The 105,841-nt window shown below is 38.3% G+C and overlaps 3 protein-coding genes across 5 annotated transcripts; all 3 read left to right on the plus strand.

Moving 5' to 3' along the window:
- The first annotated feature begins 20,490 nt into the window (after positions 1 to 20,490).
- On the plus strand, positions 20,491 to 51,735 carry ppp2r2ab (protein phosphatase 2, regulatory subunit B, alpha b). 2 transcript variants are annotated; one of them, XM_084104842.1, is made up of 11 exons: positions 20,491 to 20,724; positions 22,007 to 22,149; positions 23,562 to 23,639; positions 28,227 to 28,324; positions 28,407 to 28,572; positions 29,536 to 29,648; positions 34,017 to 34,194; positions 34,317 to 34,481; positions 34,623 to 34,792; positions 37,984 to 38,075; positions 51,029 to 51,735. In XM_084104842.1, the coding sequence occupies exons 2-11, from the start codon at positions 22,143 to 22,145 to the stop codon at positions 51,306 to 51,308; spliced, it is 1,347 nt and encodes a 448-aa protein (XP_083960968.1). In that variant the 5' UTR covers positions 20,491 to 20,724; positions 22,007 to 22,142; the 3' UTR covers positions 51,309 to 51,735. The 2 variants fall into 2 exon arrangements, with proteins under 2 accessions (XP_083960968.1, XP_083960969.1); XM_084104843.1 differs by having other exon boundaries at positions 20,491 to 20,622.
- A 5,953-nt stretch (positions 51,736 to 57,688) lies between these two features.
- On the plus strand, positions 57,689 to 70,921 carry bnip3lb (BCL2 interacting protein 3 like b). The gene is made up of 6 exons (XM_084104837.1): positions 57,689 to 57,989; positions 64,305 to 64,524; positions 66,785 to 66,857; positions 66,968 to 67,065; positions 67,601 to 67,750; positions 68,783 to 70,921. Exons 1-6 carry the CDS (start codon positions 57,905 to 57,907, stop codon positions 68,829 to 68,831), a joined length of 675 nt encoding a protein of 224 aa, XP_083960963.1. The 5' UTR covers positions 57,689 to 57,904; the 3' UTR covers positions 68,832 to 70,921.
- A 5,032-nt stretch (positions 70,922 to 75,953) lies between these two features.
- dpysl2b (dihydropyrimidinase like 2b) lies at positions 75,954 to 101,207 on the plus strand. 2 transcript variants are annotated; one of them, XM_084103771.1, is made up of 15 exons: positions 75,954 to 75,997; positions 76,505 to 76,771; positions 88,578 to 88,666; positions 89,040 to 89,224; positions 91,124 to 91,288; positions 91,454 to 91,515; positions 92,598 to 92,678; positions 93,097 to 93,165; positions 93,276 to 93,396; positions 93,802 to 93,958; positions 96,122 to 96,263; positions 96,449 to 96,619; positions 98,776 to 98,955; positions 100,016 to 100,181; positions 100,427 to 101,186. In XM_084103771.1, the coding sequence occupies exons 2-15, from the start codon at positions 76,520 to 76,522 to the stop codon at positions 100,516 to 100,518; spliced, it is 1,932 nt and encodes a 643-aa protein (XP_083959897.1). In that variant the 5' UTR covers positions 75,954 to 75,997; positions 76,505 to 76,519; the 3' UTR covers positions 100,519 to 101,186. The 2 variants fall into 2 exon arrangements, with proteins under 2 accessions (XP_083959897.1, XP_083959898.1); XM_084103772.1 differs by lacking the exons at positions 75,954 to 75,997; positions 76,505 to 76,771 and adding an exon at positions 81,639 to 81,982 and having other exon boundaries at positions 100,427 to 101,207.
- The last annotated feature ends 4,634 nt before the right edge of the window (positions 101,208 to 105,841 follow it).

Raw genomic sequence — 105,841 nt, forward strand, 5'->3', positions numbered from 1 at the left:
CAAAAACATCCTTATAAATCTACAACAAATTATGAGGAAACACTTCCATATGTCATGAAATGAATCGTACTGAATAAAATATGCAGTATTCGCAGGTGCTCGCTAATTAGAATGACAAAAATACACATGGTGGCGCTTGTTATGTACCAATATAGCGCCATTATAATGAATATATGTTAACATGTCGCAAAAGCATACCAGATGCCAAGTTGTAGCACTCTAATTAAACATCTGCTGGAAACAAACCATATATAATACTTCCAGATCAGTCCTGATCGTTTAATTGGGAAACTCACCTTTGTGATCTTCATTGTTTCATGTAAAGGCCAATTTATCTGTTTTCACACAGGCTCAGAGTAGATTTTTGCAGTTGCAGTTTTTCTCATAAACAAAATTAATGATGTGTCAAGAGTCCAGACTTACAATAGTAGATGGTTTTTTTGGAAGTGGACCACACTACAACCGAGGTGTGCTGTTCTGTTTAACCCTAAACAGAAGCATAAAGAGGTCAGTCCTCCAGGGAGGTGATTATCTTTCTGTCTGCTTAATGGTCCTCATAGACAGGCCTTAATGAGAAATAACGAAGGGCCATAAGACCACACATCTCCAAATCCTCACAGGAATCTCATAAGGATAGCCTATCGGATACATGTTTCACATGGCTGTCGTCTTTGTCACATTTTTCACTGTTTATTAATCATAATTTTCAATCTGCACTGTCCCGAAAATTTGAAATCTGAAATTTAAAGGGACAGTTCACCTAAAAATGAAATGAACACAGGTTTGGAACGACATGAGGGCAAGTAAATAGCTGCATTTCCACTGTCGGGCCAGTGAACGGGCGTGCCAGGCTAAAAGCCTTGGGCATGTAGCACCGGGCCCAAAATCTTGCGTTTCCACTGTCAGGTCAGAAGCTACATCGCTTCACTAAAAGACACCCGTAACATGCCTCTCTGGAACAACATCACACTAACCCATCTTTTCACCAACAAATGGAAGTTTTATTAGAAAACTAATCAGAAAGAAATCACTGGAAACATGATAAAAGTGACCATTTGCTGGCATTTTCGTTATTCAGAGAAACAGAGGAACCTCCCTAAAAGAAAGTTGCTTTATTTTATGATAGTCCGGTATAAAGAGACGAGATGTAGGCTACTGACAGATAAAATAAAAAGAGGATTGTGATAGCCTTTATGATTTGTCTGATTTCTTCAAGCGTTCATATTAACCATGTTTACTATGGTAATGGCTAGCGTGCAGAGTCTTTTTCATCGCATATAAATATTTATACCTTATACGGTGATCAGAATCCACATCGGATCACAAACAGAATGCATTCAAACATGAAAGTGAGTTTTGAGGTAAATGATTTTAAAAGTCTTTTATGCTGACAGAATCATCCGGCGAATCATATGAATCACCAAGGACCAAGGTATTTGACGGGCCAGAAAATCCTGGCCATTGGCCCCAAGTAAGCCCCGATCAAGCCCCGGAAGTGACTAGCCCCACACTAGCACGCCCGGCTCTGGCCCGACAGTGGAAACACGGCTAATGATGATAGAATGTTAATTTTTTGGATGAGCTGTCCCTTTAAGTGATCTTTATGCTCATATATCACAAACTGACATCCTGATAGTTTATTTTTATACTTGACCTGTCCGATGTCATAAGAAAGTCATGTTCAACTTTTCTTTGAGAGATAGACCAGTTAAACCATTACTCAATTATAGGATCGTTTTTAGGTAATTAGGAGGACCAATGTTAACTGTAATTGTGATCTAAATAGCATCTGATGTTCTTATCAGTAAATGAGTTCCACAAATACACAGCCGACAACAACACATTCTGATGTGGAACATCTTTCTGTGCTCTATATGCATGATACTTGTAAATGCTGAGCATCTCTCATTGGCACCAGGGTTATTATTGAAATTAAACTAAAAGCAATGCAGTTTTCAGTTACAGATTCCTTTGTAAAAATACCTTTTGTTCTAACATGATTAATATATTTTATTAATTTATCAATGTATTAGATAAAGCCAGCTTGTCAGGTGATCTCATCTCAACATGTCTGCCCCCATAAGAGGACCCACTCTATACATTAGGACCCACTCTGCTTTCATTAGTCTTCATCTCATGTAAGTGTAAATGATTTTTGTAGAAGAGGAGGTCAGCAGCGCCATCTGCTGGACAACATTATTATCCATCCAAAAACTATACCAACAAGCCACAGGCCATGGCCACAGCCTGCCAAACCCCAACCCCCTTTCTTTGAGGAGCTTTCACAAGTATTGAGGAAAACCCAAATCAGAGACACTAATTTCCAGTCACCACCTCTGTGAGCAGAGTACCAGTACGCCTCACCATGCGGCAGTTCTCTGTCAGACCCAACCAGAACCCAAGTGCACAACAGAGAAGAGCCCTAGATGAAACCATTGCCTCCTCACCCTGAACAGAGACCGAGCCAGACAACCCAGCTTTCTTTCTATCAAGAATCAGCCCCAGAGGCCTTTCCAGTACACAGTCAGTTTGCTTCAGAGTCTGAGCCAATGCCAAGACACTGTCGATCATAACATACTTCTTGACAGGCTGGAAAACTGGGTGGGGCTTTCTGGGATAGTCCTAAAATGGTTCAGGTCATACTTAGATGGCAGAGGTTATTATGTGAGTATAGGAGACCATAAGTCTGAGTGGACATCCATGACATGCGGAGTCCCTCAAGGCTCAATTCTTGCGCCACTCCTGTTCAACCTGTATATGCTCCCAATGAGCCAAATAATGAGAAAGAACCAAATTGCTTACCACAGCTATGCAGACGACACACAGCTCTACTTAGCCCTATCGCCTAACGATTACAGCCCCATTGACTCCCTGTGCCAATGCATTGATGAAGTCAAAAGTTGGATGTGTCAAAACTTTCTTCAGTTAAACATAGACAAAACTGAAGTCATTGCATTTGGAAACAAAGATGAAGTTCTCAAGGTGAATGCATACCTTCACTCTAGGGGTCAAACAACTAAAAATCAAGTCAGGAATCTTGGTGTGACACTAGAGTCAGACCTTAGTTTCAGTAGTCATGTCAAAGCAATAACTAAATCAGCATACTATCATCTGAAAAATATTGCAAGAATTAGATGCTTTGTTTCCAGACAAGACTTAGAGAAACTTGTGCATGCTTTCATCACCAGCAGGGTGGATTATTGTAATGGACTCCTCACTGGCCTTCCCAAAAAGACCATAAGACAGTTGCAGCTCATACAGAACGCTGCCGCCAGGATTCTGAGCAGAGCCAGAAAATATGAACATATCACACCAGTCCTCAGGTCTTTACACTGGCTCCCAGTTAAATTTAGGATTGATTTTAAAGTATTATTACTGGTATATAAATCATTCAATGGCCTAGGACCTCAATACATTGCAGATATGCTCACTGAATATAAACCCAACAGATCACTCAGATCACTAGGATCATATCAGCTAGAAATACCAAGGGTTCACTCAAAGCATGGCGAGTCTGCTTTTAGCTATTATGCCAGCCGCAGCTGGAACCAGCTTCCAGAGGAGATCAGATGTGCTCCTACTGTAGTCACATTCAAATCTAGACTCAAAACACATCTTTTTAGCTATGCATTTACTGAATGAGCACTGTGCCAATGTTCGTCCGACTGTTTGTACTGTACTGTATTTTATTTTTTTTATTTTTCTTAACTGTTTTAATTATTCTTATTTCTTTTTATTATTTTAATTTCTTTTATGTAAAGCACTTTGAATTGCCATTGTGTATGAAATGTGCTATATAAATAAACTTGCCTTGCCTTGCCTTGCCTTACAACATCTCAGCTTAGGGCTGAGGCTGTACCCTACACTCCCCATCCCTCATCATACTAGGTTCCAACAGTAGAAGGCCCAACCTTCCCAGATTTTATTAAAGAAGACAGAGCCCAGTATGTGGAACTTAGGATCGCTCTGGACAACCTGCTTCACCCACAATTACCAGAGCATTATAAGTACTCCATCCTTCTTAAGCATGTGAAGGTGCCTAATGGTCACAGACTGGTGTTAGCACATGCAGAGTCAGTCATGCCTTACACTAACGCCCTGCAAGCCCTTGACAGAAGATATGGTCATTCCTTCCAGTTCGTACTGAAGGAGGCTGAGACTTTGGAGAGCCTTCCGCCTATCCGTGCTGGTGACGAGCGGGCATTCGACGACTTTTTTCTCAGAGTCCAAGCAATAGTCGGCATGCTCAAAGCCCTAAAGGGGGATGGGATTGAAGAAATGTCAAATGTGAAACGTCTTCTGAATCTTCTTCCTCATTCACAACAAAATCAATTCAGGAGGCATCACCTCAAGAGAAACCCAGATAAGACTAAGTTCTCCCTCCTCGAGTTTGCAGATTGGCTGCAGCTAGAAGCTAACTGTATGGAATTTGACCCAACTGACAAGACAAGAGCCATAAAACGAGATCAAAGGGTAGAAATTCGGGACAAAGCAAACACACCACCATACTGCATGGCGTGGAACAAAGACAAGTCATAGAACCAATAACCAAGCCCAAGGCAGTTCATCCCAAAGTACCCACCAAGCCCAAAGCCATCTGTCCATACAGCAGTGCAGAACATTACCTTAGCCAGTGCACCACTTACATAGCATTAACCAAAGAGCAAATGGTTGGCTGGATCAAAGACAATAAATGGTGCTGGAAATGCGCACGCTCTCACATGGCCAAAGACTGTGACCTAAAAAGGCCTTGCCACCTTTGCCAAGCCAAACACCTATCCATACTCCACGACATCAACCAAAGAAAGGATTTGGTTACCAGTGAGAGCAATAGCCTATACAACTCCACAACAGAAACTCTATACTTGGACCAACCTCGATGTGGCGGGAAAGTGTTTCTGAAAGTCGTTAAGGTTACCATCCATCACTAGCACAAAGCTTTAGACACATTTGCTGCACTTGATGATGTCTCAGAGCGCACCATTTTGCTCGCCACAGCTGCACAACACCTTGGTTTAAAGGGCAGACCCTTTAAACAGTTCTCTACCTTTGAGGAACTCCTGGAAGCTACCTCCAGATCCATGCATGGGGCAGCAGGAAAAACAGGTGACCCAGGATCACCGGAGTACCAGCAGGCTGAAACAAACCTACTAAGGAAAGCCCAATTAGACAGTTTTCCAACAGAATATCAGGCTCTTACAACTGGTAAGCCAATCTCTTCATCCAGTCGTTTGCTCACATTGTCACCAGAGTTAGACAAAACGACTGCACTCATCCGTGTAAGAGGACGACTACGTCAAGCTACCCACTTAAGTTACAGTACTGTACATCCCATAGTCTTGGACCCAAAACACCCTATAACTCGCCTCCTCATTAAGCAATACGATACCAAACTCTGTCATCCTGGTCCAGAAAGGGTATTCACAGAAATGCAAAGATATTACTGGATCCTCAGAGGGAGAGAAGCAATAAGGCGCCATCAACATTCCTGTGTCGAATGCCAAAGGTGGAGAGCCAAATCTAACATACCAAAGATGGCAGAACTTCCTCCCGCCAGGAAGCTACCTCCAGATCCATGCATGGGGCAGCAGGAAAATTCATTGTCTGCCTACTGAAACCAGCCTTCTTTTCCACAGGGGTAGATTGCTTTGGCCCATTCCAGGTAAAACGAGGGAGGAGCAATGAAATGAGGTGGGGAATAATTTTTAAATGCATGACTACCCGCTGTATCCACTTAGATCTACTGAGTAACATGGAGACAGACTCCTTTCTGATGGCTCTTAGGCATATGGTTGCTCGACGTGGAACTCCTTCTGAAATCCTGGCGGATCAAGGCACCAATTTTCAAGGAGGTGATAAAGAGCTACAGACAGCTTTCACTTCCACGAGTCCACATCTCCAAACCAAATTAGCAAAACAGAAGATATAGTTCCGGTACAACCCACCAAACACCCCACATTTCGGAGGTACGTGGAAGCACGAAATCCGCTCAGTTAAAACTGCCCTACGTACCATAGTAGGGTCTCAGATCCTTACAAAGGAAGTCCTCCGAACATACCTTATAGAGGTTGAGGCTATTCTCAATGCAAAATGTCTCTTCCGATGTAGCGGATCCAGATCCAGTGACCACGAACTACTATGCATCACTACCACAAGTGATTTACCCAGAATCCGAAATTCTTAGTCGGAAAATATGGCGGCACTCACAAGTATTGGCAGATCAGTTTTGGACAAGTTTTATTAAGAATTTCTTGCCCACTCTGCAACCATGGATGAGTGACTGCAGCAACCTCACACCCGGGACTGTTGTTATGGTAATAGACCACCAACTTCCCCATGCTCTGTGGCCTGTCGGCAAGGTAATAACTACATACCCTGGATCGGATGGCCGGGTCCGCTCCGCAAAGATCGAGGTAAAAAACAAGCTCTACCATCGACCATTGTCTCGTCTCATCACACTGCCTGCCATCCCAGATAATGACCCTACAACAGACTAACAAAGAAGATGGAAAGTACATTTGCAAAGCAAATGTAGGGGTGGCTGTAGAAGAGAAGGTCAGCAGCGCCATCTGCTGGACAACATTATTATCCATCCAACAAATATATCAACAAGCGACATAGTGATCATGCCCCGATCACGCTGACGGACAGCCAATCAAACCACAGCATTGGTGGGTGACCGTGTGCAGAACTTTTTAGTTTCGTTTCGCTTTATCATTGAGACATGGTACGTCTGTTGTTTTTCTTCCTAATTTCTGCCAGAGTTGTGTGCGTCAATGACTAAAAACCACACATATACACACGCACATAAGATACCATCCATTCCAATGTATGACTTGATGGACATTAAAGTCATTTAAATGGGTTTCCTGTCTCCGTGTCCTTACCGACACACCATGGCGATGACCAAGTCTACCTAAGAACCAGTCCACCTTCACTACAATTTTATTTGAACATGTTTTTCAAAACTGCTGCTACTAATTTCTTTAGGGGAAAATATTTTAATGAGGAATTAATTATTGAGTGGACCTTTAAACAGCTTCTTCCTGCTTTGTGTATTTAATAAGTCAGACTCTGATGCCTCTTTTTGGTTCTTTAAATGAAATGCCTCCTAAGTGCCACACAGGTTTTTTGCTAATTAAAAAGGTTTTCAAGAAAGAAAATGTAAAGTCTCTTATGCACACCTGCACGTGTTTAAAAACACAGTAAAAAAGGGAATAAAAAAAAAAAAAAAGTTTTACAAATTAAAATAACTTTCTATTTGAATATATTTTAAATTGTAATTTTTTCCTGTGATGGCAAAGCTAATTTTTCAGTATATTTACTCCAGTCTTCAGTGTCACATGATCCTTCAGAAATCACCCTAATATGCTGATTTGCTGCTCAAGAAACGTTCTTATTATTATCAATGTTGAAAGCAGTATGCTGCTTATTATTTTTAGGAAACCATGACACTTTTTTTTGTTAGTTAGTATTGTTAGTTAGTAAAGTAATCCGTTACATTACACATTTAAGGTAATATGATCTGATTACTTTTTGATTAGTTTTAGATTACTTTTGACCTATCTCGTCTATGACATTGAATTAAATAGGATAATATTGTGCCATATTGATATAAAAATACAAAGAGCTTTGTTATCACCATCAACAAGTGCATTAAATATTACATTACGTCAGGGTTTCTCAGACTGGGGTTCGTGAAGGAACTGCAGGGGGTTTGTGAGTTTAATGAAAAGCAAATAATTAAATAAATCATAAAATATTTAAATGAAAATAAATAATTTTAAAATAATAAAAATGTGTTTTGAAAGACGAAAGCCTTCCAAAGACAGCAATAAATGACTTGTTGAGTGATAATTCAAATAATAATCAAATGTTTGTCAGGAGTTGAATCGATGTGCAATGTTGAGGAGAGACACTTCTTAAAAATAAAATGATTTCTGTAAATCCAGTTGTCAAATGCTTTAATGCTTTGTTTCCAAACATTTTTCCATGTTATAGTCTCTCTGTAAAAAAAAAAAAAAAAAAGTTGCCGCCTTAAATTTTAAGTACAACCAACCTAGATGTTTAAGTAATTTTAACTTAAATTACATTCAACTGACTTACAAAAATGAATTGAATCTTGTAAAACTTAAAAATGTCTTAACTTATTTTGATGAGTTAAAGCAATGTAAAAACATGTTGTCATAACGTATTAATCATATGTTTACAGTGTGTGTGCAATTTTACAAAACTAGAAGACTTTCTGAATGTAAATAAGCAATATGTTTTTTTTTTGTTTGTTTTTTTTTTTAGAAAAGAACATTTAAAACATGAAAAAAAAAAAGAAATTGGGAGAATCAATAAATTATGAATGATTTACTGCCATTGTGTAAAAAAAGATGTAATCAAGTCATCAATAAAAAAGTAACTGTAGTCTAAGTATTTTAAAAAGTAATTTAATCTAATTACAAGTACTTAATTTTTGGAATCTAATTACGTAATCCAGATTACATGCAGTGTGTCATGTAACACAACCAGCCATTCAACTGAGTTACAGTCATGAGTTATGCTGTCATGACAATCAGCTGTCAATCAAGACAATCTTGTTTTGGGTTTCTGTTAAACATGCAAAAACATGATTGGCACTGTACTGCGAGTTTAAAGGCTACGAGTAAAAAAAAGGTGCTCATATAAAAAGCTCACGGGTGCTCATCTCTATTCTCTCAAAACCGCCACATGAAATGTTTCAGGGCTATTTACAAAAAGTCTGGCTTTGGCACACTGCAGCAAGGGCAATCAGAGCAGACGTTCCTCTGTGGAGCGAGGTTCTCTCTGGAACGAATGACTGCAGTGGTCAAGTTTGGAGCCCTGGCAGCCCGAGTGTCCTGGAGGTCTGGCACTCGTGTGTGATCGGGCCTCTTCACACTGTAATTAAACTGCCGTCCCTCAAAAGTCTGTCAACACAAGAGACCGTTCCAAGAGAGAACTGAATGCCAAATGCACTGTCCTCTATATAGTCTGATTATAGTGCCCAAGCTATTTCTCTTCTTATATCTTTAAACTTCAGTGCTAATCCTATTGCAAATATCAATAGTGAAGTGTATTAGATTTTAGCTGCCATCACATGAAAGGCAAAATGATGATGCCCTTCATCCTGGTTGCATCTAATGCATTTCTGTTTTTATAAGGCCAGTATTGGCAGCGGTTATCTGTTTAGACTGATCCGAAATCAGTTTTGAAGAAATAATGCAATAGTTTATGGCCTGACAAAGAAATCTGCTCACTGTTTAGCAAGTATGGATCGATACTGAAATATTTCAATGGTGCAAGACTGCCACCTGCTGGTAATTTCGTCATTACATCCGTGCTGTTCACATTTGTTCAGAGTTTTTGAGCAACACTGCCAATAAGTCTGTTGGATGGGCAAAGCAACCATCTGTTACCATATTCCTTGTTATGTTTAACAGAGCATACTTCAGAATGTGCCTTCCCCTAATCACTGTTTTGGCACACTGTGAGACTTTGTAATCTTTTATTATTTTAATCGTGCGTCCATATGTTATTTGACATGTGATTTAAAGGGGTCCTATTATGCTTTTCCACTTTTTCAACTTCAGTTAGTGTGTAATGTTGCTGTTTGAGCATAAAAAATATCTGCAAGGTTACAAAGCTCAAGTCCACTCCAAAGGGAGATCTTTTATTGAACAGAATACCCTTTTCAAGAACTACAACAAACGGCTCGTTTGGACTACAATGCGATTTTTCCGGATCTTATGAAGTCACAATGTTTCTCATTTAAATAATCCCTGCCCATGGAATAAGCACAAAAAAGGATGCGAGGCCTTAGAGGCAGAGAAGACAAGTGCTGTCGCTGTCAAAGAGACGCTGTTTTTTCCCACAACGCTTCTAAAACTCATTTGTTTGACCTTCCTAAGGCTGATGAACTTTAGAGTGGTTATTTTATTTATCTGTTCCTGAACATTATTACCCCAACGTTTATCTGTGCGCTGCACATTTTATGGAGAACAGCTTGTTTTCTGTAGCTTTTGTAAGTTCTCACTTTTGTGACACAGTTCACGGTTCCTTAGGAAAATTAACCATGGATTTGTGATCGATTACAGTTTATTACCTTAGTTTTCTAACAAAAATCACAATTAAATGGTGCATAACATCACATCTATAATGTATAAGAAAATGACAAAAAACACACCACTCTGAAACATCCTGTGAAATCCGTTCTGCGTGATCCTCTTATTCGTTAACATTGTCAGGGTCTGAAATTGAAATTGACGACACCCTTAATATTTACACTAGAGAAGAAAACCAGTCATAAGTCGCACGGGTATATTTGTGGCAATAACCAATAATACATTGTATGGGTCAAAATTATCGATTTTTCTTTTATGGCAAAAATCATTAGGATATTAAGTAAAGATCATGTTCCATGCAGATATTTTGTAAATTTCCTACTGTAAATATATAAAACATTTATTTTTGTGAGTGAATGCATCACAATCGCGAACATAAATGAAAAGGTGATTTTCTCAATGTTTCGATTTTTTTACACCCTCAGATTCCAGATTTACAATAGTTGTATCTCGGCCAAATATTGTCCTATCCTAACAAACCATACATCAATTGAAAGCTTATGTATTCAGCTTCCAGATGATGTATAAATCTCAATTTCATAAAATGGACCCATGTGACTGATTTCGTGGTCCAAGGTCACATATACTCTCATATATATACTTGCTTTTCGCACCATTTGTCACTTGTTTTAGAGAACTGCAGCCCAACCCTCTTAAAACTGTGGTAAAGCTCTCATGCATAGCTATATGCAAAGGTCAAAGGTTTTTTTAAATATTTTATTTGAAAATATCGAAATTTGATCTGAAACCAAAATGTATGAAAATCAGAAAGAATGAAAAAAAGACAGGTCTGTCTTGAAAGGTTTATACATTATCCCCTGATTTCACAGACTAGGCTTAAAGGGATAGTTCATAATGAAAATTTTGTCATTAACTTACCCTCAAGTTGTTCCAAGCCTGTATAGATTTCTTTTTACTGTTGGACACAAAATAAGATATTTTGAAGAATGTTGGTAATGTAACCAGACAGTTGACGGCATCCACTGGCTAGCCTCGACTGGTTACCCACATTCTTTAAAATTAAAAGAAAGAAACTCATACAGGTTTGGAACAACTTGAGGGTGGTTCAGTGATGACACAATTTTCTAGCCTAGTCCCAGATTAAAATGCTTGTTTGAGCTGTTTTAACTTAAAGCAACTTGCACTTATATATATATTAAAATATGCCACTGCCATTGTCTCAAGATGCACACAGTAAAAAAAAATAATTATAATTTTTTTAAGACACATTTATAAAAGCTACTAAAACTTAAGCTACTTGAACTAATCCAAGTCCTGTCTCTGAAATCAGGCCTTTAGGTTTTTGATCTTTTGGGCCTTGACTATCCTTCTCAGAACCACAGGAGAGAAAAGCTTTATTATTGTGCTCTACACTCCTCAGTGATACACTTTAGCCTACAGTGTCATTCATACTAAAATATAACTGTTGTTTTTGTATAGCTGAGTCTGCTGTCAGTTGCCTGTACATGTTCTGGGTGTGTAATACATATTTTGTTAGGTGTAATTGTGCTTGCTTGCTTGCTTAAAGCCTAAATACTGTATATAATGACCATAGACAAACAAATGAATCGGGTAAATAATAGTTTATAATAAAATCCTATCCTAAGTATTGTACAAAACAGATGAAGATCAGAGAACAAGGACAAAAGTAGTAAGATATCTGCATAATGAAAGAAGAAGAGGTGGAAGAGATGAAGCATAAGAAAAGCATAAGTGAAGAGCAAAATAAGAGCAACGAATAGCCTATATGCAGGAAACCTACAGCCTCTTAAACTTATGTTTTGGGCTAATAATAAAAGGTCAAACAGACTTATCCATTGTGTCATTGGTTTACCCTGCTGAGGTGAGATGGACATTTAATGATACACGTACTGCATTGTTTTGTTTCAAAAAGTTAAGAAATTGCAGCTGTAATAGGCCACAACTCTATACGCATTCAGCGTGAGATTCACGCAATTGACACTTTTCACACGCTCTCACACCACACATCCATTTTCTCACGCAGAGAAAAATCGTGGAGCAAAGAGGACACTGACACCGACAGACTAGACAGAGCAGGTTACTTTTGATATGAAAAAAATTCTCAGCTCTCAGGTTCTGTCCATTTTATTACGACATTCAGACAAAAAATACCATTTTGGCGCTTGTAAATGTGACGTGACAGACCGCTGTAGCGCCTCAGTTAAGGTAAACCGATCATCTTTTACTTTTTATTTTAAAGATACAGTACAACTTACCGAAAGGTATATGCCTCATACATAGGGTGACCAGACGTCCTGAAAAATTCGGGACAGTCCCGAAATCTAAACTGTTGTCCCGAATCCCGAATCCGGTCCTAATTGTCCCGAAAATTATACTAAAGCAAAATCTTGAGTAGTTATTGTCTGATAAAACATGAAAAACTTGAGTCGTCCTGCAGCCAGCCCCCGCTGCTCATTGGCTGCAGAATCTTTTTTTTTAAGCTCTACAAAGATACATTAGGTGCGAATTTAGATATGCACTGATAAGCTAATTTTCATTCATTCGTTTCGTTGACATGGCTGGTGTACCGGAACCCCAATAAAAAAAAGCTAAAAAGCAAAAACGTCTCTGCAGGTACCGGGAGGAGTGGGTGGGGAAGTATTCATGGATTGCCACAGCCTTAAGCGATGAAAGTAAAGCGTTCTGCAAAGTGTGTAGGAAAGAGTTTGGTGTTTCTCGCGGAGGGGAGGCAAATGTTAGGCTGCATGCTAGCAGCAAACTACACTGTACCAACACCGCGACAGAACAGACCAACACTTTGGTCTCGTCCTTTTTTAAGAAGCAGGATGATTATAAAATAGCTGCTGCTGAGCTGACCTCCGTGTTCCACTGTGTGACCCACCAACAATCATCGCTTGACTGAGCGATGAAGTCAACACCAAAACTGTACTCTGATTATTTCGGCTATAGCTAAAGTCGTCAGCTGCGGCCACACAAAAGCTGAATCACTGGCCAAAACACTCCATTTACCATAATCTAAAAAAAAACAACAGCAACATCCTGCCCGCAAACTGCCCAGCTCACATTACACACAATGCAGTAAAACGTGCCAGCAATGCACTGCAAACAGATGTGGAGACTGTGGAATCATTCAACCATTTCAGCTGTCCTGCCAAGAGAGCTTCCACCCTCAAAGAAATGTTTGAATTTGCTGACATGGAGTACCATACACTGTTGCGCCACGTCCAGACATGCTGGTTGAGCCTGCTCCCTGCAATTGACAGGCTTGTCAACACCTGGCCAGCTGTGCGGAGCTACTTCTTCAGATGGAGGGCGAGCTTGACTTGGATGAGCTCTACCATGAGAGCGGTGTTCTGAAAGAGATATTGCCTCATCTGGAGATACACAGTCACCCTGTAGGTGAGCTTTGGGCACAAGCACCCAGGAGCAGGTATGCCAAGTATGCCACAGTATGCCAAGCTACTGTCTTTCATTTTGAGTATCTCCGTGAGCAATACATACTCAGAATGGGTATTTTCAATTATGAAGAAAAATAAGAGCAACGAATAGCCTATATATGTTTTGGGCTAATAATAAAAGGTAAAACAGACTTATCCATTGTGTCATAGTTGGTGCACCCTGCTGAGGTGAGACGGACATACACGTACTGCATTGTTTTGTTTCAAAAAGTTAAGAAATTACAGCTGTAATAGGCCACCACTCTATATAAATGACATTTATATAGATCAGATTGCAGTGTTGGCAATATTTTAGGTGCCTGGACCGATGTGAGAAACAGGTGCTCATTTAACCTGGTCCGCAGCGAAATCAAAGTAAAAATTAATTTGGTGATGAATTGTGCAGTTCCATAAATACATCCTGGGAAAGACGGGAGTGCTGGCAGCAGTGAAAACCTCTGCGAAATATGCTGGAGTATATCTATGGAAGTAAAATAATGCCAAATGTTTTTGAAACAAAAAAGCCTGCTGAATTGCACTACTTGAAAAAAATAGGCATTGCATTAACCATGCTTGCATTTTAATGCATTGTATTTTTAGGGCTTGCATTTTTATGGGCTGAAATTCAACATGGTTGAATATTTAAGCTGTGAATATTTCAATTAAAAACATTTCAAACACATTTTCATTATTAAAAATTCAATAATCCATATTCACCTTTCATATTTCACTTCCAAAATATTCAAACTGTTTAAAAATACAACCTATAATATTCAACGGGCATTTTTTGGTCCATTTTATTTCGCTTTGCAAATTCGCTTCCACAAATTCAGTGGTTCAAATTCGACAGTACATTCAACATTGACATCCAGGACATGCAAGCGCGTGTTGTTGACGAAGACCAGAGCAACAGTTAGAGCAAGCCATTCATTCATAAAATAAAAATGATTATCTGTGTCAGTATATATGCGGAAAAGATGATAAAGACACAAAAGCTGTGTTTATGTTTCATTCAATAATTTCATTGTTACTTTCCCTGTGTAGCCTACATGTCATCAGCTTTCTCTACCATGAACAGGATTATAATCGGTTTCCCTCAATACCTCATACTCAAGGATTCCCCTTCCGTCGAGACAAAACGCTTTATACAGTAGCTTTATGGACTAATACAGTGATATAAAAGACCAAACTCGCACCTTATTGGGAATGTAGGCTGTAGGCTACTATATCAGGCAAGCAGATGGACTCAAAATATGAACTTAACGTGCAAAGTTTCATGCTGAGCGTTTCGTGATATACTGGCATAAAATCAACACTTGATCAATTAATACTAACACTTTCTTTTCTCTTCTCTTCTCTTCCTCTCTCTCTCTCTCTCTCTCTCTCTATATATATATATATATATATATATATATATATATATATATATATATATATAATATAGTATGCCTGGCTACGTGTATTGCATTATCTTAAACTGGGAAGAATCATAGCACTTGCATATTGTTGTCCTCCTATTGTTAGTTTAACTGTATCACTTTGGATAAAAGCGTCTGCTAAATGACTAAATGTAGCCTAATAAATATAAAATTTGCTTGACATTGGACATTTGCACATTTATGGACCGTCTCCAAAGTTGCATACAACATTGGCATACACGTTTCTAACTTCAATAGCAAACTTTAATTTATTTGAATAAATATCCAAAGGGTGCGCAGTAGGCCTATGCCTGACACTAAATTAACACTTTACAGTTGGTTTTATGACTGCAAGTCGTTCTATTCAAATGCTATTGAAGTTAGAAACGTGTATACCAATGTCGTATACACTTTATTATTTTCCCTAAATGTGCGAATGTCCAACGTCAAGCCAACTTTATGCCAGTCTATCACTGGGAAACGCTCAGCATAGCCTGCATGCAGCACATCGCCACAATATAAAGTTAAGGCAACTAAACAACCAAGATAAATATATGTCAACCTCAAAAATGTAACATTGGATCTGTATATCCGCATCGGGGAATAACATTATAATCTCGTTCACGGTAGAGAAAGATGCATGTAGGCTACAAAAGTAACCGTGAAGACACTGAATTTAACATAAAACCGCCGTCATAATAATCACAAATACACTTAGATTGCTGTAAATGAGTTTTATGAATGACTGGCTTGCTCTAACGGTTGCTGCTCTTCGTCAACAACACGCGCTTTTGCACCTCCTGCTGGTGAGGTCGACTAACAGCAGATGGAGAGTATGCTCGGCAATCTACTGCTTTTCCTGCAGTTCTTGGATGTCAACGTAGAACAGAAATTGCCTGTTGAATATTTTAGGTTGTATTTTTTAAACAGTTTGAATATTTTGGAAGTGAAATATGAAAGGTGAATATGGTGGATTATTGAATTTTTAATAATGAAAATGTGTTTGAAATGTTTTTAATTGAAATATGCGCAGCTTAAATATTCAACCATGCTGAATTTCAGCCCATAAAAATGCAAGCCCTAAAAATACAATGCATTAAAATGCAAGCATGGTTTACAAGTAGTGCAATTCAACAGGCTTTTTTGTTTCAAGAACATTTGGCATTATTTTACTTCCATATATATCTATGTATATGTACTTATATGAATAAAATATGTTTAGTTCAGGTTTGAAATTCATTATCTTTTATTATTAAATAAAACAAATACAATTATTAGGCTATGTAGTCTAATAATACTAAAGTAATAATACCAGCTGATAGGGCTCTCTGTATGTTTACAGCATTATGTGAGATATATTTTTTCTTGAGAAAAATTAACATGTAGGCTATCTACTGTAGCCTAATATTTATCCGAATGAGTCAATATTGAATCAAGATTAAAATCAAATCCCAAGAACTGAACTGAAATCATAAAAATTGTGTTAAGCAATAATACAAACAGTAGCCTACCAGTCATTGTACCATGTACACATTGTACTTAAGAAAATTCTGTTTAGTTACCAAATGTTTTGACAATCACAATTACACCTATTGTGATGCAAATTGTTGTTGTTTTTCAGTTCCTAAAATGTTATATTTGTGATTATTCTGAGAAGTGGTGCATGGGTCTTTTTTCTTTACTGCATACTCTTCTAATTTAACGAAACAATACAATACTTAAATTATTTGTCATTATAAACTTTTTGGTACAGTGTTTAGAACATATTGTGTCTATATGTTTATTCTCAAGCTGGGCCAGTGGGTCCACATTAGAGGAGAGTGGAGAGGAGAGAGGACATGAGGCAGGAGAGGAATGTGAAGAAGAGAGAGGAGATGAGAGTAGACAGGCGAGAGAAGAGAGGAAAAAAGACAGAGGAAAAGAAAGAACACATGGAGAGGATAGAGTACATGGAAGAATAGGAGAGAGTGGAGAAGTAAGAATATACACAGTAGAGGAAAGTGAAAACACTAATCAACAAATTGATTACTACATTCGTCCCCACCATGAAAGCTTAAAGACCTTTTTTCAGTATCATCCTCAACAAACATCAAGTAATCCAGTAGTGCAAAAAATGTTCTGGTGCAAGGATGGCACTAATAGAAGGTGGCTTACTTACCGCCAAGAACGTCATGCATCATGGCAAAATGCTATGCAGACAGAGCAAAGTCAACTGACAAATCTCCCTTCATAAGTGGTATGACTGGAAACATGTGCATCAGCGCATGAACATGAAAGAGGAACCTCTTAGAGGAACATGAAAAGAGTATGGCTCACAAAACTTGTGCAGAAACATACTTTTTATATACCTCTAAATCTGATGTGAAAGACTTACTTAGTGGAAGTCAGTTGTCCTCACACAGGAAACAAATCTGAAAGAAACGACAAGTACTGGAGCATGTAGTTGATGTTGTAAAGATGATTGGCAAAAGAGGCCTTAGCTATAGGTCAGAGAATGAGGCTGCATACATGCTTGATGACTTCAATATTGACCATGGTAACTTCTTGGAGGTTATAGTCCTGTTAAGCAAGTATGACATCTGTCTAAAAGAGCATTTAAAGGAATGCATTAAACAATCCAAGAAGATTCATCAAACTGGGGCAAAAGGCAAAGGTTCCCTGGTTTCGTTACTGTCAGCAAGAACTGTTAATTCTGTCATTAACACCATTCTGCAGCTTATCCAGGAGACCACTGTGAGAGACATAAAGAATGCTGAAATGTTCTCACTTCAGATTGACACCACGCAATACATCACCTCACAAGACCAGTGTTCTGTTGTTGTACGATATGTTACAGACAACATTTACGAAAGGCTTATCAGCATTGTCAAGTGTAAGGAATCTACTGGACAATATTTTGTCAGTCTTGTTTAAGAGCTTGCTGAGAAGCTCAATTTAGACCTGAGCAAGTGCATCGGACATGCTACAGATGGTGCTTCTAATATGCAAGGCCAATACAAAGGCTTTTCTACTCAGATGTCCAAAGTGGCACCAAATCAAGTGCATGTTTGGTGTTATGTGCATGTAATCAACCTAGTTCTGGCTGACACAACCCAAACAGTAATAGAAAGTGGTTCACTGTTTGCAGTTCTCAATGATATTGCTCTGTTCTTTCGCGAGTCATACAAAAGGATGAATGTGTGGGAAAGTGAGAGCCAGGGCTTGCACCAGAGGTGACGCTCACCAATTGGCGAGTGGGTGGGTGGTGGGTCAAAGATAATGCTCTCAGGAAAGTGTTTGGATCATTTGCAAATCCAGATAATTGTCTCTATAATAATAATTAATAATTCATTACATTTATATAGCGCTTTTCTCGGCACTCAAAGCGCTTTACATAGAAGGGGGGATCTCCTCAACCACCACCAATGTGCAGCATCCACCTGGATGATGCGACGGCAGCCATATTGCGCCAGAACGCCCACCACACACCAGCTTACTGGTGGAGAGGAGACAGTGATGAAGCCAATCAGTATATATGGGGATGATTAGGAGGCCATGATGGACAGAGGCCAAGGGGCAAATTTGGCCAGGATGCCGGGGTTACACCCCTACTCTTTCGAAAGACATCCTGGGATTTTTAATGACCACAGAGAGTCAGGACCTCGGTTTAACGTCTCATCCGAAGGACGGATGTCCTATGTGGATGTCATCCTTGCATTGACAGCAATACAAGAGGACATGACCATGAAAACAACTGCTCGCGTTCAACCACAAGGATTTGTTGAGGCTCTGCTTAAGTATGAGATGATACTGACAGCAAAAACCTTCCTCAGGATATTTGAGCAGACATCACCAATGTCCAAATACCTCCAAACACAAGGGATGGATATTTTGTCTGCCCACAGGATGGTTATGGCAACACATGAAAGCCTGAAAAGCATGTCAAGAGACTTTGCCTCAGTCAATGCAGCTGCAGGGAAATTTGTTCTGTGGGCAAGATTCCTCATGCTGAAACTGTCACAAGTCCAGAAAAGGTTTATGAAGTCACAGTCCATAATCAGATCATGGACACAACTACTGAGACGTTGCACAGGAGGTTTCTGGGTCACGGAACACTCTATGCTGACCTTGAATTTCTAGACCCCAGGAAGTTCACTCAGTTAAAGACGTCCTCTCTTCCACCATTGATGTTCCAAGAGCTCAGAAAATGTCTGTTGAGGTTTGACAGTGAAGCAACTGCAGGGAATTTACAATGTGAATTTAGAAATGTTGCTCTACAGTGGGAAAAATTTAAAATGTACAAGGTCAAAACATTGGAAGACAAGACCGAAGATGAGGGGGTTGAAATCCGATGCAAGGAGTGTTCCTCGTGTAAAGAATGCCCACTGTGTTGCTACCAGATTCTCGGGAGGTTCAATCTGATGTCAAATGCCTACCACCTCCAAGGTCTGGCATACAAGTTCCTGCTCACCCTGTCCATCACTCAGGTTGCCTGTGAACGTACGTTTTCAAAGCTTAAGTTCATTTTTTTTTTCAACGCTTAAGTTCATTAAAACCAGACTGAGAAGCAAGCTCTCACAGGAGCACTTGGAAGATTTTATGTTGATGGCAACGGAGAGGGACATCCTTTTCTCTCTTGACTCTGATGTGATCATTGACAAAGTTGCAGAGAAAAGTGAACTGTTTACTAAGCTTCTTTTACAGCAGAAATTGTGTACCCTAAGCATTTTTTTTTTTTTTATTAGAATAATAAGCAGCACATAAATTAAGACCTTTAGTTATTTACAATAAAGCCTGATAAAATCATTTGCATTTCTTGTTTATTATTTTAATCGTTTTTCTTGGTTTTGATAGTAAATAATTCTAATCAGTCATTTTACATGCAGATTAATGCACGTATAGACATGCAGTGTGTGTGTGTGTGTGTGTTTACATGCGTAGTGGGCTGGTCTGGATGAAGTCCAGGGCTGAATTTTTGTCTCAGTCCAGCCCTGGTGCACCAGCTAGTGACTGGTCAATGTCAGATAAATGAAAATAGATACGGGGTGTTGTTTTGACACCTTTAAGACCTTAAAAAAAGATCTTGCATTATTTCATGTCTGCAGAGATGGAAACAGACATATTTTGATACAAAGGCACATCATCACATAATCAATTCTTATGGAAAATGCACCCACTTGATCTTACAGCACAGAAGAGACACCAAAGACCTTACATTTAGAAATAATCAAACATATCAGAGCAGCATACAGTAGAAAATATATAAATAAATGTTTAAAGAAATATGAAAAAAGAAATAAGATGTTTTAAAACCATTTTAAGACCATTTATGCGTCTATGATTTCCATACTGGTTGTGGTTGAATGTTTGTGTTCGCTTACTTCCCTATTAATTTGGAGTATAATTTCACATCCACAGCTGCCCACACAGCCAGTGAGCCAGGCAAGATGATCACCGTAGTTTAGTTACATCATCATCCCACAGCATCCAGCAATGAATGGCCAGTGCTGATGACGTCACCACAGGGCGGGGTTGCGCCATTTTGAATGTTGAGAGAAGTGCAGGAGCAGGAGGAGGATAGAGCTGAGGAGGAGGGTGGGTTGCAGGAAGAAAGCCAGAGAAAGCTTAAGATTTAAGAGTGAACTAAAGGACTACCGAGAAGAGCTTCTTTCCGAGGTTCGTCTTCATCCATTCCCAGACGAACTGCTTGCAATAAAATAAACCCGGCAAAGTTATCTGGATAGTTCTGAGACCAAAAATTAGCAGCAGCAAGCGAAGGTAAGAGCCGGAAGTGACGAAATAGCGGGCCCTGAAGCGTGATTTTCCTTCAAAATACAACTAGAATAATCTGAACTTTTATTAAAGTTTAATATAAATATTATGTAATAAAATGGAATAATGTGAAATAAAGCTTTTTGTTATATATATAATTACATTGTAAATATTTTATTTTCAAAATGGTGTAATGATATTTATTTTATATGGCACATCAAATAATCACTAATAATCTAAATAAACGGCACTCTGAAATGAAGTTATTTGGTATATTTTACATTCACTTCAGCATCATGATCTCGGTATGATGTATTAATAGATTTGTAAATAATGTATCAATTTAAGGCAGATTAATATATGAATTTAATTAAGTTTTTATTTTCAAAAATGTTAATGCAATTTTATACTGTGAATCAAATTATGGGAGTTCTTGTATCTTTAATGTGTGTGTGTGTGTGTTTTTCTTTTCTTTTTTAATGAAAATCAAAAAGAACATTCAATGTTGGCACATCATGATGTACATCAAGCATCTTTAGACAGAATAAAATGGGCATTGCTCCACTGCACGGTGGCAAAACACCAGAGATGCCTGCTATATAAAGTTCTTTGGCATCATTTACCTTCCCTTCAGTATTAAATATTTCAGTATAATTTACTGTTAAATGAGTTGATTGAAAAATAATGTACAGATTGATAGATAGGTTCAAGGAAGAATCTATCAGCCCCAATGGATGAAGAAAATAATAAAATAAATAATACGCATGAATACATTGTTACAGTAGACAATACAGATTTCCAGAAACATTGCATTGTGCAAATATGTATATATGAATCCATGTAGGCAGACAAGACCCAGAAGTGCCTCTTGAAAAACTGTAATGGAAAAACAGGTGACTCTTGGTATTCCAAGATTTGCAGAATAACTCATGGAATAGGTTCCTTGCATACAGTACAGGAGGACTTTGCTGTCAGTTTGTTTTCCTTGCAAAAAGGAAAACTGTAACACAGCAAATAATTCTGTGTTACTTGAATCAGGGTTTTTCGATCTTTCAGATGCCACGGACCACAGAATATGATCATGCTCATGTGAGGGACCACATCCTTAAATTTAAAAGACAGCTATATATTTACACATATAAATTCCCATTTATACTGTGATTTTTATATATATATGGGGGGGGGGGATTACTGAGAATGCAGTAAATCTCGTTACCAATCAGATGTTCATTCACTTTTATCACTAAATCTAGTAATTCGATTTGCTTTTTGTTCCCTTTTTATTTAGATTGCTACATTTTTCAGAAGTCCAAGCACTCTTATTTTGAAAAACTGCATTTCCGGCGGCTCTCTTGGAAATCTTGCCCTGGTCGCTGCCTTCACACTGCTTATCAAGACTAGGGTCCGACATCGCCACTCTCGCCATGGCAGGTAACTTGACACGTTTATGAGCTGCTCAAGCAGAGATTGCATGAAACCAATGTGATTATAGCCATTTCTTCTATCTGTTAGAGTGAGCGCAGCGGTTGTACGGAATCCATCATCGGAATCTCTGATTCACTGACAGTAGCCTTAGCCATGTAGCTGCCTCGTTTCCCTCCAGTTAGCCAGCAAATCATATTTCAGTCGGTTTTACTCATAATGTAACCAGCGTTTGGGCTTGTGTTCAGCGGTACTGAGGCTTCTCTGTGATCGTGCTTGGTGTTTTACTGATGAGCTGCATTTGCGTGGGAATCTGTCTGGCTAACCCACTCATCAATTGTTAGCGGGGATGCGCGGTCAGGCTACGTGATTTTTAATATGTCGGTTATACAAATGAATCGGCGTTGGGTAACATGTCCTGCTTCTTCTTCTGTATATATGTACGTATCACCTGGCCTGATGTATAAATCTACTCGACATCTCGGCCTCTTTAAATCGTCACCTCCATTAAACTAGCGAAGTTTAACCGGCATCTGCAGAGTCATGTGGAGTCAATCCTCCGCGCGCTTCCCTCTGTGTCTTTAAACCGTTAAAATCACCGAGATCCGCATGAATGACAAACCTAAATGTTTTCCTCTGTCTAGCATTTTAGTGCATTAGTCTTATATTCAAAAGATATAAATCTTAAAGATTAGTCGTGACGCTAAAGGGGTGGGTGGATTCAGGTTTTATGGTTTAAGAATTGTAATAGATTTTTTATAATTGAATTTATGTTTTCATATTTTAAGAATTTATACACACACATACATGCATACATACACACACACACACACACACACACACACACATATATATATATATATATATATATATATATATATATATATATATATATATATACACCCACACACACGTGCATACAAGTATTCGGTTTTAACAGAATTTACCAAAAAATACTGAGTTATGGTAGTGAAGTACTATTACTCAAATACTTAGGGCGTTTGTTGATTCTGTCATTCGGTCTCCTGTAGCCACTTGCCCCGTGAACAAACCCAACCAGTTTCGCTCTGCCTCAAACAGCCACTCGGGATTTGCCTCAGCCCAATTCTCCACCTCATTAAAAAATGATGCAAGAGCTATCTTTAAAAATTGATATGAATTATTGCGAGTGTAGACCCTATTATAGTATTGTTTCCTAACATTTTTGGGTGAAGGAAGGGTAAATTTGGTTATTCAGACAAGAGCTCTCTGCCTCATTTTCACGCTGACTACTGTGCATCAGTAGTGCCATCGTCAGTGTAGGATTACTGTTATTTTTCTTATTTTGTGCTATGGGAGGTTTTTTTTTTTTAATATTAAATCCAATATAAATGTTCCTTATAGGTTTCTCATATTGTTTTAACCTGCTTTTCTGATTTCAGGAGCCGGAGGCGGGGGAAACGATGTGCAGTGGTGCTTTTCACAAGTGAAAGGGGCGATCGATGATGACGTAGCCGAAGGCGAGTACCTGTCTGAATAGTATCTTCCTGTCTAAGCGGGGGATTCATGGACAAGACTTTATGCCGATAATCAAAGTACAATCAGAAAGACGATAGTTGTGTCCCAAATACTGTGTTCTACACTAGTGGTTCTCAACTGGTTTGTCCATGGGACCCATTTTCCCATGGTCATTAGGCCATGACCCAATTTTTTTCGAAATCTGACATAATTCCTAAATGTATGTATCGGGCCTAATACTAACTTTTTTTTCCACACCTGCCAATGAAAATGTACTGGCCATAAATATTTTTCACCGGCCATGAAACGGCAGTAAAAGCAGTAATGACACCAAAATTTTAGATACCAGTGAAAATCACAATCCTCTATTCCAGTTTTGATACCACAGCTAAAACAATGGAATTGTTTGGAATTTGGAAACCTTACCATTCTGCTATGCAAGGAAAACTGCTGCTTTGAGTACATTAAGTGTCCAACTTTTTTCGCTTAGTGCATCATCCAGGTATTTAATGTGCACTACTTCTAATAGGAATTGTCAGTGTGAACACTACAAAATGAGCAGTGCACATATACACAAATTGAGACAGTTGTTATGCTTATTAACAGTGCTAGACAATGGTGAAGGGAACAGCTTGCATATCGGACTAGCTTCCTCTTAACAGCAGGATGTCAAGTGGTAGATTGTTTGACCTGTAATTCTTCAGACCTCACTCTCCAAGAGTCCTGCCGCCCATTGTGTCTCTAGCAGCCAGTCGGCTAATTTCAGACATTAAGCTTGGATGCATGTTAAGTTCTCCGCAGTGCAGTGCATTTTTGTGTAAGCTGCTTAAGAAGCTACAGTTTGCACTTTCCAGTGCCTATATTAGCAGCTTCACTGTGAAAGGTTCTTATGTCTCAATTACATAGGTCTGGATCTTGTTTACTAAGTTACAACGGTCCATGTTTATGCTAAAGCTGATTGTGAATCTTGAATTCTGTGAAGGGTGATGGTTTTACAGTGATTTTGTAGATTTGTTTTGTCTAGCATTGCATTATTTGAAAGGTTTTTTTTTTGCCGCTCAATCAAAACCACAGTCAAACAAATTTGTAAACTTAAAAATAGAATGTAATTATGCATAAAGATGCACAAAATCCACTGCGAAAAGAACCACTGCTCTAAAGTGTCAATAGTGTTGTGCAACAAATATATATTATAAATATAAATATATAGCAAAATCTCTAAAATTGTATATGGTCACCACAATATATATCGTCATACCGCCCAGCCCCACTTATGATACTCATAAGCAGCCTCATAACTATTTTGTATAATTTGATCATGCTTTGCACTGACAGTAATAATGTCGTACTTTCAGCTCCACTTAACATTTTTTCCATGTTTAAATACATTGAAAATATCTTTCCTCAAATTCATTGCAGAAAAAGTCTGCAGATTCCGTCTAGAAGAGAAACTAGTCTACTGACACTAGTCTATTTTCAGTAAACCCAACAACATCATATTATTCATGATGTTGGTTAATTATCTCACAAAGTATAGGATATATCATAGATATTCAATATATCACCGAGCCTTACTGCCTCTCATCCATAGCTGTAAACTTGTAATGTCATGATGCCATATGGATAATCAGAAGGTTCTTGATCTTTGCAGATCTTTGCCTGAAGTCTGCACACGTTGTTAAGGCTCTTGTGCTAGTTTCCAATGGGATGTCATCTTATCAAAATGTCTTCCGGCCTGATTCAGTGACTTTCTTTTGAGTTTTGCACGCACTAAAGGGGGAGGGGGGTCAGACTTACACAAAGGACCCTTACTTTATTCTTTTCTCCTGCGTTCTTCTGCTCTAATGGTTTAAAAAGGGTTAAATTGGTATGAGTCAGTCTACAGCCCATCCATGACTGATGCAGCGGTCTCAAAAGTGTGTGGCAGGAATCTAGGTTACAGATTTGCGTGTCACTGTGCCGTTGTATCATCAGAATCATTTCATTGAGTCAGTCAGTGACTCTCTTACCTCTGATGCTAATTATGTTTGAAGCAAACCGCACATTAAGTTATTATGACTCCTGTAGGTTTTTGTTTGGCAGAAGCCCAGTGGCTGTGAAGTAGGGCTTTGTTGAAAATACCGATTTCTGAACTGATTCAAATGTCTACTTTTAAATGAACCAATTTAAATGGAAAACAAATATTCTCAGATTGTTATCCACATAAAACGTGCAATTTAGGTGCGTCATCTACTGCGGAGATGAGTCAGCATCATTGACTTAATCTCTGCAGCCGAAAACATTAACAATAAATTATTAAAATGTTTAAACGTCTTCTGTTTTTTCACGACACGCTTATGATTACTTTTGCAGCTGCGCTGTGGCAAGCTATATTAGTGCTGGGCGGTATGACCAAAAATGTATCACAGTATTTTTCAATATTATACAGGTTTCACGGTATATGATGTTATTTTATTTTTGATGGTGTTAACCACATTTTCTACTGATTGAGAGAGGAAATACTGCAGTAGATTGACTTAGAATGCCATATTTTACTGCCATGAGTGAATATTGTAGAACAATTCCACACTAGCATTAAAGGGCACCTATTATGCACCTTTTCACAAGATAAGTAAAATAAGTCTCTGATGTACCCAGAGTGTATTTGTGAAGTTTTAGCTCAAAATACAGTTTTTTTACAGCATGTTTAAATTGTCACTTTTTAGGGCTGAGAAAAACGCACCGTTTTAATGTGCATCCCTTTAAACGTAGCCTCACAAGCTCGTTCTTCAGAGCCAGGACAATCTCATCTTAAAATATCAAAACACAAACTCTCAGTAGTGGTGTTCATTTCGACCCGGAGTCGGACAATAATGCCTGCAGAGTCAGAGGATGTATGCTGTATGGAAATAGAACAGGTATAGTTTAGTTTAATTACGGTTATAACTTATTTGTCATCTGCTTTTATACACTATTAATACAAGCCTGCTGTAGCGGACCCTGTCCGAATGATGGCCAAAAATATACTGATGAGTTCAGTGAAGTTTATTGTACATCACACAAAAGATGAAGCGTCAGTTTTACTCCAGAAAATCACCGTAAGAGCTGAATAAACACAGTATAAGAAGTGCACATTAAAGTCTTATCCATAAACTCTCTCTCTCTCCCTTTCATTATCATCAACATTCACAGCGAATTACACAAAACACTCGTTACAACTAACAGTTAACAAATATATACACACCTTTTCAGTGGGTGCTTAATAAACTGGTAAACTTTATATCCATAAAGCGACTCAGATGAACTGTAATAAAGTGCGCGCTCTCACTTTCATTTCTGCCGTGATCATTAACGTTAGGCCTATCGCTCCGGAGACTGTAAGCTGGATCACGAACAGTTGTACTGATCCATCCTCGAGTAACAATGAGAGTAAATGAAGATAGTTATGTTCATTCTTACATCCAACAACAAAACACTTCTACAAACACTACATTCTTGTCTACAGCTGCTGTAGCGTCGAAGCAATGTTGGACTGTGTTTAGCTCACTCAGGGCGGGTCTACGCTAAAACTGCAGTGTCAGTCAACAGTCGTGGGAGGGGCTTGTGCAAAAGTACGTCACATTGCCCTGAATCTGAGAACGGCTTGTTCTGGCACTGGGTGGATTTTTATCATTATAGGGTGGTTGTGTACACACACTGCCAACACACATTTATGTTCAACTTCAAACACCATGTAAAAGTGAATTTTGCATAATAGGTGCCCTTTAATACAGGTTTGCAAGGCCCCACAAAATGATGCTGTTTATAAAGAGGTGTCAGCAGGAGGTGGTTTCCCGGGTTACGGCTGTACACAAAGCAGCAGCTTAATCAGGGAAGATAAAGAAAGATTAAATGAAAATAACACCGAAACTTGTCTAAAGACAGTCCATTCCCTTTCAAAGACACACTCATATAAAAACACCCGCGCCTCGTTTTGAATTTGAAACGTGAAGTGCTGATGTCAACAATGTCAAAGCCTTTTGGAAAATCTATTTGTGGCGGGCAGTGTTGATATTGTGAACCAATGTATGGGAAACACTAATATAATTTGACAGTCATCAGTTAAAGTTTAACCTATCCATCTTCACCATCACGCTTAGTAACACACACAGATGTGCCTCACCACAGTTCAACAGCCTCTCAAACAGTGTCGCGCCACGTTCCAAACGTTGTTTAAGTGACATAAACCGGTATTGCAATAGATTAAAAATTCATATCATAACAAAAATAAACACCGGTATTCATTATGAACTGATATACCGCCCAGCACTAATGTATATTTACATAATGTTGTTGAAGAGCTAATCATGGTAGCCAATCAGACATATTTGAGGTGTATCAGATATCTCTGAGGTGTCGGAGGTGTTCACCATTCTGCTCAAAGCGTCACTTTTTTTAAATTTCAGTACCGAAGTCGGTACTTTTTGACAACACTAATAGAAAGCTTTTGAATTGAAATCGAATCGTGAAATTTGTACCCTACTGTTAAGATGGATCAAATGTCTGTATCTTTTGGGTGGGCGAGGGTGGAGGAAATCTAACAAATGTCGTATGCACATCCCCTTATATAGCCGACATCATCTCTACTGTGGAGTTCAACCACTCAGGGGAGCTGCTAGCCACAGGGGACAAAGGCGGTCGAGTTGTCATCTTCCAGCAAGAGACCGAGGTAAAGGATCAACTGATCCCACATTAAATCTGCTTTCATTCCCACATGTCTTTCTCACAAAAATGTATATTTCTTTTTCCAGAACAAGAGTCAGCCACAGTGCCGTAGTGAATACAATGTTTACAGCACATTTCAGAGCCACGAGCCTGAATTTGACTACCTGAAGAGCTTGGAAATCGAGGAAAAGATTAACAAGATCCGCTGGCTACCACAAAAGAACGCTGCACAGTTTTTGTTGTCCACAAATGGTTAGTAGAGCATTGGGGCATTTTGTAGGTTTGTTGTTAACGTTAACCCTGAGCCCTAGGAGTTCCAAGATTCGAGAAATGCTAGGGATTTATGTGATTTAAAAATGCCTGATTATGTAATTTATAATACCAGTAATAAAATGAAAACCATAAAAAAAAAAAACATTTTCTTAAAAAAAACAAAAAAACATTTATTTTTCATTATTAGGGTTGTCAGTGCATGTTAAATTATTTAAAATTATTCAAAATTAATTGCATTTCAGTATTTGCTGAAAATAGCTGCAAATTCTTATATATGGTTTTACATGACCCTTAATATCAAGTAACTAACTAACACATAATTTATTCATACGGCAGTTCATTCTGTTTTTTCTATTTTTTTTTATTTATTAATCACAGTTAAATTAAGATGCTAAACGATCACTTAATCTCTGGGTGTACTTGAATTCACATGGGTTTAAAAGTTCAGCACTTTATACAGACTGATTTATGATTATTTAATGATACTTATAATACAGCCAATACAGAATCCTCTATATATTCAACTGGAGATGCATTGGATCACTTCTGTGAGTTGATTTAAGCTCTGCAAATTCTCCAGTTTTTTCTCTGACTCACTGAAGCGTCTCCATGTTGTCTAAAAATATGAACTCTCTGCTGTGTTATGCAACCAGTGTGTATTTAAAACTCTCTTGAATGGATCGAACGCCGATCTTCTGTTCGCCCACATACGGGAGAAAGATATTTATGGGATAGAGTTCATATAAGACATGGGAAAAATAACCAGATGTTTTAAAAATTTGGTGAACTGTCAACTTGATTTGTTATGCCAGTCAAACTACCTCTTTTTATACATGAAAATTGGCTTGTTTTTTTCCCCAGTTCACATAATTAGTTTAGCATGAGTTGTAAGAGTCATCTGGAGCATCAGGAGATGACGTTGTTCTGTACCTTTGACTGCAGATAAAACTATAAAGTTGTGGAAGATCAGTGAACGTGACAAGAGACCGGAGGGATACAATCTTAAAGAGGAGGATGGGCGCTACAGAGATGCTGCTACCATCACAGCTCTACGGGTGAGTCATGCATGCTTGTCTACACTCAAGAACACTATATCAACAAAAAATTGCCCAAATCTGATCATTTCCATTATTCTTAGGTTTGCAGATTTTATGTATTTACATTACCATTCAGAAGTTATGAGTCTTATGCTGCATTTATTTGATCAACACTGCAGTAAATGGGGCTTATGAAATCCGTTTCCATTTTAATTTTTTGTAACAATAGGGCACCATGAATTTGATTTATTTATCTTTTTAAGGATTCATGACTTAATAGAAATGTATTATCAAAAAAGTAGGGGTGGGAATCTTTTACCATCTCACGATTCGATTCCGATTCTTGAGGCCACGATTCGATTCAAAATCGATTTTCGATTCAAAACAATTCGATTTTATTCATAATGATTTCTAATCAGGTTTCTGATCATGATCTACTCTCATCTGCTTTGCAATACAGAATGACAAACGGAGACATTAAAGTGTCTTTTTCACATTTATTAAGTTCAATTCTCAGGGAAGTGCCTTTTATCAAAAACATTGAAAAAATATTTTTACTTGGTACTTTTAAAGCAAAGTATTTATGATGACCCATAACGAACTTACTTCCAATACTTCCTATATTAATTGTATTAATAAAACAAATGGAAGTGATTTGGCAAGTCAACTGTAAGGTTACATTTGCCAGCATATGTCCCAACATTGCTGAGAACCAACAGGAAAATAAATGTGTGCCTGTACTAGCAGCATACTTGTAGTAAATTAATACAAACTTCAGCATATTCTGAATCTCTAGCATTTAATAATAGACTTCTAACCAACATCCTCTGGTTATTTCCAATGAGCAATATAATCCTTCAGACAAAAAAAAAACATTTTGCTGTAGCAAATTCACAAACAGTTTTCGTTCAAAAATATAGAATTATGTACCAGAAGCTATCATAACGTATAATGCTTGTGGACTTATGCATATTCTGAATAATTAGTAACATACAAAGTCTCTCTTGACTTATACACAACTAAATAATAAAGAGTTATGACTTGAAATGTTTGCTGTATACCACAATCAAAAATAGCAAAGAAAGTGAATGAACATTCTGCAGAGAGTAACTTACAGTCAAAATGTAACTTTTTGTGACTGGCATTGCACATATTGCATACAGATCAGATCGGTTTACACAGCATATTGATGTGAAAACTAAACAATACAGAAATTAGCTCTCATACAAAAAAATACTAAATAGATCACAATGAAATTGCCAATGTTCCATATGTTAGCTTTTAACGAAGACATTCTCTGGTGCCGTTCGGATTTGGCGCTCAGCCATCATGCGTCTGTTATGTGCGCGTCTCTGTTATGTGCACGCCACAGACTGTCCGCGCACTGCACGTCCGCTTCAGAGTTCCGCCTTTTGCGTTCCTTCAATGTTACGTTATTAGTTTTTTTTTTGTTTTTGTTTTTTTTTAGAAAATCGATTTTTGACATTTGTGAATCGATTCAGAATCGTCCACGTCCCGAATCGCGATTCATCTAAGAATCGATTTTTTTCCCCACCGCTACAAAAAAGGTGGTAATCAAATTAAGACAATAATGCATTCATGTATTTTATCTTTTAAAATGTAATCAAATGAAAAGTAAACAATTCCTTTTATTTTTTGGCAAACAAAATGCTGCACAACAGATAGAAGAATAGAATAGAATAGAATCGGGCATTTATATAGCGCTTTCATGTACTACTGTACACCCAAAGCGCTTTACAATCATGTCAGGGGATCTCTCCTCAACCACCACCAGTGTGCAGCATCCACTTGGATGATGCGACGGCAGCCACAGTACAACGGCGCCAGTGCGCTCACCACACACCGGATATAGGTGGAGAGAGAGTGATAGAGCCAATTCAATGTAAGGGGATTATTAGGAGGCCATGATTGGTAAGGGCCAATGGTGTGTGGCCATGACACCGGGGTTACACCCCTACTCTTTACGAGAAATGCCATGGGATTTTTAATGACCACAGAGAGTCAGGACCTCGGTTTAACGTCTCATCCGAAGGACGGTGCTCTTTGACAGTATAGTGTCCCCGTCACTACACTGGGGCGTTAGGACCCACACAGACCACAGGGTGAGCACCCCCTGCTGGCCTCACTAACACCTCTTCCAGCAGCAACCTGGTTTTCTCAGGAGGTCTCCCATCCAGGTACTAACCAGGCTCAGCCCTGCTTAGCTTCAGTGGGCAACCAGTCTTGGGCTACAGGGAGATATGGCTGCTGGCTAATAAAAATAAAAAAATTAAAAAAAAATTACATCACATGATCTTTCAGAAATCCTTCTAATATGGTGATTTGCTGCTCAAGAAACATTTCTTATCAATGTTGAAACCAGTTGTGCTGCTCAGTGTTTTTGTGGAAACTGATCGTTCTTTTCAAGACTTTTGTTCTTTGAAATAGAAATATTTTGTAACATTATAAATAGGGTTGTGCCGATAGACGATAGTATCGTGTATCGACGATAGACAGAGATATCGCCGATGGCAGATGCCTTTGACGATATCAATACGATAATTGGCTCGTTTTTCCATTAATGTATTAAATCATTATTATTATTATGAAGCTAGTATAGTTATTAAATTAATTAGGAACTACAATTATATTTGCCTTGCCTAAATTCATAACGACATCACCACATAACCACACTTGCGCCATATCACGCGCGTATGAGGACTCCTCAAAGAAAATGTTTTTAAAACAGACAAAACAAAAACTACATCCCACAACGAAATTTCATTGCAAGGTGATCCATTCACAAATTGTCAAGAGTGCTTTAACAGACGCATAATTTTTATACAGAGCCTAGATGAAGACGCGGCATCGTTGTTCGTCAGTATTTTGTTTCCATAGCACATTAACAAAATATTTAATGACACGAATAACACTAAAAACAATACAATTACAAAATATTAATTATAATAATAATATCAATAAAATGATATAGGCCGCCTAGGCCTAATACAAGTCTTTAGTTCACGAAGCATCTGTGAAACTCTGCCATCTGTGAAAATCACAAGCAACTTCAAACTTGTTTAACAAGAAATATTCTTCTAATTTTTTCGCTGTCAATAATGTAAGTCCACAAGAGAAATATTCAGCCAGTAAATTAAGATAGTTGCTGTAGCCTACCGTTATCCACCGTCGACTCTGAGAGAACGTGCTGTTAATGCAGCGAAAGCTCAGTCCGTTTCTGCTTTCGTTTTCAGGGATTGAGCGCGTTTACATGCACGTTATTAACTCGATTATGCTGAATAAACTGACAATGCATGTGGTCATGTAAACGGATTAACCCGTTTTCCTTGATCAGAGTCAAGTCATAAGTTTAAGTCGGCGTATAACCGATCGACTTTTAGATTTGTGCCTCTGATTTCTCCTGGCATTTAAAACACCTGCGTTATTGAAGTGCGGTGCGCATGTGAAGTGCATCCAGACAGAGAGAGCACTGGAAGGAGGACATATATCGCAGACTCCGACTCTTTCTTGAATCAAGAAATTAAAACGTGTTCACATCTCGTCAAACAGTCAAAATGCTGCAGATCTGTAACGGCATGAGAGGATAATGTGTGTCTGTAAATTTCCCGCTGACATGTTGAAATACTCCGAGTCAGATACAAGAATGATTAGGATCTTTTTTTTACCTCACTATACCAGGAAATAACCTGATTTAGCCTATTAATAAACACTCCACCTTTGCTAGCAAAATAGAAAAAAGATTATCATTTAAAACGAAGTAATAAAACAAGCAAATTGATGAGTAAATAAGCAAGTTAATAATCAAATAAGTAAGCCCCGCCCCCTCACGATAATATCGTGTATCGCCGATCTCACAGGCTGACGATAGGACAATATGAAAATGGAGCATATCGCGCAACCCTAATTATAAATGTCTTAACTGTCACTTTTGATCAATTTAATGCATCCTTACTGAATAAAAGTTTTACTTTTTGTTTGTTTTACAAACATACTTTTGAATGGTACTGTAAATTTGTATTTTTTATATATATATATATATACAGTATCTCACGAAAGTGAGTGCACCCCTCACATTTTAATATTTCTCAAGGGACAATACTATAGATATGAAACTTGGATAGATTTTAGAGCATACCCCCCCCCCCCCCACACAGTTTTGTGAATGTTTTGAATGAAAGATCAAAAGGATAAACAATGCAGATTTATTTTTACGGCCATCTTTGATCATATTTACCAGGGGTGCCAATAATTCTGACCACAACTGTATATATCTTATGTCACTCCATGACAGTTATAAATTCATAAAACACTTGTAGTTTAAAACTTTACTGAAATGGCAAATAAACATTTAAGCTCTTTGTGCAGGTTCCAGTATTCAGGCCTATGGATCTCATGGTGGAAGCCAGCCCGCGGAGGGTCTTTGCCAACGCCCACACCTACCACATCAACTCCATCTCGGTCAACAGCGACAATGAGACCTATCTGTCAGCAGACGACCTGCGCATCAACCTGTGGCACTTAGAGATCACAGACCGCAGCTTTAGTATCCTAGAAAGTGATTTCTTTGGTTAAAAGCATTGATTTGGGTTGTGAATGTCACGTTGAAATGTCTGAAAATGAAATTTGTGTCGGTTGAGCTGTTATGTGGCTTTAACTCTGCGTCAGACATTGTGGACATAAAACCAGCCAATATGGAGGAGCTGACAGAGGTGATCACAGCCGCAGAGTTCCACCCTCTCCAATGTAACACGTTTGTCTACAGCAGCAGCAAAGGCACCATCCGCCTCTGTGACATGCGTGCATCAGCACTTTGTGACAAGCACTCTAAATGTGAGTTAGAAGAGCCGACTACGTCATATGACAATCCAATGAAACGCTATAGTGTTTTCTAAATGGTATATGCTGTGATGTCATGGGTTAGTAGTATAAAGGTGATTGTGCTACAATCGTTTTCTCCTCTTCTTTGTCTAGTGTTTGAGGAGCCTGAAGACCCCAGCAACCGCTCTTTCTTCTCTGAAATCATCTCCTCCATCTCAGACGTGAAGTTCAGTCACAACGGCCGCTACATGATGACCCGAGACTACCTGTCTGTCAAAATCTGGGACCTAAACATGGAGAGTCGACCCGTTGAGACATACCAGGTGAGAGTTCATAAATAGTGCTTTAATCATGGAAAAAAAAGCTTGTCAACATAAATTTTTCGTCATAGATTTAGTTTACGAAATTAACACTGCTCCGTTGTCTTGCGGACTTGACCACTGTACAAAAAGTTGCCAATATTTTGCTAGTCCTGGATTATGGATTATTAAAAACGTATGGATTATCGTATGTTTACTTCAAATATCTTTAGAGAGCAGTAATTATTTATTTTCTATTTTAACCTAAAATATTATGCTATTATGCTAAGTTCACATGTAATTTGTTTCATTCACACTCTTTGCCAGAGGGCGCCCTCATGCAGAAAGTCCACAAGTGAGACTCATGAATTAGTTCCAGGAAATCCATAATATGGACAGACTTCCAGAGATCTGAATAAAGTGCAGATAGTTTTGACTGATTAAACATGTAGAGGATTAACACACCATTGCAACTAGGGATGGCCCGATACCGATACTGGCATCGGGGATCGGGCCGATACTGTCCTCATATACTCGTACTCGTACTCATAAAAATTTGCCGATACCACGCACCGATACCGCGTACATTTTCCGAAACGAAACTGGCCGCCGCGAGTGCTTTGTCGAGGTGAACTGTGGCATAGACGCGCGAGCTGGTCGAGCACATCCCTTTAAACAGACAACAGTGGAAAGTTTGTTCAGTCGGATGTCAATGGTAAAGAAAATAAAACGAGGCATGTAGCTTATTATTAACGTTAACTGACGAGAGGGAGAGAGAGCGTGAGCGAGCGCACTTCTGTTGAATGCTCTTGATTGCTGATCGTTCACTCAGCACATGTTATTTGGATGAAAACGAAATTGTATATGTAAGTAAAGTAAAACATGAACTGTTACCTGATTTAAGTATAACCAGTGGTTCCCTACATTATTACAGGACGTGTGGACGAATACACACAAAATTATGTAAAAACGCCCGTCTTGGCGAGTATCCTATAGTAAACAAAGTCGGTTATATCTCAAATGAACGTAGCATGTTCAAATGCGGTCCGTGCGTTCGGTCTTAAAGGGGCAGCAGTTTAATAATCCTGCTTCTGTGTTTTAATGTTAATCACACAAAGGACAAAGAAATACTCACTGCTCTTGACTAAATATACTACCCTTTTCAACTTTACAAAAATATCCATCTATATATAATTTATACAGTAATGAATATGCTTTTTTCACATTTGATTACTTTATTCAAATGTCTGTACCTGTTAGATCTACCTGAAAAACTCTAAAAACACTGTTTATTTCATTTGTAGCCTTTCTTTGTTCTATTGTATTTATTTGTCCTATTTGTAATTCGATTGTTTGTTCTTATTTTGTTACTGACTGCTTACTTGTTTTAAATTCACATTAAGCTGGTAGTTTTTGTTGTAGTATCAAAATTGGATTAAATAATTGATATTTCACTGGTTTTGACAAACATCTGAACCACTGACCCGATCCTCAGCACTGAGCCCTGCTGAAGCAGCTCTAAATATGTGCTGTGCTATTAAATGAAATATAGAGCAATAGAATGAACAGTGACAGTAACAGAAGCTCATACAATGCATTTTAGCAGGCTTAATTAAGCATGAAAATAACTGAACGAAATATATATTTGATGAACAAATTAAGCCAACTAATATGATGTATATTCTTTTGGTTTATCTACTAATACATTTAAAAATTACAAATGCAGTGAAAATTCAGGTATTGGTTATGGTATCGGCGAGTACCAAAAATCAAAGTATCGGTATCGGACTCGTTCTGCAAAAAGTGGTATCGGGACATCCCTAATTGCAACAGCATATGGTTTATCTGTGCCTTTATACCTGTATATAATACTATAAAATATATTTTCTTTGTCATTTCTATTTGACTGATAGCATTATTTATTTACTGTTATATATTTAATGTTATCGTGAATTCCTTTGCGTGAATTCCACAAAGTTAAAAATCTGATATGGTGACAGCCCTATTCACGTGAAATACATGCGGATCCATCGACAGAAACATACATTAGTGGAACTCTCTCATCTGTTTTATTCACTGTTGTTTTCACCAAACCATATAATAGATGTCGTCAGATTAACTGCGGTGCAAATGACACATTACAGAACCAAGAAACCTGAAAAAATGTGTTTACTCAAAAATATAAAGCAATACTACTTTTTTTATATATATATATATATATATAGATAGATGATATTGAAAACAGTTGTGCTGCTTAATATTTTGTAGAAAACTGTTTTTTCAGTTTTTTTTAAAATAATTTTAATATCTATTCATCAAAGAAACCTGAAAAAATGATGCGTTTTGTCAATAATATTAGTATTGTATATTAATAGGCTATACAATAAATGTTAAAAAATAATATTAAATATTTTCAAATTTGACAGTAAGAGATTTCTTGGACGCCAAATCAGCTTATTAGAATGTCGTGTATATATTTAAATCTTAAATCTTACTTGGTTCAATTTTAAAATAATTTGTCAGCTATGTTGAGCATATTGTAATGGCAAGAAAAAATATTTGTTGCCAATTGCACTGTAATGTCACAAAAGACTTGCAAATACTTTTTTTGTCAACATTAGGGGGCGCTTTCTTCACTATTTAAAATTGTAGGATTAAAGGAAAAGTTCACTTAAAAATGAAAATTGTCATAATTTACTCACCCTCAAGTTGTTTCAACCCTGTATGAATTTCTTTCTTCTGCTAAACACAAGGGAAGATATTTTGAAGAATGTCAGTAACCAAACAGTTAATATACCCCTTTGACTTCTATAGTATTTTTTTTCCTACTATGGAAGTCAATGGGGTCCATTAACTGTTTGGTTACCAAAATATCTTCCTTTGTGTTCAGCAGAAGAAAGAAATTCATACAGGGTTTGAAACAACTTGAGGGTGAGTAAATGATGACAATAAAAAAAATTCAGTGAACTATTCCTTTAAGGTTGACTAAAAGTCAGCAGTTTTGCCCCAGTCATTTGGGAGTGTCTTAACGCACCCAGATATTTGATTAACATTCATGGCTTAGATGAGGTCATTGTATATGAGTAATTTTAATGTACTTGAGCGTCAGGTTGATTTATTACCTCTGATCTCCAGTAATAACTTTCACTGCTATGTCAGAGTTCATGACCTGCTTTTCACTCTTCTTTTTTTTCTTTTTTTTTTTTTTGCCATAGGTTCACGAGTACCTCAGGAGTAAGTTGTGCTCTCTCTATGAGAACGACTGCATCTTTGACAAATTCGAATGCTGCTGGAACGGAAATGACAGGTTAGACCCTTCACAAGCCTGCATTATATCATTTTCATAAGTATCCTGAAATGTAAACACCAGTCACTACCCAACAAATAAACAAATAACGGGGCGCTTGTTCACTTGCATTGAAGCAATAGCGTAGATTAAAAAGCATTTGGTTAACCGAAAAGACATTGCTATTTTCCAACATCCTACATGTTCTTTTTACTGTATTGATCTGTCCACCTAAAACACATTTTTGTAAAAAAAAGTGTTTTTATATATATAGATATAGATATATAGATATAGATATATATATTTTTTTTTTTGCTAGTCGAAGTTCTGAATGGCCGGTAACTTAAAAATTTAGTAGCCAAATTGGCTGGTGGTTGAAAAAGTTATTTTCAAACCCTGGTCACATTGAATTCCAGTGGGATGAAGTTATAATTAAACTGTCTTCTTTCAGATTCAAGTATTGCTCCCTTGAATTGCTTGCTCAAAATTTAATTTAATACTTTTATTCAGCAAGGATGCTTTAAAATGATCAAAAGTATAAATGTCTTTACTGTCAATGTTACCAAGTATTTCAGTTTAAAAAAATACTGCTCTTTTGAACTTCCTATTCATCAAAGAATGCTGGATTAAATCGTATCACGGTTTCCTTAAAAATATTAACTCTTTCAGTGTTTCCCCTAGGTTTACAGGTTTGGGGGGGGGGGGGGGGGGGGGTAGTTGGGGAAAATTGACACAGACACTATCTATCTATCTATCTATCTATCTATCTATCTGTCACATTAATTGGTTGTCTGGGAGGGTAATGCTTTGTAAAAGTTAACATAAAACACAAGTGTTTAAAAATTCTAACAAATATATTGCTCATTCATTGTTCATTAATGTTAGTTAATACATTTATATGACAAACAAATTTTAAATTGGCTTTTTTTGAGAAGTTTTTATTTCTATGATGCATTTATTGGAGAGAATAATCCTGTCAGACGCAGCACTGCTGTGAACGCGCGTTCACGTTTAAACACAATTTAAACAATGTATTATTCAATGCATTACTTCTATATAATTATATATTAAGTTACTCAAGCAAGTGGTAAAATATTTAACCATGTATTTATATTAAAATCTTTTGCATTTCAATTTTAATACAATAAATCTTGCATGTCACAAAGAACTTGTTTTTCCACCTCCACGAATGTCATTATGTCGCCTTGTTGAGGTAAATTGTAGTTTTCCTTGCTTTGTCTTAGAATGAAAAAAGTAGTATTTAATTAAATAAATTTATGGTATAAATACATACATTTTATTTAATTAATCGCACTTATGGTGAAATAACTACATTTTCAGGTCAATCTGTGTTCATTTTGACCACGAAACATGCGCTGTCACTTTAATTCAGTGTTTGCAGCACAGCAAAAATCATAAACGGCAAAAATAGACTCGGTGCGGAAACGATCGCTGCACTGCTGTATACGCACCGCAACTGGAACGGATCGATCATCGACGGACTGCATCCGCGTGCAGTGTGAAAGCTCTGTAAACATGGGTACGGAAAACAATACTCACCGCATACACACTGCAAACGAAATATGTGTGAAACGGGCATTAGACTTGGAGCAGGAGAGCTACTCCGGCTGCTACTCGCAGTAGAGTGAGTGTTGCCATCTTCAGTTCAGCGACATATTTCCCGCCGCGCGCTCTCTGTCCGCTAGTGCTCATCTGTATTTGATGCAAGTGTTTGTTTGTGTGTGAGTGTGCGCGCTTGCGCACTCATTGGGATAATTGTAAACGCGCAAACACAGACAGAAAAGACATGCCATCGTGGAAATAAGATAAATAACATATTACTTAAGGGCTATTTAGTTTTTGTAATAAAATAAAAACATTTAATCTGGCGCTATAAAGAAAATCAAATCAAATTTACTTGACCTTCAAGGGGGGCGGGGGGGGGCCGTTAGGAGGGCGGGGCGCCCCCCTTATATAATGGTAGGGGAAACACTGTCTTTCCCCGCCAACTCGATTAATCACACTTTTTTAATGATTAATCGCACTTAAAAACGTACGTTTTTATAGGTTTATATTAGTATATGTTTTATTTTTAACAATTATACTTGTATAAATAAACAGATGCTGCTTTAATTGTGTTAAACGTTGACAGCCCTAATAAATATATACTGAACAAAATTATAAACGCAACACTTTTGTTTTTGCCCCCATTTTTCATGAGCTGAACTCAAAGATCGAAGACTTTTCCTATGTACACACAAGGCCTATTTCTCTCAAATATTGTTCACAAATCTGTCTAAATCTGTGTTAGTGAGCACTTCTCCTTTGCCGAGATAATCCATCCACCTCACAGGTGTGGCATATCAAGATGCTGATTAGACAGCATGATTATTGCACAGGTGTGCCTTAGGCTTGCCACAATAAAAGCCCACTCTAAAATGTGCAGTTTTACTGTATTGGGGGGGGGGTCCGAAAACCAGTCCGTATCTGGTGTGACCACCATTTGCCTTATGCAGTGCAACACATCTCCTTCGCATAGAGTTGATCAGGTTGTTGATTGTGGCCTATGGAATGTTGGTCCACTCCTCTTCAATGGCTGTGCGAAGTTGCTGGATATTGGCAGGACCTGGAACACGCTGTCGTATACGCCGATCCAGAGCATCCCAAACATGCTCAATGGGTGACATGTCCGATGAGTATGTTGGCCATGCAAGAACTGGGATGTTTTCAGCTTCCAGGAATTGTGTACAGATCCTTGCAACATGGGGCCGTGCATTATCATGCTGCAACATGAGGTGATGGTTGTGGATGAATGGCACAACAATGCGTCTCAGGATCTCGTCACGGTATCTCTGTGCATTCAAAATGCCATCAATAAAATGCACCTGTATTCGTTGTCCATAACATACGCCTGCCCATACCATAACCCCACCGCCACCATGGGCCACTCGATCCACAACGTTGGCATCAGCAAACCGTTCACCCACACAACGCCATACACACTGTCTGTCATCTGCCCTGTACAGTCAAACCCGGGATTCATCCGTGAAGAGAACACCTCTCCAAAGTGCCAGACGCCATCGAATGTGAGCATTTGCCCACTCAAGTCGGTTACGACAATGAACTGCAGTCAGGTCGAGACCCCAATGAGAACGACGAGCATGCAGATGAGCTTCCCTGAGACGGTTTCTGACCGATTGTGCAGAAATGTTTTGGTTATGCAAACCGATTGTTGCAGCAGCTGTCCGGGTGGCCTCAGATGATCGTGGAGGTCCTGGGCTGATGTGGTTACACGTGGCCTGCGGTTGTGAGGCCGGTTGAATGTACTGCCAAATTCTCTGAAACGCCTTTGGAGACTGCTTATGGTAGAGAAATTAACATCTAATTCATGGGCAACAGCTCTGGTGGACATTCCTGCAGTCAGCATACCAGTTGCACACTCCCCCAAAACTTGTGACATCTGTGGCATTGTGCGAGTTGCCTTTTATTGTGGTCAGCCTAGTAATGCTGTCTAATCAGCATCTTGATATGCCACACCTGTGAGGTGGATGGATTATCTCGGCAAAGGAGAAGTGCTCACTAACACAGATTGAGACAGATTTGTGAACAATATTTGAGAGAAATAGGCCTTTTGTGTACATAGAAAACGTCTTAGATCTTTGAGTTCAGCTCAAGAAAAATGGGGGCAAAAACAAGAGAGTTGCGTTTATAATTTTGTTCTGTATGTATTTGCATGTTCAGATATTCTGGGGGCCATATTTTTTTTGACTGGTAAAAAATGCTGGTGGTGGCAACTACAATGCTATTAAACAGCATATTAGAATGATTTCTGAAGAATCATGTGACTGAAGACTGGAGTAATGCTGCTGAAAATACAGCTTTGACATCACAGCAATAAATTACATTTAAAATTTGATTCACATAGGAACCAGTTATTTTAATTTGTAATATTTATCTTACTGTTTTTACTGTATCAAATAAATGCAGCCTTTCTGAGCATGAGACTTCTCTCAAAAACATGAATTTTTTTTTTGAATGATAGTGTAAATAGCTATTATTTTCTAAGAAATGTATTGTGTAGTTAACTAAAAAGTGTTAGTACTTGATTAAACTAACTACATTACAATATAGAAATGTATTTTTAGCTAGTAAACTATGCATTACATGGAGAGTAGGAAAGTGCTATAAGCATGTTCAAAAATTTAGAAACGAGCATTAAACAGCAGTATGTAGTTACAAGATGAATTGTGACTTATTTTATGTACTACAGTAATAAGTCTAATTTCCTATTTAAAACTCTTTTTTGAGATTTAAAACATGGACCCAAGAAGGTCAGTAAGGTAGCAGTCGACATATAGTCCAACCACTGATCTTGCATGACTCTCCGTTGGGGCCCAGACTGGCTCTTATCTCAGGGGAACTTCTAATCACTCTTAGACAGACCGAACAACAGTGGTCACGGTCAGTGGAAGATTGGGTTAGCATGTCATGAAGACACGTCAGTGTTATTAGGGTCACAGAATTCGGCACTACACTGGGTTTCGGACAGGAATGCAAATTGCGTCATTGGAAAAGGGTTCCCGTCTAGCATCAAGCATCCCGTCCCATCCCTAAAACCTACAGTCTTGAAATTAATTCCAACCTAGACCTTTAAAGAGAGAGTTCATGAAAAAATGGGTCATTTACTCGCCCTCATGTTGTTCCAAACCTTTATGACTTTGGTTCATCTTCGAAACACAAATTAAGATATTTTTAATGAAACCTGAGAAGTTTCTGTCCCTCCATTTGAAAGTTCAGGTGACCAAACTCAAAATGTAAAAAAAAGGTCATAAATGCATCGAAAAACAAATCCATATGAATCAAGTGGTTTAATCAATGTCTTTTAAAGTGATTTGACTGCTTTGTGATTTTAGTTTATATTTATTCAGATGTAAACATAAATAAGTAAACTGAATCACACAGAAGCGAAAACAAACCTCACTAGTTCTTGTGTGCATGTTTATTGTTTATATAAACATGTGCATGTTTATATTGTTGGTGTCGACCATTGTTTATTTGAAAATAAATGCCTAAATCAAATCTGATATATATATATAGAGAGAGAGAGAGAGAGATGAGCGATCTATTCATCAAGCCAACGCGCAAACTGCCGCAAATGAAAGTGAAAGTAAGTCGTAGACGCTCAAAACACAATCATATTCATTAATAGTAAAGAAACAAAATGATATTAGGCTACCAGTGCTGCTGTCGCTCTCTCGTATCGCTGATTTTGAAATGAGCTTATGATCAATAAAATGCAGCTCATATCTGTTGCTTTTGGTGATGTAAACTATGCATAGGCCTACATTAAATCTGCATATAGCACGGGAATAGAAGATCCGATTTATATCAGTTTTGTGAAAACACACTTATGTGACGAACATTAGGTGTAAATGGAATCGTTTTGATCAGTAAAAACGCATGAAGTGACCAGGTGTAAACAGGCCCCTACACCATAAAAAAAGTCAAGTAAACACTTAGGGCCCTATTTTAACGATCTGAAACGCAAGTAACTTTGTGGGCGGGATTTGGGCGCTGTTGCTATTATACCGGCGGGATAAATGACTCTTGCGCCCGACGCAAATCTAAAATGGGTTGGTCTGGAATACCTTCATTATTCATAGGTGTGGTTTGGGCGTAACGTGAAATAAACCAATCAGAGCGACATCTCACATTCCCTTTAAGAGCAGGCGCGCTTGTTCCATGGAGGATTGGTATTATAATGGTTTTGCCAGACGCACGCCAGGAGCGGTTCACAGCCGAGGAGACCGACGCTCTCGTCAGGGCCGTAAAACACAGATAAGTGACATTGTATGGGGATGGGAGAAACCCACCCAAATTAGCTTCGGTTAAACAGGCATATAATAATTTGGGTAAATTTGTAAGCTAGATTTATGCCTATTTTTTCACATCTTCATAGACACAACAATTAGCTACGTTTACATGGACACAATCGGAATGAAATCAATCCGATTGATGAATCCGAACAAGGTGTTTACATGAATGATAAATAAAGTAATCGGGTTGATGTGCGCGTTTATATGTCACAAGTTTCAAATCGGATCTGATGTTTTGACATGCGCACACTGCACGAATATACAGAGTTTCCCGCTTTTTGCGCATAAATATTCTCTTCTATTGGTTCTTTATTTGTTTTAAACAGCAGACGTAATATTAATTCGTCTCTGGTCATAATTTAGAGCATATTAACCGTTTTGCCGTGCTGCTTATTGATCACGCAGTAAAAATGCCCCTCCCCGCGGCCAAAACCAGACGTCTGTGGATGAGAATCCAAAACAAGCACTGGTGGGACGTTGTCCTGCTTCACGTCACAGACGCGCGAGTGAAATGAGGATTTTAGAATGACAGGGAACTTATTAATAATGACACTTTATTCAACAGGAAGGAACAGCTCGTTCTGCACATCATACGTCATTACGCTAGTTAACGTCATCGCACATGCGCAGTCCTTTCAGTTTTGGTTTTCAATCCGATCAAGTGTTTACATGTTCTCTCGAACGGATTACAAAAGGGATAAACCACCCCTTTCAATCTGATCGAAATTTTATTCGGATCGAGCTCAATCGGATCGATTAAGGTGTTTACATGAAGGTTTTTTAATCCGATTGAGCCGTCAATCCGATTATAAGTGTCCATGTAAACGCAGCTAATGATTTCCCTCGTGTGTTAATATTTTTCCTTAATAATAATGTATGGTTTTCTAAAAATGAGAACTGCTGCGTCTGTGTGTAGATGAGAAGCAAAGTGTATGCGTGTTGTGCACACGCTGCATTGATTATGGCCAAGCATGCACCCTTAAAATAGCATATGAATAACATTTTCAATATAGGAATGATACATGCGTCAGTGTACAAAGTCAATTGCGCTGGGTGCAAGATAGGGCCCATGGTGAGCTACGCAACACAGTATGAAGCCTATAGTCATTATCTCAAAAAAACAAAACAAGGAACTCCCGCACACTATCAATACTTGCAAATGAGTATCAAAATTTTCGTTTAGGTCTCACCAAAAGGCAAGGCAAGTTTATTTATATAGCACATTTCATACACAATGGCAATTCAAAGTGCTTTACATAGAAGAAATTAAAATAATAAAAAGAAATAAGAATAATTAAAACAGTTTAGAAAAATAAAATACAGTACAAACAGTCAGACGAACAGCGGCACAGTGATCATTCATTAAATGCACAGCTAAACAGAAGTGTTTTGAGTCTGGATTTGAAAGTGACTACTGTAGGAGCACATCTGATCTCCTCTGGAAGCTGGTTCCAGCTGCGGCTGGCATAACAGCTGAAAGTGGACTCACCATGCTTAGAGTGAACCCTTGGTATTTCTAGCTGATATGATCCTAATGATCTGAGTGATCTGTTGGGTTTATATTCAGTGAGCATATCTGCAATGTATTTAGGTCCTAGGCCATTGAATGATTTACAGTGAGGAAAATAAGTATTTGAACACCCTGCTATTTTGCAAGTTCTCCCACTTAGAAATCATGGAGGGGTCTGAAATTGTCATCGTAGGTGCATGTCCACTGTGACAGACAAAAAAAAAAAAATCCAGAAATCACAATGTATGATTTTTTTTAACTATTTATTTGTATGATACAGCTGCAAATAAGTATTTGAACACTTGAGAAAATCAATGTTAATATTTGGTACAGTAGCCTTTGTTTGCAATTACAGAGGTCAAACGTTTCCTGTAGTTTTTCACCAGGTTTGCACACACTGCAGGAGGGATTTTGGCCCACTCCTCCACACAGATCTTCTCTAGATCAGTCAGGTTTCTGGGCTGTCGCTGAGAAACACGGAGTTTGAGCTCCCTCCAAAGATTCTCTATTGGGTTTAGGTCTGGAGACTGGCTAGGCCACGCCAGAACCTTGATATGCTTCTTACAGAGCCACTCCTTGGTTATCCTGGCTGTGTGCTTCGGGTCATTGTCATGTTGGAAGACCCAGCCTCGACCTATCTTCAATGCTCTAACTGAGGGAAGGAGGTTGTTCCCCAAAATCTCGCAATACATGGCCCCGGTCATCCTCTCCTTAATACAGTGCAGTCGCCCCCAAAGCATGATGCTACCACCCCCATGCTTCACAGTAGGGATGGTGTTCTTGGGATGGTACTCCTCATTCTTCTTCCTCCAAACACGTTTAGTGGAATTATGACCAAAAAGTTCTATTTTGGTCTCATCTGACCACATGACTTTCTCCCATGACTCCTCTGGATCATCCAAATGGTCATTGGCAAACTTAAGACGGGCCTTGACATGTGCTGGTTTAAGCAGGGGAACCTTCCGTGCCATGCATGATTTCAAACCATGACGTCTTAGTGTATTACCAACAGTAACCTTGGAAACGGTGGTCCCAGCTCTTTTCAGGTCATTGACCAGCTCCTCCCGTGTAGTTCTGGGCTGATTTCTCACCTTTCTTAGGATCATTGAGACCCCACGAGGTGAGATCTTGCATGGAGCCCCAGTCCGAGGGAGATTGACAGTCATGTTTAGCTTCTTCCATTTTCTAATGATTGCTCCAACAGTGGACCTTTTTTCACCAAGCTGCTTGGCAATTTCCCCGTAGACCTTTCCAGCCTTGTGGAGGTGTACAATTTTGTCTCTAGTGTCTTTGGACAGCTCTTTGGTCTTGGCCATGTTAGTAGTTGGATTCTTACTGATTGTATGGGGTGGACAGGTGTCTTTATGCAGCTACTGACCTCAAACAGGTGCATCTAGTTTAGGATAATAAATGGAGTGGAGGTGGACATTTTAAAGGCAGACTAACAGGTCTTTGAGGGTCAGAATTCTAGCTGATAGACAGGTGTTCAAATACTTATTTGCAGCTGTATCATACAAATAAATAGTTAAAAAATCATATATTGTGATTTCTGGAATATTTTTTTTTTAGATTGTCTCTCACAGTGGACATGCACCTACGATGACAATTTCAGACCCCTCCATGATTTCTAAGTGGGAGAACTTGCAAAATAGCAGGGTGTTCAAATACTTATTTTCCTCACTATATATACCAGTAATAATACTTTAAAATTAATCCTAAATCTAACTGGGAGCCAGTGTAAAGACCTGAGGACTGGTGTGATATGTTCATATTTTCTGGTTCTGCTCAGAATCCTGGCAGCAGCGTTCTGTATGAGCTGCAACTGTCTTATGGTCTTTTTGGGAAGGCCAGAGAGGAGTCCATTACAATAATCCACCCTACTGGTGATGAAAGCATGAACAAGTTTCTCTAAGTCTTGTCTGGAAACAAAGCATCTAATTCTTGCAATATTTTTGAAATGATAGTATGCTGATTTAGTTATTGCTTTGACATGACTACTGAAACTAAGGTCTGACTCCAGAATCATACCAAGATTCCTGACTTGATTTTTAGTTGTGTTTGGCGTCAAGGTATGCATTCACCTTGAGAACTTCATCTTTGTTTCCAAACGCAATGACTTCAGTTTTGTCTTTGTTTAACTGAAGAAAGTTTTGGCACATCCAACTGTTGACTTCATCAATGCATTGGCACAGGGAGTCATTGGGGCTGTAATCGTTAGGCGATAGGGCTAAGTAGAGCTGTGTGTTGTCTGCATAGCTGTGGTAAGCAATTTGGTTCTTTCTCATTATTTGGCTCATTGGGAGCATATACAGGTTGAACAGGAGTGGCGCAAGAATTGAGCCTTGAGGGACTCCGCATGTCATGGATGTCCACTCAGACTTATGGTCTCCTATACTCACATAATAAGGCCAAAAAAAAAAAAAGTTTGGTTCCGGTTGGATGTTAGTTGAGGTCATGGGTCGGTAGGGAATTATTTTTTTATTATTTTTTTTCCAGTGGCAGCAAGAGATGGGTAGGAAATTTTTATAATATTTTTAATTTTACTTTACAGTAGCGATGGATACTCTATTTTTTTATAACATAGCCTACCTATACTACATGTACATACCTATACCACCGTGTGTGTCCCAGCATGTTACACACACACGCTGATTTTAAATGCGTGTACTTTTTTCTACTCCAAAAAACCAGACATCTCAAGCAATGTTTCATCTAATACCTTTAATAGTATTAACCTCAATACAAACGGGGGAAACACGGGTCTAAACACGGGTTTAAAACAATCACATGCAAACGTAAAAATATATGCATATTTTTAGGAACACATCTACAAAAATATGCCTGTATTTCAAGTTGATAAAATAATTTAAAATCCACATCAATTTATTCGCCACGCCCTCCCATGATCTATAACGTTACCTAGGCTACTTTCGCTTTTAAAAATTCATCATAACCGCGCGCGATCTGCTTGCAGTCGTCGAGATGGATGCTGAGGAGTTGAAGAAAAGAATAGCTAACTTAGTGGAGATTGTAAAGTTGTCGACAATACGGAGTTATCTTAAGAAAATATTGTGAAAGGCTTTGCTGCATGCATTTTCGTGTTGGATTGCCGTAAATGTGGAACTTCATCGCTGAGGAAGCACGCAGATAACTGTGGTAACCAAGCAGTTCTATCGAACAGTATTTTTCATATTTAACAATGTTAAGTATGTGTGGTGTGCAGGGCGTGTTTGAACCCAAAATTGTCAAATGTAGCTAGACGAAATTGCGTGGCAGATATAGTGTTGTAGCCGCGTCTGTTCGATTGGTAAAATGTTAGGCTACTCAGTTTTGTGGTAACGTTAGCCATGTTGTTCATGTACCGGCCTTTTGACAGCTTCGGCTGAAGTTGTCCTTGTGTTAATTGTCGTGTAATAATCTCGGTATGACCTGGCAATAAACATTTTTGTAAGTGTGTCTATAATGTGATTGGCTAAACTGATTTAATGTCGGGTGTCGGTTCTATTTTAAGCGGGTCGGGTGCGGATTTTAATTAGTGCTGCTGTCGGATAACGGGTCGGATGCGGTTTTAAGCACTGCGGGTACGGGCGGGTGCGGATTTACAAAATCGGACCCGTGCAGGACTATGTCTTGCATCGCAAGAGTGCTATACAAAAACGGTGCTGTACAAAAACGTAAATTATAGTTCGCCTCAAAGTTTTTTATTTGTGTATTTATTTCATTTGTATTATTTCTTCCCCAAGCTCATAAAATAAATTTGGGTCGCACATAAATTGACGGTCGGTCGGAAACCGGAACCAAACACAAAATTTTTTTAGGCCTAACCTCTCCCATCTAAGTATGACCTGAACCATTTTAGGACTATCCCAGAAAGCCCCACCCAGCCTGTCAAGAAGTATGTTGTGATCGACAGTGTCAAATGCAGCCCTGAGGTCGAGTAGTACCAGCACTGATAATTTGCCTGTATCAGTATTTAAGTGAATATCGTTTATTATCTTTATGAGCGCTGTCTCTGTGCTGTGGTGCGGTCGGAAACCAGATTGAAAATTTTCAAAGTATCCATTCGAGCTTAAGAATTTGTTCAGCTGATTGAAGACAACTTTTTCAATGATCTTGCTTATGAAAGGAAGATTTGAGATCGGTCTATAGTTGCTTAATATGGTCTTATCCAGATTGCTCTTTTTCAGGAGGGGCTTGACAACTGCAGTTTTCAGGGAGTTTGGAAAACTCCCAGAGAGAAGTGAGGCATTTACCACTTCTTGGAGATCTGCTTCTAAACTGTTTAACACACTTTTGAAAAAAAGATGTGGGAAGTGTGTCAAGAGCGCAGGTTGATGTTTTAAGGTGCTGTACGGTTTCTTCCAAAATTTTGCCATCAATTTCTTTGAAATCAGACAAAGTTACTACTTTCTCAGGTGGTCTGATCTGTCTGACCCCAGTGCAACTCAAGGATGTGCTGATCACCTTTCTGATATTATTGATTTTCTCAGAGAAGAAAGAAGCAAACTCACTGCACTTGCTGTCTGAGAGCATTTCATTGGGAATCTGGCTTGGTGGGTTTGTCAGTCTCTCTACAGTAGCAAAAAGAGTGTGTGTGTTTTTTAAATTGCTGTTTATAATATTTGAGAAGAAAGTCTGTCTAGCTTTGCCTAGTTCCATATTGAAAGCATGGATGCTGTCTTTGTAGATGTTATAATGGACTACAAGTTTTGTCTTCCGCCACATGCGCTCTGCTTTTCTGCATTGTCTTTTCATATTTTGCACTGCTGTTGAAGACCAAGTGACCAAGTGCAGAAAATGAAGTTACGACCAAAACAGTCGACACTTAGGACAGGAAGAGGACAAAAACTAATTTTCTGCAATTCTAACTTAATGTAGCCTACTGCAAGTACTGCAAAGGAAAAAAACAAGCGGGCATTTGTTTTGTTTTTAACACTTTATACTTTATTGAGGTGTTCGTTCTTTTTATATATTTTGAAGTAGGCTAAAAATTATAATTGCATAATTATTAAACAGGTAGTTCACCCAAAATAGAAAATTCTGTCATTTATTACTCTCCATCATGTCATTACAAACCCGTAAGACTTTCACTCATCTTCGGAACACAAATGAAGAACTTTGATGTAACAGAGATTTCTTTCTCTCCATTGACAGCCTACACAACTACCACTTTGATGCTTTGAAAAAAGTTCATAAAAAGATCATAAAACTAATCCATATGAATTGAGCAGTTTAATCAACTTTTTTCACTGTGGTCCTATATTTCTTTGTGTGCTCCCAAATTTTTTCATTTAGGAGCACATGTACTCCTTGGGAAAAAAAGTTGGCGTAGAACCCTGAATCTCGCAATTCTGAAAAAAAAAAAAAAAAAAAGTCAATGATGGAAACAAGCTTACATAATTTTACTACGCCTTACTTTTAATTTTTGGTTATCTGGACTTTTCAGAATTAACAATTCTTATGGGTTTGGAACGACACAAATTCTGTCATCATTTACTCACCCTCAGGTTTGGGTGAACTATCCCTGTAACTAGCCGAATCAGGTTTATTAACAGCATTGTCTTTCTGGTTGTCGTCTTTTGTCTTAGTGTGGTGATGACTGGATCCTACAACAATTTCTTCCGAATGTTGGATCGCTCCCAACGGCGGGACGTCACCCTGGAGGCTTCGCGCGAGAGCTGCAAGCCCCGGCAGGTCCTGAAGCCGCGCAGGGTTTGCGCCGGCGGCAAGCGGAAGAAGGACGAGATCAGCGTGGACAGCCTGGACTTCAACAAGAAGATCCTACACACCGCCTGGCACCCGCAGGAAAATATCATTGCCGTGGCAACCACCAACAACCTCTACATCTTCCAGGAAAAAGTGAACTAATACTGTCCTGTCGTCATGGGGAAAGAAAACCTCCGAACCTCTCTCTATGTGGAAACAAAAAAGATGAACTAGCAAAAATCATTTCTGTGACAACCACCATCATCACATTACCAACCTTGGCCTACTCCAGGACAGGATGAACTAGTCGAGCCAACTTGCGGCTACCAATACTTTAACTGGTTCAGACTGGTCTGGAGAAGAGCGCAACCTGGCTTTGGCCTCTGTGGCACCATGACACGCGCCTTGCTCTGGTGATGTGCCAACCTGTGTCTGTACCCTCCATCCCTTTTCCCCTTACCCACAAGCCTGAGCCCAGGGACAAAATGGGCGGCAATCTATCAGATTTCAACCATAGTTTTTTTTCTTGTTTTTGTTTTTTTTGTTTTGGTTTATTCAAGGTGTCTGTATAAAAACTCATTTGAACTCATGTGGATGTGTCCCTGTGTCCTTTAATCCTCCATATGTTGTTTGTGCCATTGTAACCGTTTTTTAATCTTCTCAGAGAAACTGCCAAGTTGTTTAGTTTGTTTTAATTCTGTTTCAAGAATGTTTTTCTGATTTTTTTCTTTTAGGTTTTTTTTTTGTTGTAGTTTACTACTTTTTACATTTCATAATGTCCCATTACACTCCATACAGCTACGAATGGTTTTGGCCCCGTTTCTTTTCAGAAATCCACGCACTCATACCCACCTCATCACATTGGCCCAAAGAGCTTTTCCTGTTCTTTTCTGTGGCACAGACGGCATTGCCGTGTTTGCTGTAGTAGTCTTACATCTACACTTGTTCAAGCACATACACTCCAGTTTGACTGCTCACTCATTCAGCCTTACAGGGTTTATTTTCCTTTGTGACTCATGCTCGGTTTCTGTCTACACTCTCTCTATCTCGAGTTACACGTTGAGAAAGATTATAGAGATTATGATAATGAAATGGTATTTATAAACGGAACAAACAATTAAACTAGAGTCGTGTCCTTCTTTGAAACATGCAAAGCTTGTTTAGTGCAAAACTGAGAAGTATTTGAGTGTCATCAAACCAATAGAATATTAAATGCTATTGAGAACAATAAGGGAGTTCTACATTTGAAAATGTGCATGTATGATGATTGCTCTAAGCACTTCGGAGGCAAATATCCTCTCAGAGGGTGTATTCACACCTGCCTCGTTTGGTTCGATTGAATCGAACTCTAGTTCGTTTCCCCCCTTGGTGCGGACCTTTTGGGCAGGTGTGAATACAGCAATCGAACTCTGGTGCGGACCAAACAATCGAACCGAGACCCAGCTGAAGAGGTGGTCTCGGTACGGTTCCAAACGAACTCTGGTAGGGGAGAACGGGGTAATGTGAGACATCGGGTAATGTGAGACACCCCCTATATCTAGGCAACGGAACACAATTGTGGTCATATGACCATTATGTTTTCAAGCCCCTTCCATTTCCCCTTGGCCATGAAGGAGAGGACCTCATGGTGTTGTAGTAAGCATGTTTTTTTCACAAAAATATTTTTTTTGCACGTAAAAGTAAATTTTGTTGCTGTCAACTTAATCAACTGTTGTGCCAAAGCAAATTGATTCAAGCAGAAAAACTTATATCATACATGTTGATGAACTACCAACATATAAAACCATGTGATGATGCTAGCTGAAGATAAGCTTAAATTGCTAAGAGAGATCGTTTTTTTCTAAAATGTGGCGGTGGGGTAAAGTGAGACAAATGCTGTGGGGTAAAGTGAGACATGAGGCACAAGTTAAGTTTAGTCTTAAACATATTTTAATGTAATATTACATGACATATGTTTTATTTTTAATGTCATAAACATAGTAGAAAAGCCATCATGCCAAGGCAATACACCAGGAAGAAAATCTGGGGCAAAACACCCCTTGAGGAGATGGAGAGGTGCAGCCGCTGAGGTCAAGGAAGGAAAGAAGTCTATAAGAGCAGCTGCAAGGGAGAGAAATATTGACAAGTCAAGCCTCCTAAGATTCATAAAGAAAAAAAAAGAAGGGGGAAGTAAAATCAGTAGCCCGGGGTGCAGTAGCGGAGGCAAAGAGGTGGAGCACCTTCTCCCTCTCACCTTGTCCGAATGGAGCGTTTGTCCCCTCCTCGACAAAACCCCCAAGGTCCGTTTTAGGACCGAGGTCGCTCCGACAGGAGCTCCGCACTCTCCCTGGGAGCCTGCTAGGGAGTGAAGTCAGCATGGGAATCTCGTCCATCTGCAACCTCACGGACACTGTCCATTTTGTTTTTGGAGGAGGACCTTCCTCCACCGCTTTTTCTCCAGGGGTGTCTCAAGCCCCTGGAGTCGCTTCACCGTCTACCCAGACCGACTGTTCGACAAGCATACGTTTTACCTTTGGGATCAACCGAGAAGCCCCGGACAGTGAACCGCGATGCGCAGGCTCCCTACACACGGGTCTTGCTCCACTCGGGCCTAGGCTCGAGACGACACGGCCACTCATAGGCTGCGTGAGGAACCATCCGCCGGGGGCAGGGGCGGGAGGCATCTGGATCGAGGCCGTAACCGGGAAGGGTGCTTTCAAAGCGGGGGGAGGCGCAGGGCAAAGTTCGGCTCTTAAGATGTGCCAGGGGGGCCCCAACTAATCCAAGCCTACCGACGCGCCCGCGGCCACCTTTGCGGACATCCGTTTCAGACGGGCCATCTGAGTCTCCCGAGAGGTCCGGGAGGTCTGCGAGCATGGAGCTCTTCTTCAAATACAAGATATTTTTGGACATTTTTACAAGGAGGAATATCCTCCAGTGTGTCTTTCACCCCTAGCTCACCCAGGACGGTGCACGTTCACCGGTGTGCACGCCCTGGCACCGAGGGACTGGGTGTCCAAACCAGACCCTATTTACTGGAAGTCTCGCCCGCACAAAGTGCACTTTCTCTGGGCTGGGTCAGGCTGTTTCCCCACCCGGTCTGACCACCACGGTTCTCTGGTCCATGTTCCTTGGCTGAGCGGAGCATTGTCCCTCCTCCACAAAGACCCAAAGGTCCGTTTTAGGACCGACTTTGCTCCAGACGGAGCTCCAGCGGTGGCGGACAAATCCGAATCTGGCTCAGGACGGGCCACCCTCCCTGGGCTGGCCAGGGGAGGTCTGACTGCATTGAGTTATCCAAATGTATCACAATAATTTGGACATAGTTCATTTTTTTTTTAGGAGGAATTTCCTCCAGTGTGCCATTCACCCTTAGCATGCCAAGGGCGTTGCACCTTCACTTGGATGCGCACCGGTGGGTCATCAAAAAAATGTGCTTAATTGACCAATCCCCATGATTCTGTTACTAGTCCGACATTAGTTCTGGAATGTGTGGTTGTCAAGCTAGCTGTCAAGATTCAACATGTGTTGTTATGGAAGTTTCAGAGTGGAAAAAGTAAGTGGATCAGTTTACCCCCAGCTGGTTCACTTTACCCCCTTGATTTCTCTGGTCTGTCTCAGTTTACCCCTAAGCTGGGGTAAAGTGAGACACAAGACCACTTTTTTAAAAACAATCATATTTTCACTGCCCTTCGTCCTGAATACATTCTAATAATTTCCATTGCTAGGAACCATCCTGAATTAATGGGAAATGTGTAAATTTGACTGATATATCATTTTAGCTCGCTTAGAGGGGAACAAATGTAAAAAAATGTCTCACTTTACCCCACTCTCCCCTACGGTTCGTTTACGGTGTGAACATGAACCGACCCAATTGCAGAAAACTGCGCCTTTTTATTTGACTGCTCTTATGAGGATACTTAACAAAACGGACATTTTGGCATAATGGTGTCTAAAGCGAGCGAGCAAGAGCGCGCGCACGGCAGAGAGAGGGAGCGAGAGACCTTGCGTGTGTGTGTGCGCTAGTGTGCCTCACGAAGCGCATGTAACGACCCAAGCAATCAATTGTCAGTGCGGCCGGGCTTTTATCTATACCATATAGTTTCTTAATATTGCGTTTGTAGAGAATAACACCAAATCAGTAAAATAACAAATATTACATTACGAAATATCTCCATGCTGAGCCTGTTTGTGCACTTCCTGCTTTTCCCTGCTTGAGAATTCCTGTCCAATGAATGGACGACCTTAGCACACGTGTGGTTTTGTTTACACATTTTGGTTCACTTGCAAAAAGAGCAGTGTGAAAGCGAACCGTACCAAACAAAAAAAATCAACATTCTATTTGGTCCGGACCAAAGCAAGTGAACTATCGGACTTTCCTGGTGTGAATACGGATCAACAACATTGATCGGATCTTTTTAAATATGTGATAAAAAAGAAAGAAAAAGGAAACGGCATAGTGAAGGCAGAAATATGCCCCCAAAATGGGACCTTTCATCCACATGTCAGACTTATGGCAAACTATATCATTTATTCCTTGTGACTAGTTCCAATTGTACTGTTACCAATTTCAGTTTTACTAATTTAGTAGCTTGTATTTTACTTATTACTATTTACATTTTATTTAATACAAGTATATGTAACAGCCTGCCAGTAAGAGCTGTGTGTAAACCTCACTCACCTGGTCTCAAGAGATGTGCTAGCGACTGCAGCCTTTAGCATTCTTGTTAGTGCCCGCCTCCCACGCCAGAGACCCTGGTTTGAATTCTGCTCGAAGTGGGTTGAGTAGAACCACCGTGACCCAGATGGGAATTAGGTTTAGGGGGGTGAGTGTAACGGACGTAGGCCAGTAAGAGCTGTGCGTGTAAACCACCTGATATGCGCTAACGACTGCGGCCTTTAGAGTCCTTGTTAGCATGCCAGAGACCCTGGTTTGAATCCCGTTTGAAGCGGGTCAAGTAAGACTCTTTACATTTGGTGCCATGAACCGGATGGGAGTGAGGTTTAGGGGGTGAGTGTAACGGACGTAAGCTAGTAAAACCTGTGCGTGTAAACCTCACTCCCCTGACTTCAAGGCTGACTAGCGGCTGCGGTCTTTAGGGTCCTTGTTAGTGTGCCCACCTCCTACGCCGGAGATCCCGGGTTTGAATCCTGCTCGGAGCGGGTCGAGTAGAACTGACTACATAGGCTATAGTACAAGTATTAGTATCTCTACATAAATATTATCTCTAGTGTTTCTCTAAAATCTCTAGATAAACTAAAACTGTTGGCAATTGTCATAAGTAATGAATGGTCAGAACGGCAACTTTAAAGTTCAATTAAAAATTTACAAAAATTGTAATGGTAAGAAATAAGATGAAAAAATCCCCCCGGTTTCTTGATCTAGGTAGGTTTTTATAGGTATAATTTTATCTTCAAAATGTTATCTCAAACTTCTGGTGAAACGACAGACTTCTCTCTGGTGACGAATTTAGTCCACTTAATGATATAAATGGGTACTAGTGTGAATCTGGAATAGATAGCAATTTGAAGAGTTGAATAGTTATTAACTTGGTAGCTAAATATTTATTAGCAACAATTGGAATACACAGGCCTATTGATACTTTGCAGTCACGTGATATCTGGCGGCCAACAAACGCGGTTAGTGCATCCAATCGCACAACAACTATCTGGCATGTCGTGTACACCTCAAAACACCAACTTTTGTATATTAAAACTGGCAACGTCCTGGCAAGATCCTTGATTAGTTTACTGCTTTTCGTTGCTAGAGAATGACGTTCTTGCCCGCCAGCCAGTACAACTGACGTCACGTGCAAAGTATCAATAGACCTTATGCGTAGGATATGTATATAGTTCATTCCTGCTTCTTTTTTTACTTTTTGAATTATATATAAAAAATATTTTATTTATAAATGAATTTCACTGTATATAGTCTAAAGTATAAAAGAAATGTATGTACAGTTTTAGAACTGACACAACATCATTAAACACAACAATACGCCATCGCATTCACGACTCTCCTGTGATTAAAGGCGACACTTCCGGTTTTCTTCCCACCGGAGCCTCGCTTTCGATTTCAAACGGCTGCGTGAAATCAGCGTATGGCATTTCTGTCCAGGAGTAATTAGCTTTTGAAGTGTATTTACTTAATATAAAGTTAACGAAAGTTATCATGAGGATTGTAATGTTTAAACCAGATGTCTTAACAAATGTCAGTCGACCGGGAAGATTTTAAAAAGAGCCGTTCATTCATAAATACGCAAGATCGCTGTGAAAATAAAACCGGAAGTCAAAAGACAACAAGCGCAGCGCTGAAAAGGGGTGGGGCTACATAAGGTCTATAGCAATTAAATAATAAAAAGTTAGTAGCCTAGTGATATTGAATAAGATAGTTGCAATTATTGGGTGACTTGCTAATTAAAAACTACCAGTAACAACAATAGATAGGCCTACTGGTTTTAAGAAAATGTTAAATGGGCTTGCCATGTGGCATTTCAGTTTATTGACAAGCTGTGTCCATAATTCACCCGCGTTTTATAAATAAGCAGTCCCCTGACTCCATTACGTAATGCTAGTGTCTTTGTTATTAGATATGCACCCGTTTGCGTCACTTTAGCGCTGCAGGAAATCTGCACTCCCAGCACTGTTCTGGGATCAGCCACATAAAACTGTTATTACCGAATCTAAAAGGGTCCGCTCCGCAGATCTTCCGATCTGCTGTCGGGCTCCGTCACGCGTGTGCGCGCAGAGTGTGTTCGTGCTGTGCTGCTGTCAGTCTTATGCAAGCCGCCCTACACACACACAGCACGATGATGTCCGACGCTGCTGCTCCAGCAGACAACAACGGGGAGCCTGGATTAAACGGTATGTACTGCCGGAGCACCTCGCTGTATTGTTCTGACATCTATAAACTTTGTTAAAGAAGCCTTTGGCGTGTCTGTATTGGTTTCTTTTTATACTTTTACTTATTTTGCTTAATGTAAAACCTGCTTTTTTTTAGTTCCAGTCAACATTTTTGTGCCATTATAGACAGTTGGAGGGCGGGGTTTGCTGGAAAACAAGTGCGTCACGTTAATTGACAAGCATTCTTTCCAATGGCCGTTGAGTTTGTGTGTTGAGGCGGGCCTTAATACGTGATTGACTTTAGTCTAAACCAGTAGTTTGACTATACGTTTTCAGTAGGCTGGCCAAAGCCGATGTCAACAAGGCGAACTAGATCAACTCAAAAATGGAGATTGTGGATGCTTGAAACCTCATTTTATTCGTTTAGTTCAATATGTAACATATGTGTTTCTCTGGCGTGATAATGAGACAGTGCTCTAGTATTTTATTCATATTTGTTTGACAACTAACGCTTGACGTGGCAGCGAATAAGGTCTTTGTTTGAAATATGTGAGGTTGCAAACAAACTGGTCTAGTAATTGGCCTCTGACCACTTTTATTTAACTTAACTAGTATTGGATTCACTTAGTAGACGAGCTTAGAAAAGAACTTTTTTGAAGCCGATAAAATACCCATTAACGTCTAGATCCAGACAAACAACGAGTTCATTATCATACACTCTGTATGGATTTGCCCCAAAAACATTTGTCATGCTACTATTTAAAGACCCTATCAGTTCATTCGTATGGAGAGACAAAATATATATTAAAAAAAATTGGTCGCAACATTAGTGGAAATTCCTAAAAGATTAGAGAGACTCCTAAGAGACTAATAAATCTTGTTGAAATTCCTGGTATGCTTTCTGAAATGCAAAGAGCAGACTGCTAAATCTCGCTGTCTAAATATTCAGACCACGGATATTGGGAAGTATACTTCAACTGCCAAATAATGTAGGCAACTGATACTAAATGTAATGTTGAGTGGGCTACGTGCGCGCTGTCATGACCAAATCACTAGCTGTCCTCCTCACAGCTGTGTGTGACCCTAGTTCAGGACGACAATTAATACACTCTACTATGGAGAAGGCTTGCGTCATGAATAGTAATCACGCACCGATCCACTAAGCCTTACTGATTGGCTGAGAGTCAGACGTTAGAATGCGAACGTTAGTAAACCGGCCAATAAACTACTGGAAATGAATATTGATTAAGCTACGTGACCGAACTGTGTAGGGAAGCTGCAAAGCAGTGTGAGCAGGACCTAATTAATATTCATGAGCTAAGCTTTCACCATAGTAGTATTCGTAATTCAATTCCTAGCAGCAGCCAATGTCTTCCAGACTGTGTCAGTGTGTGGAAAGTGGCAGAAAGAAAGTCAAGAAATAGAATTGGGAGGGTTAGTTTAGGAGAATGAGTCATGATATTTTGAGATCGTGAACGTGAAGTAGTGCATGTAAAGTAGGCTAGGCAATCGTGTCATTAGCAAGGGTTGTGGACTTGTGGTGGAAACTGCATGGAGATCTGTTTGCTACAAATAAATAATAGGCTACAAATAATCATCATTTAACATTTTAGTTATTTCTTAATGTAAAAGATGATGTGGAAAATAGTGGAAATGAAATGAAAATAACATTGTGGCTGTTTTAGCCTAAAAAAACATCCACTAGCATCACAGATTGAATTTTAAAAATATTCATATTCATTGAGGCACAAATGAGGCAGACTTACTTCTGTGTGATGACCGCAGCTTTCAAATGCACTAGTGCTGAAAACTAGTGAATCGGGCGGATTCTTCTGGGAAAGTGAAGTGACATCTTAGTGTTGGCCAGATTCTTTTGGTGTACGTAACAGATGGCTCAGCGTTTTGCAAACAGTGTTGGTTTGATAATTTGGATCAGTCTGGCTGTGTACTAGCCTTGATGACTGCTAGCTGGAGGAGGTGTAAAGAGTAATAAATTAATCTCTTAAACCCTGTCAAGAACATGTATGGGTCATATTTCTTCCATAAAGTCAAAAGAACGGAGACTATAATAATATTACATCTATTTTTTTTATGTATAAATTGTGTTTTAACCTTGTTTAAATTATAAGTTGTTGATAATGTTCTGTGTTTGTTCTGAATAAACAAAAGTAGTCTGGTAATTTGCAGTTTAGTCAAATATTAAAATGGCTACTTCTCTCATAAGTTGAAAAAAAATCTATTTAATAGAAGTATTGATATTATTGGGGACAATCAGTGTTGGGGTAATGCAGAAGTAACACAAGTTATGTAATCAGATTACTTTTTCAAGTAATGACTAAAGTAATGCATTACTTTTAAATTTACAACAAAAAATGTGTTACTTTTTCAAATAAGTAATGCAAGTTACTTTGTTTTCCCATTTATTGACTGACAGCTCTCCTGTCTGCATGTTGAGAGAAATTGGAAGTGCAGAGGCGCTGTGTGTAAACATGATGGAGACTGTAGTTCTGTAGCATGATGGGGACTTGAACTTGAACTCTTGAACTTGAATTTCTCCTGCGTCATTTGCATTTCCTTGCATTTCAATTTTGGTGAGAGGGCCTTTACATTTGCCAAAAATATAACTATTTTGTTATTAAAAAACAAACAAGCAGGTCCTGCCCAGGTGAGAAAAAGTAATGCAAAAGTAACGCATTACTTTCCATAAAAAGTAAGGAAGTAACACAATTAGTTACTTTTTTAGGGAGTAATGCAATATTGTAACGCATTACTTTTAAAAGTAAATTTCCCCAGCACTGGTGACAATGTAACTGTGATTAATGATTAATGTGAATAATGAACGAGTCAGTAAGATTTTTAAAAGAAATTAATACTTTTATTCAGCAAGGATGCTTTGGATTGATCATAAGTGACAGTAAAGACATTTATAATATCAAAAGATTTCTATTTCAAATGAATGCTGTTCTTTCAAACTTTTTATTCAGAAAATAATTCTGAAAAACATGTATCATGGTTTGCCCAAAAAATATTAAGCAGCACAACTGTTTTCAACATTGATAATAAGAAGAAATATTACTGCAGCAAATCAGCATATTAGAATAATTTCTGAAGGATCATGTGACACTGATTTTTGATTAAATAAATGCAGCTTTGGTAAGCATAAAATGCTTGTGTATATATATATTTACCCAGTATACAATAATAATGTAATATTTTAATGAAAATCTAATATGAATCATCATTAAGAATAACAAAAATTAACAACAACAACATTATTACAATAATGCAAAAATTTTAACAATAATGAGTATTTGGGGTAAAATGTGCTTAATTCTAATCACATAGTACAAAAATTACTTTACTTTTTGCAAAATAGCTATAATTTATTTTGTATTTTGTATTTTTTGTAAGATTTAACCATCTTACCACAGATTTTTGTGTAACATGGCCACACATCTATCACTTTGCAGCCCTGATGCTTTAGCATTTCATAAATGAGCGAGCATAAGCCTCTGTAATACTGCCATAGATCTGATCTTTTGATCTATGTCTGTTTCCTGATGACAGCCAAAGCAACATGTTCCACCACTGGCCAGAATGTTCAGCTCGCCTGCTGCCATAGCAACACTGTTTGTGTCAGTGGATTGAGACAAAGGTCGGTCGAGTTTCACCATCGATGGGAAGATGGAGTTGAGTTAAGTCAATGCAGGAACCATGTCACATGATCCATGTTTGCTCAACCCAGGGAAATCATGTGGACCTTCTTTGTCTTCCTCTTTTTGTTTCCCTGGAAGTGGGGCTTTGGCTTGCTAGGCATTCAGTTTATACTTAGCTCACCCTGGTTGGTCAGCAGTGAACAGGAGTGGCGTGTTAAGCCAGTGGTAAACAGAGGATTCACTGTGCGATAACACAGAGGTTTCTGATGAGACAGCACAGCAGATGTGGGGGAAAGGGGAACACGGAAAACTTCCCGTCCTCATCCCTGTCTCATGCATGAAAGGAGTCTGTGTGTTTGTGTTTATCAGGTCTTCTGAGAAGTGAGTTCCTGCTCAGACTCATGTGAGGTCAGGTGTGAAATATATATCAGTGGGCTCGTAATGAGCCGGAAAGGGAGGCATTTACTGCCCTTTCACCACACAGTAAATAGAAGTTAAGTCATACCACCATCGACTTACAGGGAGATCCCACTGTCTCAGTGCATCATTGAATGGTGGATACAATGGATACAGTGTAATTTCTAGGTCACTTCTTCCCAAAATTATTTTTTTTAAATCTATTTATTTGTTTTTGCATTGCGACGTTATTTTATTTAACCAAGTATATTTGCCTATCAAATTGTCTTTACCAGATGTTTTGCTTTTGTAGTTGATGTCAGTGTTGATTCTCATTATTATAATACAGCATTTTTGTACTGTATTACATTTTTAAAAATCAATGTATGTCAATAATTTTCAGTTTTTATCTGGTAGTCCAAGCTTTGAGGACATCTACATACTAACAAAATTAATTTTAAAGGCACAATATGTAAGATTTTTGGATTCAAATATCCAAAAATCACTAGAACAATATATTTTTTATATATATTGTAATATATTTTATATATTTTGTCCTAAATGTTTCCAACAATGTTTAAATCCAGAGAAATCAGCTATTTTAACCAGTGTAACACCCCGTGTCATTGCTTCAATGATGTCATATCCACGTTACCCTCGATTTCCAAAGACTCTTGAATACATTACCGGTATGTTTTATTAGACAGGTGAGCAACTGTCATTGTTATATAGCTCAACACGGTTAGTCTTATTGTTTGAATCCTTTGTTTTCTTGATTTACCGCGAGTAACATGTTTGTACACAAAAAGTAAATCGGACAACACTATTTTGTCAAGTGGCTGACAGCATAATCAGAAAGAGCTTTATTTGTTGTAACAGTAAAACAGCATTTTCTCCACCATGCAATGTTTTAAAATAAATTGCATGCCATTTTGCAACACAAGTCATCCAGCTGTTATTAATATGATATTCTAATATTGATCTAGCTAAGCGCCTCATAATAGCCACTGAGCTAACGCATAAGCGGCAGTGGCCGACTGCGGCATATAAGCATAATAAAAACCGCAACATAAAATCTCCCAAGCTGTCGTCTCCGCCCTGCTTCATACCACAGTATAACGTTAATACAATTTTAATACAGTAGCTCATCCATGAAAATGATTAGTGCCTGAGTCCCGTTGGATTGATTTCCACCAGCTGTGAAGGTGAAGACAACAACTCCCATGATTCCACGCTCATTGATGGCATAATCAAGCTACGCCTTTGTTATTGTTTTGAATAAGCGACCTCTAGCGGTGAAACTTACATACTGTGCCTTTAAGCAGATGTACTATTGTTTGGGGTTGGTAAGATTTTTTCATGTTTTTGAAGTCTCTAATGCTCAACAATTCTGCATTTATTTGACTAAAAATACAATATAATGTTTTTAAATGTAAAAAAAAAATAAATAAAAAATAAAACTGTGATTACTTCCAAAGCTGAATTTTCAGCATCATTACTCCAGTCTTCAGTGTCACATGATCCTTTAGAAATCTAATATCTAATATGCTGATTTGATGCTCAAGAAAACTTAAAATTTTAATATTTTCTAACATTATATATGTTGATCAGTCTCTTTTGATCAGTTTAATGGGTCCTTGCTGAATGAAAGTCTTACTATGTTTATGTCTTTAAAATTTACATCTAAGGAAAATTACTAGAAGTAATAAAACATTTTTCATGGGATCAACTACATAATTTTACAGAGTTTGATTATAATTTTAGTAGCAAATATTCAAATAAACAGTGCTATAAACACAGTGACATCTTTCCTATTGCAAAAATAACTTTTACTGATTAAAAAAAATAAAGCCCTATCCCTCAGGACATTTCTTTGTATTTCTACAGCACTATTTTTTAAAATAGTTTGTCTATACATATTTCGTCATTTGGTTGTTACATCACGACTTCATTCTGTTTATTCTGTATCTTTTGCCTTGAGCGCCACATTTTTAAGATCATGTTAAAGACATTTCAACTTTGAAAAACTACTAATGTACTACTAATGCATGAATACTATACATGATACCAATGAAACATTTCCACAATATTACAATGAAACAAACAAAAAAAACATTCCTAAAACAGGTTTCATTTTCTTTGAGCAAAGAATGATTTTGGGGAATTAATTATGAACCAAAATATGAAGCTTTGTGATATTTTGTGCATACATATATTCTCATAGCTGAAAACATTTTATTAAAAATATTTATTGTTGTGATATTTTTGTGTTGTCTTTTTTTAGGGTCATGGGTAGAGCTGGAGATGAACAGAAACGCTGCATCTCTCTCTTCCTCCAGCGCCTCAGCACCGCCCCCTCTAGACCAGGTAGTAGAGGAGGATGATGGGATGGTCGGGGGGCTGGAACACGTTCCCTCATCGTCTTCCATCCACAATGGAGACATGGAAAAAATCCTGCTGGATGCCCAGCACGAATCCAGCCGCAGTAACTCCTCATGCGGCAGGTAGACAACATATTGATGTCATTTATAGCAAAAAGTTTAATTAAAATGTCAATTTTTGGGTGAACTATCCCTTTAAGATGTTGTTTACACAGTCCACGTGCACATATACAGTGAGGAAAATAAGTATTTGAACACCCTGCTATTTTGCAAGTTCTCCCACTTAGAAATCATGGAGGGGTCTGAAATTGTCATCGTAGGTGCATGTCCACTGTGAGAGACATAATCAAAAAAAAAAAAAATCCTGAAATCACAATGTATGATTTTTTAACTATTTATTTGTATGATACAGCTGCAAATAAGTATTTGAACACCTGAGAAAATCAATGTTAATATTTGGTACAGTAGCCTTTGTTTGCAATTACAGAGGTCAAACGTTTCCTGTAGTTTTTCACCAGGTTTGCACACACTGCAGGAGGGATTCTGGCCCACTCCTCCACACAGATCTTCTCTAGATCAGTCAGGTTTCTGGGCTGTCGCTGAGAAACACGGAGTTTGAGCTCCCTCCAAAGATTCTCTATTGGGTTTAGGTCTGGAGACTGGCTAGGCCACGCCAGAACCTTGATATGCTTCTTACAGAGCCACTCATTGGTTATCCTGTGCTTCGGGTCATTGTCATGTTGGAAGACCCAGCCTCGACCCATCTTCAATGCTCTAACTGAGGGAAGGAGGTTGTTCCCCAAAATCTCGCAATACATGGCCCCGGTCATCCTCTCCTTAATACAGTGCAGTCGCCCTGTCCCATGTGCAGAAAAACACCCCCAAAGCATGATGCTACCACCCCCATGCTTCACATTAGGGATGGTGTTCTTGGGATGGTACTCATCATTCTTCTTCCTCCAAACACGTTTAGTGGAATTATGACCAAAAAGTTCTATTTTGGTCTCATCTGACCACATGACTTTCTCCCATGACTCCTCTGGATCATCCAAATGGTCATTGGCAAACTTAAGACGGGCCTTGACATGTGCTGGTTTAAGCAGGGGAACCTTCCGTGCCATGTATGATTTCAAACCATGACGTCTTAGTGTATTACCAACAGTAACCTTGGAAACGGTGGTCCCAGCTCTTTTCAGGTCATTGACCAGCTCCTCCCGTGTAGTTCTGGGCTGATTTCTCACCTTTCTTAGGATCATTGAGACCCCACGAGGTGAGATCTTGCATGGAGCCCCAGTCCGAGGGAGATTGACAGTCATGTTTAGCTTCTTCCATTTTCTAATGATTGCTCCAACAGTGGACCTTTTTTCACCAAGCTGCTTAGCAATTTCCCCGTAGCCCTTTCCAGCCTTGTGGAGGTGTACAATTTTGTCTCTAGTGTCTTTGGACAGCTCTTTGGTCTTGGCCATGTTAGTAGTTGGATTCTTACTGATTGTATGGGGTGGACAGGTGTCTTTATGCAGCTAACGACCTCAAACAGGTGCATCTAATTTAGGATAATAAATGGAGTGGAGGTGGACATTTTAAAGGCAGACTAACAGGTCTTTGAGGGTCAGAATTCTAGCTGATAGACAGGTGTTCAAATACTTATTTGCAGCTGTATCATACAAATAAATAGTTAAAAAATCATATATTGTGATTTCTGGATTTTTTTTTTTTGATTATGTCTCTCACAGTGGACATGCACCTACGATGACAATTTCAGACCCCTCCATGATTTCCAAGTGGGAGAACTTGCAAAATAGCAGGGTGTTCAAATACTTATTTTCCTCACTGTATCATCTGCAAATGTCAAAAGTTCACAGCTTGAGTTTAATGACCTCATAGATAGAAAGTAGTGCTATAAACATACATACGAAATTACACTTGGCCACACTGACCTCATACTGATAGGATACGGTCATAATAACCCTTATCTCATTCAAACTCTGTGAATAATATTATTCAGGATGTTTACTCTAGGACTACAGTGTTTCTTTCTCATATGTACACAGGCTTAACTCCTCTTACACACTACAGTAATGGTTCACACACACACACACACACACACACACACACACACACACACACACAAAACAACAACATTAATTGTCATTCCCAAACCTGTATGACCATCTTTGTTCTGTGAAACACAAAAGATGTTTAGCAAAATGTCCAAGCTGCTCTTTTCCGTACTATGAAACCGATTCATATTGCTATAAAAGGACAGAAATTGCAACAAATTATCATAAAAGTCATGTTCTGAAGTCATACTAAAACTTTGTGTAAGGAACAGAATGAAATGTAAGCCATGTCTTAACAAACTCCGAACTGCTCGCTCCCACAGCCCTCCTCGACCCCCCAGTCCTCAGGATGAAGGGCAGATCATTTTCGACGTGGACATGAGGAGAGACAGTCAGGTACTTCCTCTCGAGAACATTGTGGATCATCTAATTTATGGAACGTATTCTGGCTTATGTTCATTACCTGTCCGTCTTTGTATTTGTATGTGTGTGTGTGTGTCCCTCAGGAGTTCGTCATGGAGAAGATCAGAGATGATGACATCTTAATGAAGGATTCAGATCGGGTGGCAGACTGGTCAAGTAGACCAGAGAATGTTCCGCCCAAGTAAGACTAGTATTATTTTAGTGTCATTGATATACTAGTTTTTATTAATATTTAATAGTATAGTTTAATTAATTTTTATCTCAGTTTTAGTTTCATATCAAGTTTTAGTTGTGCAGCAAAATTAAATTGAGAAATGTTGTCTTGGCAATTTGCTTGGCAAGTTTTTCTATCCTTTATTTTATTTCAGTTAATGATTATTTTAATTCAAGTAATGAAAATAAACTTTTTTTAAAAATGGTTTTAGCTTTAGTTTTAGTTCACTATAATAATCCTGCTGGCATACAGATATTTCCACAGGTCACAATCAAAGGTTTCAGTCAAAACCTAGTGAGCTAGTCACATTTTTATGCCTAAATAGACAGCATTCTGGTCCAAACAAAACTTCTTAACCCTCGAAGACCCAAATATAGTCATTTCAGTTATGGCCATTGCCAATTACGTCGTTTCGGAGCCTGAGTTTGCGCTGTAGTAATCCTGAGGTGAAGCAGTGTGATGCTGTTTTGTTCATGATGTGTTGGGTTTATCTTTCTGACAGGGAGTTTCATTTCCGGCACCCGCGGCGTTCAGTGACTCTCAGCATGAGGAAGACAGGAGCCATGAAGAAAGGAGGCATCTTCTCTGCTGAGTTCCTCAAAGTGTTTATCCCCTCGCTGCTTCTGTCCCACATCCTGGTCCTGGGTCTCGGGTAGATAAACCTTAAAACACAATCACACTTCACGCCAAGTATAAGCTGCCTTCAAGTGCACCTAGGAAACATGTACGGCATTTGTTATTACAACATGTAACGCATTCATAATATGGAAGTTTATAACAATTATTCCAACAAACCCAAATAACTACATTTAAAAAAAAAAAAATTAAAAAGATTACCGGTACACATCTTACCAAAACATAAAGCAAACTGTATAAGTAATTAAGCTGTTCTTAATTAGATTACTGTTAAGTAATCTAGCTGTTCCCTACATCACATATTTAAAATGATTGAAATATGGCTTGTAAAATTAAAATAACTTGCAAAATCCTTCATTCACTACTTACTTTTCGCTCACTCATCTCTATAGATTACAGATATATTATATGATATAGATCAGTGTTTTTCCACAGTGTTTCAAATCAACACACCCCTTCCAATTTATCACCTTGAATTTCAACTTCGTAAATGCAACTTGGCTCAGTCATTTATGTTCTCGGAACTCAGAAATGCATTATACCATGAAATTTTGTGATCTCATCTCGCAACTTTTTTTTTTTTTTCTCCAAATAGCCCAGTAGCTTGAAAATACAACTCTATTTCCCAGTGGACCAATAATAAACCTAAGCACCCTGACTTCTGGAAGTTGCACATAACCAGCCTATCAGATTGAAGCTTGCCGATTTTGGAAAACGTTCGCAGTTTCGTTTGCGATAAGCATCAGACGGTCCTTGAGCGGTTTGGCAACCACCTGTTTGAAGACTGTTGCTTGAAGTCACTTTCAAACCAAGCAGCTTTCTGTAGGTCAACGTGACAATTTTATGTGACTAACGCGGATTCCTATTGAAATTGCTCAATTCTGACCTTGCAGAAAAATGTGTAAATGAAACCACACCTAGTGTTTAATTCACACACCCCTGATGAGTATGTAGCTTGACAACAGTGTAAGATTCTACATGTAAAGTGTCTGACTTTTTCAATTTCTCTTTCTTTTGTCTTGTGTCTCACACTCTATCTCTAATACAGGGTCTATATCGGGAAAAGACTGACAACTCCCACTGCAAGCTCCATTTGAACACAAATCTGATCAAGTGCCTCAGGCATGGCCCAGGTGGATTAGGGAGAAGGTAGCAGTTTGTACGAAGAAGCCCCCTGCTGCCCCTTTCTTCCACTTTTACTCCCTCAGCCACCTTTCTTTCCCTTTTTTCAGTATTTCCTTTAATTCCGCCTTGCCATGCCTAGAAGTATTAGTGATAAACCTCTCTTCATTTCAGGCCCTTTCTTGTTTATCACTTTCTGTATCCCTTTTTAACACCCCCTTAGTAAAAGCATCTTAGTTCATTTTGGAAGTATTTGGGGCATCGCGTGAACCCAAACGCGCACACGCTAGCTCTGCTCTAGCTCGGCTAGGAGGCAGCGATGTGTCTGTTTAGCACCCCTTTCTGTTCTGATCACATGACCCAAGAGTGAGCCACTCACGAGTCATAAAGGATCCTCAAATGGGATCAACCAAAATATAGTGACTTATTGAAGCATGCCTGAGTGATAGCTAAGATTTGATTTCTTACTAGAAATGCTATCCATTTAGTTATTTTTATTTAATTCATGGGCAGAATGCCAGGATGATGGACTTGGAAGTGTTTTGGGAAGGATAGGGCTCTCCGTAGACCCCAAACTCGTCTGGTGAAGACTGAAAATTAATAGCTCAGACGCAATACATGTTTATGAAATTTTATACCAAGTTTTGCATAATCTTTTACACAACCCTGATAGAGACAGCACCTGTTACATTGAAATGTCTGATACATATATTTTTTAATATTTCGTCTCATGAAAATAGATAAAAACCGGCCGGATGGGGCTAACGGATCCCTCTATGGAAACAAAAACGCTATTGTTATTTTATTGTTGCTCTATGTTTGTTCTGTCATTTGTTTGCCTGTAGTTTCTTCACATAAAGTACATATCATGACCTAGTGATTCATAACTAGGCTTCTACAACACAGCCTATTTTGCAATACTTCACAATTTACCATTAGCATTGAGCTGAATTTGCATTAAAAGCTAAGAGGATCTTGCTAACAAGGACAATGGCTTTGGTATTTTGCCATGTTGTCATAGCTGTGTCAAACTTTCTAGAATTTTCATACACTTTCATACACTTAACTTAAAGGCAACAGTGCAAGAGAAACCTTTCTTCATTTATCTGGATGGTTCACCCAAAAAACAATATTCTGTCATTATTTACTCAACCCAAACCTGCAAGATTTTCTTTCTTTTTTTTCTGTAGAGCACAAAAGAAGCAGCTTTGAGCAATGTTCGTGCTGCTCTTTTCCGTACAATGAAAGTTAATGGAGATAAACTGGAAGAGAGCAGCTTTGATTTCTTTCAAATATCTATGTACTTGGACTTACATAAGGTTGAATAATGATGATGGAATTTTAATTCTCACGTGAGTTATTGACCTCGCACACTTACAGAGTCATAGTCACACACATTTAGTGAACACTAACACTCCAGCGCCACAGGTGACTGTGTTATCCTGGACATGAAAACCCCAGTCTTCATCGTTTATGTTTTCAACCCTGAAGTGAAATTATTCTCCAGTCTAGTTGTGTTTTTGTCTCTTTTTAAGTGTATTTTGGATGTGCGAATTCTTTTTGTCTTCAATATCTGTCTAAGGAATTACTTCTCCTCGAACACAGCTGCCAAAACCAACTGAGAGCTCAACTCTTATGAACTTTGTGCCTCGTCTCCTTAATCATGTTTGATACAGAATCCTGTCATCATTTCCTGTTATCAGGTGCGTGTTCTGTGCCACAAGCTTTTCCTTTTTGTTGTTTTGCACCATCTTGTTTGTGAATGTGACTTTTGGAAGGTTTCTTATATGCTTTGTTTGTTTGGATTATTATTTTTTTTAAGTCTTTACCTACCAAGGCAAAGTAGAAGAGAAGGTACAGGATAGTTAAAGGGTTTTTAGTTCTTTTGTTCATATTTGCATTCAAATTGTGGTTGGAAAGAAGTGAGTTACTCTCCTTTGTGGAGATGCTTTTTTCAGACTGCGATGTGATGATAAAATGAAGTTAATTGGTTTAACAGACCCTTTTTTCTTCCCTGTTGGATAATGACAAAGTTTTCAAATTAAAATTTAAAGAATAATCTGAATTTCGGTGACTGTTTTTGTGTTGTGTATTGTTTTGTTTTGTTATTTTTATTTTTTTGTTTTGTTTGACTTCATACATAACATTGCATTACACATACATAATATTTCCCTCACTTCATTTATTTTCAAAGTCATGTACCAAATTGTGTGCATATGTTTGTTTGATTTTCCAAAAGAAAATATTTATTTACACAACTTCATGGTTTAATAATTATGGAAGCTTGTTTCTGCCACTGAATAAAAAATAAAAAAGGTAATTGCGACTTTTTATCTCACAATTCAACCTTTTATTTCTCAGAATTGTGTGATATAAAGTCGCAATTGTGTATTATGAAGTCACAATTGTGATATATCCTACTTGCAATTCTGAGGAAAAATGACAGAATCCAAGTCAGCAATTCTGACTTTTTCTTACAATTCTGACTTTGTTTCTCAGAACTGCGAGATAAAAAGTTGCAATTACCTTTTTTATTTTTTATTCAGTGGCAGAAACAAGCTTTCATAGTTTAATTATAGAATTGCATGTTACCTACTGAGTTTTTTTTTAACATCATCAGTTCAACTTCTTATTGGCCAACGCAGTGAATTCACAGGTTCGAAGTTCAGCAAAAATCTGCAGCGAAATCGGCGTGTGGAACGCGTGGGGAAATCGTTCGCCCTCACGTGAAATTCATTATTGCATTCACTATTGAAATGATTGGATTTCACCTGTGGAAATGTGCTGAACATTGCTAAATGTAAATGCACCTTAAAGATCCACCAATAATAAGAAGAATGTAGTTACCCGTTTAGTTCCATTTACCGAACAGTTTATGGACATTTCGCGCCAAATCCGACCCGTCCCCTCAAAATATTGTTAGCCTATATCATAATTTCCTATTGGATCAGATAAATAACCACACTTTTCTTGAATCTCTTTTGAATGTATGCTAGCAACCACTCAGAACACAGAATTAGCCCGTATTCGAGCTCTGAAGCACACGTCTGGGAATTCGACCTGAGGTCAGATCTCCTTCGGCTCTACTACAGTTCACACCGAACACCGAGCCAGTTGTTAATACTTCTTTGAGATGATTACTTTGGAGAAAGACCAGACCAGAGACAGATAGAGTGACGTCTGTCTGTGGTCCTTTCATCAGCTATATGTCATGTTACATGCAGCTCTCAGTTATTATGATCTCACTACATTCCTCTCATCATTGTGGCTTATTTTCTCGCTGAGATGTTAGGATCGGTTAACCAAACCCAGTTCCACCTAAACATGAGTCTGCCCACCCGGCACATCTTACATCTGACTCATGTTTCTTGTAGCCTTCAAGTTCATGCCCTCATCCTATCTGTGATACAAAATGCCTGTCATATTTTTGCTCTGTCATTTTTTTTCTCTGAGATAATGTGGTCTTTCACAGTTCCTTGCTTAAGTTCCTTATGGATCACCCAGGGTTGAAAGAGTCCCACAGTGCCTATGAGGGCCACTTATATGATATCTGTTGTCGAAATGCATCATCTGTCCTTGGTTTTACAGCAGTGTGCAGATTCAGAAAAGCTATTAGCACTGAATCAATTTTATCCATTGATTTTGTGTGAAATGCTACACGAATTAATGTGTACTATAATCTCGAGGGGTGCTACGTGCATTTGCCCACAGCTAAGAGGCTAAAACCAATTTTACCAAACTACCTTTGTGAGTTCACCTGGTTGAAATTTAATTAAAAATAAATCAGTCTAGATGGAGTTGAAATCTAAAGCGCTACTCAACTGCCCTCTAGTGGCGCAGATGGGAAATTAAGGGTGTGCCTCATTCTAACCGAGCAGGATATCATATCTGTATTCCAATATCTTTCTTATGGATACAGTTGCAACTACAGATCTTTTTTTCACAGTTTGCCCCTGCCAAATGATTGATGAGTCAGCAATTGCTGGACCTGCAGGGCGTTTTCTTCAGCACAACACAAAACGAATCAGAATACAGCTGATACGTGCCATTCAGTGACGTCGACATGAATCGCTAATTATTGTGGCTTTGACATAATTAATTGCATTATTTTGTTATTAGTGCCGCATTCACACTGTAGAATTATTTGAGATTAAATTGACTGAATAATGACTTTTTGTATTTTATGCTATTAAATAAGTTCTGTCCTTAAAATAATTGGTTAAAAAAATTAGTTCCTGTGTATTCCTGTTTGAATTAGTCAAGTGTTCCTCGCAGTAACCCATGGCAACCGCATAGTATGTAGGGGGAGGGGCTGTAATTAAATTCCCAGTCTTGTGATTGGCCGAAACAGGTGTTCTGAGGTTCCGTAATGAATGATGACTGAAGTATGCATGCTCATTATCTGGCCCACATAATGACTCATGTTATCCAGATGAGTGTTTTGGAAAAGTTTTTTTTTTTCTCTCTCTTTGCAGCATCAGTTTTAGGCATGCATGTCTGATGTTTGATTTGGGGGGATTAAATGAAAAGAGTTGATCCTTTGTTCCTTTTGTGTCACAAACTGTCTCACTCTTCCCCCCTCAGTCCAACAGCCTGCAAAGACAGTAGCTAATGCAGCAACTCTTTTGAGCGGGTAGCCTGTTGTTGTTATGGAAACTGGGCTCTCGGAGCTATTATTGTGAGGGCAGAAGAGAATGTGTCTCCAATGAGCGACTCTCCACCAAATTGTTCCACTGGCCAACATACAGCAAAAAGAGAAATGTATGAGCAAAATATATTGGCTTTTATTACTTGAAATCATAGATAATTAGGCTACTATGTGTTGTTATAGACCTTATTCAGAGCAGCGTCATGGTGAGAAATGAAAGTGAGGCTGAGATGTTTTCAATGGCGTCCGCTGTAAAAAGCTATAAAGCTCCTATATCACTTATAATTTTCTACACCTCATGTTGTCTGGAGTTTCTGTGTCTACTGAACTTGCTTGGAAAGATATTTTTTCTGTTTTTCGTCAGCACAATCTAAAACACATTAAATTACAGCAGAACCCACTGAAGCGATGGACTTCTATCACAGACTTGCTTTCATTTCCATTAAAAATCAGGATGATGCTGTTACAATGTGAATACAGCGCAAAAAAAAAATACCGATCAGAATAGTTCAATTCTCGAACGCATGAGGGCCCTTGTGATGTGGTTCTTTTTAATGGATTAAATTGATAGTTCATCCAAAAATGAAAATTCTGTCATTAATTACTCACCCTCATGTTGTTGTTCCAAGTCCGTAAGACTTTCGTTCATCTTTGGAACACAAATGAAGATATTGTTTATAAAATCTGAGAGCTTTCTGTCACTCCATTGACAGCTACGCAAATACCACTTTGACGCTTCAAAAAGTTCAAAAGAGATCGAAAAACTAATCCATATGAATTGAGCGGTTAAATCCAAATTTTCTGAAGAGACACAATCGTTTTATATGATGAACAGATTTAATTTAGGCTTTTATTCACATATAAACATTGATCAGTGAACATAAACAGAAGCTCAACCGAAGAATGAATCTCATTGGTTCTTGCAGAAGCTCAAACGTGCTGCGTAACAGGAGAATGAGAACAAGGTATTTGCATAGCTGTCAATGGAGGGACAGCAATCAAAAAGGTCTTCATTTGTGTTATTAAGATGAACGAAAGTCTTACGGGTTTGGAACGACACAAGGGTGAGTAATTAATGAAAGAATTTAAATTTTTGGGTGAACAATCCCTTTAAAGCATACTGCACAAACCAGCGCAGTCCCGTCCCAAACGAATGACTCGTACATCAAAAGTGCAGTCCGATTCCCAGACTAATGAGTCGAATCTTTTTAGTGATTTAAAACAATTCACGAACAGTGGATTCCGATTTCTGAACGATTGACTCTTATGAGCCGGTTCTTTCTAGCTACTCAAAACCTCCATGTATCAGTTGGATCAGTTGCTGAACCCGAATATGATTATTTCATAGCGTAATGTCATCCAACTCAAAATTAACCAAGAAATTTTACCCCCAGTTTTACAGACAAGGCTTAATCCAGACTAAAAAGCATGTTTGAGCTGTTTTATCTGAAAGCAACTTGCTCTGGCATATCTTAAAATATGTCAGTGCCATTGTTTTGTCTCAAGATACGCTATAATTGAACTAAGGTGTAATCCGGGCTTAATCTAAATCCTGTTTGTGAAACCAGACCTTATTGTCTTAAAGATGAGATTTAAATCAGTATAGTGATTGGCAGATTGTAAATATACATTTTTTGTAAATGACAGCATGTAGATATAGATTAATTAGACATTGAGTTTTGTTATAACCAGTGGTATTTTATAAAAAATTAATTAATAATTTAATAAATTAGTAGATTTTTGTTAATTCAGAATTTGTGTCATGATGTGCTATAGCATATAGAGGACCAATTTACCTTTATTCCCAAAAAAAAATATATATATATATATATATATATATATATATATATATTATACTATTTTTTTTTTTTTTTTGTATTTATAATTATTTAGCTGGAATCTGAAATGATCTCATCTGTGGCTACAGACAGTAGCCTACTAAATGCAATAAGAATTAGGCCTATTTTCCTCAAAATTACTGAAATGGAAGTGGAATCTTATATAATTCTTTATTTCGCGATACGTAACACAACGGCCAATCTGACACATGTGTGCATAAGAACAGCTCAGACAGAACCGAACAGAAAGTCATAATAAAGAGTGAATTACACCCTCCGTGATTCGTCGCGTGGTGCTGAAAGGACAGCGCCCTTAACTTTAACCTGCATGGGCGTGGCGCTTCAACTATCAACAGAGCAACGACTCTTCAGAAGGAAATAAGAAACATTAAGAGTCATTATCCATTCTATGACTAAACCTAACATACATTTCTCTTTATTTACCACATCACACGCGTGTTCACCAAACAAACGAACGCTAACAATGGTAAGCTACCACACAATGGGCATTAAGTGACAAGTCATCCGGGGAAAGAGCCCTCAGATATGGACACATTACACATTTAACCCTCAAAAACCCGCGTCGCTTCCGCTGTTCCTCCTCTCATCTCTCCAGCAGAGCGTCACCTCATCCTCCGTCGGTCTCGCGTCTACTGTACGGTAACATCCCTGGATTTTTCTCTAACTGTGTCTTCGCGATATAATGCTTGATGTGTTGCGTTAAATAACATGACATGCCCATAATTTGCATGGTTTACAGTTATTTGCATACATTCTACATGTTTTGTTCAACAGCTTGTTCATGATGAGTAGGCATCTTTTCTAAAGGGATTTTCATCCCTTAAGTGTTTGCTAGTGGCGATCAATTGCATGTTATATGCAGGGCTGAATGGTGTGGATAATGAATTGAATTTATATCATCATTTTTATTGAATTACTGATTTTTAACGCAGTAGGTTTTTATTTTGATCTTAGAGGAATCTTTATTATCTCATGAGAAAAAAACATCCATTAGCATTCCTTTAGGATTTGTAGGAACCTCCTCGCCTCACATGTGATGCTGTTTCTCACCTCCCAATGGAAAAAACTAACATTTAGTGTCCACAGAGCAACCTCCTGCTCTCTAACCGGAGGTTTACATGCCTTTGCATCCATCTGACAGTATTCACTGAGAGAAATGTCTGCTATCGGAGATGCGACTTCGTTCTTCCAGAACATGGGAAGCTCCAGCCCCAACCAGCCACGGCAGAAATTCTGTGGCATGTTCTGCCCGGTGGAGGGTTCGTCCGAGAACAAGACGCTGGACTTTGACTCGCTGTCCTCAGGGAAAGGTCGGGTGATCGAGAGGCAGAAGGATGTCTCCAAACCACGAAAGGTGGAGATCAGAAGAAGTGCTGGGAAAGAGAATCTGCAGAATCTGAAGGATGAGGTAAGAGCTGCAGGGATTGTGCATGTGGGTGAATCAGTCTGATTACATATATCATTCATTCAGATGAAGCTTTGCTTATAATAACAATCAACCAGTTTATTTATATAGGCCTACTTAGATATGAAAAGTGTTTCCATATTGTAGCTAATAAGGTAAGATGGTTCTGTAGAATCCAATTAATTATGAATGCTGTTTAAAATCATTAAAACAATTGAAATATGTTTTTAAAGTCAACACCCTAAGTGGTTTGGGAATGGTTTCTTTTATTCTTACAAGTAAAATTCCTTGATTCTTTTTTTTTTATTACATGATTTTTGATATGGTGCAAGGATGACATCAAAACCTGGAAGACTAATCTGTCACTGGTTCCCTCAAGATTTTCCTATGGGTTTTTATAATGGGGGTTTTCGGTTTATGAGTAAAATAAAGCCTGTGGTAAACATAACTTGATACTTTTTGCTCCACAACGTTTGGACGTTTTGCTGTACAGTGTAAATTGCGCACACCCATATTGGTTTGTGACGTCATCCCTGCACCACTCCATAGAGTGCAACAGTCGGGTTCCAGGAGTAAAAACTCAATTCATTTTCTCCATAGGGAAATTAATTTTAAGCCATAACTTATCAACCTTTAAAGACAGCCTTACTCTGAGCTACGAGGTTGTTACTTGATAGTATTTGCTTCTGCTGAAGCCGTCAGCCCACATTATTTAAACTTAGTTTTAACATTTTCGTTTTACAGCAGAATTCATGGTGAAAAACTACATTACCCATGATGCTGTACAGAAAATTACACCAATCAAACAAGCCAAAAGAACCCTTTAGCTCCGCCCACTCCCATGAAGCACTGCAAATGACATAATCGAGTCAGTCCCTACATATATACAATATATTTCTCCATTGTTTTTAATTCTGTTATGCTGTTCACAGTGCCTCATGGGATTGTAGTTATTTCCCTCACTAAAGCCGTTATGTACACAGACTTGTACCTTTGTATATCTGTCCGATTTTTAAATACTTTTTTTGCTTCAAATGAAAGTTTGTAACGTTGTGATTCACCTCGTAGCTGGTTGGCTTGGTTCATTGCTTATAACGCTTTCACAAAGACTTTGTTTTGAAATCCCTATGGGAGAAATGAATGGAAAAATACTTCCGGAACCAGCATGGCTGAGAAAGTGGGCGGGGACTGTTGCACTTTATTACACTGTTCTCTGGAATACTTGATTCTGATTGGTCAATTGCAGCATCCTGTTGTCAGATATTTTTGTATAATAACCTTTAAACAGTATTTTTGACATTTTCCCTGGCAACCAATCTGCTACACTGCTATTCCTATATGACAAAATAATGTCAGCTCAATGTCCATTGATTTACTTATTTAGCAAGAAGTAATATGCAATATTGTTTCAGGATGATACAAAATCTTATCACCCTGTCTGGGTTTGACTTGCGCTAACAACCAGCTGACTGTACAATATCCACTACTCATTTTTAAGGTTGTTGCGGGTGAATAAAACCATGAATTCTTTTAAGGCTTGAATATTTTCTGTTGTTCTCACAGTAAAAAAGGTCAAGGATGCATACACCTTCAGTGGTCATTATAGAGCTTATGTAGCCCCGCCCTTTTTTTCAGTCTTCTGGTTTGTATTTCCACAGCATGAAGGTAAGATCTTACGGATTTGTGAATGAACCGCTCGTTTTAAAATCTCCCTGGATATCTATAATGACATCCGCTTCAAACATCACAATGCTGATGATAACTTTTGTTAACTCTACAATAAGGAAATCCACTTAATCAGTTAGTTACTCTTGCTGAAATATACAGAGCTATTGCAAAAATGGAAGTTCAAATACAAAATTCTAAATATGTCTGAACACTTGTTTATCTGGTGCATAAGGTCTATACCTAGCAAAGGTTTGTGCATTTAGAAATAAGGTGCAGCCCTTCTAGCTAGTTTATATTTTTAATAAGAAAATGTTCAACCCCTACAAAATAAGATGACTTTATTGAATTCCAGCTCTTGTTCCCAAGAGCTCAATAATTCAAGTATGTGTGGCCCTTGGTATCTGGATGTGGTAACCATAGCTACAGATACAATGATGCTGAACAATGATTGAAGTATGCCCCGATTGGGCTTTAAGAGCAATAAACTTGGGAACTGTTAAAGCTCATATGCCTGTTTTCCCTCTTTATATTCAGAATTGCCCTCCATACACATAAACCATGGAAGAGAAAACTGTATGGCTGTTTCACTGAATGCTGTTACTGTTGTACATGATACTATACAAAAAGCGCTATGTCACCCATACCGAACAGGAAATTGTTCTGCTTGGCAAGTGTGATTTAAAGCCACTCCCATGCTTTTCCCCCTCATGACAGGCCTGAATGACCGCAGAGATCAATAGCATATTTACTTTACTGCATTGAGACCAAAGTAGCCTGAAGGACCCGGATGTTGAGCTATAGACTTTGCACATACACTAGATTTGAGGCAAAAGATTCATGCTGAATTGCCTGAACTAAAACTGCAAACATATCGTTTTGCTTCTTTGGCAATCTAAGGCAATCACATTTATTTTATTTGCTTACTGTGCACACAACTTTATTATCAAACCATTTATTTTCAAAGCATTTTCAAATATAATATTCAAGTATAATCATGAATTTTTGAGTCATCAAATAGTCATTTTAGGGGTTTGACATGAATAAAACAAGCCTTTTCATAAAATGGTCAAGAAATTTCAATATCAAAACTGATCAAAATAATTAATCATATGTATACATTAAAATATTAAAAAATGTGTGTGTGTATATATATATATATATATATATATATATATATATATATATATATATATATATATATATATATATATATATATTTACAGTGAGGAAAATAAGTATTTGAACACCCTGCTATTTTGCAAGTTCTCCCACTTAGAAATCATGGAGGGGTCTGAAATTGTCATCGTAGGTGCATGTCCACTGTGAGAGACATAATCTAAAAAAAAAAATCCACAAATCACAATGTATGATTTTTTTAACTATTTATTTGTATGATACAGCTGCAAATAAGTATTTGAACACCTGAGAAAATCAATGTTAATATCTGGTACAGTAGCCTTTGTTTGCAATTACAGAGGTCAAACGTTTCCTGTAGTTTTTCACCAGGTTTGCACACACTGCAGGAGGGATTTTGGCCCACTCCTCCACACAGATCTTCTCTAGATCAGTCAGGTTTCTGGGCTGTCGCTGAGAAACACAGAGTGTGAGCTCCCTCCAGAGATTCTCTATTGAGTTTAGGTCTGGAGACTGGCTAGGCCACGCCAGAACCTTGATATGCTTCTTACAGAGCCACTCCTTGGTTATCCTGGCTGTGTGCTTCGGGTCATTGTCATGTTGGAAGACCTAGCCTCGACCCATCTTCAATGCTCTAACTGAGGGAAGGAGGTTGTTCTCCAAAATCTCGCAATACATGGCCCCGGTCATCCTCTCCTTAATACAGTGCAGTCGCCCTGTCCCATGTGCAGAAAAACACCCCCAAAGCATGATGCTACCACCCCCATGCTTCACAGTAGGGATGGTGTTCTTGGGATGGTACTCATCATTGTTCTCCCTCCAAACACGTTTAGTGGAATTATGACCAAAAAGTTCTATTTTGGTCTCATCTGACCACATGACTTTCTCCCATGACTCCTCTGGATCATCCAAATGGTCATTGGCAAACTTAAGACGGGCCTTGACATGTGCTGGTTTAAGCAGGGGAAACTTCCGTGCCATGCATGATTTCAAACCATGACGTCTTAGTGTATTACCAACAGTAACCTTGGAAACGGTGGTCCCAGCTCTTTTCAGGTCATTGACCAGCTCCTCCCGTGTAGTTCTGGGCTGATTTCTCACCTTTCTTAGGATCATTGAGACCCCACGAGGTGAGATCTTGCATGGAGCCCCAGTCCGAGGGAGATTGACAGTCATGTTTAGCTTCTTCCATTTTCTAATGATTGCTCCAACAGTGGATCTTTTTTCACCAAGCTGCTTGGCAATTTCCCCGTAGCCCTTTCCAGCCTTGTGGAGGTGTACAATTTTGTCTCTAGTGTCTTTGGACAGCTCTTTGGTCTTGGCCATGTTAGTAGTTGGATTCTTACTGATTGTATGGGGTGGACAGGTGTCTTTATGCAGCTAACGACCTCAAACAGGTGCATCTAATTTAGGATAATAAATGGAGTGGAGGTGGACATTTTGAAGGCAGACTAACAGGTCTTTGAGGGTCAGAATTCTAGCTGATAGACAGGTGTTCAAATACTTATTTGCAGCTGTATCAAACAAATAAATAGTTAAAAAATCATAAATTGTGATTTCTGGATTTTTTTTAATTTAGATTATGTCTCTCACAGTGGACATGCACCTACGATGACAATTTCAGACCCCTCCATGATTTCCAAGTGGGAGAACTTGCAAAATAGCAGGGTGTTCAAATACTTATTTTCCTCACTGTATATATATATATATATTCTAATAAGATATTTTTTTGTTATTACTATTATTTCAATTTCCAGACAGCTACACCACTTAGACCTTTTTGGACTTTAGCTTCACAACATTATCTAGGTCAACATGAATTCTAAATCAGACATTGATTTTGATTTTTTTTTTTTTTTTATGTACACATTGTTGAGGTGATTTTTTATATATATATATTTTTTATATATAACTATTAAACAAATGGCATAATAAACTGCATAATCGTTAGCATACAATCATATTTAATATTAATTTATAAAACAGTTTTTTTTTTTTTTTTTCATCAGTTTCGATGAGATTATGCAAAACACCATTGTCTGAAACACTGGTCACCCTCTCTGGACTCAGAGGAGGAGCTGCCGGCTATCCAGGGCGGGGTTGTGCGCATGCGCGCTGCTCTCCGCTATGAAAATCTCTCGTTTTGTCTCAGACAGTCTGGGTGGACTTGGTGCATCAGTGGAGAGGAGATATTGGGCACAGGTCTTTTGTCCTTTACATTTCTAGCGCTTTTGCCTCCTCCGTTCGCCTCTTAATTTCTCGAGGACTACAAAAATTGTCCTAAACCAAGCCATTTCCCCTCCCAAACAGATCGTTGCATCCATTATTACAGTGATAACGGTTCATCAAAGGGAATAGAGCAGAACGAAGATGTCTGGCTATCAGGGCAAGAAGAATATTCCCCGCATAACCGTGAGTTATGGAATATCTTCTTTAATTATTACCAAGTATAAAGCATGTTTAGAAATATTTCAAATCCTGTGAGAATGAATGTGTTTGATTTGCAATGCTAATGAACGCTGATCCGAACTAAACGCAACGCTCGCGAACGCTGATCTCCTGCTCCGCTACATTATGCTACGTTACTCAGGTGCTTGTAGCCGGTTAACTTGTGTTTTTTTTAAAAGCGAAATTCAGCTGTCAAAGTCTATAACATAGCTCTTGAAGCTGTAGGCTACTGCAGCATTTCTAGGACTGGTTTTGTGATTCACACCCCATCTACACGACGCAAACCAGAAACGTTCCCTTTATAATTAATGAAGCTGTTTGCGCCGTTAACTTTGCGTAGCGTTACTACACAGACTGTTACAATGTGTAACGAGCATAGCATTCCACGGTGTATCTAAAAATGGCAATGATCAAATCTGTATTGACCAATAGACTTTTACGCGAACAAAACGCACACAAACGTGTTTGAGGGAGCGGTACAGGATAATGGAAAAACGCATGGCAAACCGGGAGGAAATTATCATATTTCCTTCCTAAAGTGGGCTTGATTTATAATAGGTGCACTTCATGACCCATGTCTCTGCATTTTTGCATTTGGACAAGCCATGCATTGAAATAACTGTCTGTAGAGTCACAAAAGGATAGACATTATCATGCATCCCCACCCCTCTGATTATAACATATATTTATGACATCACAATGCACCTAATTTGATCTGTCTTATTGTAAAACATGCTGCAAATAGCTGTTCGGAGACGGTCGAATGGAGCTCCCACTCTCGGCTGGTGGCGGGTGTGCCTTTGTTTCTTTTCAAAGGAAGCACTTTCAGCTGAGGTTTTGGGGGAGAGCTTTAGGACACCCTTTTAGATTCTCTTAGCTATGCTGAATGAGAAGTAGGTGGGCTGTGGTTTCCATCCAGCATGTTAGAGAAACCACATCCAGCTCTTACTAAGATCTAAGAGGTTGGAGAACAGCCAGTCCGAGACTCCATCCCTATAGCACGTGTGGGATTGCATGCATGCAAAAAAAGATTCGAATATGCAGATAGGAATGTATTCAGATAAGAAACAAGGGGAAATGTTGCGAGAAGAATGTCCCATCTGAAGCCTCATGGAGAGAAATGCTTGTGGAGTTGCTTAAAGCTGTCTGTGCCACACCCCTATACAGTCTTTTAGTGTGGCGTCTATGGCACATCGGAAAGTATGGGAATTAAGCGCTCTAAAACAGATCTGTCGAGTGACACCAAATGCCTCTCTAGTGCAAAGGGCTCGGTTTGGATTTTTACTTGTTGCGTCGGTTAACTGTAGTCACAGCTTGGCCCCATCGGTCATCACCTCTTGTTTCCCCTGTACTGTAGTGGAATTCATGTGCAGTCTCTCGACCCGAAATTTGCTCACTGCGGACCTCCCAAGCACACTGTGACACAAAACCCTGTGCATAAATATTGTCCTCATAAAAGCTTCAGCACAACTGGGTGAATCGTTCTGGTGCAAGTTGTAGAGCGGATATTTAAAAGCAGTTGAAATGGCCATGCAAATGACAGACGCAAACTCAGGTTGACCTTATTAGATCTGTATTTCCTGTCAGAAATAGCCTCAGGCGTGGTTTGATGCACACATATTTGACACACAGGCATATGTGATGTGTGCTGGCTGGAATGGTTGACGGGTGGGTCTGGGACTGGGAGGACCAGCTGCATTGGTCAGCTGCGCAGACAGGCGGACATCTTCTTGTGCCTTATTAAAGATGAATGTTAGCTTTAATTCACCACATGCCTGCTCACTTTTAGCCGTAGTTATGAGGTCAGACGTCAAAGCATTTTTATATTCATAAATTTATTGACTGCAAATTCACTTATTTTCATTGTAATAACTTACTGGTGTTGTTACATAATCACATATTATTAACTTATGGATGGATGATAGTTTTGTTACATTGTTGTTTGCAGTTTCTAGATTTTTCAGCATCAGACAAAAATAAATAGTGTGAGTAAATATTTATATTCAATATTTGCTTCAATAGTTATTCTTTTATTTACTAAAGATGAAAGTTTGATATTTTAGTAAATATTTAGTTTTGCTTTACTCAATTATTTATAAAGTAAATATAGAAATAAATATTACAATAAAATATATATTTTTAGTAAATAAATGTTTATTTAAAATAAAACTATCTGTAAGTAAATAAATATTTTGTAAATAAGTCTTGTTTTAAATATTATGAGTAGTAAATACTAAAAAAACAAACTATTTTGTAAATAAATAGATTTTTTAATTTAAAAAAAGACTATGATCTGTATTTAGTAACTAAACATGTACGTACATAAGTAATGTATTTACAATATTTATCCATTTATTTACTAAACAAAGGTGATAGTTTTATTTCAAATATTTATGATGGTTCTGTAGTAATTAAATAATTTACTTTAGTAAAGGAAATAAATACACATTTATTAAAATAAAATATTTTATTTAGTAAATAAATAAGTATTTTAAAACAAAGCTATTATCTGTATTTAGTAAATCAAGAAATACATAAGTAAATAAGTACTGTATGAATGAACGTGTGTAAGAAATGTATAAAAACAAATAAATTCTTATGTAAATAAATGTATAAGGAATTAAATAGATATTACAAAGAAGACTATATCATATTTCTTGTATGTAGTTGAATTTTGCAGTTATTAAATCTAATACAGTGTAAAATGCAGTGATTCCAATAAAAACCCTCCTGAGCCCAGTCATCTGGTTACCATGGCAATCACAGCAGCTCCAGTGCAACCCTGTGATCTGTCCCAGAATGCTCTGCTGTTGTGTCCCCAGCACAAAGCACAATCTCGACTCTGACTCGTACCTGCCAAATAACATACAGGATTTCTCATTCATAATGACTTCAGAGGGGGAAAAAGCCCCATGTACGCAAACATGCAAGGCACACTTTCAGTTTTCTTTTAAAGAGGATCATATGCGGATTAAGCTGGCAACTAGATTTTGACTCAACTAAATCTGTTTCTAAATAAGTGAGGGATGGAACTTCAAGTTAAACCCTGAGACTGGAAGTCAGTCAACTGACTAAATCAGTCGTCTTCTGGTCTAAAATGTAATGTCCTTTATAGTTCATACCATACTTTTGGTGTTCATGTGACATTATAATGTTATGTTAGCATGTCTGTTCAAACTCACGTTATCATTTATGGCAAGCAGTGGTCATTATTATAAACATGCAGACCAGAAGACTTCCTGTGAGCGTTCTCATGCACTAAATATCTAGCACTGTGACTCTGGAAAAGGTCCAAAACAAGCTCCAGTTCAGCTCATAAAGTCCCTGTTTTTTGGGGGTTTTTTCCAGACTTCCTCTAATTAACATTATGACCTTTCTGATGATGTCATCGTGCTTTAGCCCTGCATTGACGGCTGTGATTGGTTGATTTGTGCACAGAGACTGAGGAAATGGATTGCAGTGATTGTCGTGATTATGTAATGCATGTTATGAAGCAGCTGTTCAGTGTGGCTGACCGCCAAAGCCACTTGTATGGTCCCTGAAGCCCCTCTGCGAAGATCTAGACATTCAGAGTAGAAGGCATTCTTAGACACTGGTGGTTTGTATAAATTAAACTCACTAAATACTAAAGGAAATGAAGCACTGTTTCACTGTAAACCTGAATAAGTTGGCAAAACACGAAGAATTTGAGGTAATCACATCAGTTACATCAAATGTTTTAAGTTAAGAAAAGTTTAAGCAGAACTTTTATTTTGTACTCGGACATTTTAATTGCTCTTAACTTGAAATATTTGAGTAGGCTAATTCATTCATTAATTTAACTTAAAATTATCATGTAATCTCAATTTAAATGTTTAGTAGAGAAAACTTGTCTAGCTTTAAGTAGCTAATTCAGTTAATGCTAACTTGCTAAATGGTAATACAATGTTTTGATAGCATTAGCATAACATAACAATTGCTGAATGAGTATGGCGATATAGAACATTTAACATACCAGACTCATGCTCCACTTGTCGCCATGATGGTAACTCCAAAAAACGCAACATAACAGAAACTCTTCTAAATTAGCATAGCAAAGGATTAAACACTACTAAATCTCCCACTTAACATTAATCTTGCACAAAAAAAACATTATATAACACTTCATTTTAGCATTTACTATTCCTTTTCGAGTGCCATGGCAAAGCATGCTAGGAAATATAAATCCCAGCCCAGGTTCAGTTAAATGCAAGTTTGTCTAAATTAAAAGATACAAGTTCATAAAACTCAAAACAATGAAACAATTCAAATTACTTAAAATGTGTCAGTTTTGTGAACTCAGAAGAAAAAGAAAGTTCTAAAAACTCATAAAAGTTAATTGGATTGAACTAATTTGTTCAAGTTTTCCCTACTCAAACCAATTCATTATTCTGAGTGTTAGGGTTTACAGTGTTGGTTAAAGTACTGTATCTGCCGTTGTTTTCCTCTTTAATGAGGAATGATAAATGAGTTATGTATAGTAGGAGATGTCAGGTCAGTGGAGTATTTTCTTTCATCACTAAGTGAATCAGGGCAGGGCTTGGGAAGCCACTGAGAGCCTCATGTTGCTGGGTTGCCAACAAGCACGCAAAGAGGCAGAAACGCAGACAGAGTCGCCTTTGTCCCCGTACGATGCCGAGGGCCTTGTGACTGGAATTGTTCCATTGCTCCCTTTTCAGAAAAATGAACGTTCTTCTGGGGCTCTGAATGTAAAGAGAATCCTGGGTGGCGGTGTCCGTACCGGGGTGTCGAGCCAAACTTTACCCTTAGTTGGGAGGCATGATGCTGTTATCCATTCATTGCTTGGGAAATGTATAAAGTACAAATTTGGGACACTTTTTGACATTAAGATGACTCGAGCGAACAAATCTTTGTAATGAACAATTCATTCTCGTTCACTTTATTGTACTGTGCAATTTTTGGTTTGTTTGTTTTGTATAATGCAAGACTGCAGCATTTTATTGGTTGGACCAAATGAACAAACATGCCCCTTTCAATGAATGAGTCAGTGTTTATGCTTTATGAAGATGATAGTTTTATGTTAATATTTATGTATATATTTATTTTTACATTACTCAAGCAATTATTTATGTAATCAATACAGAAAGATGTTTTTTTTAATAATCTTTGTGTAGCGCTTACATAAATAATTACTTAAGTAAAGCAAATAAATATTTGTAAACATAAAATATCAGTTAAATTCACTTATTTTCATGTTAATCAGTTACTACAATTATTGCATAATCACTTATTAATAACTGACTTGACGGTCAGTAGTTCTGTTACATTGTTGTTTGCAGTTTCTATAGACCGACTGTAAAAGACAAAAAATAAATACATTAGGGAGTAAATAAATAATTTTTATATATTCATTTATTTGCTTCAACATTTATGTTTTTTCATTATTTATTTACTAAATAAAGTTTTTTTTTCTTTTTCTTATTTATTTATAAATGTGTCATTCAAGTAATTATTTATTGAATTATTATCTGTGTTTGTTAAATAGACTTTCATAAATAAGTAAAAATTCATTCTTGTTCACTTTCTTGTACTGTCTCATATTTTTCATTCACTAAAGCATAAAAGACTGACCTAAAGTGCAAACCAATAGAATTCGAGTGCAGGCTGTGAAGGAGCATTTCATTGGTTTAGCTGCTGAACGACAGAATGAGTCAGTGTTTTTAGTCTGATCGAGACTGCTGAATGAACTGGGACATCTCGCTCGTAAACAAACTGAACAATTGAAACATTGAGAATGAGTTTCTGGTTGTAGTTCCTTCAGCTCTGTGTGTTGGACTCAGTCTTGTTCACTAAAAGGAGATAAATGTGATGAATTATGAATGTGTAGAAATGCGTACCATACACAATTTTGATATAAACCTAAATGTAGTTTTGTTGACATGCATATTGTAATAAGACTTCTAGCATTTTTTAAGTCTAGAGTTTTTATTAAATTGGTTGAGTGAATTATTAATTGACTCACTCATAACACTCAAAAGACTTAACCAACCTACTAGTGTAACTATATAACCTGTTGAAAGGCCACTAAACGAATCAGTGAGTGAATAGGAACTAACCATTTTGGTGAATGGCTTCAAAGATTCGAGTCACTGAGATTAATTCAAAATCCCCAGTACTGATTCAGTACACACTAGACTAGAAATAGCAGTTTCAGCTCAGTCTTCAATGTGTAACAGAGCACATTGTAGCACAGTGACAGATACATGTTCCATGGTGAACATGTGTTTATAATTGTGAAGGCCACAGAATTGAGTGATGCTCCTTATAAAGAATGCGAGCGACACTATACTGGTTCCTTATAAGCTCTGATTTACTGGCTCCTGTTAAATTGGTATTTTTGTAGTATATTATGTTTTATACTCATCAGTCCTCCTGACTGATGTTGAGTGTATATTTAATGAATGCTTCTAACACCATCTTCACCTTGCAGCAGTGTTCTTCAGTGCTGTGCCAAGGTGAATAGACCGTTTGCACATGTAATTTAATGGGATACTAAGGCGAATATTATCTGTCTTTACAGAGTGACCGTCTCTTGATTAAAGGGGCTAAGATTGTGAATGATGATCAGTCGTTCTGTGCCGACATCTATATAGAGGATGGCCTGATCAAGTGAGTATGAGAGATTCTTAAATTTATATATAACAGATTGCTAATCAAATGAGAGGAAGACAGACAGACAGACAGAGAGAGAGAGAGAGAGAGAGAGAGAGAGAGAAAGAGAGAGATAGATAGATAGATAGATAGATAGATAGATAGATAGATAGATAGATAGATAGATAGATAGATAGATAGATAGATAGATAGATCTGTCTCTCAGCAGTCTGAGGTTATGAGGTTAGTGTGTACAAAATGTGCCTTTATATCACATGACACATAATGAGATAATGAAATAGCCCTTTAAATTTGGCTTTTGAAATTAAATTAAGATTCATCCAATTGTATAACTTGTATTAAATTTTTCATATCTCACTCTCACTCACAGGCAAATTGGAGAAAATCTGATAGTGCCCGGTGGGGTGAAAACCATCGATGCCCATGGGCGTATGGTGATGCCAGGTGGCATTGATGTGCACACACGCTTCCAGATGCCTGACAGGGGCATGACTTCTGCAGATGACTTCTACCAAGGCACCCGCGCTGCGCTGGCTGGAGGAACCACCATGATCAGTATGTGTCAAACTGGCCTCAGTATGCTGAGTTTGACGGAGAAACTGACTTGAGATCAGTCTGCATACTGTCTGCATAGTAACCATATAGAACATCATAGCAACCACTTAGCAATGCCTTTGCAACCACCTAGAAATGCCATAGTAACCAACAAGAAATATCCCAACAACCCACAACCATTGTTTGGCTTGTTACTCAAAAACTTCATTTATTTCTCATTACTCTTTTTAAAAGTAATATTAATACTTATTTATACTCCATCCCCTTTGGTCGGTTGCAGGGCCTCAAGCCAACCCACGCCATCCCCCACCCCCGGCTCATTAACTATTTCCCCACCATTGAAGGAAACAAGCTGTTTAATGAATGGTAACTGTAATATCATTCCAGTAATCATATTACTAATTCGTTTGTCACTGCAAAATGTAATGTTATTATTGTAACGTGTTACTAGTAACACATTACTGCCCACAATATCATAACAACCATGTAGTAATTCATTAGCAATGCCCTGGCGACCACCCACAACACGCAAGCAAACAAATAGTAACACTTTTAGCACTACTCAAAACACCTTAGCAACCACTAATATCTATGGACCAGACAAACAGCGACTTGGGCTAGTAAACAATGCCCTAAAGCAACCATCCTCAATGACCTAGCAACACTCTAGAAACCACCCACGACACTAAAGTAACCACTTAGCAGCGCCCTGGCAACCACCCACAATACCACAGTAACCACTATACACCATACAGAAAACCACCCACAACACCTGAGCAAATGCATAGGAATGCCCTATCACTGCCCTGAAAGCCAACAACAATCCAAAAGCAACCACCCACAACCACCTAGCAACCACGTAGCAATACTTTAGCAACCACCAACATAACCATAGCAACACCTTGGCAATCACCCACAACACCTGAGCAAATGCATAGGAATGCCCTATCACTGCCCTGGAAGCCACCAACAATCCAATAGCAAACACCTGACCTAGCATCCACATATTAATACTTTAGTAACCACCAACATAACCTTACCATAGCAACCACCTAGCAACACCCTGGCAACCACCCACAGCTCCAGAGCAAATGCATAGTAATGCTTTAAACACTACTCAAAACACCTTAGCAACTGCTAATATCTAGGGACAAGAATATTGTAAGGCCCAATCCCATAGCAACCACCAACAACTGCCTAGCAATCACCCACAACCCCATAGCAACACCCTGGCAACCACCCATAACACCTGAGCAAATGTATAGTAATGCCTTATCACTGCACTTGAAGCCACCAACAATACAATAGCAACCACCCACAACCACCTAACAATACTTTAGAAACCACCAACATAACTATAGCAACCACCTAGCAACACCCTGGCAACCACCCACAACCCCTGAACAAATGCATAGTAATCCTTTAAACACTACTTATAACACCTTAGCAACTGCTAATATTCAGGGACCAGGAAATCGCAGAAACTTGGGCCAGTAAGCAACACCCTAGCAACCATGACAGTGCCATAGCAACCATCTAGTAACCACTCACACATTCTCCAATTTGCCTGTGGTTCCTATGGTCTTAATACAGATAACACAGTTAAGCTTTGGTTAGACCTGCTATCCAATAACTATGTTATACTTTTTCATTAGTGTTTCAAAGCTGTGATGTTTGGCTGAGTCGCTGTATCCTTTATGATGCAGCCATCATTTAGTGTGTGTCAGTATATGGCAGACCGGATGGAGACAGTGTGCTTAAAATAGTACAAGAGACTGTTTTCATGTCTCTGTTTGTCCTCATTTCAGCTCAGATCGGCATTACTTAACTGATTGAAGTGCTTTTTAATCTGTAGGAGTCTCTTTAATATCTGCCTAACCACTGTGTGTTTGTGAACAGTCGATCATGTGGTGCCTGAACCCGGGACAAGTTTGATCTCAGCCTTCAATCAGTGGCGGGAATGGGCGGACAGCAAAGCGTGCTGCGACTATTCCCTTCACGTGGACATCACCGAATGGCACAAGGGTGTTCAAGAAGACATGGAGACGCTCGTCAAAGATCACGGTAAAGCACTGCCAGCGTTCCCTTATGTGAACATCTGTATCTACTGTACAAACCCACCAGAGTTAGCGTTTACTCCATCGGTCAGGAATTCTGCTGCCGCGCTGTTTCACCTAATGTCTCACCGACATTTCCCTCTGTAATTTCATATCCCGTCTTTGTGTGCAGGCATTAACTCTTTCCTCGTCTACCTGGCTTACAAAGACGTTTTCCAGCTCACTGATTCCCAGGTATGACTTCCTCCGTGAGTTGCACATTCTTACTTGTCTTGTAGGATCTCATGAAACCTGTCAAAAACACACCCAGGTCTTATGTAACCACGAAATCAAAGAGAGAATTTAAAGATAAGAAAGTTTTTTTTTTTTGGACCAATAAGATACAGGAACATAAAGACAACGTTTTCACAATGCAAAACACCTTGATGGCCCAAAGAAAGGATGGTATTAGCATTGTTTTGGAAATATACTATGGTATCATGGTATTTTTTTTTTTTAAGTACATTGGTTCATTTATTTTTTTGTTTGTTTTTTGAGTGTGCATTTTAACATGACTTTTCTTTTCTGGATAAAAAGCCTGACTATGCATTAAAAATGTAGATGTACCATGGTCAAACCATAGTATTTTTTGAAGCACATTTGTTTGTTCATTTATTAATTTCATTTATTTTTAAGTTTGCAGTTTAATGTGAACATGGTATTACTGTTTCTATGGTTTTGGACATGCCTTAAACTTACCATAAACCATGGTATTTTATTTTAAAGTTCATTCATTCATTCATTCAGTTTAATGTGACTTTTAGGTTTTTTTTGGAAAATCCTGACTACACTTACAAAAATACCATGGTATTACTAAGGTTTTGAATCACATTGGATTTTATTAGTTTATTTTGCTGTTTAATGTGACTTTTGCAGTTTAACCCTAACTATGCACTAGGTATTACCATGATTTTGGACATGGACCATAGTAAAACCATGGTATTTTTGAAGTATGTTGAAGCATGATGTGCCACAGATGCCATGATTTCTCTCAGGATTGATAAATCATGGAATTATGCATTTAAAATGTTTTTAAAAATTAGAAAAAGTCTTCCATCTGTTACCATCACAGTTTTAGGGGGTACAGTGCCAAGTTTCTTGGGGTTGGGTGTTTATGTTCTAATTCTCATTGAGTATATCTAAATAGAGTCCCTTGGCAATTTATAAACAAATGATGCTTGAATAGTCTGGCGGTGACCATTGCATTTGTTTTAAGCATGCTTCTGTCATATTTGGCATTCCTTCTTGAGTGAGGTCAAATGTGTGTTTCTGTGCAGATCTACGAAGTGTTGAGTGTAATTCGGGACCTCGGTGCCATCGCTCAGGTCCATGCTGAGAACGGAGACATCATAGCCGAGGTGAGATCTTCAGAGAGTCCAGCACTGAGCTCCATTACTCAGAGTTAATATCAACAATAAACTGTTTGGAGATGTTAAATCAAAACATATGTTCCACAATGAACAGACTTTATATTGGCGACCAAATCCAAAGCAAATATTCCTACATGAGGTCGATATAATTAATTGCAGATGACTTTTGGCTCAGGGTTGTGTGTATTTATCATTATGAAGATAAGCAAACTCTTTGTAATGAGGACAAAGTTTGGTTGTGGAGATAAAATGTATTGTTTTTAATGTATACAGTATATATTGAGACTATTATGATTATTTAAAGATTCGGTGATCTCATGCTACTCTTATCTCCCCATCTCTCTCTCTCTCTCTCTCTTTCTTTCTTTCTTTCTTTCTTTCTTTCTTTCTTTCTTTCTTTCAACAGGAGCAGCGTAGGATTTTCGAGTTGGGGATCACTGGACCAGAGGGACATGTCCTCAGTCGTCCAGAGGAGGTGAATGGCAGTGAATACTGGGAACAGATATTTTCCATTTTCTCTTCAGAAGGAAACATAGTTTCGTAGAAGAAAACCTTTGTATTGAATTGGTTTTATGGATCATTTAGGTGGAGGCGGAAGCAGTCAACCGCTCTGTAACAGTGGCCAATCAGACCAACTGCCCTCTTTACGTCACCAAGGTGATGAGCAAAAGTGCTGCTGATGTCATCGCCCAGGCCAGGAAAAAAGGTGTGATGCAAAATAATATATCGCAATATAAAACTAAATATGGCGACTCTAGGATTGGTCTGCCTTTGATTTAATCAAGTTATCAACTGACCCATTCTGAAACATTCAAGGTTGAATTACCAAAATGGAAGAACATTCTGAGGTGGTTTGATCTAATCCCACTCTGTCCGCGCCATTAAAATTAGGTATTATTAGACTGGACGAGCAAGGCAGGTTTTATGAGCAGGGATGCACTGCAGTAGTGCAATAAAAAAAAGAAAAAAAGAAATCAGCATGCTATGACTCAGCTGTTCTTGGCTAGACCGCAAGAAATGACATCATAGTGGTTAGGCTCCAGAATTAGGCAAGGGAATTAGAGTGAAATTATATATGCTGTTCCTAATTCAGTATCTTTGAACCATTTAGGCACCGTAGTCTATGGAGAGCCAATCACAGCAAGTCTTGGCACGGACGGCTCACACTATTGGAGCAAGAACTGGGCTAAGGCCGCCGCCTATGTCACATCCCCACCCTTGAGTCCAGATCCCACCACACCGGACTATCTCAACTCGCTGCTGTCATGGTAAGATCACTTAATGTCTGTTCATTTTTAGGATGCATTTATGATTTGATTTGTTTTGGTTGTGAAGCCCTAAGTGTACCTTGAGAAATTAACTTAATTTATGGGGTCTGAGAGCGGTTCATAAAACTGTGGCTAATGTGTGTAAGTTCCAAATTAAGCGAACTGAACTCAGACCAAACCAGAAAGTGGCCTGAGTACAGTTCAGTTTAAGTCTGCAGTGTGGTTTACTTTTAATGCTGCATCAAATTTAAGAAATAATAATAAAATTCTTACATTATTATAATTATCATGGTAACACTTTACAATGAGGCTCATTAGCTAACATTAGTTAACTACCTTAGTTAACATGAACTAAGAATGAACAATACTTCTTCAGCATTTATTAATCTTAGTTAATATTAATTTCAACATTTGCTAATACGTTATTAAAATCAAATGTTGTATTTGTTAACATTAGTTAATGCGTTGTGAACTAACATGAACAAACAATGAACAGCTGTATTTTTATTAACTAACATTAACAAAGATTAACAAATACAGTAACAAATGTATTGCTCATTGTTAGTTAATACATTAACTAATGTTAAATAATGAACCTTATTTTAAAGTGTTACCATTATCATTATTATTATTTTGAATTATTAAATTGAATATACAAAATATAATTACAAGTTAATATTTAAAGTGATCATAAAAGGACACAATTTAAAATTTATAATTTTAAATATTTATTAAAATAATAACAATCAGCATTAACATTTACATTTATCCTAAGCGACTTACAAATGAGAACAATAGAAGCAGTTAAACTAACAATAGGACAACAATATGCAAGTGCTATGACCCTTCCCAGTTTAATCTAACGCAGTACATGTATTTTATTTTTATTTTTGTATAAATAGATATAGAATAGACGAGAAAGCGTTAGTATTAATGGATCAAGTGCTGCCGAAAAAGATGTGTCTTCAGCCGTTTCTTGAAAATGGCTATGTACTCAGCAGCTCTGGTTGAGTTAGGCAGATCATTCCACCAGCAGGGAACAGTCAAGGAAAAGGTCCGGGAATGAGATTTTATGCCTCTTTGAGTTGGCACCACAAGACGATGTTTACTTGCAGAGCGCAAGTTTCTGGATGGCACGTAGGTCTGAAGTAGTGAGTTAAGGTTCATTAAAAAATAATAATAATAATAATTATTATTATTATTATTATTATTATTTTTAATTACCGAGGCGTTCCCATGTCAGCCGGGAGACAAAATCCCCCCAGCGTGCCCTTCCTCGAGGTCTCTTCCCGGTGGGACGTGCCTGGAACACCTCCCCAGGAAGGCGTCCAGGAGGGATCCGGAACAGATGCCCGAGTGACCGAGCTTCTCACCCTGTCTCTAAGGGAGTGCCCAGCCACCCTGCAGAGAAAGCTCATTTGGGCCGCCTGTATCCGGGATCTTGTCCTTTCGGTCATGACCCACAGCTCATGATGACCGTAGGTGAGAGTAGGAACGTAGATTGACCCTTCTTCACCACGACAGACCGGTACATGGACCGCATTACTGCAGAAGCTGCACCGATCCGTCTGTCGATCTCCCGTTCCATCCTTCCCTCACTCGTGAACAAGACCCTAAGAAACTTGAACTCCTCCAGTTGAGGCAGGAACTCTGCACCAACCTGAAGTGAGCAAGCCACCCTTTTCCGACTGAGAACAATTATTCATATCAACAGAAAAATATACCTGGATAACCTGGTTTCTCTTGAGACTCCCCTGCATCAGAGCATAGTAATGATGATATGCTAAAGCCCGTCGGCACGCTGACGTGTTTGGTTTACAAGGTAGTTTGTGACGTCAGAAACACTGGCGATTTCAAACCGCGTTTTTGAGATTTTAGATCACTGCAGTATTAAGGAGAAAATACTCTTGTGTGGACTCTAACAGATGCTAACATTGTCTTCAATGATGTTCAACACACATACCTCTGTTAAAATCTCAGAAATGTTTGTTTAGGGTTTCATGACCCTTTAAAGCATATTAAAAACATCACATAGACATATAAACAACCTTAAAAACTTGATTTTCACTACAGGAGGTCTTTAAAGACGACTCAAGCGTGAAAAGGGTTTGCTTAGTATATAAATGGAACTGTTTGACCTATTTGTTTTCCGTTTTCTTATAGTGGGGATCTGCAGGTAACAGGAAGCGCTCACTGCACCTTTAACACCGCCCAGAGAGCTGTGGGTAAAGACGACTTCACCCTCATCCCTGAAGGAACCAATGGCACTGAGGAAAGGATGTCCATCATCTGGGACAAATGTGTGGTGAGACAGAAATACTAGTCTGCAAACAGTAAGGAGTTCTAAGTTTCCACAGTGCAGCATCTACTCTTCCTTCCATCATATAAACAAAATCAGTCTAAATAGTCCGAGCTGAACAGACAAGCACACTCAAGTGGACACAAACACAAACAAGACAAATCTCTCCCTGTGGTCCCTGTCATTCGTAGGTAACTGGAAAAATGGATGAAAATCAGTTTGTGGCCGTCACCAGCACCAACGCCGCTAAAATCTTCAACTTGTACCCACGTAAGGGCCGCATTGCCGTGGGCTCAGATGCTGATCTGGTTCTGTGGGAGCCTGATGTTACAAAGATCATCTCAGCGAAGAGCCACAATCTGGTGAGTTCTGCTGTCAGCAATGTCATGTGTGTTTAAAACCAACGTGAAATACAAAGTTCGGTCATGAAACGCTAGGTGGCGCAGGCTGATAGGTCCTTAACTCAATCTGCTTGCAATCACATCATTCTCTATAGGGCACAGATGATTGGTTCCTGCCGCATCAGTAGCCAATGAACTCGCTGCTCAATCTTCAAATACTTGGTCAGCATTTGCTGTAGCAGTTGCAGCGTGCTTTCAGAAACCCTCCACCTGTATAAATCTGCTACGGGTAATTCATGCTATATTGTACAGCAGCGGCATGTCTAACAGCAGCGTGTCGTGAATGGCAGTAGCAAGTCCTGTATTTGCTCTGCAGCAGCAGCAATAACAGCAGCAGCGTAGCAGATCTATTCCGCCAAGACCAAACAGAACAACACTGTCATATCCATTTCCATGTCAAACACTCAGAAAGTTTTAGACATCAAAATAGACCCTATTTACTTTCCTAACACATGTTCCTGGTCTTACTGTGACTCATTAATGCACATTATTGATTGATTGTGTTTATGTGATTTGACTTGTATTCATGCCATCAGATTTATGTCCCTCAGTATAGTTAACCAGTGAGCAAAGTTGTGTTTCTAAGGACGTGGTTTGCTTTCCTGACCATAGAACATTGGTTGTGCTGACCAAATGTTGGGCGTGGGCATGTTACTCATGCGAGTGATGTCATTCGGAGCTCTGCCTGGGTAATTGATGTCTCCCTCCTGGCTTGGAGGCGTAACACTGTGCAGGATGCCATGAGGATCTTTTTTAATGTCTTCTATTTGTGTTCATGAGCTTAAAACACATTGGCCTTAAAGGGTTATGTTCTTTTGTCTAGTGGATTTTATATTTAACAATATATCATCCTAAAATAAAGATTTGTGTTAAATATTTAAATATATTATATTTATATACATTATAGGTATAATTAATAATAACATTAATAATATATTAATACATTTAATTTTTAATATATTTATTTTATATTATTAATAAATGAGCAATATGTAATTTAATATTTAATAATATAAAATATACTTGTTTTAGAAGAAAAAAAAAATCCGGACTTAAAGCTAGCTTTATTTTCATTTGCAAATAGATTTTTTTTTCTTCTTGTTTTAAGCCTAAATCTCACTCAATATTTAAAGAATTATTTCCCAATGCCAAAAACAGAAAAATAATAGAAAAATACATTTAATTTAAGATATATATGTTTGCTAAAAATACGCTACCATTCAAAAGTTTGGGGTCAGACTGTTATAAAGAAAATGGAATAAAAGCAAAGCTTTTTTTTACAGTGTTACAAAAGATTTATAATTCAAATAAATGTTGTCCTTTTGAACTTTCTATTCATCCCAAAGAATCTTGAACATTTTAAAATAAACACAGCCTTGGTGAGCATTAGAGACTTCTTTAAGTTCTTAAAACTTTTAAAATCTTACAGACCCCAAACTTTTGAATGGTGGTGACCGCTTAATATTTACACAGTTTTGCTTCTCAGGGACAGTACTGGAAAACAAGACAAAAGTCCTGTGTGTTTGTGTGTATTCAGGACTGTAGGCAACCGCTTGGTGTTTGAGCATGTGTGTGTCTTGATTATCAGATTCACGGAATAACCTCATGCTGTTTTTAGGTCTTGTGGGATGTTCTGTATTGCTTTTAGCAAAGCGCCAGTAGCCTTCAGAAGGGTGTTCACACGTGCCAGCACACACACACACACACACACCCTGTAAACTTTAATATATAGTACTTCCTCCCTCATTCACTCCCTCCCATTTCCAACATTCCTTGTTTTCTTTGTACTGTATTTCTACAACCGTTCTAAACAGGTGGGCTGCAAATATGGTCTGTTCTGACATCTTATCCTCAACATATTGTTTAAATTGCTTTCTGAAAGGATCAATAATGATTTCCAACATGGGATATCATCATCACCTCCATTTTCACCGGAATATCATGCTTCAGTATGTGGAAGGAATTTAAAATAACTATCTCTCAAGGAGAGCAGAGTTTGTGCAAATGACGTCGGGAATGTCTGCAAATCATCAGTATGGTTTTGTGTTGTGTACTGATCCTGATCCCGAAACGGAGTTTCAACATGCAGTGTCATGCCATTGCTTCTTGTTTTCCAGGCAGTGGAGTACAACATCTTCGAGGGTACCGAGGTGCGCGGGGTGCCCCTGGTGGTCATCAGCCAGGGAAAGATCGTACTGGAGGATGGAAATCTCCACACCACAGAGGGATCTGGACGCTACGTGAGCCGTAAGCCTTTCCCTGACTATGTCTACAAGAGGATAAAGGCTCGCAGCAGGGTGAGTTATAGATCAACGTTTTTTTTAAATCAGGTTTTCTAATCTGAAATCTATAAATACACAATCTGCTGGTGACCATATTGAAACGGTATTATTATTATTACTTGTTATTAATTGTATATAATTATTATAATTATTCATTGTCTGTGTGTGTGTGTGTGTGTATGTATGTGTGTGTATATATATATATATATATATATATATATATATATATATATTATTATTATTATTATAGGATTTTTTTTTCATATTACAATATAATTTTTATAGAATATTATACCATAACAAATATTCTAGCATTGGTGTTTTCAACATTGATAATAATGAAACTGTTTCTTGAGCAGCAGGTATTTAAATTGTAATAATATTTCACAATATTAATGGTTTACTGTCTTCTTGATCAATTAAATACACCCTTGGTTATCATAAAATACTTCTTTGTAAAACATTAAAAACGTTGTAATTATCTCAAAGTTTTGACCCGCAGTGGGTGTATATACTGAATGGCATATACAGTATACGTGTATATAGTGCATCTATGCATTATGCATGTATTTAAAAGTAATATTGTGAAATATTTGTACAATTTAAAATGACTGATTTCCATTTTAATATATTTTAAAATGTAATTTATTCCTGTGATGCAAAGCTGAATTTTTGAGATTTGAATCCGTGGCGGAAGGAAGTAGTTCTGCACAAAAGAGGGTTTTTGAAGACACTCCGTTGTTGTTTCTTAATTATTTACTCACTTGTGCCGTCAAACAGTTGTATAAACGCAATATCACATTCGTAACCATATATATATGGCATATATCAGCACGCAGTGATTACTTACATCCGAATCACAGCTGTGCTGATATAGTCATATCGCACTGCTACTCATGTGATATTGCTCATATATGCTTATTCTGTTATAAATATACTTATTCATAAATTAGTATATTTTGCCTTTTATTATAAATGTCACTTAATGCTTATTAAAGGTTAACTGTTTGTGGTTTTATCAATGTTTTAGGTTATCAGTGTTTTACTAATATTATCATGCACCATTGTTTCTTAGCTTGCTGAACTGAGGGGCGTCCCACGGGGTCTCTACGACGGGCCGGTCTGTGAAGTCTCAGTGACGCCCAAAGCTGTGACCCCCGCTTCCTCTGCCAAGACCTCTCCTGCCAAGCAGCCCGCTCAACCGGTCCGCAACCTGCACCAGTCTGGCTTCAGTCTCTCTGGTGAGCATCGCAAGGAAATCAATTAGAAATCAATTGAGATGCATGACATATCAGTACCTAAATTCACTTGTAGGATTTTATTTTAAGTTTTATTATTTTACTTTATTTTATTCGTCGGCTCATCTGTACCAGCCAGAATTTTAATATTAGCGAGATACTTGTTGTTTTATATAATTGACATTAGTGTCATCATATAAAAAATATATGCATCATGAGGTGATTTCCTTTTGATTTATCCGTTTCAGGCGCTCAGGTTGACGACAACATCCCCCGCCGCAACACCCAGCGCATCGTTGCGCCCCCTGGTGGCAGGGCCAACATCACCAGCCTGGGCTAGACCCCTGTCCTCCAGCCTACAGGAGAACAGTGGGTTGGGGGAGGGGTGTCTATAAACGGAGGGGTTTGCTGAAACCACTGTGTCAAATCAAGAACCGAACCCTCCACAGGGCCTATGATTCTTCACTCCCTACTCTCCCAACCCCGAGCTCTCGCCCTTTTCCCTTGTTTTTCTTTTCCCAACCCTACACCACTTCCTAAAGAAGACATCTAGACAAAAAAAAAAAAAAAAGTATTTGCCTCATGTGAAGAAAGGAAAAATGTAACATCCACATTTGAGCACTTCTGATTGTATGATTTTTATACTGTACTTTCTACCCACCATGAGTCATGTTATTATTTTTGTATTTAACTTTATTTGCTTTTTGAAATCGGAGGGATCAAGTGTGTGTACTAGAGAAGCTGTTTATCATTGTTACTTATTAACAAGGCAAGGGTTAGAGTACTGGGTTTCTTGTGTCATTGTTTGTGGCAAAAAGTCTATTAGGACTTTTATTACATTAGGAATGTCTATATTTTTAGGCTTTTTTTATTACGTTTTTTTTTTTTACTCAAACAATCAGTTTACATCAATGAACCCCTGACCGTATTCCGGCCCTTTCCGTGGCATTCAATGCGATAATTTCTGTAACAGTCAATAAAAGAAAGCTTTTCCAGTGGTTGCTAATTAAAAAACATGTTTTGTTTCACAACCAGAGATATTTAATTAACAATGTTAATGTTATTGAAGAAACCGCATGTAAAAACAAGCAGCTTAGCAACGTTAGAGAAAATAAGAGAGGACCACAAGTGATTCTAGCTTGAAATGTTCCTTGTTTTGTCCTCATTCCAAAAGAAACTTGATCTATTCTTTTTTTTTTTTTTTTTTTTTTTTGCACAAGCTGCTTTAATTCTAAAGTTTAAGAATAGGAGAAAGTCCAGGTTGTTTTTGGCCGTGAAGAAATAGAGGGCTGTTTCTGTGAGGATTATTGAGAATTTAGCAGGTGTTAGCTAAAGGTGTTAGGGTTAAGGCTGTTACATCTCTTATAAAGAACAAAGTGGATGTGGCACTGTGAAATTAGTAACAATTTCCTAATGCACTAGAGCCTAAAGTATACTTACGTTTTTGACATGCGTACAGCCGAACAAGTAGCGAGTGTGCGCGAATACATGTGCATTAGGGCTGGTTCACACAGAACGTGTTTTTGCTTTGAAAAACGCAAGACGCGGGCAATTGAATGGTACAAAAAAACAAGGTCTCAAGACTTTTTTTTTTAAGTTGAACTTTTAACTTGAGTGGTGTGTTTTTTTTAAACGCAGTGTTGTGTGCGAGACGCAGCAAAAGGTCAAACACGTCCATCTAGCGCTTGTTTACATGGAAAAACTAAGAAAAAGTTGCACAGTTTAATGGAAAAACGCGTTATGTGTGAACGGTTACTTAGAATGTTTCATCCTTGTCCTGTGTCTGCGTTATTTCTCATCGAAGTTATGACAGCAAATGTTATAAAAAAATTATTTTTTTTTAACTTACTCGTTTAAAGTAGTCGTGTGAATTTCTTAATCTCTCACACAAACGCTTCATCCCCACGTTTCTTTTTCCTCTATGAAACAACGACGAGGTGCCACCTTGTGGACAAATTAATCATCTTTTTTAAAATCAAAACCCATGTGCTAGCTGAGCTTATAGAGTACACTAGTTTACAAAAATCAGGCTGCTCGCGTACTATGCTGCTGACATTGACGCGATGATATTTACCTTATGCTTATGCGTATAAACCGAAGTATTCTTTTGGCTTGAGGGCCAAAAAACCCAGACGGATGTTTCTGTATGTTTGGTTGCTGCGCAGTACGAATAAGCCTTGTGAGTCGTTAGATTTTACGATATTGAGTAATTATGCCGCAAATTTCTATATCAACAAATGTGATATCGCAGACCTTACGCTAATGTGTCTTTTTTTGTATCTTTAACTAAGCTGTGCCGGAGATGGACTTATAACGCTGAGTATTGCTGCAAGAGCTTGTTTGTGTTTTTTGTTTGAAACAACTGAAAGGCTGTTAAATGTAAAATAGCCGGTTAACCGATACAAAGGTGCCAGATTTTTCTCTTAACTCTTAAATGTAAAATAGCCGGCTAAAAGATACAAAAGTGCCATATTTTTTCTCTTAACTCGTCGTGGTGCTTTTGAAAGGCTTTTCTGAGTATGAGTTGTCAGCGCCATTCTTAATGTCGACATCCATTTTTAGTACTGTAGTAAAATGCTACATACTGTCATAATATCATAAAAATAAAACCGAGTAAGTTAAAGGTGATTTTCAATAGCTGTGTTGAACATATGGCAGCTCCATGTTTTAGTGTTGTTGTTTTTTTAATCAAAGAATGAAAGAGATTTTCTGTTAATCTGTTTGTTTTTCAACCAAGTTGGTCTGAAAACATGAAAAACATGCCCTAAAAGCACAAAGGGCAATGCACTGAGCAGCTAGCTCGCTAGGTTAGCTGATATAGCCTTTGGTGCTTCATCAGTTTTCTTTTCCTGTGTTTAACATTTCCTATTGAAACATTAAGTTTGGCTAAACACATGGAAAGATCATGTTTTTATTTTATTTTAAATGGCTTTTGGGTACATCACAGCCATTAATTATGATTTGGTATATGCTAATGCTAGTCGGTTGCGTGTGGTATTGTGGGAGGGACATTCTCATTCTAGAGTGCATTTGATTGGACACAAATGTGTTGTACAAGATGAGTCATCAATATTTCTGGTTAATTTTTTCCTGAAGAGAAAGACACATACAAATGTGTTTATTTGCTAACATATGAGTACATTAGACAATAATAGACATTCACTTAACGCCACAAAACTGTCATTTTAATTTTATGGGGTTTTAAACCGTAACGATAATCCACGTTTTGTAGATGGTGCTAAACTGGTGGGCTTAGTTCAGCCCAGACGAAGGAGGCATAGTATAAAAGTAAAACACAGTTATAAAAGGCTTTAACTGGTTTTAATGTGCCTTCCTTAAATCTTGACATCTGATGGCGGAACTTTTCTTGTTTAATCTGTTTTTCATTTACTAAACCTGTCCTCCAGCTGTTTTCTTTTCCCTCATGCACATCAGCAAAATCTTGGCCTGTATCATCATTCTCCATTGCTTGCCTTTTCCTCTATGACTCAACACAGAGAAACACACACAAACACACACAGTCTCCAGTTCATTCCAGCACTGGCAAGGTCTAACCTTGCATATTCACTGCTGCTTAGTTGTTGTATGCTTAGTGTGTACTCAAAGACACAATTGTTTGTTCCAAAATGAGGAAACTACGGAGCCCCTAAAGGGACAATGGGAGGAAAAATATTTTCAATGCTTCTGCATTCATTTTCGCAAAACTTTTGTTCTTCAGAGAAAACTTAGTAATAATAATATGAAGTAGGGACGTATGGGAAAACTACGAGGGAAAACTGTATTTTAATGGTTGAGTTCTCTCTCAAATATTTTGCGTTCCCCCAAGAAAATTTGCGTTCACACACAAAACGTTTCTAGGGGAACACAATAGCCTACTTTTGAGAAAATGCAAAAGTTGTTCCAGTGAACGCAAAGTTTCTATGGGAATACAATACGTTTTTACGAAACAACACAAATGTTTTGCAAATGAACGAATTTTATATAGCCTATATATATATATATATATATAATTAATAATTATTCCTCCGATATCCCCTAGGGGTTCCATAGGAAACTTAAAAAAAATCGTTTTCCAGTCAATGTCAAAAATATGTAATAAAAAAAAATATTTAATTCAAAATACAAGTCTTCATATCTTATGCAGTTTTGCATCCAATGTAAATTTGTCTTGTTTTAACAATGTTAATCTTTTTACTAGAAAGCACGACACAAATAAGAAAACGAAGTTTTTCTTCCAGTACTCCAAGTTATCAGGACATTATGCTCTCCTCACTAAAATGTACATTTTGACTCGTTTTAAATTTTAATAATGTTTTTATGGTTTGTAACGTAAATCGTTCATTAAGCGAAACCGCTGCGGGAGGGGAAAAAAAGCGTTACCGCGAGACTGTCTTTGTGCGCGCTTTCTGTTGGAATGGATGTGTATCTCAAACAGAGGGTGATACGAGGTTATAATGATTCATTCTGTTCGCATGGACTGATGTATTAATGATGGCGGTGAGAGGGGTCACTGACCTCATAAATTATATCTGCTTGTTATCACCTCATGTTATTATTGTTTTCGCTCTTCCTGTTTCTTGTTCGTTTCTTGCTGACCTCATTGCCTTTCTACTGTTACTATGACGACTTTTTTATTTGTGATGGCAACACATTATACACATCGGAAGCATATGTCCTAGCAACCCTTCTGGGCTTGGTGCTATTAAAACAACATCGAATGGCTGGATCATTTCAACTACGTTGTGATTACAGTGCAACACAAACCGTACAGTAGTAGCCTACCCATCTTTCCAAAAGAGAAGCTGACAGAATCTGTTTTAAATGCCTTTCTTGGTGGCACGTTTTTCTCTGAACTGTGGATTGATAGTTTGAGAGACAGCAAAAAAAAAAAAAAAATCTTATTTGGTATTTTTGTCTTGTTAAACATCTGTAAAACAAGAGCAACAATACCGAGAAGGAAAACGGAGTTAGGCTAAAGTTATAAGGGAGTGTTGAATTATTTTCTTTCGGTTTTAACCTGAACAGTTTTATGTGTATGATTTGCCAGTGAGATAAGAAAATAAACTTTTTTTTTTTTCTTTTTTTTTCTCTCACAATTTTGCTTCTCAATTCAACTTTATGGTTAGTTTAATTAATAATGATTATTGAAAAAAAAACAAAAAAAAAAACAAGACAAACATATTAAGATAATTCTTTTTTATTTTTTTATTTAAGCTGGTGCGGAAATATGGCATAAATTGAGAACAGAATTGTCCTATGTGAGTTTTCCAAATCTTTTCCTTGAGACATATGAGCATATGCAAGAGTTCAAATAAAACATGCCATAAGCATTTCCTCTGATCCCAGAGCAGCTGTCGGCACACACACACACACACACACACACACTTTGCTATGTATCCTTGAATGTTCTTCTATGCGTGGTATGTAATCTATGTAAAAATGCAGATGGGAACTGAAAGATGGTTCAGTCTGAGGTTGCCAATGATTTCTAGTCCCGCCCCTCTCTTTCCCCATTAACCCCAGTCCAGAAGTGAACCTGTTGTGTGCTGGTGTTTATACTGTTGGCTGTGCTGTTTGAGGATGTCCGCTTGCGCTGAAAAGTGTCTAATCCCTTGGATAGTGATGTTACAAAAATGGAAAATTAATAAAAGGGGGAGAATGGA

This window comes from Abramis brama (genome assembly GCF_963993115.1).
Source record: "Abramis brama genome assembly, chromosome: 25".
NCBI classification, from domain to species: Eukaryota; Metazoa; Chordata; class Actinopteri; order Cypriniformes; family Leuciscidae; genus Abramis; species Abramis brama.

What these genes read in the sequence shown, in the direction of transcription:
- ppp2r2ab (XM_084104842.1), top strand. An exon ending in CTACCATCACAGCTCTACGG is followed by an intron (nt 29,649 to 34,016) that starts GTGAGTCATGCA and finishes CTCTTTGTGCAG; the next exon opens with GTTCCAGTATTCAGGCCTAT. An exon ending in GATCACAGACCGCAGCTTTA is followed by an intron (nt 34,195 to 34,316) that starts GTATCCTAGAAA and finishes ACTCTGCGTCAG; the next exon opens with ACATTGTGGACATAAAACCA.
- bnip3lb (XM_084104837.1), top strand. Translation starts at nt 57,905, where the DNA reads ATGCAAGCCGCCCTACACACACACAGCACGATGATGTCCGACGCTGCT. An exon ending in CGGGGAGCCTGGATTAAACG is followed by an intron (nt 57,990 to 64,304) that starts GTATGTACTGCC and finishes GTCTTTTTTTAG; the next exon opens with GGTCATGGGTAGAGCTGGAG. An exon ending in AGTAACTCCTCATGCGGCAG is followed by an intron (nt 64,525 to 66,784) that starts GTAGACAACATA and finishes TCGCTCCCACAG; the next exon opens with CCCTCCTCGACCCCCCAGTC.
- dpysl2b (XM_084103771.1), top strand. Translation starts at nt 76,520, where the DNA reads ATGTCTGCTATCGGAGATGCGACTTCGTTCTTCCAGAACATGGGAAGC. An exon ending in GACGCTCGTCAAAGATCACG is followed by an intron (nt 91,289 to 91,453) that starts GTAAAGCACTGC and finishes CTTTGTGTGCAG; the next exon opens with GCATTAACTCTTTCCTCGTC. An exon ending in CAGCGAAGAGCCACAATCTG is followed by an intron (nt 96,620 to 98,775) that starts GTGAGTTCTGCT and finishes CTTGTTTTCCAG; the next exon opens with GCAGTGGAGTACAACATCTT.